We start from the raw sequence: 122,745 nt of genomic DNA on the forward strand, positions 1-122,745 counted from the left end.
TTCCATCCCTGAAATCTACTATGAATTGGTGTCTGTTTGTAAGAAAGTTCATGATCCAACTGCAAAGTGAATTTCCCAAACCTATGAGTTTCCTGACCAGTTTGTGAGGAACGATGGTATTGAAAGCTGAGCTAAAAATCAATGAAGTGCATCCGCACATATGTGTTCTACTGGTCCAAATGGGTTAGGCAGCGTGCATTGCTATTGAAATTGCATCTTCTGTGGACCAGTTTGCTCGAAAGGCAAACTGATATTGATCAAGATTGTTTGGAATATCCGATTTAATGTGCGCCAGAATTAATCTTTCTAAGCATTTCATAGCTACAGATGTTAGAGCAACTGGCCGATAGTCATTCAGATATTTTGGTGGTGATTTCTTGGATACAGGGATGATAATTGACGCAAGTAGGAACAACAGCTTGTTTCAATGAAAGGTTAAATATATTTGTAAACACCCCTGCCAATTGGTCTGCACAGTCCTTCAGTACCCTTCCTTGCACTCCATCTGGGCCAGCTGCTTTGGTGATGTTAATTCTGTGCAAGGCAGTGTTCACTTGATGATGGTGTAAAGTGAGTATTCGTACCTTGTCCTTTGTTGTGGTATGTGTGTCAACTTCTCCTGCGTTTTGTTCTTCAAAGTGAGCAAAGTATTTAATGAGGACATCAGAGAATGAAGTGTCAGTGTTAGTGTGGAGAGCGTTGTTGTTCTTATAATCTGTCAACACCTTAATCCCCTTCCACATACTGTGAGAGTCATTGTTGTTGAAATAACTCTCTAATCGCTGTTTATATGCATGCTTTGCCTTCTGGATACCCTTCTTCAACTGCCCCCGGGAATTTTTGTAGGCCAGTGTGTCTCCGGATCTGAATGCTACATCACAAGTTCTAAACTATTAAACAGTACAAAATCTTTTATAACGAATCGCCACTGCTTCAAGAGTTTGAACAATTTTCTAGCTAATCTATTCTGGACAACATATACAGTGACCACGATATTCCAAGTATTCAGAAGCTGTATGTCCATACTGCATATCTAGTTATGAATGTAAATGTGAAGTAAACAAAACGAGACGTGATCTTGAGTTTTAGAGTTAATTAATGAACTAATTGGATAATTAAATATCCATTTGTTTGATACTTTTATTCTAGGAGTTATGTATTTTGCTCAAGGAAACGGTGGTGCACTGGACCTACTTTGTGGTTTAAGCAGCACCTTTGAAGAATCCATTACAGATAATAATGCTTCCATTCAAACAAAGTTATAAAGTAATTTAAAAAAAATAAACCTACTGCACAAACTCTTATGGCACGGTCACAAATACCTTTGCACGACAGAATTCCACTGGCCAAATAGTCATCTCAATGGGAATCCGTGCAATCATGAATTTTTCGCGATGGACTTCCGGTGGCGAAGAATTTCTTTGCGCTGATTTAGCCGTGAGTTCAAGTTTGGTGAACTTTGACAGGCGAAATCAGCGCGTTGACTAACAGGAAGTTGCTTAGTTTGGCGGTGACCTCTGTGTGGGTGGTGCTACAGCTACTCTGAAGTATTAGCGTAATTCGTAAGTTTCTTTTTAACTTAAGTCTAACTGAGTATAATGAACAGCATTAAAAAAGTTAGCTTGACCATAATAATTTTGCTGGTTTCACACGTGCTCAACGTCTGCCCACAACATCTTCGCCCAAGGACTTTCGCCGTGAGAAGATATTTGTGACCGCGCCTTTATAGACCAGAAGCCTAATTAAATAAGGTGTTCAGAAAGGACTAACACGATGTTATTTCATGAAACTCAGCTGTACTTGAAAACACCCAAGAGTCCTGATTTATGAATAACCATAGCAGATGGGTGAAAATAGCAGACAGATGGACGGCTATGTTCAGAAAAGCATATTACCATACTATTTCTGCATAATATTTGTGCACATACTAAAAATGTTTTTGTACATATGCCCTATCTAGTACAACAGTACCTGTTTTCTTTTTCAACCGTCTTTATTCCTTAATACCATTGGGATTTTATAACATCCTCAATAAGAGAGTTCTAAGCAATGAACCAAACCAACAAGCTCTGAGGTGAAGCAAAAAAATATTTTTACAAAATTATTAAATAACTGATGGCTTCAACAGAAGCATATTCCTTTGATTATCAACCTCAGAGTTCACGATAGGCCTGTCTTGGCTTTAGAAGTTAACGTTAAAAATAAATTTGCCAATGGAGAATATTAATGGGATTTTCACTTCTGGAACCAGACCCTGGACTTCTCAGAAAATGGTAGTATACAACCAGAGCTCACTTTATGGAATATATTATATATACAAGCAAAGGCATGCAAAGTATTTTTAAACTTCTCTTAAAATGAAAAGTAACTGTTTATATTTCTGTGATAATAATTGAACATCATTCTCTGTAATAAATGCGACAACAATGTAACCTATTACTGTCTGGAATGTCTTAATAACACATTGCATACTGTTTCACATACTAGTTACAAACTTGTACTATTCTAGTACTTGAAATTTGTTATGGTCGCACTACTTGTACTGTTGTTTTCTTTGATTAATAGCTTGTTTTATTTTTTACTTTTGAATAAAATCACCTGCTAAAGGAAAGAAAAGGTTTGGCTGGAAACATTATGGAGACTGTTATCACCTGTTAATCAATGAGTGGTTGCTTGAGAAGGGTATAGCTGTAGACAGAGCTCCAAAAAGGGGTGGGAGCTCCAAATCGCCAATAAAGATTTAAGGAGCCTCTTACATAACCCTACCCCAGACCCTAGCCATCTGTGGAGGTGTTGGCCCTTTTGGAGTTGGCGCAAAACCCTTTGAAGTAACTTCGCCCCTTACGGAGAAGCCACAACCTATTTCGGATATTCCGCCCCATTTGGAGATCTCTGGCCTGCAGCCAAACCTACTTGGGGTTGCTTTGCTGTAATTAGGCAGCGAGTATATAAAAAGAGATCTCAAATGAGGGAAGAATTAAATGGATGAACACTCTGTCATTGTTTGCATACCTTCATTTTGTTCCAAAACTGAAGGGATACAAAAGGAGACGTTTTGCTGGTGATTTATTCTGTCAAGCTCCAAAACTACGAGCGGTCACCACTTCTCCTAGATTACTTTGCAATCTCAGCACCACCATATTGAATATAACAAGTATTTGGAGTATTCTAAACATTTTTTAAAGATCAATGCATATTCATCCTCAATACTTTCAATCATCAGATCATAATATAAGTGGTGCTTTTGTGTTCAGATTATACAAGGATAGACAAATATAGGGGGTAAATGTAACAAGAGTCATTGTGATGTTAGTTGTTCTTTCAAACAAACTCTTGAAGCGAAAGTGGCGTTGATTATTCTATTTCTGAAGGGATGTGGGGGGCTGTTGTCTTACAGGAACATAGAGATAATAGACTTCATTCAATAATCTGATGAAGCCCTAAAAGCAATCATTTAAATAACAAAAAAATCATGATTTTCTTTATCCTCTTAAAGGGGTTATATCATGCATTTTTATTTGGGCTGTCAATCAATGAATACGAGTTTCCCACTCGGTAGTTGCACATGAACGGCCCCTCAAGTCGTAATTACTACTGGGAAACTCGGAAATAATTTCGATACCAGATTTTCCGAGATGGGAGGAGTCCTAAACTTTCAACATGGTGGAGGAGAGTACAGTATCTGTAGTGAATGACAGGTTTGTTCATTTTTCTAAATACAGCTAACTGTTAGCGCTTGCCGTTTTGGTCATGTTCGTCTATGTATATCAGCAACCATTCGATGCATGTTGTACACTTTTACACCATGAAAGTGCTTGTATTTGATCAAAATGCCATTATCGTCAGCAAGCTAACTGAGTGATATGTAGTATGCTGTCAAAATAAAAGTTAATCAAGAAATATTTTTGGATGAACCTGGCGTCGTCCATGTTTCCTGCTCTTTCCGACAACAAAGCATGTGAACACGACGTACTTGTAATTACCACTTAAGAAGTGGGAAGTAGGATAATTCCGATAGCACATGAAGGCAGCATGTGCCTTCTGACGTCTGCCATGTCACATGTCGGTTTACGATTTTATGCCAAAAGCACTGAATAACCCAATGATTTCAAATCCGTTTTCTTGCATGTTCAGATTTTTTGATAAGCAAATTTTGTATGTAAATGTGAAAATTCCTTAATTAAATTTTTTGCAGTAGACAAAGAGGAGAGAGGATGGCAGAAATGTTCAAAGCTTAAAAAAGTGGAAAAACAACTCACTGTGATACCTTAAAACATTGATCTCTAAACTTCTTATAAAATGCCTTTCATGTATGAAACAAAAAAAGAAAAATCTAAAGCACAATGGATGGGGTCACTGTAAAATGATACTCGGTGACTTTGAGGAGACAACTACAAAGAAAAGACGAGGAGGTAAAAGCCACCGGGGAGGGGACATCGCAGACAAAATCACACCTCTAGACTGCACCAGAAGTGGTTTTCCAGCAGGATAACACAAAACCACATTTTGCCCAGATTACAAGTGCATGGCTGCGAAAGCAGAGAGTGCAGGTGCTAGACTGGCCTGACTGCAGTCCTGGCGTGTCTTCAACTGAGAATGTGTGGCACATTATGAAGCGCACTATATGGCAATGAATATATATATATATAATATAAACAATTAAGATCACAAGGTAAAACATCATATAATGTGTTGTGGTAGTGCTTTTAATATAGCACAGGGTGAGTAGAATCACTCCTTTATATTTTTAAAAGCTTTTTCAATGCTATCCCAACTTTTCAGAATTGGGATTGTACATAAACTGATTGATAAAGCTATTTAAGTTGCATTTATTTTTATATGTGAGAAGAAAGAGTCCACAAAGTGATAGCAGAGGCATAAAACTAGCTCAGCTAGGTCGAAAAGGTCAATTACACAGTCAAGTGGCCATTATACAAAAATATCTGAAACCAGAACGCCACCATAGACAAATCAGAATTACAGGCCGACTTAAAGGCAAACAAGACGCATCACAATTATTGGCAATTCTTGAAATTGTTATGAACTAAAGACTTGCATATTCACACATGAAAGTTTAGCAACTGTTAAGTAGATATGGAATTTTTGGGCAGATACCTGACTGACAATTCAAAGCACATTGTGGCCAATACAGATTCTCAGAAATTATATTTTTTAATTGGAAATACTGGAAATTGCACATGTTGTCCACCGCTGACATGCTTTTATATTTTATTCTTTCAGTTGGCGCTTGATGTTCTGAAAACCGAATCCTCCATGCATTTAAATCTCAGAACCTTTTACATCTCATAGCAGAAATTTTACAGTGGATAGTTAGTTTTAATAAAAATTGATGGTTGTAAGGATGCATACCTGTGAATGGGAATCCGCCTCAACAGTGTTTATAAAACTATAATAAAAATCATCATTCGGTAATAGTTAATCACTGTGATACTAGCCAGCGTTCAGAAAAGTAAGATGTACCACATGTCAGCACCACCTATGCACAGTTTTGGATTTAAATCTCAGAAATTGTTTTGTCTTATTGTAGACAAATATATCAGAACTTTGAATGATATGCAGAATTTTGAATGAGGCACATCTATTGGGGTTTTTCCACTGTACAGCTCGACTCAATTCGACTCTGCTCGCTTTTTTGGTGTTTTCCACTGTGGATAGTACCTGATACTTTTTTTATTACCACCTCGGTCGAGGTTCCAAGCGTGCCGAGCCGATACTAAAAGGACGTAAAAATCCTGCAGATCACTGATTGGTCAGGGACAATCGTCACTACCAGCGTCACTGGATTTCCAACACGTGACATCAACCCTCTAGTTTTAAAGTTAGCAACAGCGATAACCGTATCATTTGTTCAAGCGACTTTCGAATTGTGACAAAAGAAATGGCTGTGCGCAAAACCACACCGTGGTCAATAAACGAGGTGCAGACGGTCCACTCGTTAGCGATGAGCGAAACAAAAAAGTCTCTGAGGAAGTGTCTCAGCTGTTGGCTGCACACGGCTACCACCGGACCAACCAACAGTGTAGCGAAAAATTTAAAAAACTTAAAAGTGACCAGAAATATCAAGGAAAAGTGGAAGTGGTTTGACCAAATGGATGCTATCTAAACCGGTGAGCAATGGGAGGGAGAGTGCCCTGGACTGATGGATGATGGAGGATGGTATGTTTTGTTATGTTAACTCTATACTCTGCTTGAAAGCTTCACTTTATTTAGTTGACCAGCTACTGGAAGCTTCCAAATCAACCAGGCCAATTTAACTGTTACACTTGTGTAAAATCACCATGCAACAACTGCTTTATGCACCACAATGAGCTAGTAGCAAACAGCTAGCGGTCGTGTTATTGTTTTGGTCAGTTTGTGTCGTGTTTAAGATGATGTCACGGCAGTAGAGGCGGTGCAACTATGACGATCCACCTATAATCCCACCCACGTTTAGGTGGCACTAAACTGCAGTGGAAATGCAAGCTCAGAAACGTAAATGAGTAGAGTTGAGAACGTGCAGTGGAAAAGTGCCATATGTCCTTGGGGAACTGATTGGTATTTGATGTGAGAAGTTGCTGTTGAAACCTTTTCTTGTTTATAACAAGCTGTATCGAACTGCCATTTGCAGAAGTTCCAGTCACCACCTGAGGTTCAATATCTTTGTGAATAATGTGAAAGCAACATTTATCCAATCAAAGCCTTGAGAAAGCATCAGGGAACTTCAACAAAAGACCAATTTCCACATGTGGAAACATCTTGAGGAACCATATTCAGTTCCAAAATAAAAGAAAGCTGACTGTTGGTAGCATTTATTGCTCAGAATTAACAAAAACAAATTTTAGCCAGTAGATTAGGCGTTGGTTTGTACGTGAGTCAACACAGGTTATGTATGTGTGTGTATTTCTGCTCTTACCTGGAGCATGTAGAGGCAGTCCATTGTCCAAACCCCGGGGTTTAGTAGCAATAAACAGGTAGCACAGCACACATAGAGTGATGACGAAGGCTAATAACACCACAGCGGCAATAGACAAACCAACCAGAGCCCCCAAACTGAAGAGAGAAACATAGAGAGAGAGATTAAACAGTTTTGCATGTAGACCACGTTGTTTTAAAGCAATATTAAACACCCAATGAAAGGATTTGCCGAGCACTCTTTTCTGGTTGTGTCTTTAAGGGAACCCTCAATCATTGCAAAGTATCATGAGAGTCTCATTGTTTATTGAGTTTATTTGGAGTCCCACATAAAATCTGTGTCTTCTCCTAAACCTTACACTAACCATGATGTCACTACCCCTAATCTTATAGGCAGCAGATGATTTCCCAGTATACTTTCTAGACAGGGTCCTGTTTTCTATCCTGTGTTAACTTATTTCCTTCTGAAACAGGCAGTTGGGACAGGACATTTCGACAAGCTCCTTTCTTTTTTTTCTTAAATAGCCAATAGCCTTTAATTACATTAAAGCCCACCAGAAATGGAAGCGCAGCATAGTTCTAGCGGGAAGACTAGCAGCTGTACATCATCACACCATTAGCTGGGTAATTCCCAGCCAATCAAATGTAAGCCGTTGCTTTATAAGTCTGCTCACAATCTATCACATTGCTGTTTCAGTGTGCTAACACGGCAACCTCCACCACCCCACCACCACCAGTTGAGTCCCGTCCTGCATGGGGGTAGGCTCCTCGCCCCTGCAGGACATGACGGTTCCGGGTACAACTCCCTCAGACAGCCAGATGGGGCCTACGCCAAAGAGAGAGACATTACTTCCTGTTTTACATTTATCAAATAAATGGCATCTTAAACTTCACTCAAGCCTGCGTGTCTTACCGATAGAACCACATTTGACAGCTTGTACCATGGACGACAGCAATGTTCAGATATCAGTAATGGTTGCTAAAGGAGTGAATGGTGGCGTAGTGGGCTAAAGCACATAACTGGTAATCAGAAGGTTGCTGGTTCGATCCCCACAGCCACCACCATTGTGTCCTTGAGCAAGGCACTTAACTCCAGGTTGCTCCGGGGGGATTGTCCCTGTAATAAGGGCAATGTAAAGCATCTGCCAAATGCATAACCGTAAAGGGCATAACTTGAGCATTTTTACGCAACCAAAGACATACCAACGATTCATGATTTACTACTGGCTATTGGTAGTCAGACACAGGTGGTATTGACAGAAGAAATTCTCATTAGAGAGCATTTGATTGGAAAAAATTATGTTTACATACAAGAGGAAGACTGTACATTTGAAATGTTTGCTAATAGTTACTTTTGTCAACTTTTAGGAGTACACTAGCATTTAGAAGTAATCAAAGCTAAGAGACAGTGACTAATATACATAAAACTCCACCACTGAATTTCATTGGGTCTTTGGGTAAGAATATTTGAAGGGGAAACGAACCATTTACGAAAACGACTATCATTTTCAATTATTATTATGTATTTTTTTTTTTAGATATTTTTTGGTTTCTTTCATGCCAATCCCTTCAAATTTACTTCGCCTTCCCTTAAAATCATTGGTTGAAAGCTCAAATTATTTTATTTCAGAAGATTAAAGCATGCCTTCATACGTCAGAGAAAAAATTTCAAACCAGCTCTGAAAAGCTTGAGTTCTTACATAAATCATTTAATGTTAATGGGTAAATTCTCATTCAAGTTTTGAGTGTAAGACTGAATTTGAAGAGGCAGTAAAAACAGTGGCGCATCCATCGAGAAACGCATCTGAAGAGCCATCGAGGGTCACAGTAATACTTTACCAGTATATGTAAAGTGACAAACTAATAGCACTTCTCTCAATGAAGATGAAATGTGTCATTTCTGTTCCACTAGCAGCACAAACTGAGTAGCAAAAACAACTGGATCTTTACAAAACTCTTTGCAAAACGAATCGCCACGATCAACCTAGTCTCATAGAATGTGAGATGCAGATCTCATCTAAATGTGCGAACATAAGAGATTATGGACAGTTTCGTATTTTGAAGATCTAAAACTTCTAAAAATCATTGAGATGAAAGCAAACAATCCCAGTTTAACCCACTGTGCGTCTGACTCACTACTATTACAGATTGTCCACAGAGCTCAAGGCGAAATCGTAAGGATTCATATGACTTTTCTAAATTTGGCTAATTCGTATGAGAATGTATGACTGCACTGATGTATGAATTCGTACGACTTTCACTACAGCCAGTGACGTCGCTGGACATCGTTTCCATCTAATACACGACAATTACTTGCTTCTGTCACACACACACACCAGCTTCCTATCATGTATACACACTCTACTGATCGGTTATGATTAGATAAGTGGTTTGGGGAAGGGTATAATATTAATAAGCATGTCCTTAACAATTTGTGCGAAACTCATGCTTACTTCCGTATTAGATATCTGGGTATTTGCACGTGATGAAAAAGCCATTTTGCCAATTTGGAGGTATTCTTGGGGTCATTGTCCATTTGGAAGACCCATTTGTGGCCGAGCTTTAACTTCCTGGCTGATGTCTTGAGCTGTTGCTTCAATATATCCACATCATTTCCCTTCATCATGATGTCATCTATTTTGTGAAGTGCACCAGTCCCTCCTGAAGCAAAGCACCCCCACAACATGATGCTGTCCCCCCCATGCTTCTTCGGCTTGCATGCCTCACCCTTTTCCCTCCAAACATAACGATGGCCATTATGGCCAAACAGTTCAAATTTAGTTTCATTAGACCAGAGGACATTTCTCCAAAAAGTAGGATATTACAGATCTTACAAGATCTTAATTGTCCATATACAAATGTCTTTTAATCTGTTATGTTTTGTCACATGGTTCCTGGATACACCGTAGTAATAATTTTCTTTTCCAGCCTTGCTGGAGATTAAATTCACAGAGGATGAACTGTTGCCAACTTCCAGCTTGGCAGCAAGGCATATTTCACTGGCCACTGACTGCACCTCACACATTGGATGGGCTTCACGGACAACAAATCACTGCCAACTACCAGCTAGACTGCAAGGCACACCTCACTGACCACAGCCTGCATAATCTCGGTCTTTGAATGGACTTCATAGAGAATAAACTGCTATCAAACGCAGCACATGCCAGTTTAAACAGCGAGTACCTTCACTGACTGCTTTCATCACTTCATACTCTCAATACAAGTGCAGCTACATCCACAGCATTTGTGGCATTATACTGATTACCACAAAAAAATAATTTTGACTAGCCCTTCCTTTTCTTAAAAAAATAAAAAGACAAAAAAACGAATCGAGACATCAAAAGAGGCTTGAGCACCTGCCTTTTTCTTCCTTGAGAGAAAGTGCCCTTTTTCTAGGGTGCTTTTTTTGTTATAAATTAATAATTAATAAATTAATAATTAATAATTAATTGTGCATCATGCATTAGAACGAGAACTAGGGTTGCAGTGGTTTGAAAAATGACGGTTATCATACCATGTACATTTGCTTATCTACGGTATTGAGGAAAAAATGCAACCAGATGGAGAATCTCACGTGTGCGTGCGCATCTCCTTTCCTCCTTGTCTGCCTGTCGGACTTGTCAACTTGAAGCGAGGTGAGGGGGTCTGACATGAGTGTGTGTGTGTATGTGTGTGTGTGTGTGTGTGTGTGTGCATGTGTGTGAGAGAGAGAGTTAAAACAGTGTTTCTCAACTGGTCTATTCGGACTGGGTCACGGACAGCAGGGAAAGAACAACGCCATGGTTCTCCAATTGAAGATATTTCGTCGGCCGCCCAAGTGATAGACTATTTAGGACTGCCGAGGCAGATTTAATGATAATCTGGCCCTCCACATGGTTTAATGTGGCCCGCAGATCATTTATCCTAAAAGCTTTATTTTTTTCACTGAATATTTCAGTTAACTTGCATTGGGACGTAACGCGTCTCCACAAGCGTTTAACATGCTCAGGGTTGCCAAATAAGAGAAGCAACACCCCCAGTTTGAGATTTATACTTGCGCAAATTGGAAATATTCCACCTAATGTTATACTTATTTTGCATATACTTATGCAATCTGGCAATCATGCACGCAAGTGCGCTTTTTCTGTCTCTTGCCTTCCCCTTTGAACAAATTTAGCGATCTGTACTGCAATATTCTGCTCAAGTAAAAGTGTTATACGGCTACTATTAAATTAAATATAAAAGTAGATCTCGGCATCATTGACATGCGAGCAAAAGCAAGCCAGAGATGAATATGTATATGTATTTTTTATTTGTGCAGTTTAGAAATGTTAAAGTCCCGTCGCACCTGTATGTTAATTTAACTCTTGCAGTAATCATTTATCATAGTCATGCAGCCGGTGTTATTCAGTTGTGTGCTGAAGTCAATACATCGAGGAGACACGCATCATCACACTTTTAGCATGTAAACGGGAAAAGTTTTAGAAAAAAATAGGTAAACTCGCCTGCATTCAGACAAACATTAAAAGTTCTATATCTTTTTTTTTTATTATAGCAGACCCCTAATGTAGAGATTGTTAAATTGAATAATAAATTAACAGGGAAGTAGAATAAATGTATAAGCTCAGCCTTTGAGTTTTTTATTGCCTGATAGAAAAGTATCTGCCTTTGTTGACCAATACAATATTTTAGGCGATAGCAGAATAGTCCCGCTAGTCACAGATACACTTCAGAAAATTGAGTACACAAATATTTCTGGACTTAAAGATACAAGAACTAAATCAATGTGGAACATTGACTCTCAAATGGAGGACAATGTGCCCCCCCCCACATGGGGGGGCCATGTGCTACTTAAAGAAATAATTCACATAAAAATGAAAATTATCTCATCATTTACTCACATTCATGCCTTCTGTCTATGACCTTCTTTCTTCAGAACACAAATTAAGATATTTAGAAGAATATTTCAGCTCTGAAGGTCCATTCAATGTAAGTGAAGGGGTGCCAACATTTTGACACTCCAAAAAGCACATAAAAGCAGCATAAAAGTAATACATACAACTCCAATGCATGAAATGCATGAAAGAGTGTGAATCACCAAAAACACAAGAAGAGAGTGAAAGTTAAAGTGGAGATTGACTGAGCAGGGAGGAGAATTAATAGTAAAAAAGGACTTAAATATTGATCTGTTTCTCACCACATCTATCTTATCGCTTCTGAAGACATGGATTAAACCACTGGAGTCACATGGATTAGATTAATTTATGCTGATTTATGCGCCTGTTCCACACTTCAATACTCACTACTCTTGAGTACTTTTAAATGAGCTACTCTTTTTACTCTTACTTGAGTAGTTTTTAAGACAGCTACTTTTACTCTACTCACACTACATTTTTTGAGAAGTAACAGTACTTCCCACCCCTGCACATAACTAACTGATATTAGCATTATGTTCATGCTGTTCAGCCATAGGGGAATGTTTCCACCCCCCTTCATTAACTAATATTTTAAGGAGATGTTCGTTCCTTGCCACAGTTGGCCATGGCTTGCTCACTGGATACCTAAATACAAAATATTAAGGGTGGGTTGCACCAATAAGTTATGTTTAGGGTTATGCTTAAACCTAACTTTAATCAATGTTCATCAGATAATTCTGTTGTATCAAATTTTAAACCTTGCTTAAATAATCAGAATTACATTTAAACCATCATTTTTGATAGTGGTTAAAATTTGACAATAAATCCAGTTTGATTTCCATCCTGTTGCACTACTCTCCTTAATTGAATCATAATTGGTGCAACCAACATTTAGACATTTAAGACCTTATGATGATTAAGACAGTATGATTTTGGAATGATGTGCATTGTGAAAAGCGTCAATAAAAATGACTTGAACTGCTGGAGAGAGATGATAATAAACTACTTTATACAGAGTCTGAAAATGTCACCCTAATGTCATCCAATCGTTTACTTTTTTCCCTTGAAACAGAAAAGGAGATGTTAGGTCTTGTCTGAACCTCTCCTGACTCGCGCTACATTCAGAGAGCTTAACCCTTGTGCAACCGTCGGTACATTTTTGTCTTTTTCATAACATTTTTTCGATCATTTTGGCTGTGTTAATGCCAGTGGCATACATTTTGCCAAAGGTGTGTATTTTTTAAGGAATTTTGATATTTCAAACTCAGTTCTTATAATATATCTATAATACACTGTGTATACAAAATAGTCACACTCGGGACCTTCAGGACAACAATGTCCCTATTGAAACCCATTAAAACTGCAATATTTGATCCCAGTGCCATTAAAGCATGATATCATGAATTCCATAATATTGTGCTTTCCTTCAGGAGCCCTGGCTTCAGAATGTAAATTTTTCATATTTTTTAACAGATGACGAAATTTTTCTCATGTTTAGCCTATGGAGCAAATACAAGCTTTTCCCCTGTTTACTGTATTATAGAGCACTGCAGGACCATTGAAGAAATGATGCAGCTAAAATTGTGTGGGTGTGTTGATATGGATGTCAGAGTGTCTTTTGTATGTGTGTATTGAGAAATGTGTGTGTGTGTGTGGAATTGAAAGGGTTAAAAGTCCTGAAAATGAATGAATATTTGGTAGTTATGATCAGGACTGATGTTTGGTAAAGTGGAAAATAACATCAAAATATAATATTTTTATGGAAGCTTTTTGACATGGACATGTTTGTCCTCTAAGGTCCCGAGAGTTTTTTGTTTTGTTTTTTAAATCTGACACTGCACAAAAATATTAATGCATCAAAATAAATGTTGTTGCTAATCATTGAAATATCACAGACTGTGATAATCCCCCCTAAAATATTCCCCTTAGTGTTTAGAATATGGAAATGTATTCATTTTTTTTTTGTTTTTTTTACTCCGTTACAAACAACATTGGCATTACATAAACAAACTGGCATTTAAGGGTTCAATTTCAAGTCGTTTTTCACTGAAAATCATACCCACCAATATAGCTGTCACATATCTCTTATACTTGTGCACATTGAGACACGTTGTGCTAAGTTTGACAACAAACATGAATGTTCTCCACAAGGTGCATTTAAATCTTTTATTTGAGAGATTGAAGAGCTAATGTTGAGACTTTTCGATCTGAGAAAGTGCGCGAGTTGTATGGGATACCTTTTGCCCTTTATGGAGCTAGTCAGTACAAATGATCATCTACCTAGAGAGAAAAAAAGTTATGCAAAACCATGAAAATCATGTGCGCTCAAAATATATTGTAGCCTATTTTTAAGATGCCAGTGTTTTCATCACAAAACTCCATCAACTTGAATTAACCAAATTTAAATTGATAAAACTTAAGAATTTAGGGTTTTCACATTTTAGAATGATAGTAAAGTCATTAAAACTATGGGATAACATAAATTAAACTATGGAACTTATGTTGTGACTAAACAAAATCTTTAAATAAATTAAATAAATTACTGTGTTATATTTTAGCATCTTCAAAGTAGACACCCTTTGCCTAGAATTTGCATACATGAAATCTTGACATTTTCTGGTATGGTATGCTTTTTAAACAGTATTGAAGGAGTTCGTATATATATATATATATATATATATATATATATATATATATAATTTATTTATTTATTTTTTTTAAGATTACGCAATTCAACATGATTCCTTCAATTTTGTTTTGTAATTGAAATGCGATAATCTATTTATTTATTTATTTTTGTGAGTTTTTAGTTTGGAACAACATGAAAGCAAGTAAATGTCAACTTTTGGATGAATTCCTTCAAATTTTTAATTTTTTTTTTTTTTTTTGCTCTGGTTAATTAAATAAATCAAACAATCAGATATTAACAATTCTCCTTATTAGAAAATGTACAACAGTAGCTCCAAAATACCATTTCCTGTAATTACTGTATACAAATAAAGTACATATTTTCCTGTCATTTTGTATATTTTTATATCAATATATTTCATATTTTGATGACAGTTTTGGAAAGAACAACTGTGAAAGTGTTTTGGACGAAAATAGTGTGCAGCATTATGCTGTTTTATTTACCTGAGCCACCACATGTATCCATACTCGTACGGGAAAAAGCTATTGGGATCGTCGCAGCAGTATTTGACGTCACTGAACCCGCAGCAGAAGATCGCGCTCGCATCGTTGTCGAGTTTCGGGCACGTGAAGGCGCTAACAAACACGTTCTCCGCGTTGTAATAACCAGCGCAGTCCGCGCTCATGCTGCTCTGGACTCAAGCCCTCAACCAACCACACGTGAAAGGACGAAAAATCCTCTCACATCCACGGGAGTTTCATTAGTTTGTGCGCGCGCGCGCTCTCTCTCTCTCTCTCTCTCTCTCTCTCTCTCTCTCTCTCTCTCTCCCCTCTTCCTATGTATTTTAAGTTAAATCGTATTGACAACACAATGCAGATTACAGACCGACAGACATCAAAGCTGTCTCTTCACTTTGTTATCACCTAGACCTTCCACGTAGCATCCAGATGCATGAAACTGCTCTCACATCCAGATGAAATGTTGCCACAGTAACATGGCAGAATCTACGTGGCCATGGGCTTCTCTCACACTGCTCCCCAGAGGTAAATGATCATATTGAACTTGTTTTGATGGAATCTTTTTGACAATTATAATTATTATTATTTTACTCCAAGGTGCTATGGCAAATCAAACTGTTCTATCCTATCTTAATCAAACTTCTAGTGAAAAGTGTGTTATCCTTTCATCAGGCTTTATCATTTAAAGGGATAGTTCACCTAAACATGAAAATTCTCTTGTCATTTACTCAGCCTCATGCAATCCAAGATGGAAGATCTAGGATGATTTTAAGAAGAAATCTCAGCTCTGTAGGTCCATACAATGGAAATCAACAGGGTCAGCATAAAAGTATAAAAGTAAACCGTATGACTCCAGTGGTTAAATCCAAGTCATCTGAAGGGATATGATAGTTGTGTTCCTTTTTTTTCATACTATAAATTCTTCTCCCTGCCCATTAGGTGGCGATATGCATGAGTAATGCGCCAAAAACAAAAGAAGAACGGATTGAAAGTGGATATTTTTAGTATAAAAAAGGAACTGTTCTGATGTAGAAATGCCTCTAGAACGTTTTTCAGTGAGCTCAGTAACGTTTGACCCGATGGTGGAAAATAGGCATTTGTCGAGGTTGTCTATTTGTCTGAGAGGTTTAACCCCCTCCATATTGCTTTAAAGTAGAACATCACTGTAGAATGGATCGCATAAGTTTGATGCTCTGCTCCAGGCCTGGACAGGGAAGAGAAATCGGCCCGGGATTTTACCTGGCAATTGGTCCAAATGTGTGTGTGTGTGTGTGGGGGTGCATTTTCGCTGTCCTTTTCTGCATATCGCGGCACCGTATTGTGGTCCGTTCTGCATAACGCACCGGCTCATCGTTGTTTATCATGGCCTATTCGGCACGTTTCGCGGCCTGACCACCGGCCCGCTCGGTTCTCCCGATGGCCATTACAATCCGCCCCTGATCTGCCCAAAAGTGCGTCGGCCCACTGGGAAAATGCGCGGTATGCCAGATTACCCGTCCAGCCCTGCTCTGCGCCACGATATTCAGTTTAGATGACTCACTCGACAGATGTGTGCTATCCTATCTCTGAAGGGTGCTGTGCAGAATTTCCGTTAGGATGTATATTTAGCACTTATAATGGGTCGAACACTAAATTAATGTAAGTAAATTAGCTTCATCTGCCAGAGATTCCAAGCTCACTGCTGGCGTAAAAATCCTATGAGCAGATTTGCAGCTATGTTTTATTTACTTTATGTTTAATTACATTGTCTTGTCATTTGCCGTGAGATTTACCAGGCTAGCCTGAGCGCACGAGACAGAGCCTGAAAGTGTGTCTCTCTGGGCAAAAGCGTGAGAGCAATTGGACTAATGGTTAGGCTCTAGTCCATCTAATGAGTCAGCCGAGCTTTAGGTTTTAACTGCTCTGGGAAACATGGACGAGAAAGAGCAAAATATCATGGTTCAGCGAGTGCAGCCGAAGCCTAGAGAGGTTGGCAGAGGATGAAGGTAAGCTAAAAGCAATAGGAAAGACGGAAAGGGACGACAGGTCAAAGAGAGCAAACATAGGAAGAGGATGGCAGAAGAGGCCATTAACAACACACAAGAACAGTAAGTAAGGGCGGTTGATTGGAGTGATTATAGCGCTGGAGAAATGTTTACGGCCCTTTGACCTTGCAGTCAACCTCTGCATTCATTGAATCATGCTACTACAGCCTTTTATTTAGCCTTATCAAAGTTGGCCTTATGAGTGCTTTTTCATCTCAACTGAAAAAGGTGTTGCTTAGTCCTAGTTGGAAAAACACTCTCCAACTTTCTGACTCGCATCTTCTCCTAAGATAACTACTTTTTGTTTGTAGCTTGTAGGGTTGGGATCAATGCTTTTTATTACATTTACATTTATGCATTTGGCAGATGCTTTTATCCAAAGCGACTTACAGAGCCCTTATTACAGGGACAATACCCCCAAAGCAACCTGGAGTTAAGTGCCTTGCTCAAGGACACAATGGTGGTGGCTGTGGGGATCGAACTAGCATCCTTCTGATTACCAGATTAGACCACTACACCACAATGTTCCAGATGATTATCGAGATGTAAATAGCACTCGTTGCACTATAGTTTTTGTCTCTACCAAAGTTGTGTTGAATAATTAGTATGGAAAGTCTAAACGGCAGGGTAATTTAAAGGGGGTCACACACCGGGCACATTTGGCGGATGATATGGCGCGTTCTAAAAAAAAAATATATACTTTCTATGAAGGTAGAGTTGAAGTCAGAAGTTTACATACACCTTAGCCAAATACATTTAAACTCAGTTTCCCACAATTCCTGACATTTAATCGTAGAAACATTCCCTGTCTTAGGTCAGTTAGCATCGCTAATTTATTTTAAGAATGTGAAATGTCAGAATAATAGTAGAGAGAATGATTTTCAGCTTTTATTTCTTTCATCACTTTCCCAGTGGGTCAGAAGTTTACATACAACTTTGTTAGTATTTGGTAGCATTGCCTTTAAATTGTCAAACTTGGGTCAAATCTTTTGGGTCGGCTTCCACAAGCAATGTTTGAAAGTGGATTGTGGCGAGCAGGGCAAGGCCGAGCATCGTCTGGACAGAGCCAATGCATATTTTTCTGCAGTGTCGTTGGATGGAAGACAATAGCAGATATGGATATTGTTGCTATGCCTCCACTATGGTTTATCAATGTATAGTTTGTAAATGGATGCGCAGCGTAGTTCTAGCGGGAAGACTAGCAGCTGTACATCATCGCACCATTAGCTGGGTAATTCCTAGCCAATCACATATAAGCCGGTGCTTTATAAGTCTGCTCACAATCTATCACATTGCTGTTTCAGTGTGCTAACACGGCAACCTCCACCACCCCACCACCACCAGTTGAGCCCTGTCCCGCACGGGGGTAGGCTCCTCACCCCTGCCTCCTATCTCCAGCAGGATATGATGGTTTCGAGTACAACTCCCTCGGACTACGCCAATGAGAGACATTACTTTCTGTTTTACATTCATCAAATAAATGGCATCTTAAACCTCACTCAAGCCTGCGTGTCTTCCCGATAGAAATTAAATGACTTGCATTTCTACTCTCATTAAATCAGGGGAAAGATTTTTCTGCTGTGATAGCGCGGTAAGAGAGAAAAAGCAGAGATGTCAACTCTTGCAAATAAGCAGGGGAGAAATTACGCTGCTGCGATAGTGCGGTAACCTTTCAAAAAATAAAGAGTTCTAGCTAACTAGCCACTCATTATTTTCATATGCAAATGGATTTGTTATTCACCACAATTGTTTGCCAGAAGTTTGCAGCTCTTCACCAGTTGTGGTGAACCGGCAGCAAACCTTTGGCAACATAGGACAATTTGCCACAAGTTTGTGACAAATTCGCATTGCACTCTCGATTTTTATAAGGGAAGAGAGAAAAAGCAAAAACGTTGCAACTTTACTATCATTAGGGTAGAGGAGAGATGACGATGCTGCCATTGGACATTAAGAGAGAAAAAGCATAAACTTTGCAACCCTACTCTCATGATATCAGGGGATATATGATGGCACTGCGATAGCGTGGAAAGAGAGAAAAAGCTAAATGTTGCTACTCTTCTCTCATTAAAGCAGGGGAGAGATGTTGCCACTGCGGTAGCATGGTAAGAACAAAAAAGCATAAACTTTGCAACTCAACTCATTAAAACAAGTGAGAGATAACACTGTAATTTATTTGTGTTGTTGCTGTTGTTTTGAATGCTTTGGTGCTGACATTATCCTGCCCAACAGACTCTGATTTTAGCATTTCATGCTTTGAGACCAGCAAGCTTTTTTCTGACAGTGGAGCAGGGGCATAAGCCAGAATGCCTAGTGGGTAGCCCCAGCCCTCCCATATCTAATAATCATTCAGTGGAGACACTTAAAGGGATAGTACACCCAACAATTTACTCACCCTCATGTTCTTTTGTCCACTATAAATCCATGAATATCGCCGGCATTTCCAATGTATATACTCCCAAATAATTTGAACTTCATTTTATTCCACTTTCTTTCCATTTTGGTACTATAAATGTTGCTCCAGTTGTGTGATGCTCTTGATCTTTTGACCCATCTGTAAATATTTGTATATATTGAGGGTAATTTACACTGACGTGGATTGAAAATTCTGTTGGTAAATCTATTTCCCCTCTTCCTACTTTCTTTATTTCAACATATGCATGACTATTTGTGGTGTCGTATGTACCCACGGTTCTGTTTCTGGGATTACAACGGTTGGGCTCATCTTGACTCTATTAATCCCCATTTCCTAGCCTATCCAAAACTATTTCTTTTATCTTGTTTCCAGCTTTCTTGTATCACCATTTTTGTAGGATGTTCCTCTTCATGCCATTTAAGATTGACCCAGTAATTCATCATTAGCTGTTTCCTCCTTATTTCTAGTGGCATCTCTCCTGTAAGAACGTGCAGAGCTAGAATCTAAAAACTTTCACCCAGGTTCATTTCTGGGATAATTATTTTCCTTGTGAAAACAACTGTATTTGTCTTTTCTACTGAGAATTTAAATCCCCATTCATATGTAAATTTTTCTACCTTTATTATTGCTTCTTGTATCTCGCTATTTATATGCAGAACGTTCCTTCCCCTTTTCCAAGCTGCCCTGTCATATACAAAAAAGACCTTCCTATATTCTATATATGGTTGAACTTGGGAACAAACATAATTAATCATTATAGAAATCATTAATGGACTTATTACACTTCCTTGTGGAGTCCAATTTTCTACATCATGCCATATGCTTTTTCAACGTCAAAAAATACCACTATAACTGATTCTTTATTTATCTGTGCTTTTCTAATTTCATTTTACAGACACACAATAGGATCTATTGTTCCTCTTCTTTTTCTTAATCCACTCTGGTATTTTGTTATTAGTCCTCTCTTTCTAAAGAATATGTTGTTAACCTTATTGTGACCATCCTTTCCATAATTTTACATATATTCGATGTAAGTGTTATGCTGGGTGTGGAAGCAGGACAAGACAGACGGAGGTGCGGATCCAAAAGCGGAGTTTATTGAAGATAAACAAATACGAAACAAAAGGTAAACACAAATGAAAGTCCACGAGGGGAAAACAGGAAACTGATTCACACGAAACAGATACACTGTAAAAAAGCCAACTTACAAAAAGTCCTCCCAATAAACATAAAACAGTAAATTGAACTTAGATATTTTGATTGGAAGTGTTCATGCATGATACTAAGTTCATTCAACAAATTAGTTCCTTGAATGTTAAAAACGTGCAATGTTTTGTTGATCTTACTAAGTTGTTTTCGTTTTCATTGAATCTCGCGATTCTCGTCAGCGCGTGCGCAGTTTGAGACATAAGCTACTTCAACACGGAGTTTCAAAAAGTTGATGCAGGAGGTGAGAAGACGACAACAGCGCCAGCGGTTTCCAGAAGTTGATGCTGGTGAAAAGTGGATGACAGCGTCCTGCCTAATCAATTCCGATTTTTTCCTGCACAATAACTAGTATGTATTAATCATAATCGCCTATGTTATTTGTCATATAGATGTATTGTGCTCTTTACAAACTGATGGTGTAACGTAATCACTCCTGATGTGAAGGAGTGGTGTCGTCTGATCAATCCAGCTTTTCTTTAAAATAACTGCTGTGAATCATTTTTATAATCGTCTGTATGTTATTTGAAATATTTAACGAATATTGTGTTCTTCACAAACTGACGGCCTAATTTCATTTCACAGTGTGTTACTGATTTCGCACACTTTTTGGTCCTTTTCGATGCTGATGTGAAGGGTCGTCGTGCCTGATCAATCCAGCTTTTCTTTAAAATAACCGGTGGGTATTAATCATTTTTATAATCGACTGTATGTTATTTGTCATGTGATTTTGCGCTTTTCCCAAATAGACGGCCTAAAGTTACTCTAATTTAGCAGTGTTTGTTACTGATTTCGCACACGGGAAATGTTTCAATCGTTTTAATAATAAGGTCATAGAGCATCTGCAGATTTTATAAACAAAATATATATTTTTTTATTTTTAGGTGACTGACATTACCTCACATCGGAAAAGAACAGCTCTTAAGGGATTGCCAATTTTTCTGCGTGAGAAGCCAGCATGTTTACTCAAGATGTGCCTGGTAAATTTCCATTTCTAAATCCTTTTTTTATACTATATTTTACATGTATTCAGGTTACTTACACAACAACGATGATGATAATAATTATTGTTATATGTAAATGTACATTTCCATTAATCCCCCTCCCCATTATTCTCCCAGGATACTGATCCTGTGGACCACTGCACCAAAGGTGTAAAGATTGGAATTCTTACTGTGGTCGAAGATGATGTTGCTGCCGTCACATCACTGCCAAATGTGATCAACCTGGCCATAATCCTGGAAGAGGCCATTGTGCTTGAGGACATTCCAGATCTGCCAGCAGCATTCGCATACTTGTTTGGTCTCATGTATGCACTCAACATGGAGTATCCAAAAGAACTTAAGTATACTTTTGAAGTAATACAAAAAATCTTCATGGATCTTGGTGGCATCTGCTCTGCAAGAGTGCAGTCATTGAAGTCTAAACTTTGCTAAATGGACAAATGCATCTGAATGACGTTCTTCCAGTGGCCATTGTTTATTTGATACTTTCATAGTTAATGACTAAAAAACAATACTGTTTTCTTTCAATGCATTCATTAATGTTAAGTATTCACTTATTACAACCTTTGCCTTAAAGAGATGAAAGTTCTTTCATCATTTACTCACCCCCAAATTCACACAGGTTTAGAACAATTTGGGGGTGAGTAAATGATAAAAGAACTTTCATTTTTGTGTGAACTATCTCTTTAAGGCAAAGGTTGTAACAAGTGAATGCTTAACATTAATGAATGCATTGAAAGAAAATAGTATTGTTTTTTTAGTCGTTTTTGTGGGAACTATCCCTTGAGGCTGGAGTTTCTCCTAGAGATTTTTTTATTTTGGGTCGAATTAATTGTGTTTGATTTCTATGTAGACACTGGTACATCCAAGGATCTAGGTCAGTGGATTACAGGCATATCATTGCAATTTTCAATGTTGTTCTGACAAAAAAGTGCTGTGCATTTATAACAGCTGAGTAATGTTTGTGGTTTACTCAGATGCTTTCAATTGTTTTGGGTTCTTGGACACAATAGTAACTTGGTTTTGAGGAACTCTTAGGTTGATGTTAAATTATGCAATACAGTAGTTTTCACATAATTGTTCCTTTAAAAATCAACCAAAAATGTTAAATACATGTGAAAATGTGCCTCATGCCACAAGACAGCTAACGTATTATGGTGTACTTAACACTGTGGATTTCTCTAACATGCATTTGTACCATGCATGGAGTTAAGTGTAAAATGCATAGAGTAAAGAAGTTAAAATGCAAAGTCTGCCATACAGACTTGGTACTGTAATGTTGTTGTTGTGCATTGACACAAAGTGTTTAAATAATAAAAAGTTAAAAGTTATTTTACCCGTGTTATGGTCTGTCTTTAATTTAATTAGACTACTTAAGTAATTAATCTGTCTATATGCCTATAGATAATAGGACTATTTGTGTTCAGTAAACCAAAAATATTTAGTTCTGTTATTTATTAGGTAAACATGACTATTTATGTTGTGACAACTTGCGATGTTAATGTAATATTTTAAGTTGGGTGGACTTTAGTCCCTGATTGTCAAGTTTACTCAAAAAAGCGCTTGCGATAAGTTGCCTTATAATTGAAAGTTGAATCAACTTTTTTTTTTACAGTGTATAAACACGATGAAACAAACTCTGAACTCGGGGAGGGAACACGGACCAGGCTAAACAACATGCAAGAAACGAAAAACAATCGACAGAGACTGCACAAAGAACCGGGGTTTAAATACACAGACAAAGTGGAGACTGAACGAGACACAGGTGGAAACAATGATGAGTGCAGGCAGTGAGGGAGGCCGGGAATTGTGGGAAATGTATTTTAACACACGGACAGTGAGACTCAGGGCGGACAACAGGGAAAACGTGACATGGACCGGGATCGGTGACGGGTGAGATGAAAAATATGGAGCGGACAACAAGGAAACGTGAAATAATCGTGATAGTGAAACTGAGAACAAAGGGCAGACAACACAGGAACGTAACATAACCCCCCCCCTAAAAGGACCGGATTCCAGACGGTCCTACTGCAAACAGAAACCCCACAAAGAACAACAAAAACAAAAGATCCAAGGAGTGAGGGGGTAGACCTGGGGAACACAGACAGGGAAAGGGAGCACAAGGGGCACAGAGACAGACCAAGAAGGCACAAGGGACACGGAGACAGACCAAGGGGGCACAAGGGGCAATTAGGCAGTCCACGGGGGCACAAAGGGAAATGAGACAGTCCACGGGGGCACAAGGGGCAATTAGGCAGTCCATGGGGGCACAAGGGGCAATTAGGCAGTCTACAGGGGCACAAGGGGCAATTAGGCAGTCCACCGGGGCACAAAGGGACAGGTTTAGGAGGCCAGGGAGGTATCGACCGGGCAGGGACATGTTTAGGTGGTCTGGGAGGTGTTGACCGGGCCTGGACAGGTTTAGATGGCCCGGGGGCTGGCCAGAAGGCAAGGGCCGGTTCAGGGGGCCTGGGAGGAGGCCACACGACAGAGGCCGGTTTTGGTGGCCTGGGAGATGGCCGTGGGCCAGGGGCCGGTTCAGGAGACCTGGGAGGTGGCCACAGGACAGAGGCCGGTTTTGGTGGCCTAGGAGATGGCCGTGGGGCAAGGGCCGGTTCAGGGGACCTGGGAGGTGGCCACAGGACAGAGGCCGGTTTTGGTGGCCTAGGAAATGGCCGTGGGGCAAGGACCGGTTCAGGGGACCTAGGAGGAGGAGTGGCCACTGGGGAGGCCGGCGGAACCGCGTGAAGCGGAGCCAAGGAGGACCTCTGAGGTGGAGCCGAGGGAGGCTCGGGAGGCGAAGCCGAGGGAGGTGATGGCTTAGAAGGCTCAGAAGGCGGAGCTGAGGGAGGCTCAGGAGGTGGAGCTGAAGGAGGCTCAGGAGGCAGAGCCGAGGTAGGCGGCGCCGTAGGAGGCTTTAGGAGCGGAGACCTGGAAGGTTCTGGAGTCTCTGGGGGCTGAGCCGTAGGAGGCTCTGGAGGCGGAGCCGTCGGTGGCTCGAGAGGCGGAGCCATAGGAGGCGAGGGAGGTGGCGCCGTAGAAGGTTTCAGAGGCGGAGACCTGGAAGGCTCTGGAGGCGGAGCTGAGGGAGGTGGCACCATAGGAGGTTTCAGAGGTGGAGGCCTGGAAGGCTCTGGAGGCGGAGCCAAGGGAGGCTCAGGAGACGGAGCCGTAGGAGGCTCAGGGGGCGGAGCCGTAGGAGGCTCAGGGGGCGGAGCTCTAGGAGGCTCAGGGGCAGTAGCTGAGGAGGCTCAGGGGCGAGCCGTAGGAGGCTCAGGGGCGGAGCCAGTAGGAGGCTCAGGAGGCGGAGCTCTAGTAGGCTCTGGAGTATCTGGGAGCAGGAGCCAGTAGGAGGCTCTGAGAGGCGGAGCCGTAGGAGGCTCAGAAGGCGGGGCCGTAGGAGGCTCGGGAGTCTCTGGGAGAGGAGCCGTAGCAGGCTCAAGAGGCGGAGCTGTAGGAGGCTCGAGAGGCGGAGCCGTAGGAGGCTCGAGAGGCAGAGCCGTAGGAAGCTCTGGAGTCTCTGGGAGCAGAGCCGTAGGAGGCTCTGGAGGTGGAGCCGTAGGAGGCTCTGGAGGTGGAGCCGTAGGAGACCTGGAAGGCTCGGGAGGCGGAGCCGTAGGAGGCTCGGGAGGCGGAGCCGTAGGAGGCTCGGGAGGCGGAGCCGTGGAAGGCTCGAGAGACTTGAGGCGGGGCCCTGGAAGACTCGAGTGAATTGAGGGGCGGAGCCCTGGGAGGCTCGAGGGACTTGAGGGGCGGAGCCCTAGAAGGCTCGAGGGACTTGAGGGGCGGAGCCCTAGAAGGCTCGAGAGGCTTGAGAGGCGGAGCTCTGGAAAGCTCGGGAATCTCGGAAGGCGGAGCTCTGGAAAGGTCGGGGAACTCGGAAGGCGGGGCTCTGGACGGCTCGGAAGGCGGAGCTCTGGAAGGCTCGGAAGGCGGAGCTCTGGAAGGCTCGGAAGGCGGAGCTCTGGAAAGCTCGGGGAACTCGGAAGGCGGGGCTCTGGACGGCTCGGAAGGCGGAGCTCTGGAAGGCTCGGAAGGCGGAGCTCTGGAAGGCTCGGAGGGCGGAGCTCTGGAAAGCTCGGAGGGCGGAGCTTTGGTAAGCTCGGGGGGTGCTGGCTCTCGGACGGTCGTGGCTACTGGCGCTGGCTCTTGGACGGTCATGGCTACTGGCGCGGGCTCTTGGACGGTCATGGCTACTGGCGCAGGCTCTTGGACGGTCAGGGCTACTGGCGCTGGCTCTTGGACGGTCAGGGCTACTGGCGCTGGCTCTTGGACGGTCAGGGCTACTGGCGCTGGTACGGTCAAGACCACAGGCGCTGGCTCAGGGACGGTCGAGGCTGCAAGCACTGGCTCATGGACGGACGAGGCTGCAGGCTGGTTCAGGGACGGTCGAGGCTACAGGCTGGCTCACGGACATCTGAGGCTACAGGCTGGCTCACGGACATCTGAGGCTACAGGCGCTGGCTCAGGGACGGTAGAGGCTACAGGCGCTGGCTCACGGACATCTGAGGCTACAGGCACTGGCTCAGGGACGGTAGAGGCTACAGGCGCTGGCTCACGGACATCTGAGGCTACAGGCACAGGCTCGCTGGACGACTGAGGCTACAGGCACTGGCTCGGGGACGGTCGAGGACTCAGGCTCGCTCAAAGTGACATGCGTGGGCTTGGGCTCGCTGACCGTGGCTGACGTGGGCACAGGCTCGCAGACCGGGGCAGGCGTGTGCCGGAAGGCGGAAGCCCGTCTTCTCACCCTCCTCTGGGCTGACGAAGTGGGCCGCGCTGGCTCGTGGAAGGTGACTGGCATGAGGGTCGGTTCGCTGACAGGTGGGGCTGGTGTTACTGGGGCCGCCGGAGGTGGTTGAAGGGACTCCACTGTGGATGGCGAGGTAGGGTCCTTTTCGGCAACGCCCACGGTTAACGGTGAGCCGCAGACCCACAAAGTCATCTCCACGAGGCTGCAGAGAGTGTACTCATGCGTTGCCGGTGGCAACCGTTCCCTCAACGAGGCGTTCAGGTTGCCCCTGAAGTAGACCACCAGGGCGGAGTCCGGGTGTCTGAGACGCAAGCCAGCTTGAGGAAGTCGCCTATGTGGTTCAACGCCGGTCGGTCCCCTTGCTTGAGACAAAGTAGCCGATAGTTGGCCTGTTGGACCGCTGGATCCATTCTTTGGTCGATTGTTCTGTTATGCTGGGTGTGGAAGCAGGACAAGACAGACGGAGGTGCGGATCCAAAAGCGGAGTTTATTGAAGATAAACAAATACGAAACAAAAGGTAAACACAAATGAAAGTCCACGAGGGGAAAACAGGAAACTGATGCACACGAAACAGATATAAACACGATGAAACAAACTCTGAACTCGGGGAGGGAACACGGACCTGGCTAAACAACATGCAAGAAACGAAAAACAATCGACAGAGACTGCACAAAGAACCGGGGTTTAAATACACAGACAAAGTGGAGACTGAACGAGACACAGGTGGAAACAATGATGAGTGCAGGCAGTGAGGGAGGCCGGGAATTGTGGGAAATGTAGTTTAACACACGGACAGTGAGACTCAGGGCGGACAACAGGGAAAACGTGACATGGACCGGGATCGGTGACGGGTGAGAAGAAAAATACGGAGCGGACAACAAGGAAACGTGAAATAATCGTGATAGTGAAACCGAGAACAAAGGACAGACAACAGAGGAACGTAACAGTAAGGCTATCAGCCTATAATTAGTGGGCTTAGATGGATCCTTCCCAGGCTTCTTAATAGGAATTATTATAGCTTCTTTCCATGCTTTTGGAAGCCTACCTTCCTCCCATACTCTATTTTATAGTGTCAACAGTTTCCTCATTGCCCCATCCTTAAGATGTCTCAGCATTAAGTACCCTATTTGATCCTTCCCTGGTGATGTAAGAGTACTGGCTGATTTACTTAAAGCTCTTTTCATTTCTTCTAGAGTAAATGGAAAGTTGATTGGCTGATCTTCCATTTCCCCATTCCTTTCCAGTATTTTTTTATATTTTCTCTCTGTTATTTCACTCCTGCTTCTTCCTTCCTCATTTAAGTTCCCTGACCCATGTATCTGGACCAATGCTTTTACCAATATTCGCACTTTATCTATGTCTCTAACTGCTACGTCACCTTCTACTTCTAATACTGGATACTCTCGTTCCTTTCTATAACTTCTACTGGGGTTGATCTTCCTATCTCATTGCAAAAACATTGCCAGCTTCCTCTCTTAGCTTGACTTATTGTTTTCCTCACTACCGCTCGGGCTCTCTCAAGTCAAGTCAAGTCAAGTGTATTTGTATAGCGCCTTTCACAACACACATCATTTCAAAGCAGCTTTACAGAAGATCAGCATTAACAGACAATAAAACTGTTATGTCTATAAAGTCGATGAATCATCATTGTGCAATTTAGATAAAATAAGATTGTTAATCTTGTTTAAAAATAATTAAATAATAGTTGTATTAATAACCCCAGTGAGCAAGCTGTAGGCGACTGTGGCAAGGAACACAAAACTCCATCAGATGTTGATTAATGGAGAAAAATAACCTTGGGGGAAACCAGACTCACTGTGGGGGCCAGTTCCCCTCTCGCTAACATCATGAATATTATGTAAATATTACTTATGTATAGTTAAAATCATGGTTTAAAATGATTACACTAAGTAAGGGTTAAGGGTCAGTGTTTAAACATCGATTGTGTTTGAACTGTAAGATTAATGACCACAGTCTTTGAAGTGCATCTTGATTAATTGCAGGAGTTCACGTAGATGCAATTGTCCTTGTTAATTGGCTGATGAAGGCTTTTGTTGGCAATAGTTAGTCTTTGCATTCCATTTCAAGATCGTAGTCCATCAATAGACCGAGGTGATGCAGGTTGGAGTTGGCATCAGTTCATCCTCTGAAGTCCATCATAATAGATTGAAGTGATGTTTGGCTGGCACCGGCTGAATTTAGTCATCATCATTCAGCAACACATAGCAGTGGAGTCCAACACGAAGCAGGAATGGAGCTGGATCCAGCCGGTTCTGGTGACCTCAGGTATTCAATTAAATGTGTATAATTATGTGTTCTCTTAAAGCTTTATTTCCGTCTCTTATCGCCTTGCTACACTTGTCAGTCCACCATGAAACAGCTTTCCTTTTCATTTTCCCTTTACTTTTTGGTATTGTTCCTGATGCTGCCTCTAGGATTCTTTTACAAAGGTTCTCATTTCATTTCTCAATATCTTGCTTTTCATCAATTACTGTCACTCTTTCCTCACATATTCTCTCCAATTTATTACAATCTGCTTTTTCTTAAACCCACCTTCCCCCTCCTTGTGTTGGTATCTTACCTTGGTAAATGGTCTGCACTTATATAGCACCTTTTTAACCTTAGTGGTATTCAAAGCGCTTTACACTGTGACGCATTCACCCATTTACACACACATTCATACTCCAATGACGGCAGAGCTGCCATGCAAGGCACTAGCAACTTGGGGTTAAGTGTCTTGCCCAAGGACACTTCAGCTTATGGAGTCATGTGGGCTGGGAATCGAACCACCAACCCTGCGATTAGTGGCCGACCCGCTCTACCACTTTGAGCCACCAATTACATTTTCTAGTCAAATAATTAGACACTAATGTTAAATCCAGCTCTGATTCCAATCTGGTATAAACATCTAACGTAATCCCTCTCCCATCGTTCAGACATACCAGTTCCTTTTTCTCCATAAAATGTTCTACTACCTTTCTATTTGCATCTATGTTCCTACCACCCCAAAGTGTATTATGCACATTTAAGTCCCCACAACATATTACTCTTTGTCTTTCTTGTCCCTGTACTTCCAACAATCAAGTACCACAACTTCTAGATTTATTTATCATCTTTGTCAATTTTAATGGATCACCAAAACTTATGATATATATTGGGGATATTTTTTCACTCTGTTCATCTGGTTCTTCTGAACCACTTCTATCCTTCCTTTTTACCCCTCGTTTACTTCTTATCTCTTTCCAACTTTCCCTATGAGATCCACTATTTTCTCCTTCACTTCCTACTCCCATACTTCCCTCGATATCCCCCCATGCCTCTCTGTTCCATTCCCGGAGCAGTTGTGCCTCCCCGCCTTTCCCTTTCTACTTCCCGCTGACGACTATGCCATCAGCCTCTCCCCAACGGCAGGGCTGGACTGGTAATCTGACATACCTGGCATTTTCCCAGTAGGCCGAATGGGCCGCTAAACGGTGCCACGATATGCAGAAAAGGCCAGCGAACCCACTTTCGTTGTCAAAACTACTTTCATTGTCTAAACAACATGAGGGTGAGTAAATGACAGAATTTTCATTTCACTATACATAAATAAGTCTCTCTCACAACCTACGGTCTTAGGGAAAGAATAAAGACAGATGTTGGAGCCGTGGCATAGTGGTAAGTGCATGTGCTCCTAATACATCTGGATGAGAGAAAGTGGTGTAATTTTGAGAATTGATTTCCTCCTCACCTCTCAAAAACCAAGTTCTACTGTGTACCCTGTGTTCTACCCCAACTCATGGTACATTTGTTTTGATCCATTGTCCATCATTCGGAATTCTGTGGCGGAGTGACGGGTAATAGCTCTGCTGTCAATGGCTTTTATTTCCCAATGGCAAGACACACAATTTAAAGCATCAGTATTGACAAGTTGTAAAATGATGGACAGTTTATAAGGTTAAGTTGAAATTACAATAAAAAATGAGCCTACAGAACTAAAAGTACATAAATAAAATGTTTTGCCAACAAAAAATCTGAAATTGCAATCAAATGTGGCACTTGCCCATGCAAAAATTGCCACAAAGATGGTAGTGTCATAAAGTAGAATTGCCAAATTTGCATGGCAAGGCATATCTTTTACATAGTGCTAAACTAAGAGAACTACGTGCTACAAACATTGTTTTACAATGATCTTTTCATTCATCATTCAACAGAAGCCTATTATCACATGCTTATAGGAAAATTAGATGGTGGACTCCCCTTACTTGCATACATCAATGTTTAATGGCTTTTCGGTTTCTCATTTGAAGGTGCTGTGAGTGAATTTTTATTTATGTATTTTCTTTTATGAAATGACATGCAGAAATATCACTGAAATATATGACATGAAATATCACACTTGTCTCTGTATCAGCCCTAGGCTGGGTAAACAGTGGGGTAAAAGATGTCCGTGGGCATTCAAATGCTAAATTGTGCACATTTAGGCAGTCCAACAATGCTTGTTTAAGTGCTGTTATGGTATTCTGCTGCTGCTGCGAAATGCTCAGGGAGACCCTCCCCCATCCATCGGTCCCTAGTGTGTTTGTGTGTGCGTGTCTTTGGAGTGCAGAACAATTCAAATCACTTACTGCACCTTTAAATGTCTTTTAATATAAATGTTATGCATAGTGTTCATAAGGTTACTGTCTCTTTAGCCAATTAGGTTTTGACCACTTCACATAACATTGAAGATAATCTGTGCAAATTTTGTTATGTAGCAATAAAGAAGACATTTAATTTCATAGGCTATATGCTGAGACACCCAAAGACTTGTGCGATTTATTATTTAATTAAATGTTGCTTTAAAAAAAGCAAAAATATATTTTTGTTCTGTAGGCTCATTTTATTGTAATTTCAGCTTAACCTTATAAACTGTCCATCATTTTATAACTTGTCAGTACTGATGCTTTAGAATGTGTGTCTTGCCATTGGGAAATAAAAGCCATTGACAGCAGAGCTATTACCCGTCACTCCGCCACAGAATTCTGAATGATGGACAATGGATCAAAACAAACGTACCATGAGTTGAGGTAGAACACAGGGGTTGAACTTGGTTTTTGAGTGATGAGGATGAACTCAATTCTCAAAATTACACCACATGTCTATTTTTATCTTCTTTCCTTCAAGTGAGCACCAGAACCGTCAGACACAGGAACAGTTTTTTCCCTCAGGCCATCCATCTAATGAACAATTAAATTGCCCCACTGAGCAATAATTATGTGCAATACACAGTTTAATTTTAATTTAAATTTATATTATCCAACTTATCCACTTCTGCCATTACTTACATTGCTCTGTACATAATATACAGGTTTTTGTTCTTATATAACAGATTGTATTAGATTGCACTACGTGTGTATGTGGGTATGTATGAAGGTGAGTGTATGTACGTATATGTATAATTATTTATTTTGTGTTCTTTTTTGTTTTTAATTACCTATGTCTTGCTGCTGTTTTTGGTATTGTTTGTATTGTTGTTGACTGGAAGCTCCTGTCACCTAGACAAATTCCTTGTATGTGTAAGCATACTTGGCAATAAAGCTGATTCTGATTCTGATAGTTCACCCAAAAACAAAAGTTCTCTCATAATTTACTCACCCTCATGCCACCCCATATGTGTATGACTTTCTTTCTTCTGCAGAACACATACCAAGATTTTTAAAAGAATATCTCAGCTCTGTTTGTCCTCACAATGCAAGTGAATGGTGACCAGACCTTTGAAGACCTAAAAGGCAGTATAAAAGTAATTCATACGACTCCAGTGGTTTAATCCATATCTTCTGAAGCAGTATGATAGGTGTGGGTGAGAAACAGATACATTTTTAAGTCCTTTTTTAACTATAAATGTACACTTTCACTTCCACATTCTGGTGTGGAAGTGACTTTCAATTTCACAGTGAGCCACCTACTGGTTGGGACTGGTCAAAGATGAAGATTGATAATAAAACAATTCTTCCCACCCACACCTATCATATTGCTACAGAAGACATGGATTTAACCACTGTTGTATGGTTGTATGGATTAGTTTTATGCCTCCTTTATGTCTTTTTTGTACCTTCTGTGTTCTGGTCACCATTCACTTGCTTTGTATGGACATACAGAGCTGAGACACTTCTAAAAAACTTCAGTTGTGTTCAGCAGAAGAAAGAAAGTCATACACATCAGGGATGTCATGAGTTGGATACATTACATAGGATACGGAGCTGTTGCTTTCTTGCCAGAATCTCTATCAGTGCTTCTCAATCTGATGGCTGCAGCCTAGTTAGTCTGGATATCTCGGCTGCCACATCATCAAGTGCCGTCGAAGGTCATCTCAGTTTTGAGCACCCTTGAAAAGCAGATTCGTTTTGCAGTCTTCGTATGCCATATTTTGAAGGATGCATTAAGTGCACCCTTTGTGGCCTTCAATCATCCACAATCCCTTGCACATGTCCCAATTTATATATATATATATATGGTAGCACTTTCTTTTTACCTTAGAGGTTACCAAAGCGCTTTACACTGAGGCCCAATCACCCATTCACACTCACACTCATACACCAATGGCGGAAGAGCTGCCATGCAAGGTGCCAGCCAGCCATTGGGAGCATCTTGGGGTTCAGTGTCTTGCACACTTACTAGACTGTCTAATTCAAGTGCTGAGGAGGAACCTAGCCTACTGCTTCAGAAGTATTGGTCTAGGAAGGTCACAGCCTAACTAGGCTGCAGCCTTCATATTCAAGTTCAAGTCTTTATTTGCCAAAACGATACAAATCGCCTGGAATTCATTTTAGTGATTTGGCTCACTCAGGACAGTACAAGACAGTATTGGATCAAAATTACAACACATCATCAGACATAACATATACAATAAAAACAAAACAAAATCAAAAGACAAATACTTGGGTTGCTACCAATGGATAAGTATAATAAATGATCAAATAAATAAATAAATCAGATAAAATGCTAATGCATTTAGTGATACTGAGGACATAATTGTGTAAGCAGAGCAGATAACGATTGTTGGTGTAAATTGAGGGACCTCACAGCTTGTGGATAAGTGCTATTTGAAAAACGGGTGGTTCGGGATCTGATGCTTCTTAGCCTTCTACCTGATGGTAGAGGGATTAAAAGGGAATTAGCGGGGTGCAAATAATCTTTAAGTATTTTCAGTCCAGTTTTAAGTAGATGGGTGTTGTAAATGTCACAGATCTTAGGGAGGTCCAACCCAATTATCCTTGACGCTGTCCTAACTACCCTATTCAGCGCATATTTATCCTCTGCTGAGCAATTACCCCACCATACAGTGATGGAGAAAGTAAGTGTGCTGTCTGTCACAGCTCTGTAGAAGTGGAGCATTCCCACCTTGGACACCTTAAATTTCTTAAGTTGTCTTAAAAAGAAAAGTCGCTGGTGAGCTTTTTTAACAATCTTGCTGACATTGGTCTCCCATTTAAGGTTGGAAGATATGATGGTCCCAAGGAACCTAAAACTTTCCACCCAATCCACAGTTTTGTCCTTGATGGCCAGGGGCTGGAGCGACATACTATTTTTATTCCTAAAATCAACAACCATCTCCTTGGTTTTGGAGATGTTAAGGGACAAGTTGTTGATTAAGCACCACTCAGCCAGCATGGACACTTCTTTTCTGTAAGCCGTTTCATCATCATTGGTGATGAGGCCCACCACAGTGGTATCATCAGCAAATTTAAAAATCCTGACTGAATCATGGTGAGAAAAACAGTCATTGGTATAAAATGAATACAAAAGGGGAGACAGACCACACCCTTGGGGGGCGCCAATGCTGGTGGACATTGATTTTGACAAGAGGTTATTAACTTTAACCACTTGTGATCTGTCAGTTAAAAAATCAAGGATCCACCTACATAAGGACTCTTTAACGCCCAACCCTAGGAGTTTGTCACACAGTCTCTTTGGAATAATATTATTAAAAGCAGAACTAAAATCAATAAATAGTACCCGTGCATATGTGGCTGTCCCTTCCAAATGTTGAAGAATGTTATGGGTGCAAAGAGAAACAGCATCTTCAACAGACCTGTTCTCCCTATATGCAAATTGGAAAGGATCAAGAGATGTAGTTGTGAGATGATTGGCCACTATTCGCTCAAAAATTTTCATGATAACAGAGGTTAGAGCCACTGGTCTATAGTCATTCAAGCAACTTACATTCGATTTCTTAGGCACAGGAATGATTATAGCTGATTTAAAACACGCTGGGACTTTACATAGTCTAAGAGACCAATTAAAAATGTCAGTGAAGACATACGACAGCTCATTGGCACACCATTTGATAGTGGCAGCAGAGACCTGGTCGGGGCCTGCTGCCTTCCTGCTGTTTTGTTTTTTCAACAGATGCCTGACCTCATTTTCTTCTATCAGAAAAGGTGGTTTAGGGGGAGCTATATCATTAAGGGGATTAAAACTGACTGTACATTCAGAATTACCTCTATGGTAGATGGCGCCGATCTATGGCGACGCGGTGTGGCTCTGTGTTTGTGTTTGTCTTGTTTTGCTTTGTTTTATTGATAACTCTGTCAGTCTGATCACATATGACAAGCATGAACTATTATGTATTCGGGACAGTTTGCAAAATTTCCCGGCCTCCGACCACTGGAGGAATGTTGCTGAAATCACGAGCAGTATTGGCGGTCAAGCCAATGCTTACAGACACAAGCGGCATCCAAGAAAGAGAGGCAAACGGGCTGGCGTTTTGGTTCGACTGAGGCGGAGGGTTCACCGCTCTCCGCTTCCCAGCATGATCTTGTCGAATGTCCGCTCTCTGATTAACAAGCAAGACGAGCTGGCTGTCTTAATCCGATCCAAGCGGGATGTCGCCGACTGCTCTGTGCTCTGCTTGACCGAGACGTGGCTGGATGACAGCACACCGGATGAGGGTCTTCTGCTGCCGGGCTTCACTCTACTGCGAGCTGACCGATCGCGGCAGGACTCACGGAAGAAGTCAGGTGGGGGTGTCTGTTTTTACATCAACCAAGGCTGGTCCACTGACTCTGCTGTTCTCTTACGACACTGTTCACCGGAGCTGGAATGTTTAATTGTTAAATGCAGACCTTTTTACCTCCCGCGGGAGTTTTCCTCCGTCATTTTCGCTGCTGTTTACATTCCACCTAAGGCAGGAGCCAAGGAGGCTTGTAGGCAGCTGGCGAATCACATAACAGAGGTAGAGAATTCTAACCCGGACTCTGTGGTTTTAATTTTAGGCGATTTTAATCACGTGGACTTAAAGAAATCACTACCCAAGTTCAAGCAGCAGATTCAGACTGCTACCAGGAGAGAAAAGACACTTGATAAATGCTACTGTGTAATATCTAATGCATATCATTCTATTGTTTGGCCCCCTTTGGGACGGTCAGATCATAATACCATCTTTCTCATCCCTCGATACCGTCAGAGACTGAAATCCACTAAGCCAACTAAAAAAGTAATTAAACAATGGTCTATCCAAGCACAAAATGAATTAAAAGAATGCCTTCATACTACAGATTGGTCTGTATTCAGGGATGAGTTCACCACCTTGGATGAATACTGTGATGCTGTTACTTCTTATATTCACTTTGCTGAAGGTGTATGTTTCCCCTCTAAAACCGTGATTGTTTTTAGCAATAACAAGCCATGGTTTAGTAACGATATTAAAAATTTGTACTTGGAGAGGAAAAATGCTTTTCAGAGTGGAGATATTTGTCAGTACACTATTGCTAAATATGCATTTGAACGGGCTGTTAAAAAGGCTAAAGCTAACTACAGGGCCAAGCTTGAAGCTAAGCTTGGTGTCCATGATAGTAGGGGTGCTTGGCAAAGCCTTCAACAGATTACAAACTATAAAAACAGTCATGCAGTTCTTGATGATGATCCTTTGCTACCCAATAAACTAAATTTATTTTATTGTATATTGAAAAGCACCCTGAATTGTCTGAGCAGCACACCCCTCCCCCTACAGGTGAACGCTCCCAAGAGAAAAGCAATCAATTGCTATCATCAATAACACAAAAGGACAATTTTATACCTGTTTGAACAGACGTTTCTTTTATACTCAGCTACACATCAGCGTAGTAAAGCATTATTTGTCTATTTTTAAAAAAGTTTTTTTTCCCCTTTTTTATTATTTTAGTTTCATGAATAACACATCACTGCGAATGTAACTTGCATCAAGCAGCATCATGAGCTGTTTGCTCCATTATTTTTTTAAAAGCCTATTCTGCAATAGATTGTGTTGATAAACTGGTTTACATTGCATTTTCTCCATATTACCTGCTGAGTTTAGCATGCTACACATAGCAAAAAAGTCTCTGTGTCAAAATTTCTGCTATGCTACACTTGTGCTCCACTGGCACTTCTGCTTATGTGTACCATATGAAACTGGCCTTAGGGCTTATGAAAAACCCCAAATTAGTTGATTTTATTTCTGCCTTTAATACACTGTGGCCTCATTTGTTAAGTCAAAGATTGTCAGATATGAGCTCTCTCCCTAGATCATCGTGATTTTGAAGCATGCTCCAGCACCTCCTCGGTTTATGAGGGGAACACTGAATCTCTTGAGTCTGTGGACTTCAAGCTACCCTAAAAATCAAGTCAGGAATCTTGGTGTGTCTCTAGAGTCAGACCTTAGTTTCAGTAGTCATGTCAAAGCAATAACTAAATCAGCATACTATCATCTGAAAAATATTGCAAGAATTAGATGCTTTGTTTCCAGTCAAGACCTAGAGAAACTTGTGCATGCTTTCATCACCAACAGGGTGGATTATTGTAATGGGCTCCTCACTGGCCTTCCCAAAAAGACCATAAGACAGTTGCAGCTCATACAGAACGCTGCTGCCAGGATTCTGAGCAGAACCAGAAAATATGAACATATCACACCAGTCCTCAGGTCTTTACACTGGCTCCCATTTACATTTAGGATTGATTTTAAAGTATTATTACTGGTATATAAATCACTCAATGGGCTAGGACCTCAATATATTGCAAATATGCTCACTGAATATAAACCCAACAGATCACTCAGATCATTAGGATCACATCAGCTAGAAATACCAAGGGTTCACTCTAAGCAAGGAGAGTCTGCTTTTAGCTATTATGCCAGCCGCAGCTGGAACCAGCTTCCAGAAGAGATCAGATGTGCTCCTACAGTAGTCACATTCAAATCCAGACTCAAAACACATCTGTTTAGCTGTGCATTTACTGAATGAGCACTGTGCCACTGTGTGTCCGACTGTTTGTACTTTATTTTATTTTATAAACTGTTTTTAATCTCTTCTATGTAAAGCACTTTGAATTACCATTGTGTATGAAATGTGCTATATAAATAAACTTGCCTTGCCTACCCACCTCTGAGCATTCCTCGCACGATAATAAAGCGGCTGAAGAATTACTCGAGGTGCTTACTTGACCAGACTACAGTTAGACTGGCAACACGAACAAGAGACCCCCAAAGGCTCCAAGCTGGAGGACAGATTTCTGTCTGGTGGCCAAGGGAAGGGAACGCTGTATCAGTCTCTTCCTTTCTTTAATGACCTCCATGACGAGCTTTCTCGCTCATGGCGGAAACCTTATACTTCCCGTGTCTTCGTGCCTTTGACATCGACATATTTGACTAGCGTGGGTGCTGAGGCACGGGGGTATTCCATGATGCCGCAGGTAGAAGGGACACTTGCAGGTTATCTCTGTGCAGGACCACCTGTGCAGGACCACCTCTATGCTTGTGGGGAACAGGTCAGGCTGGTGCTGCCCTGCACACTATGGCAGTGTTGCAGGCGTACCAGGCTGACCTGTTGAAGGACCTGAGTGCGGGCAATACGGTCGACGAAGAGGCTTTCTCAGAGCTTTGTCGAGCCACAGATCTGTCTCTCAGGGCGACCAAACAGACGGCTCACACCATTGGCCGGTCTATGGCTGCTTTGGTCAGCACGGAGAGACACTTATGGCTGAACCTTTAGGGCATCAGAGACAAGGACAAAGTGTTCCTTCTCGATGCCCTGGTTTCACCTTCTGGCATGTTTGGTGACTTTATGAACACAGTCATCACCAGGTTCCAGGAGGCGAAGTGTCACGAGGAAGTCTTCGGGCAATTCCTTCCTCGACGCACTTAGGGGGAGGGGCCACCTAGCCCCACCCCGGTCCTTCTAGAAGGGAGATTCTAAAACAGAGCGTGGCGAATCGCATTCCCCTCGTAGAGACTGGGGACCGGCTCGTCGCCCTCAGCTGCCCCCAAATCAAGACCTCAGGACCATTATCTCCAGGAAGAGAAAGCCCTGATGGTTTTGCACCCAGCCTTGTGGGGGTAGCCCCCCTCGGGACAGGGCATGTGAAACATCCACCTTTACCTTCCCGATACCCCCACGAAACCTCTCCATTCCTACCACCTCTGGTGTTTCTGGAGTTAGCGGTTTCCAGCTAAATGTTGGGTTTTCCGTTGCTTCCTGCTGTAGTCCAGGACACAGAACACTCAACATTCCCTCAACAGGAACTGTCAAAACTGATACCCATCTCAGAGAACCTGGCAGCGTAGAAACTACTGTCGGGTGTTTCAATGTGGGTCCTAAGAACAGCAGAAAAAGTCTACAGAATTCAATTAGTTTGTAGTCCTTCGCGATTACACGGCGTGGTTCCCACTACTGTGAAACCGGAACAAGCATGTCTACTGTTGAAAGAACTGCAAAATCTCATAGAACATGTTCCCCTTCCAGAGAGAGAGTCAGGTTACTACAGCAGATACATCCTGGTTCCCAAGAAGGATGGGGGGTTGCGTCCGATTTTAGACCTTCGAGGCTTGAATCGCTCAGTCAAGGCGATCAAGTTCAAGATGCTAACGGTCAAGACGGTCAAGTCTCAAATCCAACATCATGATTGGTTGGTCACGATCGATCTTATGGATGCATACTTTCATATAGAAATTCTGCCACAACACAGGAAGTTCCCGAGGTTCGCTTTCGGAGGCGAAGCTTTCCATTCAGCCTAGCCTTATCACCCCGCACATTCACGAAGTGCATGGATGCAGCACTGGCTCCTTTGCAACTCCGAGGCATCTGCATTCTGAATTATATAGACGACTGGCTGATACTAGCACAGTCACAAGAACTGGCATTAAAAAACTGATAATAGTATATCAGGTTATCACTTGGAAATTGATAGATTTATTTCTTGTGATTTGAGTGACCTTGTGGTGAATGTTTTTAAGTCGGAGAAGATGGTATTTGACCCCAGAAAAATAGTATTTATCCATGAGCACTCCACTGCACCAGTAGAATCATATAAATATCCAGGAATACATATTGATGATATACTCCGCAGGTTACAACAGAGATTATACTTTTTACAAAGATGTAGGGCTTTTGGTGTCAACTATAATATCATGTTTTTTAGGGCAGTGCCTTATTAGGTACAACATTACAATCTGGTTTGGTAATCTGTTGGCAGAAACTAAATTTAAGATTTTTCATTTGGTCAAAACTGCTATGAGGATCATTTGTTTTAAAACTACCCATCTCCAGTTTATTTATGAACAGTGTCTACTTAGACAGTCACAAAATATAGTAGCAGATTCTACTCATGTTCTCTACAATGAATTTCAGTTACATTTGGGGAGAGGATTCAGGGTTCCCCGGTGCAGATTAAACAAGTATAAGCACTTGTTACGGCCTATTGCTATTAATATCTTGAACAAATAGTAGGAATACTCACTATGCGTTGTATATGTTGGCAAGGGAGGATGAATTGCACACAGTGGTATATACATTGGATCATGGATGTACACTGGTGGCCAAAAGTTTGGTATAATGTACAGTTATCATGCTAAATTACTAATTTGGTACTAGAAAATCACTTGCCATTATATCAAACACATTTGAAAGCTATTTGGTTAGATTAATGTACAACAGTAAAGAGAAGACTCGGGTGCAGGCCTTATGGGAAGAATTGCACAGAAAAGCCACTTCTGAAACAAAAACAAAAAGAAAAGGTTAGAGGTGGGAAAATAAGGTAGACAGACAGACAGACAGACAGACAGACAGACAGACAAATAGATAGATAGATAGATAGATAGATAGATAGATAGATAGATAGATAGATAGATAGATAGATAGATAGATAGATAGATAGATAGATAGATAGATAGATTGATTGATTGATTGATTGATTGATTGATTGATTGATTAACATCATTAATGAATGAGTATATGTGCTTACCAGCCGCTGGGCATTTGACTAATCTCTGCAAATCCTGACCTGATGAAACCAGATTGAGCAGAAATATTAGCAAAAGAGTGGGATTACTGAGCATGGAGTCTGGGGAAACATGTGACACGAGGGATGACGACACAAACCAACACGCACACCACTTACGCAATTGCACAAATAAAAGCATGTGTTGTGTGCCATTGAGAATTGAATTAAGAAGGTTTATTTCCAATTATATTTCTGAATTCTCAATTACATTTAAATTGAGGTACCAAACACAGACTTGTTAATTGAATGTAAATATGGGACCATACAAACAACATATAAAGTATTTCCAATAATTGTATAATTATGATGCTGATAATCAATGTTTGAAACTATTTACAACATATGCAATATACATTGCACATACACACATTTACATTGATCCTGTTTGAATTCAATTTCTACTTAGCTACTTGAAAAATTACATTTATATAGAACGCTCTTAAACAACACAAAAGATGTCATGTCCGTTTGTGTGTGAGAATGGTGTCAAGTCTGTGAGTGCGTGTGTTTGTGTGTCAAAGAGCCATACTGGCTCGGATTACTGCACTGATAAACATCTGTTGGTGACTGTCCCAACAAAAACATGACGTTTGACGCACGAGTCCCGTTCTTTATCACAGTTTTATCCATGTCCTGAAAACCCTGTCACACACTCTCTCTCCAGCTGTGCATCATTAAAATGTTACATCAGAATGTCTCTACTATATCTGTAGATTTCAGGCAACAGGAGGCCAGTCCTGAATATACAGGATTATGCTGGGATAGTTTCTGACAACTTATGAGCTTTAAAAAATGTAAATCTGCTAGCAGAGTTGCAGGGGTTACATTTTTCAATAACATAACAGGGTTAGTTCATTCAAAAAAAAATATTCTGTCATAATTTTCTCAACTCATTTTCTCAAAGTCAGTCTAAACCCATGCATATGACTTTTAATTTTCGGTGGAACTTTGAATTTTAACCGACATTTACAATAATGAACAGCAAAATGCACTGTGCCTCAGTTTATATGTAGGTTGCAATCTCACAAACTGCAAAGATCCATCATCAAAATAAAAGCATTCTGTGCTTACTAATGTTAGAACCACTGCCCCCAGGTGCCGAAGCTGGAAGTGTTGTTGAACATATGGACACATGAGCTCCAGTTTCCAGATGAAATGTCCACCAAAAGTGGTGCCAAAAGCAAGTTGTATTTTTACTAGTAAATGATTTAATATGGTCAACAGGAATTTTACTAACCATACGCCCTAACCTAAATCCCAACCGTAAACCTAACGGTAAATGTCAGTTGAGTATAAAATGCCATTCAGAGGGAAAAATTCAACCTCCAAATTGTGCTTATCATTAATTATGTAAACGCTATTGCAATAGCACCACGGGAAAAGGTAAACACATTTTAATTGATGCAAAAATGCCGGATGGGATATGACACTAGAGTAATTTGGCAGAATGGGGTCAGTTTCAGGGTTCTGGAACATTCGGTGGCAACATATCGATTGCTTGTGTAATCTAATTGAATTAAAGAACATGTTAATTGAAACCTTAAGGAGCTTCTGTGTAGTTAATAGCTTTAAATGCAGCTAACTATACTGAGTCACAAGGGTAGCTTGACTGTATTTTAACCACAGTCAATTATGAGAAGCTTGTAGCTTGGGAAGTTGAGTGTAAAACAGGTCTAATAGCTCTTCTTAGCTTGTGCTCAATTAAGAGCTCTTTATTTGCTTTCAGACAGAGCTCAGCTTACGTAGTGACTGACCCAGCGCTCTTATGAGTGTCATTGATGAATAAGACAGCTAGAGAGATGCTTAGCTTTCAGTATTCTGGATTAATTGTGAATGAGAGGCTGGCGTGTGTGTGGTGCTCTGTGATTATGTCATCTAACGGTCACTTTCCTGATCTTCTCTACAAAAATAGCTGACTACGCAGAATGTCAGCACCACATTCCATACCTCCATTTTGGCCTTTTGCTACTTTGATTGATATAGAGTATGTTCTGTATAGCATACTACCACTTACTATTTATGCAGCATGCCGTTTCTATACTACAGTGTACACAATGTGATTGTTTTGTAAAAAAAAAAGGGAGGACAGGACGCATTCTCTTCTCACCTGCAGCGGGCATGGTAAGACAGGCAGCTAAGGATGCTGCTGTCCCACATGCCATGAACCCAGCAGAGGGAGCGCATGCAGCCATTGGACCTAGCTCAAGCCTGGGCCATTCCTTGGACGCATCCCGACCTTCACGGAGCCCTGTTTCACTACGAGGATGCCAGATTCCCCTTTGTTTTGAACACCATTCCACACCATTCTGTTTAGTTAATTGTAGACCAAAATTAAACTGTATCATCTAGTAGTTGTCATTACAATGCAATATCTGAAGCTTCAATGTAGTTAGCTACTTTTTGTTAGTAGCTTGTAGTGTAGCTAGCTTTTTAAGAGGGTAGTTCGGCTATAGTTTTGTTACTTTAAGTTTTGAGTAGCTTGTAGCTGAAAAAGATACAGTTTTAAAGTACCTACCCCAACACCCAAACACACTCACACAATTGAAGACATCCACATACTTAAACATGTATAGACCATTTCTTTGCAGTCAATATCATTTATGAATAGCTTAACCAGTTGCGTCTTCATTTGATGCATGTGTAATCCAGGCCTTATACACAGTGTGCTTTCACTAATAGGATTGATGCTGCATGTACTGTGTACAACACCAACTGTCACTATCTTCCTATTGGCTGAGCTGGAAGGTGGGTGGAGAAAACTGCCCCGAATGGGCTTGGAAAACAGAGGATGCTCGAAATGTGTGATGATCTGCTTAGTCTAATGCTGCATAGCGAAAAATGTAGAGTATGAATTGAGTGTTTTGCAAATTTTGTTCTGTTTTTATCCATCAGTACCCCTCCCATTCTTTCTCGTACACTGTCTGTCTGTGGGTCGTTCTCTCGGGCCGCTCCCTGCAGGATCTGTGTGGTGGATTTATGGAGAGCTGCTAGTGTGGTTGGTAGTTTGTGGACGTGGGACTCACGATGGCTGTGGCGTTTGATGCAGTGTGGGTGCGAGTGAAGGGAGTGTGTAAACAGAACGGCCTGCTCATCCTTTCGGTGCTGGCTGTTGTTATTGGATGCCTGCTCGGATTCTTTCTGCGCACCAAGAACCTCTCGGAGCAGGTTAGTGTGGTTGACGACCCCTTGTGCATCCCAACCTCCTTTCTTGACTCTTTCCACTGGGTTGGTACCAGAGCTCAGCCTTCTGTATCCTCCACCCTTGCTGCAAACTCTACCAAGCTCCATTATGAAGAATTCTCCTCAAAAACATAACCGTCTTTCCTTTCACCCTCAAGTGTAGAATCTCCAATGCACCTTCTTCAACCAATCAGGGTCGACCAATAAGGGTTTTTTAATGTTTGATACCAATCAATATCTAGAAAGCAAGATGACCGTTGGGCAATGCTGGTATGTTAATAAATGTATTTAATGGCCATTAAATAGCAAAATCAATATCAACCAGCATTTTAAACATATCTTCCTTAAGTCATTCTTTGATCAGTTGCCAAAAGTAAAGACATTTTCACACAAATTGGATTAAAAGTGAGAAACAATTGTATATATTTCGGAGGTACCAATGGATAGCACTTTAATTTAACATGTAACGTAATGAGGTCATGTGACAACAATGTAGAAAACTATGTTTGAAACATTTATTGACAGCAAATGAAATGCATACAAAATTGCTAAAATTAAATGGACTGAAAAAATATATAAGAATTTGTTTATTATCTATTGACAAGGTTGTCGGTTTCAAATTGTCCCAAGAGGAGGTAATCCATTAGCCAAGTTGACACAGTTATTGGTTGATGCCAATGCTGATGAGGGAGTGGTGATGGCGTAGTGGGCTAAAGCACATAATTGGTAATCAGAAGGTTGCTGGTTCGATCCCCACAGCCACCACCATTGTGTCCTTGAGTAAGGCACTTAACTCCAGGTTGCTCCTGGGGGATTGTCCCTGTAATAAGGGCTCTGTAAGTCGCTTTGGATAAAAACGTCTGCCAAATGCATAAATGTAAATGATGCCAATAACCTCAAAATGGCCTAATACTGTATCAGACAGATAATTGGCCTGGATGATAATGGTCTAACTTGTCAGTATGGTCCAAATGTCTCTTCATAGTCCACTTTTGCATTAAGAATGATGTATTGCTTTAAGAATTACATTTTTGGAAATGTGTTTACCTTTCATGATTTTATCAGTCCTTACATCCGTTTTCATCCATCACATTTCCACATTTATAATTTGACTTGGTTAAAAATTTCAGATTGGGACTTTAGTGCTACAGTGACCTGGTCAGAGCTAATGCGTTGCTTATGACATCACCATTGACCCTTAAACAATGGAAAACATTTGTATCATATTTTCCCAAATGACATAATTTAGGATGCCAACTCTTGAGTAAAACACGAACTATTGCGGAGACACAATATGGAATGTGTAGTACCCTTTGATGCACGCTTCTGTGTAAAGTATGTGATGGTAAAGGATTAGTTCTTTTAGTTGTTTCTCTTCATAGATTAAGATTAAAAGCACTGCGGCCGAATGAACAGCAAACAAACGGTGGCGTATTTCCCTTCTCTTTTTGTGACGGTCACTTTGACTAAAACCTTGATTCTCAAATACGCCTAAAAATAAAACCTCCACGGGCCATTTGGTGTGACGGCCAGGGATTACTGTCCAATCATATAAATGCTCTTAGTAATTGTACATTAAGCAAGTGCTGCTTAGACTTGTGCAGCATATAAAACTGGTCAGCAATGCTATCTGCCTTTTCAGCTAAATTGGAATGGGCACTGTATAAAAATAAAGCTTATTTTTTAAGAGAAGCCCATTTTTACCAGAGAAATGAAAGAAAAGTAAGAAAGAATTGTCAGCTGTGAATAATGCACTTGCACTATAGACAGTCATTTTTAATTTTAACAGAAAATCATAAAAAATGCTGTAATAAAAATGTAATTGGTTTATTGCATATTAACATAAGCGGTAAAATCAAATTATATTTAACAAGACAATATATGTACTTTAACTAAATTGAATGTACTTAATAGTGAAAAGTTATTTATTTAAATGGAAGCGCAGCATAGTTCTAGCGGTATAAGTCTGCTCCAATCTATCACATTGCTGTTTCAGTGTGCTAACACGGCAACCTCCACCACCCCACCACCACCAGTTGAGCCCTGTCCCGCATGGGGATAGGCTCCTCGCCCCTGCCTCCTATCTCCGGCAGGACATGACAGTTCCGGGTACAACTCCCTCGGACCGCCGGACGGGGCCTACGCCAAAGAGAGAGACATTACTTCCTGTTTTACATTTATCAAATAAATGGCATCTTAAACTTCACTCAAGCCTGCGTGTCTTCCCGATAGAAATATATTTATTAAAAAAAGGTATTACAATTTATTCAATTAATATATTAAACAAGATAATACCTGTATTGGTATAGTAAAATATTGAGAGATATTAAAATTTACTTCTTCTTGTTTTTCCTTAATAAATAATTTGAATCCCATTATTACGTATAGTGAAAAACAATTAAAGGGTATTCTCAAAGGTCTATATGTGACCATTAGATTTGATTAAAGCCCAAATCCCAAAAATTATTAAAAACTGTTTAACAGCTATTAAAGGCTGTCGATTTATCGGGTTAATTCAGTGCGATTATTTTTCTAAAAAGTAACGTGTGAAACAATTGACCCAATTAATCATGTCCCCAGACCGTGATAAGGAACATTCCTACCATCGGAGCAATTCAAGATGTGAGGTACCACCTGTTTTCTCCAGGGGGTTCAAGGAGTGAAACTCCAGCTCTGTAGGTAATGTAAAGTTTTACAGAGAACAAACCAAACACAGGCTTACTTCTGCTTGCTTGACACCAGCGGCAGCAAAGGATGAGAATGCATTTTTGCTTTCAAACTCAGTTTTTCTAAGTTTCAAATTACATTTAACTTGACACAGCATCTTAAAACGGAATGCAGCTAAAGTGAGTTGCTCCAAAATCATCCGTCTAACACATATTTACATTGATGCGTCCTTATAATAAATCTATCTCGGAAAAATTGTTTGCTGTGAACTATAGGCCAATGACAGTCTTACACCGATCAGTCGCAACATTAAAACCACCTTCCTAATATTGTGTAGGTCCCCCTCATGCCGCCAAAACAGCGCCATCTCTAGAATTTACTCCAAATGGTGCCAAAAAAAAAAAAAAAAACATCCAGTGAGCGTCAGTTCTGTGGATGGAAATGCCAATGGAAAATGGCCAGAATGGTTTGAAATGAAACTCTATGGTAACTCTGATAACCGCTCTGTACAATTGTGGTGAGAAGAACATCAACTCAAAATGCTATTCTGAGATGCTGGTTGGTGCTGTTTGGTGGCACGAGGGGGAGCTACACAATATTAGGCAGGTGGTTTTAATGTTATGGCTGATCGGTGTATGTTCACTATTATGGAAATAAACAATATGTTGCATTCTAAAATACATTTTTGTATTTTCTTATCAATAAATGACTCGTATGACACAATAATGTAATGCATTATCTGAATGTCCATAAGTACCTGAATTATCATTTTTATAATATAGATATTTCATTTATAATTATTTAAAAATAACTATTTATAACATGTTTATCGTTATATATTGAATTATCTTTATTTGTGGGGCTTTCTCAACAAATATTTATACATGTATAGGCAAGGCAAGGCCTTCAAAATGCTTTACATTTAAAGGATATAGAAAATACAAGATACTGTATATAAAAAATACAACTTTAAATCAGTTAAGAACAAGTCAATCAATAAAATCAATTTCAAAAAGTAAAAATGATTAAAAATGAATAATAAAATAAAAAAGAATCCAGAAATAAAATGATACAGTGCAATAAGTGAGTGCAGCACAGTGCTCAGTAAAAAATGCACAGTTGAACAGATGTGTTTTCAGTCTGAACTTGAATGTGGCTACTGTTGGACCACATCTGACCTCTTCAGAAAGCTGGTTCCAGCTGCGGGTGGCATAAGAGCTAAATACTGTCTCACCTTGTTTTGACAGAACCCTATGTGATTCATTCAGTTAATTATTTGGCATGCCATGTAGTTAATCCTAATTATATATATATACACTCACCTAAAGGATTATTAGGAACACCATACTAATACTGTGTTTGACCCCCTTTCGCCTTCAGAATTGCCTTAATTCTACGTGGCATTGATTCAACAAGGTGCTGAAAGCATTCTTTAGAAATGTTGGCTCATATTGATAGGATAGCATCTTGCAGTTGATGGAAATTTGTGGGATGCACATCCAGGGCACGAAGCTCCCGTTCCACCACATCCCAAAGATGCTCTATTGGGTTGAGATCTGGTGACTGTGGGGGCCATTTTAGTACAGTGAACTCATTGTCATGTTCAAGAAACCAATTTGAAATTTTACATTTTTACATTTATGCATTTTGGCAGACGCTTTTATCCAAAGCGACTTACAGTGCAATTATTCAATTATTACAGGGACAATCACCCCGGAACAACCTGGAGTTAAGTGCCTTGCTCAAGGGCACAATGGTGGTGGCCGTGGGGTTCGAACCAATGACCTTATGATTAACAGCCCTGATTAACAGCCCTGTGCTTTAGCCACTACACCTCCACCACTCCATGAAATGATTGGAGCTTTGTGACATGGTGCATTATCCTGCTGGAAGTAGCCATCAGAGGATGGGTACATGGTGGCCATAAAGGGATGGACATGGTCAGAAACAATGCTCAGGTAGGCCGTGGCATTTAAACGATGCCCAGTTGGCACTAAGGGGCCTAAAGTGTGCCAAGAAAACATCCCCCACACCATTACACCACCACCACCAGCCTGCACAGTGGTAACAAGGCATGATGGATCCATGTTCTCATTCTGTTTATGCCAAATTCTGACTCTACCATCTCAAGTCAAGTCAAGTGGTTTTTATTGTCGTTTCAACCATACACAGTTAGTACAGTACACAGCAAAACGAGACAACGTTCCTCCAGGACCATGGTGCTACATAAAACAACAAAAGGACCAACACAGGACCACATAAGACAACACAACGAAATAAAATGCCTGTATATACCTATATAAAGTGCACGTGCAAACATGTGCAAAGTACGGGACAGTACAACAAATGTCTGACAATGAACAGGACAATGGACACAGTGCAGCGCCGACCAGTACTCAGTAGTGCAAAAAGATAACAATTTCTAAAAACGTACACATAACATACTATGAGATAGTGTTCTATGCACATAGCAGTTATTGAGGTAGCAGACAGTTATAAAGTGACAGTAATTAAAGTGCAACTCAGGACACGTGTGTGTGTGTGTGTGTGTGTGTGTGTGTGTGTGTGTGTGTGTGTGTGTGTGTGTGTGTGTGTGTGTGTGTGTGTGTGTGTGTGTCAAACCAGTCTCTGAGTATTGAGGAGTCTGATGGCTTGGGGGAAGAAGCTGTTACACAGTCTGGCCGTGAGGGCCCGAATGCTTCGGTACCTCTTGCCAGACGGCAGGCGGATACAGTGTTTTTTGTAAATGTCTTTGATGGAGGGAAGAGAGACCCCAATGATCTTCTCAGCTGTCCTCACTATCTTCTGCAGGGCTTTGCGGTCCGAAACGGTGCAAGTCCCAAACCAGGCAGTGATGCAGCTGCTCAGGATGCTCTCAATAGTCCCTCTATAGAATCTAGTGAGGATGGGGGGGTGGGAGATGTGCTTTCCTCAGCCTTCGAAGAAAGTAGATCTGAATGTCTCAACAGAAATCGAGACTCATCAGACCAGGCAACATTTTTCCAGTCTTCAACTGTCCAATTTTGGTGAGCTCTTGCTAATTGTAGCCTCTTTTTCCTATTTGTAGTGGAGATGAGTGGTACCCGGTGGGGTCTTCTGCTGTTGTAGCCCATCCGCCTCAAGGTTGTGCGTGTTGTGGCTTCACAAATGCTTTGCTGCATACCTCGGTTGTAACGAGTGGTTATTTCAGGCAAAGTTACTCTTCTATCAGCTTGAATCAGTCGGCCCATTCTCCTCTGACCTCTAGCATCAACAAGGCATTTTCGCCCACAGGACTGCCGCATACTGGATGTTTTCCCTTTTCACACCATTCTTTGTAAACCCTAGAAATGGTTGTGCGTGAAAATCCCAGTAACTGAGCAGATTGTGAAATACTCAGACCGGCCCGTCTGGCACCAACCATGCCACGCTCAAAATTGCTTAAATCACCTTTCTTTCCCATTCTGACATTCAGTTTGGAGTTCAGGAGATTGTCTTGACCAGGACCACACCCCTAAATGCATTGAAGCAACTGCCATGTGATTGGTTGATTAGATAATTGCATTAATGAGAAATTGAACAGGTGTTCCTAATAATCCTTTAGGTGAGTGTATATATACACACACACACATATGTGTACAAATTTTGCTGTTTTGGAAGGAAATTGGGACTTTAATTCACCAAAGTGGCATTCAAATGATCACAAAGTATAGTCGGGACATTACTGATGTAAAAAACAGCACCAGCACTATTTGATCAAATCTATACAGCAGCATCACTCCAACACCTTATCCTTCAGTAATCATGCTAAATTGATAATTTGGCACTAGAAAATCATTTACCATTATATCAAACACTGCTGAAAAATATTTGGTTTGTTAAATTAAGCTTAAGATTGTCTTTGTGTTTGTTTTTGAGTTGCCACAGTATGCAATATACTGGGTTAGGTCAATATTTGGTCAAAAATGGCAAAAAACTTTCTCTAGAAACTCATCAGTCAATCATTGTTTTGAGGAATGAAGGTGATACAATGCTTGAAATTGCCAAAAAACCGAAGATTTCATTCAAAGGTGTCAATACAGTCTTCAAAGTCAAAGTACAACTGGCTCTAACAAGGACAGAAAAAGATGTGGAAGACCAGATGTAACACTAAACAAGAGGATAAGTACATCAGAGACTCTAGTTTGAGAAATAGACGCCTCACATGTCCTCTGCTGACAGCTTCATTGAATTCTACCCGCTCAACACCAGTTTCATGTACAACAGTAAAGAGAAGACTCAGGAGGACTTATGGGAAGAATTGCAAAGAAAAACAGTAAAACAAAAAGAAAAGGTTACAGTGGCAAAGAAACACAGACATTGGACAACAGATAATTGGAAAAGATTGTTACGGATCTTTACCCCATTGAGCTTTTGTGGGATCATCTAGACTGTAAGGTGCGTGAGAAGTGCCCGACAAGACAGACACATCTATGGCAAGTGCTACAGGAAGTGTGGGGTGAAATGTCACCTGAATATCTGGACAAACTGACCGCTAGAATAGCAAGGATCTGCAAATCTGTCATTGCTGAACGTGGATAATTTTTTGATGAGAACTCTGAAGTAGTTTAAGTTTTCAAATTTTAATAGTAATTTTTCACATTCATGACTATACATTGTGATCAGTTGAATGCCAATTTGTTGAATAAAAATACCAATTTCTTTCCATAAGAGCAAAATCTGTACATTATTCCAAACTTTTGGCTGCCAGTATTTATATATCTTGAGTGCCGAATATACCTCTGATCTATGAACAAAGGCCAATGAGAAGTTAGCAGACAGAATTTGCATGTCCCGCCCCCGGACATACGGGTATAAAGGCGGGGAAATACGTCTGTTTCATTCAGGATTTTTCTGAAGAGCCGGAAATGGTCCGGCCACAACAGTGGCTCGGCTCAGCGACTCGTTCCCTCCATCAGGGAATGGAGGTTACATCTGTAACCTAGACGTTCCCTGTCTGTCGCTCACTTCGACGTTGTGTCGAAGAAGCGACACTAGGGGTCCAATTTAAATCGCCATGCTCTGAGCCGTGTACGAGTACTGCTGACACAGGAGCGGGCAGGTACTTGACGTGCCAAAACTACCAGCTGTATCAGACTGCACGTACCCTTCCCCCAATGCCCCATAAAGTTGTCGGAATCCATACAGTTACAGTTACAGGGGAACAAGGCCGAGCCTAGCCGGGCCTCTTTTCTCTCTATGTTTCTCGCATAGAGTCAACGGCTGGGGCACTTATGCTAATCGGGGAAGGGGGTCTTACCCAGTTTCCTATTCTTTCAGGAGGAAAAGACCCTGCGGAGACAACACCTGCCCAGAGAGGGGGAGGTAAGAGTGGTGACATACACCACATGGGCTTTTAGGTCACATGTGGGAAGTGGCGCGGTGGTAGATCCCGCCTCTTCGGAGGGAGGAGTTGCTACAGACATGGCGACTGGGGGTCCAGTGGGAACTGCCCAAGGGAGAAGCGGGTCCGCTCGTCCGCTTCTTCAACACAACCTCGAAGTGAGCGACAGACGGGGAAATAAATATACTGTATATATACAATATATGGTCAGTAATAATTTTGTATATTGTTTTGATTTGTCACATTATATGTTTAGAAATTTTAGATACATTTTTTATAGAGTGTTCTTTAATTGTCCTTTATCAGAATGCATGTGTAAGGTAAACATCCTTCATTCAGACATTACCTGAGAGGAATTATTAACGCATTAGATCACTGTGAATAATTATTACAAAATTTTAATAAAATGTACTCAATTAAAGGTGCAATCAGTAATTTTTTCCCCATTAAAAAAAAACATTTATTCCTAAAGAAATTAATTGTAATTTTGAAACATGTATAAAATCATGACACATGAGATGAGGACTCTAGTCATATCATTAACCTTATAAAAGCTGTTTTGTTCTACATGGGGGAGGGTGCCCTCATGGGGGCTGCCATTTTAGAATCACATGACCAGCTGAATACTACCCACTTAACAGATTTGGGAGGATTTCTTTTGAAATTTACAGATTAATTAGTAAAAATGTTATTCAGTAACTTAATCCAGTTACCTCAATAATAAATAAATGTAATCAGATTACTTTTAGTTACTTTTTGATTACCTCAAGATCACATATGTGAATAAACTTTTAATTATGCCTTCCGAATGCAAACAAGCTCTATTTGAATATATAATGAGTGATGTAACTATTATTATATACACTATAGGGTTGTGCAATATTCCACTACTGACAAAATGTTGCAATGCTAAAATATTTAAAATGATATTATATCATCTTGTTGTTAATTTCGATACCATATGAAAGTGTGCTGCCATTAAAAAAAATTTAATGTAATGTGAGAGTTTTGAGATGAAATCAAAGATCATTTGAAAATAATAATAATAAAAAAGCCTCTATATGGCCAAGTGTGATCATTAAACAGCAGAAGGATGTAATTTCATAAAATAATAATATAGTGTGAATAAGAGGCGCCTCTCTGCCCTGTCATCTCCTTCACATACACACAGGCATGCACACCAACACTCACACAGATGCAACACACACAACTAATGCTTGGTTTTCATGCAGTGTGTCCAGTAGTATCCACCTGCATAGCCACAGATCAATACGTTGAATGTATAAACGCTGTGAACTCTCAAATGAACTGTTTCTCTGTTACCGCTCGGTGAATTCTGCTCGCGAGTCACGGGAAGCTTGATATAACGAACCCTTCACAAATAGGAAGTACTTCAAAGATCTTTCAAAATAAAAGTCCAGCTGAAACGAGAGCTTTATTAAACTGGATGCATAAAATTGAAGACATTACGACAAAAATATTTTACTACTGTATAAAAGTGTAATATTCAAAGCAGTCACAATAATACTCATAGTAACAATAATATTAAATGCTTATATTATTAGTATTATTATCTATTAGCAATATCACATAAGGAAGTGTACTGAATATCAGCATGTTGTGATTCAGCCATGTCAGCCGTTTGCCTCAGGTAATCAGATTGTTTTCATTGAATGTTTTCATTAATACTGTAAAGCTCTCTTGTGCATCTTTTTTCTCTCTCTCTTTTTTACAAAAAAATTATTTGCATACACATCAAACATCCTTCATTCTTATGTTATTATCTGTGAGAGGAATTCATGTGAATGTAAAATGCATTTCATTTCTATGTTTCCATTCATTAGAGGAATTGATTGTAATAATGTTGGCTCACTCCATACACAACTCACTGATATTTCTCTCTCTCTCTCTCTCTCTCTCTGAATCAAACATACTGACTCTATCAGTATAGCAAAAGAGACTGATTTACAGGCAATCCGTTGGAAAAAACACTTGGAACGTGATGAGAATAGATTGACAGAATTACCTGTGTCTCTGCTCTCAGAATACATGAATACATTGTGTAAAGAACGTCTGTATCTCTCTATTGATTTATTTCTGTACATAATCACTCTCAATGCAGAAAGTCAGTTAAAAGTCTGATGTGCTTGCATAAACCTCCATGTGTGCAGAGCAGGGTTTCTATTAGCCGGTAATCAAAAATTATCGGACACATTGTCCACTGAAAATAGTAACACGAAATGTCAGCAACCCCTTTAGTTAATGCCACAAGTGTACATTGTGTACTAATGTAGGTAAAAAAAAAAATCACGTAAAACTTGTTGCATTTAAGATACATTTTAACACTAATTAAATATTACTTAAAGGAATTGTTCACGATGATAAATCTCTCATTATTTACTGGCACTATAGACAAAGCTTTGCTATACAGGTTTAAAGTAATCTCATTGTTGGCATGGAAATGATGCTGTGAGCTGTGACAAGGTGGCCATGAGTGATTCATCGCATTAGTTTGAATCACTTTAGTAACTTCAGTTGTTGGACATGCAAATGCAGAATATCTCTTTGCGCACTCTGGGGTAGGTGTTGTTGTTTTACAAGCACAGAAATTAAAGTGGCTCTATTGTGCGTCATCTACACAGCGGCAGAGTTGGGTTTGGATGCATGCATTATGTGTAACTGGCTGAAATCAAGAAGACACGGAAGCCACAGCATACATCTGCTTTGATTTGAATTGAGAAACCGATGGAGAGTGATAGTCTCTGATCTGCAACAGCTGACAATAATTGCTGTTGAAATTGATGTATTTTTCCCCAACTAGTCAGAGATGTTTCTATACTTTAAACTCCTCAACCATCACAGATGATTGTTCAATTATATTGTTTTTTCAACATCTCATCAGATGTTCAATTATTATATTTGTATTTTTTCTTGGTGTCATTTGTAGTAAAGGCAAGAGTTGATCAGAGGAGAGACTTTATGCATCACTCCCATCCCATCTGAATTGACAGTGGAAGAAGCGATTGTACAACACATTAAAGAGGATAAATATTTAGTAGTTTGAATTGCAAAATAACATTGGCATCATTTGAAAGCTGAGACTTTGATTTTGGATTTGACCCCCTAAAAAAAATCATGTTGTCATAAAAACTGCAGAGCTCTTTTGCTGCACTTTGTTTGATGTGATTTTCAGATTCTAACAAATTCTGCTATTAATTTCTTAAAATAATTGGGACTAATGGCTTCAATAGAAGCAAATACCACCGAAAAAGTGACCTTCGGAGCTCACTGCAAGTCTATCTTAAAAGGGGTAATGGCATGTGGAATAAAGTTTTCTTTGATCTATTAACATGCAAGAGGTCATTGCACTATAAAACACACTGTAAGTTTCAGAACTCAAAACTTCCTCCTAACTGCAAAAACACATTATTTAAACCAGGAAAATCACTCCCATTTATGTTGTCTAAACAGGATGTGTAAGTCATATCGCTTGCATCGCATCACACCGCCGACTACAAACGGCCATTTTATACTGCACGCACTGGCGCTACTGCCAACAAGACAAATAAATGGTTTAGAACGTTCATTTCGTCGCGTCCAGTGTAGACCGCCTCAAGTTGTTGCGGTGGGACGCAACATCACTTGCTTCTACGACAACTTATCTTTCCGCCATCAACCATGGCCGATATCACAATGATTGCTGCTCTGTATCTGTTGTGGAAGTCCCTGATACGTTGACGTTGTGTTATACAATTCTGGGCGCCCACACACTGCTACAACCATTTTCTCACCCATGTTTCCTGATTTCTTCTGCTACTACGTCAGTACATCAGTGACATCCGGACAACCTCATTGCTGATAGGCTTTCATGACAACGCGCCATGCGGATATTTTGCTCAAGTTGAAAAATTTTGACTTGCGCGAACTAAGTGTTTTTGCGTTTTCGCTTCGCACCATGCCCTTCATTCGCACCACCTGCTGCGAATTCGTATCTATTCACGTCATCACTGGTACAGACAGTGTGACACTGTCCGCCTCCACGACAACAAATCAACGCCTTCTTTATCTTATCACGTCTGTAGCCCCTCGCAGTGAGATGGCAAGAGCAGAGAGCCAATCAAAACAGTGGGATTTTACTGTCAAGTCTGTACTGAATATCAGCATGTTGTGATTCAGCCATGGCAGCCGTTTGCCTCAGGTAATCAGATTGTTTTCATTTAATGTTTCCATTAATACTGTAAAGCTCTCTCGTGCATCTTTTTTCTCTCTCTCTCTCTTTTTACCAAAAAATAATTTGCATATACATCAAACATCCTTCATTCTTATGTTATTATCTGTGAGAGGAATTCATGTGAATGTAAAATGCATTTCATTTGTATGTTACCATTTATTAGAGGAATTGATTGTAATAATGTTGGCTCACTCCATACACAACTCACTGATATTTCTCTCTCTCTCTCTCTCTCTCTCTGAATCAAACATACTGACTCTATCAGTATGGTGCGTTCACATACAACGCAGAATTTTTTTTGCCTCGCATTGCTTGCGCGAGTTTGACCTCTGCATTAAATGTGTGTTTAAACTTGCAACCCGTGACTATTCCCCAGTACGTCAGTGACATCCGGACAACCTCATTGCTGATTGAAAAATTTCAACTCACACGCGAATGAAGTGTTTTCATGTTTTCACTTCGCACCATATCGCTTGCTTAAACGACTGGCGTCCTGTTGCTCTGACCCCCATCATCAGCAAATGCTTTGAGAGGTTAATCAGAGATTACATCTGCTCTGCTCTGCCCCCCTCTTTGGACCCATTGCAGTTTGCCTACCGCAACAACCACTCCACTGACGATGCCATTGGATCTACACTACACACTGCTCTCTCCCATCTGGAAAAAAGGAACACATATGTGAGAATGCTGTTTGTAGACTACAGCTCAGCATTCAACACCATAGTGCCCTCCAAGCTTGATATGAAACTCTGGGGTCTGGGCTTAAACAGCTCGCTGTGCAGCTGGATCCTGGACTTCCTGTCAGGCAGACGTCAGGTGGTTAGAATGGGCAGCAACATCTCCTCATCACTGACCCTCAACACTGGAGCCCCGCAGGGCTGTGTTCTCAGCCCACTCCTGTATTCCCTGTACACACATGACTGTGTGGCAGCACATAGCTCCAATGCCATCATTAAGTTTGCTGACGATACGACGGTGGTAGGTCTGATCACTGACAATGATGAAAGAGCCTACAGAGAGGAGGTGCACACTCTGACACGCTGCTGTCAGGAGCACAACCTCTCCCTCGACGTCTGTAAAACCAAGGAGCTTGTAGTGGACTTCAGGAGGAAAGACAGAGTACACAGCCCCATCACCATCAATGGAGCACCGGTGGAGAGAGTCAGCAGTTTCAAGTTCCTCGGTGTCCACATTACTGAGGAACTCACATGGTCCGTCCACACTGAGGCTGTTGTGAAGAAGGCTCACTAGCGCCTCTTCTTCCTGAGACGGCTGAGGAAGTTTGGAATGAACCACCACATCCTCACACGGTATCCTGACTGGCTGCATCACCGCCTGGTACGGCAATAGCACCGCCCACAACTGCAAAGCCCTGCAAAGGGTGGTGCGAACTGCCAGAAACATCATCGGAGGTAAGCTTCCCTCCCTCCAGGACATATACACTAGGCGGTGTGTGAAAAAAGCTCGGAGGATCATCAGAGACTCCAGCCACCCGAGTCATTTTATGTTCTCACTGCTACCATCAGGCAGGCGGTATCGCAGCATCAGGACCCGCACCAGCCGACTACATGATAGCTTCTTCCCCCAAGCAGTCAGACTGTTGAACACTTGATCTATCAGGATCAATAATTAGCACTGCACTTTATTCATCTACAATCTCACACTGGACTGTCAACATATTCTCCTCAATACAACTACTTCATATATATATATATATATATTTCATATACTCCCACTTATTGTATTGTATATTGTGTGTATTGTTTACTGTACATTGTATATAATTATTGTGTTGTGTAAGTATGTGTACATTTGATATGTAAATTGTGTTGTGTAATTATGTTCTTTACTGTAATTGGTATATGTCTCGTCACTGTCATGACTGCTATGTTGCTCGGAGCTGCACACAAGAATTTCACCTACTGTTGCACTTGTGTACATGGTAGTGTGACAATAAAGTGATTTGATTTCATTTCATTCGCACCACCTGCCGCGAATTCGTATCTATTCACGTCTTTGCATTGACTTTGTATGTAATTGCTCGATTCGCGTTGTATGTTAACGCACTGTGGCAGTGCGGAGGGCGGGGCCGGGTCATGATTATACACACCCGCTCCCTTATCAGGCTAATCAAGCCTCCAAGAGGGATAAAGGCCGACTGCGGAGGATTGTGGGGGAGAGAGAGATAGTTTATGGACATGTCTGTCATGTGTGTGTTTGTCTTTTGTTTGAGTTTGAAATTAAACTATTATTTATATTGAAAAGCCTGTTCTCGCCTCCTCCTTCCCATTGAACCGCTTTACACTGGTGCCAATACCCGGGAAGGAGGAGGGATACACCGTAGTAGAGTTCTCGCCACTACCGTCCACCCCAGCGGAGCAGCCGCGGCCATCTGCCGGGGGACGAGGAGCCAGGCCTACTGGAAACGGACGACGGCTGCCGACCGCGAGGGGAGAAGTGGCTCCTAACCGACCGCCCGGAGCGGGTGAACCGCTGCCAGGGGCGGGGGAGACCCCTTCTGTTCCCCAAGAACGCGGCAGGCGTTCCGTCTGCCAGTGGCTGAAGGTCTGCCTCCGATCCGCCCAGAGAGGCACGCCTGTCGTCCGTTAGAGGGTGGAGGAGTGGCCGAGGAACAAGCTACGGCGTATCGGAGAACTTCTCTCTCTCCTCTCTCTCTTACTGCCGCTCCGCGTTGGCCTTTTCCCTCTCGTTTAAATTTTACAGTGTTTTTTTGGGGGGTACTACACTGTTACAGGAAGATAGTTTAGAGAATCAGCACCTAAACACAACATTGACAGTGTCAGAATGAGGGTTGAAAATGATCACGTTTCACAAATATATATATATATATATATACAGCATTTCATTGCCTCTGTACTTGTATTTTGCACAATGACAATAAAGTTTCATCTAATCTAATCTAAAAAAATATATACACAGTATATAATTTTATTTTATTGTTTTGCAAAAAACTTTACTAATATTATAAATAAACTATAAGATATTAAAATAATAAAATAGTCACGTCAAGACCCCTTTAAAGGTTTGCCATCGAAAACAATTCCCCTATAAACAATATGAATGGGATTTTTACTTCCAGATCTAGACTGTTGTGCTTAATTAAGAGTTCTTAGCCATGAACAAAACTACTCAGCATTGAGGTGAATCACATCAAAGAAAATTTGAGCAAAATCATATGTGAAAATAAAACATAATAAAGGTAAACTACTTTCATTAAGCATTGCGAATGATGCACATTTTAGACGTAAGCACATCAGCAGGACTTTAATGCCCACAGCAGAATATCACTGCCTCAGTGTTTTTAAGGACATTGTGAAGATGACAGGAGACATCAAGAGGAAAGAAATTAAGGATATTTTTAAAAGCACAACTGGAAAAGAGAGATGTGAGTGTGGGCGTTTAATGAGGGAAGGAGAACTGGAGTTTGTTTCCAGCATCTGTCTGGGGTTCGTATATGCGATGACATTTCTGTTCATTTCATTCTTTGATTCAGGAACAATATCACCTGATTAACAACTGTACTTCAGTTAGATGCGTCTTAGAAGTAATTAGTGGGTTTGTTGATGTCTTGAGGAGGCACTTGATGGGAACATTTTGTGCTGTTTGTGTGGCACTAAAAGTTTACTGTTCAACAAGATTTGAGTTTGGTGGTACAGAGTGAATCTGTGCTTGATCATATTATATACCAATGAGTTCATTTACAATGGGGTGCAATGGGGCTAAAGCTCCCCCTTAAGGAAAATGGTTTACCCCATATTTGGGGGGTTATAGTAATATAGTGCAGGGGCAATAGTTATAGAGCAACATTTGTCAACTTATGCAAAAATGTTTGAGAAGGCAAGATGCTTTATTGAGTAACAAATTATGATAATGTGGATCAGTCAGTGTGAGCCCACGTTGAACATTCTTCATAATGGATCTATTCCCCCAACTGAAGAAAAAGGGGAGGGGGGCTTTTTGGGGGTTGTTGGTGGGAGAGGGGTAGCTTTTTAGCCCCTACCAAATACAATCCTTTCACTTACTTGAAAGTTATTTGAAGAACTTTTGTTTTAATCTCCTAAAACAAAGCTGCTTTTGACAAATAAGTATTCTGTCTAATAATACTTAGTATATAAATAATATAAGAAATGTAATATTTGGTGTTTTGGGAGAAAGTACAATCAAAAGTGCCTTTTACCCCTTAGTCTCTTGTACCCTACTTAAATATTTTGGCAGGGAAACTATCTTGATGCACTTAAACCTTACTAATGCCTGCAACGTTTTTTTAAAATGTGGCAATAAAACTGTCAAATGACACAATGATTTTTTCAAAGATGTTTCAACATCTTTGATTAAACTGACATCAAAAGTGCATTTAAAGCGAGACTGTTTGTACAGATATTTCAGAGTCAGGCTACTTTTCATACACTGCCATTTAAAACAATGCATTATGATGCAATTCCTGCCCACAGTCCACTGAGTCTCAAACAGCACCCGGAGCAAGATTCCAGTCAATACAAGGAGCGCTTTTAAGGATGAAATAATCACTGGATTTGCCAAAGTTTACCGGGCTGAAATACATTCAGAGTTTCGTTTGTGGCACTTAGTATCAAGTAAAGTGGATATGGGGGCAGTGGTGGCTCAGTGGTTGAGGCTCAGGGTTACTGACCAGAAGGTTGGGGGTTCAAGCCCCAGCACCACCAAGATGCCACTGTTGAGCCCTTGAGCAAGGCACTTAACTCCAGGTTGCTCCGGGGGGGATTGTCCCTGTAATAAGAGCACTGTAAGTCGCTTTGGATAAAAGCGTCTGCCAAATGCATAAATGTAAATGTATATCCATGGGCAAAAACTTTACACTTTGTGTATTGAGGCATTTTCCACCATTTGTGAGTGTGTTCTCTTGCAGAGATTGCATACCATTATTAAAAACATTTATACATAATATATTTAATCCATAGTGATACTGTCACCGAGAGCTTTTCTGGGGTTCTGCTACACTAAACAAATTAGGCAGTTTTTATTGAACACAAATCCTTTACTCACTGAAAGCTGCATATGGACATGTGCGTTCTACGGCAAGTTCCGAGGGGACGAACACGCAATCTCACTCGTTCACAGGGCCAAGTTACTCCATGAATCGCTTTATAACGATTGTGTATGTTCACGCGGTACTCCTGTTGTTATTCTGGCGAGCTCTACATGACAGGGAATCAGAGAGAGATTGGGTATGACTGTCACCCCTCCAACATTCTCAATCAACAAGAATGACAGATCTCCGTCTGAAGAGATTGAGAATACAGTTGGTAAGTGTGACGTCAGCATTGTATGTCAGATGACTTTTTCTGTCTAAGTGGGCACATCTTGCCTAGTTTAAGCTGCAATATAATCCAGACCTTTTGCCATTTCCTCAAAGGTGCTATGCAGATCAAGGTATAGCCTAATCATTGGGCTAATGTACAGATGCAATTAAACTCAGACTATAGTTGTAGAAAAAACTGCACTTGAAATTCACTCGCATCACCTGCAATGGGTTTGTATTAATCTAAGAGCATGAAGTGAGAATTACGAGTGAATTTTTAGCATCCACCCTCTATGAGTTCTTGCTCTTATACATCTACTAATGATATGTTGTGCTCAGCAAGGACACTAGAGCACTCAGACCTTAATGCTTTTATAGACTAATAGGGGGAAGTGAGAGAGAGAGAGAGAGAGAGACATGGATGAAGAAAAAAAATAAAGAAAATGTATACTTGAAAACTTGGCTTGTGGCCTTTTAGGGCACATTGGAGAGCAGAAAGCTAGAACTCTGCCTGGTCAAGGAGTTTGCTCCTGCTTTTTAACGTGCTTTAACGCAGATGGAGAAACGAGCTCTCAAATATAACTATAAATTCTGGTAATTGTGTTTAGTGTAGGGCTGGGCAGCATGATCAAAATGTATCATTGTATGAATCATTTTATTTTACAGCAATGGCTTGTATCATGATTAGGGATGGGATCCGTAAGGAACTGAATGATTCCGGTTCCGATTGGGTCCCATTTGTGATTCTTTTAATAATTTTGAAGAATAACAATTTGTAAATGAAAAAATGACCAAAGTTCAGCCATGCAACCATATGTAGTGTAACCGGTCCTGCTCGCCCTGCTCCGAACGGTACTCGAACCGGCGTGGGAGGCAGGTGCGCTAACAAGGAGGCTAAAGGCTACAGCCTCTAGCATCAGTCGCTAGTGCACCTCTTGAGGTCAGGAGAGTGAGGTTTACACACTGCACAGCTAACTACCAGCTGGCTCCATTTACACTCACCCCCCCTAAACCTCACTCCCATCCGGGTCACGGCACCATTATAATGCTCCTGTTTTACCCGCTCCGTATGGGACTCGAACCAGCATCTCTGGCGTGGGAGGCGGGTGCACTAGCAAGGAGGCTTAAGGCTACAGTCTCTAGCATCAGTCGCTAGTGCACCACTTGAGGTCAGGAGAGTGAGGTTTACACACTGCACAGCTATCTACCAGCTGGCTTCCATTACACTCACCCCCCTAAACCTCACTCCCATCCGGGTCACGGCACCATTATAATGCTCCAGTTCTACCCGCTCCGTATGGGAATCGAACCGGTGTGGGAGGCGGGTGCAATAACAAGGAGGCTAAAGGCTACAGCCTCTAGTGTCAGTCGCTAGTGCACCTCTTGAGGTCAGGAGAGTGAGGTTTACACACTGCACATCTATCTACCAGCTGGCTCCTGTTACACTGGCACAAGCTAATATATTATTTGACTTGTTATCTGTTAGCCAGTCGGCTTGCTCACATGTAACATGTTAAGCCAATTGGCTTGCATGCCATAAGCTGATTGGTCCTCTGACTTGATATCGGGTAGTCAATCAACTTTTGTCTCTCTCATATAACATTTATATGGCTCAGTTTTGCAGTTAAGCTGGTTTATTCTGCAGTCCGCTGCAATAGTTTTCTCTGAAAATGCTATTTTCTCAGGTGGTTTGCTGGGTTTACTTTCTACCAGCTTGCATAGTAAGGTCTGCTTTTGCAATGACACATAGGAGCATGTCTTAACAAGGTAAGCCTAAGCCAAATCTGGCTGGCGCACGTCGCTATCTTAGGTCATTAGATTAAAGAAATTCAAACATATCTGGGTTAAGTTACTAGTTAAATAATCTCTCGGCTTTCCTGGCTCAGGTACACATCATGAGTTAGTTCACTATCGTTTAAGCTAATCGGCTAAACATGGCGAGATAGATGTTTTAAAAATGACTCATAAGAATCATTGGTTCGGTAATCAGACTAAACTTGTCATGATGTAAGTTTTGCATCGTGACAAGCAACTCCAAAGAAATTTCATGAATCAGACTACACTGATCGTGCTTCACATGTTTCACTCTGTTGAGCCATACATTCAAGAATGGGACTTCACTAGTCATGATTTATTTTATTTTAGTCGCGTTAGATTTAAGAGTATCAACTTATGAGTAATTTCTTTGAGAATCGGACTATACTGTTCACGCTTGATTTTACACGCTTCAAATTGAAAAGAACCAATTCATAAGAGTCATTTGTTCAGGAATCAGTCTAAACTAAATCACACTGTATGTTTCATGCCACAGATTCATAAGACTTATAACAGTTATGTACGTATTAAAGGCACTTTATTTCATGAGAATATTTTCTCCTTATATTTGAAATGTCATGGACATTAGCTAATGTAGGTACAACTGTGAATGTGCTTCAATTGAATTATTCATTAATGTGGCACATTGCTACTTTGCTTTGTAACTGTAAACAACTTAATTTGTGCTACATCCTTTACTATTATTTTCTTCTTTGTCTCGACTTGTTTGGGACCTTCCTCCTTGTTTTCTACCCTTGTATAAAATACTGTATACTGTCACACAGCCCAGCTGGAGGTTAGCCATTTAAAAAAGAAGTTTGATATACCTTGCTGTGCTCTTCAAGAACAAATGTGCCATCTTTGTTAACCACAAAGAGACGAACAACCTTGCACAAATCAATGGTTAATTTTTCAATGAATAATTAATTTCTCTCTCAGTGTACAGAGGATACAAAAGCTTCCACTTTTTCTGCCGCAAGAATTGAGCATTCAAAAATAAAATAAAGCATAAAACGTTCTTACAAAGAAAAATAATATCAATCACAGCTCCATTATAAATTAATGGTCTGTTTTCTACCAATAGAGATATGAAGGAGCTCTCACTGTAATCAGTGATCTCATGAAGATAGAGAGAAATATATATTTTGTAATACTATAACAAAACCGAAATCTAAGGCAAAAGGGCCCTTCTCTACTTTCATTCCAAGCAGTCTTTCAGGATCAGGATGCTTTAAGCAGCTATTGTTTCTCAAAGATGGGGTGTAATTGCAGTGTCTATTGTACTGTAGCAATTTGATCTTTCCTATACTCGGACAGTAACACAACTCTGAAAATTAGCCTACCTGTATGTGGAAGCCTTAAAGGGAAAAATGACAATGATTTCAAACCCATATTTTTTTCAGTCTTCTATAGAATACAACAAATGTTTAGCAGTATGTCCAAGCGACTCTTTTCCATACATTGAAAAAGAAAGAACTATAAACACTTTGTCTATGTGGCAGTTTTAAAATTCCTCTGTTTGTTTTGAGTGACCCATCCAGCCCAATACAGCAACACTGACTCCACCAATGGTGTGAGTTGGGGGCGGGACTATCTGTTTTTAGATCAACAGCAGACGGGTAGTCTGTGCTTTAAAGTAAAGAGTTCTCTATAGAATTCAAATGGGTTATTCATGTGAAAAGGCTTCAAATATGCCACGCAGATGGGCATTTCAGAGGAGAAGCATATTTAGCACGTATTAACCAACAAACATGTCATAAAAACGATTACACATGCTTCAGCGGCCTAAAGTTTATTTATGATGTAAATAATGACAGAATAATAATAATAATGTTTTTATTTTATTTTTTAAATATTTCCTTAAGCTTGTATAGTGTGAGCTTTAGGCGTCCTGTGAGGTCTGCTGCGTGATCACTGTGTTTATTATTGTAGATTGCTAGGGCGGAGCATGAGTCATCGACTAACCGCTGGGCAACATATGTCAACAGCTCAATCAAACTGTGCATCATTCTAGTCCCACTTTCACCGATAAAACACACACACACGTGCACACACACTGATCCTGCTCTGAACCGCATACTAAGTCCTCATTGAGTAATGCAGAGCGCTAAAGCTCTTTAGCCAACATTATCATATACCGTATCATCTCTCCGCCACATTCTGTCTTTTTTTTTTCTCTTTTTCACTCAACATCAATCCATTCCAATATTATCTCTTCCCAGAAGAACTTTGATTGCTCCGAGGTAATTTAGGAGAAAACATCTTTGTGTTTTTGCATATACTGTATCTGGCAATGTATTGGTCTCAAAATGTGTTTTTCTTAAAAAGTATACATTTCTCATTTAATTAAATTCATATTACTCTAATTCATTTATGTGTTCATACACTTTGAAAATAAAATAAACTTAAATTGAATTGAATAATTTGCATGCACTTTTCAATATGGGCAGTTATTGATGTAATTTTTTGTGGAAATTAAAAATACAAATCATAACTGTGTAATTTATGCATAAATGCAATTATAGTATGGCAAACACTTCAAAATAAATGTATAAATACAACAATATAATTGATGCTACTATTTATAAAAATTCCCAATGGCACAATGCATTAGTGCATTTAATTCCATTGTGGTACACGGTTGCCATATGGCAACATTAGTATTTTCTCGATTTGCTGTAAAACTGTTTTAGATAAAGTTGATCAGTTAACATTTACGTCTAAGAAATTCTCGCTTAAAAAAATGATATAATAAAAAATATACTAAAATGTGTTTATAAGAGCAATTTGTGGAACACTTCAGCAGTCTTGGAGACAAAATAAAATGTAATGTGGCTTAAACTCTGTATATTATGGTCTCCATTTCTTTCCAATAATGCATTGTTTTATTTTATGTTTTTCTTCTGAAATGTGAGAACGTGAAAATAAACGGCTGCCATAAGGCTACTCTGTACCATATAGGGACAATGTGAGTAAATGTCCAGTAATTTAAGACTTTTGACCAAGTGAGAGAATACAGCGCCTGTAATCTCACATGCGTCTCTTCTAGAGTTTCTTATGAAATTTCAAGAATGTCACAAATCAAGTAACGTCAAGAATGTCAATTGGCCATGATTCCCAAGTCTTCAATCAAGTCAGAAATCTCATTATGAACTCAAATATTTCTCACCAATTTCCCCCAAGTGCAAATGATCTGAGCTATGCTATCCACGCTAGTCGTATAGCTCAATACTCCCACTGAATGTATGTAACACTGACTCATTTGTATTTAATTTGATTAACTTCTAAGGTACATAGGAGGAACAACTGGGACAAAGTTGATAGTTAAACAAAATGTTACAGAGAGCACAACCGAGTCACGTGAGCTATGGAAGAGCAACCTCTAAGCTATAAACTGTCCTCTGGGACACTTTTGGGAACCTCTGATCATTCATACATATCAATCAATGACCAGTTTAGTTGTTGCTACATCCTGTGTGAAAAAATAGAGCATTGTGATATTATTAGGTTGTGTTGGGTTTTGGAGGGACACTGTATTTTTCTCAATGTTCATTATATAGGGCAATACCTGCCTGGTTTCACAGGCTGATTCTAAGTACTTAGTAACAGAAACTGTGTGTGCATGTTGATTTCTTTATGAAAGTCTGTGTCTTTGTCAGTGTGTGTGCGAGAAGTCTATAGAGTGACAGTCTGAGTTTTAAGATAAATTAATTTCTCTGCTCTGGCAGTCCTCTGCTCTCATAGCAACACAAAATAGAGAGGGCTTAAAGCAAATAGGCTTTCTTAAAGAGGAGTTATGACTGTGAACCAAACACAAAACTGCAGAGAGAGAGAGAATTTGGGCATCATTACTGGGCAGTTTCTTTGGTCACTACTGAGGGCAAATTAAGTGAAGTGTTCTGTCAAACTCAAGTGTTTTTCGGCATGGGCTAAAATTTCCTAAAAGTGGTTGAGAGCAAGCGGTACAGTGAATACTGCAAATTCCTCCTGTATACAACACAACAGTCTTGTTACTATATTTGGTAACTTAATCGGACATTCAAACTGACGTCCCCATGGCTGTTTGTGTTGTCGTATGAGCACATGGATATCACGTAGCCAATCAGCGAAAATCAGGCTACGTCACTGATAGTCACACCATGGCATCTGACCAATCAGAAGTTGCCCAGAGCATTCAAAGGAACAAGTGAACTGCCCTGCTGTCATCAAGAACTACAATGCCAACATGGGGGGCACTGACAAGAGTGACATGCTGGTCCACCTCTGGTACATGCGCAAGTTTGCTTACTCTGTTGATGTCAGCCTCACGAATGCCTGGGTTTTCTACAGGCGGGACTGCAAGTCTCTTGGCCTTCTGGATGGCCTGTCTTTAAAAAAGTTTGGATCCAGGTGTTCAGGGAATCCACAAGCCAGAGGCTAGTCACATCTAATCCCCAAAGGAGCTCAGCATCTCCAGGCAGCCTCATCACCTCTACTGACATCCCCACGCCTGTCCGGGGACAGTGCAGCCACACCCTAGATAGTTATGTGCGGTTTGATATGTCCCTGTTCCATGCCCCTGTCTACACTAACCGCCAGACCTGCAAGTACTGCAGCAGTGAAGTATAATATCCTCCAATAACACTCTATGGTTGAAATTTAGAATTTTCAAGTATTTCAATGAGTGCCCTATAAACGATAATATTTGCTTCTGTTGAAGCAATCAGTCTGTGTTATTTTATCTACATTTTTTAAAAATCCTGTTAAGTAGTGGAATTCCTGGTGAAGAACATGATCCTGAAGGGAAGTGATCCACCGATCAGAGAATTACGGCCAACAAAGCACATCAAAAGAGCTCTGCAGCAACCGCCCGCAATCGAGTCAGTTTACTTAAACTCTTGAACTACATATTTTTTCCCCCCTTTTCTCACCAATTTGGCATGCCCAATTCCCAATGCGCTCTAAGTCCTCATGGTGGCGTAGTGACTCACCTCAACAGGTTGCCTCCATGTCTGAGACAGTCAATCAGTGTGTAACGGTGGCCAGCTAATAGATAGCTGTAGTCTTTAGCCTCCTTGTTAGCACACCCGCCTCCCATGCCGGAGATGCAGGTTTGTGTCCTGTACGGAGCATTACAATGGTGCCGTGATCCGGATGGGAGTGAGGTATGGGGGGGTGAGTGTAACAGTGGACAGCTGATAGATAGCTGTGCAATGTATATAAACCTCACTCTCCTGAAATCAAGAGGTGCACTAGCGACTGACGCTAGAGGCTGTTTGCCATTAACCAAACCAACCAGCTCTCAGGTGAATCATAACAATAACATGTTTTATTTAAAGCAGAAAGGTATTTGAAAATCAGACAAAAAGCAAAGGTACAAGACTGTGTACTAAACGTCTTTAATAAGGGAATGAACCACAGTTGACAAGCTCCGCCCCTCTTGGCTACCGTTGCAAGCTCTGACAAGCTCTGCAGGACACCCCATAGAAATGAATGGGAGATTGCTGTGAATGGCGCATTATTTGCCAAAATATTCTCAGAAATGGAACGGATAATATTATTACGTGGGCTGGATTGAAGAGTGACATTGTAAAGCATATTTATCTGACTTGTTTGTCAAATAAATTGTTCAATTACACAGTAATTTGAATGAAAACTGTGCAGACTGTGAATCAGAATTGAGGCAAACGATCACCACAGTCACATATAAAGAGAAAAGGGTCACTTGATAGCAATTACAAACCTCAAAACATTAGTGTAAGTGAAAAGAACTGCTTATAACATCTTATAACACACACAAAACTCTTTATTTACTATCACATGTACTAAGACCTGAATCAATACGTAAATGAATTAATGTTAGGTTGTTGGTTTCCTCTGCGTGTTTCCTCTTTAGGTATCTTGTATCACTATTACAAGTGACCCAGCAACAAAGCTTTTGAATTTTTTGGATCATTTCGATAAAATCCCACTTAAAACTACTCAAACACACATTACTCCCGTTGGCTATCATTGTAAAATGCTAGCGCTTGTCAGCGTAATGGTGGTGGGGCATGAAGCATTGCAAATTATGTAATCATATTAAAAACAATGAAAAACTATTGATTTAAAGTTGATGATTATCGTTATCGTTAAAATGTAATTTCCCTTTTACAAAATGCACGTAATTACGCTTCATCGTGGATGGTGATTACGACCCTGCTATATGAAAAGAGCAGGTGCACAAGCTGGAAAATCAGTCCAGCAAAGACCTCTTGCGCATTGCCTTTAGAAGATTCTCTGAGTATCACTTCATTCCTATAAATACAAACCCTGATACTCTTGAAAAAATCCTTTAGAGTGCTTTTGATTCTCGATAACTAACCAATGCATGGCTCTTTAGGGCATCTTTAAAACCAAACCTCTGAAAAAACCTCAGGGTTCATGGTTTTACTAGGATTGAAAAAAGAGGCTTTAAGGCCAAATCAATAGTTCTCTCACATGTGAGGTGTTACTGGTCTCTGGTTTGTTTATGGCTGTGTTTTTCTTCTCTTTTACTGTCCAGGAGGTGATGTACTTCCAGTTCCCTGGAGAGCTGCTGATGAGGATGTTAAAGATGTTGATATTGCCTCTGGTTGTGTCCAGGTAAGACAAATCACTTTCTTTATGCCATATCAGCTGACTGTATGTGTGTGTTATCTCAATTCCCCGCTGCTAAATCCAGCTAAAACTGTATTAAAGGGAAAGTTTACCCTAAAATATGAATTCTGTCATCATTTAATCACACTCATGTTGTTTCTATGTTCCATTAAACACAAAAGGAGATGTTAGGCAAAACCATTTTCTCAATCACCATTCACTTTTATTATACGGCTAAAACATGTCATAAAAGTAAATAGCATCTTTCATTAATATTTGAGAATCAAAACTTCCAGGTCTCTCTCTCATTGGCCTGCCAGCAGCTCATATTTAATAAACATATTATCTGCATTTTTATCAAATTAGTCTAAATTTGCTACATTAGGGACAAAAAGTCATTTTCAAAAACACTGAGTTAGCGATTTGTGCTATTCCTATGCTAGACTGTGAAATGTCTGCTATTTTCAAAACACCGTGAGTTTTATTTACATGTATATATATATACAGTATATACAACAGTTAGTTCCGGTCCTCAAATCTGATTGGACGAGAGACGTTCCATGAGCACTGATGGTCTGACATCATCAGCACTCGGACGCTTCACTGTGTTTAGCACTCTGCTTGTGTTGGTGCTGTTCTAAACTAAAGTGTAAGAGTAGTGCATATATGTTAAGAGTTACTGTATAAGTGTCTCTTACATGTATTTAGTATTTAATTTTTTGACATTACATATGTTAGCCAGCAGGTGGTGGCAAAAGGTCATTTTTGTGTGTAATATGAGCCTGTTAGTGAAGAAAAAGTGAATCCGTCAGTCATTGTTTACATAGAATAGTACTATGTGATCGTTTGTATTACTGCTACATTACTACAGCTAGAAAATAGCTTTTAACGGCTTTAAACAAACAACTTCAGCATTAAGGCTCATCACAGCTGAGAGACACAAGAGACTGATTAATTACACAACTCATTACTTACCTCTAACCAGAGTTTCCTCATTGGAGAGGAACAACTGTTCAAAATGGTGGAGGACATTGTGGTTTCTATAGTGAAAAACTCTTGTGCACCATCTACTGCGAAATAGGGAGAAATAACCCTGCTTGGATGCTATTTTTCCACTGAGAATGCTGATCTCCAGAAAGCTGACAGCATCTCTGCTTGGGTGAGGCAATAGTTGATTGCACATGCTCCATCTCTCTCTCTCTTTATCACTCTCTCTCTCTCTCTCTCTCTCTCTCTCTCTCTCTCTCACTCTCTCTATCTCTCTCTCTCACACACAAACAGACACACACGCACTCACATCCATCCTTGTTGATCCAATAACTTCGTAGAAATAGCACAAGCCGTGATACTATTTCTGAAGTGACATTTTTTAATTATTAACGGAGGCTTGGATGCATCATTTGGTTTGAACCAGCAGCGGCAGATTCTGATCCACTGCGTAATAAAGTAGTTCCACAAATGCGTTTTTATGACCGTACTCATTTTTTCCTCATTTTTTTTAAATTTACTTGTTCAATGAACTGTTGTATTTAAGCAATCGTGATATATGGCCCTAAAGCAGTACTGCTGTCATTACCTGTGACCTCGTGCCTGTGGACGAATCACAGGGCCATATCGCACTCTTGCTCATGTGATATTTCTTGAATATATATATATATATATATATATATATATATATATATATATATATATATATATATATATATATATATAATGAGGCAGTATGTTTGCTGTAAGCTAGTATTCCCTTCCAAACATGCAGAGCTCTCTGGTTCTGGGATCTTCATATGGCTTTGGTGAGTTAACTGCGCTAACGTTTTTTAACTCACTGGACTGGCCATATCCGTGAAAGTAAACAAAAACAGAGGTGAAAAACAAAGATGTAAAATTAAACATGTAAACTGAAAGAAAAGATCCAACAAATTAGCTTTTAAAGAGATTTTTTAAAAAATGAAGAATTTTGTTGTATTATCTCATTTTAATTAAGTAAATTGAGCAAGCATTAAAAATCATGTCGAGTCAACGCATCCGTTAGAAGTCTGAATCCATTTGAACATCATAGCAAAGTGATAATATCACTTTTTGATTAGTGGGTTGAATTTTACTTGGGCATTATGCAAAATAATGATGTCCTTATCTCAAACATAAATGTATTAAGTTGATTATACGTGTACTGGTTTAGTATTTTCAGTAGAGCTGCTTTCCCTTTTTTATTTTATTTTATAATTTATTCAAGAGGTTTTAAGGTGAGGGCTCTGAGCTCTGCAAGTTCATAAATGGTAATCTCTGTTTTTTAATGCCTTCTCATGTTTGCCATGAAAGTTCACCAACTGCAATAGCGGCTTCCATTCGTGATATACAAAATGTGTCCCCAAGTCCAAAATTCCAGAGTGGGACACAACGACAAAGTTCAAAGTGCATTTGAAACTCCAACAAAGTTCAGTGTGGGTGATTTTCAAAAACCTGTCAGGAAATGTCAGGGTTATATATCACCTTGAACTCTAAATAAAGAAAAATACATTTGATTTTGCTGAAAGAAAGTGAAGCTTATTTTTATGGCTATTATGATTTTTGGTGTGGTTATAGAATTCATGATAATAAACCCCACAGTGGAGATTCATTTGTTAATGGATCTCTTGACATGTTATTAAATGCCAAATGTGATTGAAATGACCAAGAAATGGTGCCTTCTTTTCTGAAGTGGTTCTTTATTTTTTATATAGTGCTTTAAGTTTGGAATAGCATACTACCATGCCACAGCAAAAAATAGTGAGAGTGGTACTGTATGGAGGTATGCTATTTTGAAGAGAGTGTTTGTTGAGTACAAAGGGTATTTTTTTACCTCTTTGACTTCAGCTACAATACATACTGTACCATCAAATTTGAAAGGTTATGCTATATTTATTTATGAGCCCCTGTAGAGTACGCCATTTGGAAAATTGCCTTACTGTTGTTGTACCATTCAAAAGAGAGACATCTCTTTTGTGATGGGGCGGCTGTGGCTCAGTTGGTAGAGCGGGTTGTCCACTAATCGCAGAGTTGGCGGTTTGATTCCCGGCCCACACAACTCCACATGCTGAAGTGTCCTTGGGCAAGACACTGAACCCCAAGTTGCTCCCAATGGCAGGCTAACACCTTACATAGCAGCTCTGCCGCCATTGGTGTATGAATGTGTGTGTGAATGGGTGAATGAGTCACAGTGTAAAGCACTTTGAATACCATTAAGGTTAAAAAGGCGCTATATAAGTGCAGACCATTTACATCAAAAATGTATATGTTTAAATGGAAATAAACTGATTTATAACTCTTTGGGTTTTTTTGTGCTACTCGTGATTTTTCAGCTTTTTTTCATGAGTTTGAATTCATGAATGTCTCTCAGGATATTGTGAGATTAGCCACTGATGTCAGTAAATCTGATTTCAACTTCTTAGCAGCGGAATTTGTCAAATGGAAACATGCAGATATGACGCATTTCCATAATCTTCCAAACATGTTAAACAACTGTTCATCAAGCAATCGTACTGGAGTGCTGAACTACAGTCAGTGGTTGTTAGAGTGTGTAGATTTAGAACGATAGTGCAGTTTCTTTAAAAAAAACTTTCTGCTAAGAATAGGACTGAGAGTTCAAAAGAGCAGATACAAATACAATTAGCCACCATAATGCTTGAGTGTTGTGTGTGATTAACAGGACATTGCTATATGGTTACGAAGGTGTTTTGAGTTTTTTAAGTGCATTGTTATGCCGTTGCTAGGGTTTTCTTGGTTGGTGGGTGGTTGATTGGGTGTTCTGGTTGTTTTTAACCAGAAAATATCCCTCTCTGCACTAACTTAACGACCACTCATTCTTGAGAGGTTGCTAGAGCATTGCTAGGCGGTTGCTAGGGTGTTCTAAGTGTTGTCTAAGGCAGTGCTAGGCGGTTGGTAGGGTGTTCTGTGTGTTGTTAAGTGCATTTATTTTAAGTGCATTTTATTTCCAAATATTTATTTTTCAAAAGTACAAATCTTTAATGGAATCATTCAAAGAAATCGGAGGCAGAGGCACAATACTTAAATTCCTCATGATGCCCATCTCTAAAGCTGACTTTGACATTTATAATGGACTAAACTTATGCTTCATATTTCTGTTATGAGTTGCTAATGACAATTGTTTGCTCTCCACTTGGAAAGGTCAGCATGGGTCAAATAAACACTGCAAACAGGAGAGGATATAGAGAGAGAAATAAAGACATTTCCCTAATAAATCCATCGGCACACGTAATTCCCATTTGAAACGTCACCACGGCTTGCTGCAGATTACCAACAATGCTCTTAGGGTCACAACCTTGAACAAGCAGATGGAGTGCATACATAGATGCTGCCCATTTATACTAACATGATAGTCATGTTTCATTCATAATGATAACGTCATAGTTGAGCAGTGGTTGCAAAGACATTTATAAGACAAACCACTTAAAGGGAAATTTCACCCAGATTTTGGAATTTTTTTTAAAAGTATTTTATTCACCCTCATATTTTTTCAAACCAGCATGACTTACATGCTAATTTAGAATACACACAAAAGTAGATGTCAGGCAGAATGTTATTCTCAGTTACCGTTCACTTTCATAGCAGCTTTTTTCCATACAATGAAAGTGAATGATGACAGAGGCTAAATTTCTGCCTAACATTTACTTTAGTGTTTTGAAACTAAATTTCCTTCATTCAACACTATAAAAAATACTTATATTTGTATATGCTTGAATATTTTGAAACTACTTAAAACCACCTGCCTAATAGTGTGTGGGTCCCCCTTGTGCCACCAAAACAGCGCCAACTAGCATCTCAGAACAGCATTCAGAGATGATATTCTTCTAGCCCCAATTGAGTGGTTATCTGAGTTACTGTAGACTTTGTCAATTCGAACCAGTCTGGCCATTCTCTGTTGACCTCTCTCATCAACAAGGCATTACAGTCCACAGAACTGACGCTCACTGGATGATTTTGGCACCATTCGGAGTAAATTCTAGAGATGTTGTGTGTGAAAATCCCAGAAATACTCAAACCAGCTCGTCTGACACCAACAATCATGCCACGCTTCAAATCACTGAGATCGCATTTTTTTCCCATTCTGATGGTTGATGTGAACATTAACTAAAGCTCCTGACCCGTATGATTTTATGCACTGCACTGCTGCCACATGATTGGCTGACTAGATAATCGCATGAATAGGTAGGTGTACCTAATAAAGTGACCGGTGAGTGTATATTTATATGAGTCATTCTACAGAAGTTGTGCAAATTCAGTGTTTGGGTGATTTATTTATTTTTGTTTTATAATTTCTTCCCAAATTAATTTTACATTTGTATTGCACTGTATCTGACATTTATAAATACAGTGGATATCCATTCAGAATAGGCTTTCTACCACCGCGATCACCGTGTGAATTAGACATTAGCAGGTCTAACCCACTAAGGGGCACTATAACCATAGAATTTCAACAGGCGCCCATGCATCGGGACTTATTTGTTTCCATTATCATTACCAGAGAATTATCATTTTTGAGTATTTTTATATAGTTATTATGAGCAAGCATCATATAGGCTGCATATTCAAGCCTCTAAACCTGTGCTTTCTTTTAATGTGCCGATGGGCTAGCCCATATATTCGATATTATAATATATCTTTATAAGAATCGCACTTTTCCATTACACGTAATAGGCTGGAAGTGTATTTTTGTAATATTTGTCTCAATACGTGCGTTTGAGTTTTACGCTCCATGTAATAACCAGAAATGTGAACTACCCTCACGCTATTGTTCTGTATTAATGTAATTAAGATGAAATATAAACTTTTTCATGTAATCATGAAAGCTGCTGCACTATGTGACTGTACCGCCTATGGTTTTACCTTTTAAACACAATCGTGACAACAAATATAGGATTATATTTTATAATCTGGCCCCCATCTTCACACTGATCTTCAATAGATCACTAGAGCAGTTTGAAGTTCCATGTTGCTTCAATGCTCAATCATCATTCCTGTCCCAAAGAAACCCAAAATCACAGGACTTAATGACCACAGACCCGATGCCCTGACATCTGTGGTCATGAAATTATTTGAGAGACTGGTGTTGGCCCACCTGAAGGACATCACTGGACCCTTTATAGGTCCCATTCAATTTGCATATCTTGCAAACAGGTCTGTGGATGACGCAGTCAACATGGGATTGCATCATATCCTGCTACATCTGGACAGACTAGGGACATATGCAAGGATCCTTTTTTTGGACATCAGTTCGGCTTTCAACTCCATCATCCCAGCTATTCTCCAGACTAAATGACACCAACTCTTTGTTCCCATGTCTATCTGTCAGTGGATCATCAGCTTTCTGATGGACAGGCAGCAGCTAGTGTGACAGGGGAAATTCACTTCCAGCACCTGTACCATCAGCACTGGTGCCCCCCAGGGATGTGTGCTCTCCCCACTACTCTGCACCCTTTATACAATCGACTACAGTTTGTGGTCTCTGTATAAGAAGGGTTCTGCATCCATTTGAATTTATCAGAATTTTGTAATATTGTGACCAAATCAGAGCAGAAAACAACGCAAACATTTGTAACTTTTGAATGACAGATGTTCACTGTGATGTGCCTGTCGTTCCCTATCGATCCAGTTCACTTGACATTGCAATGAACTCTATGGGAAAATTCCTTTTCCACCACCTAGTTGAAGCCCTTTAATCATAACGCCAATCTTATGATCAGCAATTATGTTTGAGCCCTGCCCCTGTTTTTTTACATCAGTAATGTCCTGACTATCCTCTGTGTTCATTTGAATGCCACTTTGGTGAAATAAAGTACCAATTTCCTTCCGAAACAGCTAAATTTGTCAAAAAGTCCCAACCAGCCATGGTTTCTAGAAATGATGGATGTATTAGATGGTCCCCCAAGGGAAATACAGCTGAGGAGGGATCTGCTCTCTCAAGCGCAGGGCACAATTTGGCATCCCCAGCCAGAGCTGTGGAACCTACATCTATTGCCCCTGAACAGAGCACAGCGAACAAGCCCAATCTGGCTCAGTCTGTAATGTACACCATTTTGAAGGCTACCTTTTGTTTAATATTCACATACTTTTTTGCTTAAAATCTCACATTTTTATATTTTGATTAATTTTGGAGCTTGGTTTGGGTTAAGGTTTAAAACCCCTAATTTATATATTTTTTAATCCCAATGTAGAAAATGAATGGGGACAATATGATCATAATCAAAGCCACTAAAACGTGGTTGGGCAATTTTGTGCTCTATTCTCTTCTCCTGGAAATTGATTTCTTTATAGTTGGGCCATTATTTCAGCATATTTGAGATCAATTTACAGGGAAGGAAATAATGCTGGAGGTTCATTCAAACCTGCCATGAGAGGTTAAGCAATTTTTGGGCTGTCTATTTTTTGGAAATAGCTTTTTGCATGCATTCATATGTCGTGTTCACACAAGGATGCACATTTCAATTCTGTGGCTGTAAAGCATGACACGGGATGTAATGGCTCTGATGACCCTTTAGTGGTAGCCTTTTTTCATTTTTTTAACCAATGAAACATTTGCAATAAATCTAAATGCTACATGTTCTGATGGTAATGTTAGCAGTGTCCATCCATCTGAAAGAAAACAAGAATCCAAAAAAAAACAAAAACAAACAAGATTCAACTAAAACCAGCCTGGTTTGCTGGTTTTAGCTGGGCTGGTGTTCTAGCCTGGCCAAGCTGGTGTTTAGCTAGTTTAGCTAGGCCAACCAGAAAACAAATGTCCACAACCCCTCTAAAACCAGCAAACTAACTATGATTTATGAAAATCTGAATCCAGACAATGCTGGGAAAAAATCAATGGGGTGAAAAATAAATAGTTTTGATATAACCTCTGCATGCGAGCTGTCCTGCTGTCCATTATATATAATCTCTGTGCTGATGATGCCAGCTGTTCATCTGCACAACACTGGCCATTTAGAGGGCACCTTCTATAGTGCGCTAATCTTTGGGTTTTTGTTTGGATGACTGCTTGTGTTGTAGTGAACTTTAGCTGTATTTCCAGAGAGTTGATGGCTTTTTTAGCCGCATAAAGGATACAAGTCTAGTCTTAATGTCAGCATGAAATCAAAAAGTACCCTACTTCATTTTTATAAATGTCTCCCCAATGATTCAATGCTGCACCTTATTTTAACGACTTACCATTTTGATGTCAGCCACAGTCCTCTGAGCAGTCAGGAGTCTCTAAAAACTCACAGTAATTTCTACCTGTTTGATTGTGTGTAATGATGGACATTGATGTTTTTCTCCAACTTCTCAGTTTGATGTCGGGTCTGGCGGCGCTGGATGCCAAATGTTCCAGTCGGCTGGGCCTCATCACGGTTTCTTACTACCTATGGACCACCTTCCTGGCCGTGGTGGTGGGCATTGTCATGGTGTCCATCATCCACCCTGGTGGAATGGCACAGAAAGAAGACTCAGAGGACAGCGGGAAACCCATCATGAGTTCTGCTGACGCATTGCTCGACCTCATACGGTAAGACAGATATTAAGAAAGCTGAAAAGCTATGGAGTGGTGGTGGTGTAGTGGTCTAAAGCACATAACTGTAATCTGGTAAGCAGAAGGTTGTTGGTTCGATCCCCACAGCTGCCACCATTGTGCCCTTGAGCAAGGCACTTAACTCCAGGTTGCTCCGGGGAGATTGTCCCTGTAATAAGTGCACTGTAAGTCGCTTTGGATAAAAGCGTCTGCCAAATGCATAAATGTAAACGTAAACGGCTGCCTTCGGAGGAAGTAAAAGGAGGTAGGAAGGCATCAAGGCATGTCTGAATCCAATATTTGCATCACATCCTTTCTTTTGAGATACCTTCATCTGGTCAGTGTTTCAATATCTGGGCACCAGAATGCGACTAAAATGGTTGCAAACGTGACCATAAATAAATGATTGCGACAATAATTTAAAATGTAGTCGCCATTGACGATGTGCGCTTTCATATGTGGTTTCGTCAGTTATCACCTTGTGAGTTATTGAATACATCTTAAGAGCGCTGGTGTGTCTCACGCCACTTTTCACCCATTTTGTTGATGATATGAGACCGCCGGCTGCACGCAACAACCAACACAGCTCTAGCCATGATTTCCAATTCGTGAACAAATGACTCGTTTGAATCGGGTCTTTATAGTGAATCATCCGACAAGAGCTCGTTTGAACTCAGGAGATCAGGTTAACAGTTTGAATTAGAGTCACTTTCTCAGCGAATCAACCCACATGTATTTCGGGCTTGTTTATAATTTAAAGTCCCGTGTTATGTACCTGATCGTTTTTTTCCCTGTATACATTATATATATATACACTCACCTAAAGGATTATTAGGAACACCTGTTCAATTTCTCATTAATGCAATTATCTAATCAACCAATCACATGGCAGTTGCTTCAATGCATTTAGGGGTGTGGTCCTGGTCAAGACAATCTCCTGAACTCCAAACTGAATGTCAGAATGGGAAAGAAAGGTGATTTAAGCAATTTTGAGCGTGGCATGGTTGTTGGTGCTAGACGGGCCGGTCTGAGTATTTCACAATCTGCTCAGTTACTGGGATTTTCACGCACAACCATTTCTAGGGTTTACAAAGAATGGTGTGAAAAGGGAAAAACATCCAGTATGCGGCAGTCCTGTGGGCGAAAATGCCTTGTTGATGCTAGAGGTCAGAGGAGAATGGGCCGACTGATTCAAGCTGACAGAAGAGCAACTTTGCCTGAAATAACCACTCGTTACAACCGAGGTATGCAGCAAAGCATTTGTGAAGCCACAACACTCACAACATTGAGGCGGATGGGCTACAACAGCAGAAGACCCCACCGGGTACCACTCATCTCCACTACAAATAGGAAAAAGAGGCTACAATTTGCAAGAGCTCACCAAAATTGGACAGTTGAAGACTGGAAAAATGTTGCCTGGTCTGATGAGTCTCGATTTCTGTTGAGACATTCAGATGGTAGAGTCAGAATTTGGCGTAAACAGAATGAGAACATGGACCCATCATGCCTTGTTACCACTGTGCAGGCTGGTGGTGGTGGTGTAATGGTGTGGGGGATGTTTTCTTGGGACACTTTAGGCCCCTTAGTGCCAATTGGGCATCGTTTAAATGCCACGGCCTACCTGAGCATTGTTTCTGACCATGTCCATCCCTTTATGGCCACCATGAACCCATCCTCTGATGGCTACTTCCAGCAGGATAATGCACCATGTCACAAAGCTCCAATCATTTCAAATTGGTTTCTTGAACATGACAATGAGTTCACTGTACTAAAATGGCCCCCACAGTCACCAGATCTCAACCCAATAGAGCATCTTTGGGATGTGGTGGAACGGGAGCTTCGTGCCCTGGATGTGCATCCCACAAATCTCCATCAACTGCAAGATGCTATCCTATCAATATGGGCCAACATTTCTAAAGAATGCTTTCAGCACCTTGTTGAATCAATGCCACGTAGAATTAAGGCAGTTCTGAAGGCGAAAGGGGGTCAAACACAGTATTAGTATGGTGTTCCTAATAATCCTTTAGGTGAGTGTATATACACTATGTACTTTTGGGTTCCAAAAAAAAATAAAAAATACAGCCCATTCCCTTTCAACAGAAACCAGCTAATAACTAGCATCAATGCTCTCTGAGCACCATGTTTTTTTTACATATTATCGAGGAACACATTGGATAACACCACCATTATGTAATATAATGAGGCTTTTATAAATATAATAATAATAATAATGGCATTCAGCGCAAAGGGCATAAGGCTGAGTAAATGAATGAATTAGAAAGGAAGATGAAGTGCTAGAAAAGAGAACATTATTCAAGCAGCTAGAGAGAGAATAAGAGAGAGAGATGGAGAGACATATTGCATTTGGCTGTAGAGGCAGACTGATGTTAAGATGACCCTATTGAGAGGGAAGATTTTAATCTAAGCAAACTGCCCCATTGCTTCATTATTAAGTGTGTTACTCTAATGGGCTGGAATTAAATGATATAGACCTGTAGGAGAAGCAGGTCTGTGAGATCTGATCTAAGTAGTAGTGACTGGAGTATATCTGCCCTGTGTAGGTAAATGTAGTACATTAGTAACCATGTATCCATCAGTGCTATTTATCAAGGAAACTGAATGCTGGCTTCATGATAAAGTAAACTGTACCTGCATCTTTTAAAAGTATGCAGCAGAACTGCTTATTTTGCTTTGTTTTGTACTTCAGGAAATATTCAGTTTTAAGCAGGCTTACTCAGACTAAAAATGGTTCAAGGAAGTTCAAGTCTTCACTGAATTATTGCTAGACATGATGCATCAAAACAGATTTGATGCTGCCAGCTTTTGACTGAGAAGCAGATCCGTAATGAAAATTATATCTAACTGTTCATTAACTGTATATGTTATATGTTATTGTTATTTTTATGCTGATAAATCCACCACACAGGAAAAACTTTATGGCATATTTTTGCTTATTTTGGTGAGGCAAGTGGCTTATTTTGGCTTGTTTTTCCGGAACAGGTTGCCTGTTTCCCTTGCGAGATTTGGCAACACTGCAATTGGTATTTCACCCACCCCTTATTGCAGACTACAGTATTTTAATTAATATTGGATTAATATACATTATTTGAAATAGGTTAATCTTATAAAACCTCACGACACTGTCCTGTGTTGAAAACGTATATAGATCTTGGATTAAAAGAAACACAGCTTTAAAATTCCAGGCTAGGCAATCAAACTGAAGATACGTTTAATAATGAATGCTATCAGGCCCAAAGCATCTGCTACTTTTCACTCTCTCAAATGTGTTTATAATGAGCCCATATTATGCGCTGAAATATTAGCATTGGCGCTAATGAAGCTGATTGCAAAGAGTGAGAAAGTTTGAACTTTTTTTTCAGATCCTACATATTCAACACCTTTGCTCCTTATCGCAAACAACAAGATTGGGGAGTTTAGAAAACAAGATACTTAGTGAGTGGGGACGTGTCAGACGTTTACACTATAACATGCTAAGATTCTGGTGGTAATGGTCCGGGCATTGATTGACAGAATTAAAAATCATACCCTTTCTACACCTGGTAATAAGATGCATCTTGGGGGCTCTGATCACATCACATCGCTGTTTACACTTCAATCTCCTGTGACCACTTGTGTTCTGTTTTCAAGGGGAGGCTCTCTGATTTCATGAAGACATACTTCAATCTTTATGGCAGTGTTTCAGCTGTGCCATAATAATACGAAAAAGGTCATTAAAGACAAAGGTAGTGCAAAAAACATGAAATTAGACGGACGGCTGTGGCTCAGTTGGTAGAGCGGGTCGGCCACTAATCGCAGGGTTGGCGGTTTGATTCCAGGCCCACATGTCTCCACATGCCGAAGTGTCCTTGGGCAAGACACTGAACCCCAAGTTGTTCCCAATGGCAGGCTAGCACCTTGCATAGCAGCTCTGCCGTCATTGTGTGTGAATGTGTGTGTGAATGGGGGAATGAGTCACAGTGTAAAGCGCTTTGAAAATCACTAAGGTTAAAAAAGGTGCTATATAAGTGCAGACGTTTATCGTTTAGTAAAGAATCTGTGTTAGCTGAGTGTGTGCGCTTGTCATCTGTGTCTCTGCAGGTTGATATCAGGCAAACTTTCCGCAAAATTCTTATGCAGGGATGCTGTATTTGTGCGCTTTCTCAAATGTTCAAATCTGAATCTTGAAATTTAAAGTCTGCATTTGTTCAACTAGCTCTGTGGAACAGGCCTCTAATCTGGGTTAGTTTCGTTATTTTCAGATGTGTGGTATGCTAACAGTTGGCCCGCTGTAGTGTAAAAGTGAGAGCTCAGTTTAAGCTTTTCATTTAAATTCCATTAAAATGTCCTTTTCTGAGTATCAAACAAATAATCATCGGCTTCAGCTGTTATTGCTGGGAAAAAGCCAGTGATTTATACCTCAACATGAAAAGACCAGATGAGCAGAGCCAACTTTATTCATGCAGATCCATTAAATTATTATGGCATTCTTCTCCATACCGGCCTGCACGAAAGCGTCCCAGATGTAAAACATGCAGCAATATTTCCAGGTGAATAGTTTCGTGGCGTATGCTGTTGAATGAGTGCACTTCAGGAACAGTTCCAATGGCCCTCATGCTTTGCATTTATGTGTTTTCCATTAATAAAAGGTGCTTTGATATCCTTTCATACACTCAAATAATATAATAATGCCAATCGCATGTCTACTTTTCATTGGCTAACTGAGTCATTCCTCTTAAAATAACTGTGAAAAATACAAATAAATAAATACATATATATATATATATATATATATATATATATATATATATATATATATATATATATATATATATATATATACTGTATACTGTAACAATTAAATAATAATAATAATAATAATAATAATAATAATAATAATAATATAATCAAATAAATCCACCTAAGCCTTTGGAAACATCAAGTTTGTTGAGATTTCTAAAGCAGTCTGTCTATAACGGTGTCAGAAATGAACTTTTTGATTAAGGGGCAATAATTGATTTGATTTTCAGGGGCATTTTTTACTTGTTTGAGGGCATAAATAATGTTAAATACTTCACTTTAACCAATTTATTAACATGATTTATCTATTTGAGTAATTATATATTACACTTAATGCAATAATCTATCTAGAATACAAATTGAGAAATGTATCGGATGTTACAAATAAATCACAGAATTTTGAATTTTGGGAGCATTTTTGTCGCTTTCTGTGGCATTTTTGCCCCGAGCTTTGTATTTAGTCTTTTTGACTAATAAATGTCAGTGTTGCGACTTCTCCATGAAGTTTTCTGAAAAAATAAATATATATATATTTTTATTTTGATTTAGACTGATTTGCCAATTAATCATTCGGATGGGTTTGTGAAACATTTTGACAAAAAATAATTTGCTGATATTTCAAGGTTTTCCATGTCTGTGGGAATCCTGATGTGCAAATGGAATCACACACAATTTTGTCAATTGTCCGTACGATGTGAGTTCTGCTATATGGTCATCCCTGTAAATGCAAATAACGCATTATTTGTTAAAAGTATTGCAAGAGATATTTATATGAAATATTTTTACAAGGTTATTTAGCAAACATATTGATTGCATTTCAAAGGCACTTGTTAGAAACGCATAAAGTCCGCTGTGGTCTGCAGCATCTATAGTATAGTTTTTACTAACCTGCCAGTCAGAAAGGTATGGATTTTATCCTGAAAATTATAACAATTCTATTTGTATTCTGCTTATTATTTTTCTTTTACCCTGGCATTGTTTTTCCTTCATTCACATGTTGGGCCAAATGTACGAAATACCTGACAAAAAAATGTTTTTATTACAGAATTTGTAAAGATTTATTATTTTTAATAAATGTATAATAATATATATATATATTAATCATATAATCATATTCTGTATATTCATTATACATGTTGTGCCCTCCCCATAATTATTTATATACATTTTCCCACCTGTCAATTTATACAAGCCAGATGAATATGATTATACATGAGGCTCCATTATCATAATGAGCACTAAAATGCAACGTTTACAAGTAAGAACCACTATTATAGTTTATACTAATAAACATTCAATTACAGAGCCCTACAATTGCATTCTTACAATTGAGAAATCCGATTACAGAGCTCTGCATTTGCATTCTGACTAGAAAAAATGAAGTCAAAGAGCTCTGTAATTCAATTAAAGAGCTCTGCAATTAAATATGCAATTATTTTACTAGTAACAATTCAATTAGAGAGCTCTCTAACTGGATTTTTTTATTAGTACAATTAGATTGTAGAGCACAGTAATTGGAATGTTTACTAGTAAATCAAATTCAGTTAGTGAGCTCTGTAATTAAAAATTAATGGTGGTCTGTGGAAACATATGACAAGTAAATATTAAATTAGAGAGCAATGTAAATGGAATTCTTACTAGTGAAAATGGAAATGGAGAGCTCTGTAAATGGAATTCTTACTAGTGAAAATGGAAATGAGAGCTCTGTAATTGGAATTCTTACTAGTGAAAATGGAAATGGAGAGCTCTGTAAATGGAATTCTTACTAGTGAAAATGGAAATGGAGAGCTCTGTAAATGGAATTCTTACTAGTGAAAATGGAAATGGAGAGCTCTGTAAATGGAATTCTTACTAGCGAAAATGGAAATGAGAGCTCTGTAAATGGAATTCTTACTAGCGAAAATGGAAATGAGAGCTCTGTAAATGGAATTCTTACTAGCGAAAATGGAAATGGAGAGCTCTGTAAATGGAATTCTTACTAGTGGAAATGGAAATGGAGAGCTCTGTAAATGGAATTCTTACTAGCGAAAATGGAAATGGAGAGCTCTGTAAATGGAATTCTTATTAGTGGAAATGGAAATGGAGAGCTCTGTAAATGGAATTCTTACTAGTGGAAATGGAAATGTAGACTCTGTAAATGGAATTCTTACTACTGAAAATGGAAATGGAGAGCTCTGTAAATGGAATTCTTGCTAGTGGAAATGGAAATGGAGAGCTCTGTAAATGGAATTCTTACTAGTGGAAATGGAAATGGAGAGCTCTGTAAATGGAATTCTTACTAGTGGAAATGGAAATGGAGAGCTCTGTAAATGGAATTCTTACTAGTGGAAATGGAAATGGAGAGCTCTGTAAATGGAATTCTTACTAGTGGAAATGGAAATGGAGAGCTCTGTAAATGGAATTCTTACTAGTGAAAATGGAAATGGAGAGCTCTGTAATTGGAATTCTTACTAGTGAAATGAAAATTGATAGTTCTGTAATTGGAATTCTTACTAGTGAAAATGGAAACGGAGAGCTCTGTAAATGGAATTCTTACTAGTGAAAATGGAAATGGAGAGCTCTGTAAATGGAATTCTTACTAGTGAAAATGGAAATGGAGAGCTCTGTAAATGGAATTCTTACTAGTGGAAATGGAAATGGAGAGCTCTGTAATTGGAATTCTTACTAGTGAAAATGGAAATGGAGAGCTCTGTAAATGGAATTCTTACTAGTGAAAATGGAAATGGAGAGCTCTGTAATTGAATTCTTACTAGTGAAATGAAAATAGATAGTTCTGTAATTGGAATTCTTACTAGTGAAAATGGAAATGGAGAGCTCTGTAAATGGAATTCTTACTAGTGAAATGAAAATTGATAGTTCTGTAATTGGAATTCTTACTAGTGAAAATGGAAATGGAGAGCTCTGTAAATGGAATTCTTACTAGTGAAAATGGAAATGGAGAGCTCTGTAATTGGAATTCTTACTAGTGGAAATGGAAATGGAGAGCTCTGTAAATGGAATTCTTACTAGTGGAAATGGAAATGGAGAGCTCTGTAAATGGAATTCTTACTAGTGAAAATGGAAATGGAGAGCTCTGTAATTGGAATTCTTACTAGTGAAATGAAAATTGATAGTTCTGTAATTGGAATTCTTACTAGTGAAAATGGAAATGGAGAGCTCTGTAAATGGAATTCTTACTAGTGAAAATGGAAATGGAGAGCTCTGTAAATGGAATTCTTACTAGTGAAAATGGAAATGGAGAGCTCTGTAAATGGAATTCTTACTAGTGGAAATGGAAATGGAGAGCTCTGTAATTGGAATTCTTACTAGTGAAAATGGAAATGGAGAGCTCTGTAAATGGAATTCTTACTAGTGAAAATGGAAATGGAGAGCTCTGTAATTGGAATTCTTACTAGTGAAATGAAAATAGATAGTTCTGTAATTGGAATTCTTACTAGTGAAAATGGAAATGGAGAGCTCTGTAAATGGAATTCTTACTAGTGAAATGAAAATTGATAGTTCTGTAATTGGAATTCTTACTAGTGAAAATGGAAATGGAGAGCTCTGTAAATGGAATTCTTACTAGTGAAAATGGAAATGGAGAGCTCTGTAATTGGAATTCTTACTAGTGAAATGAAAATTGATAGTTCTGTAATTGGAATTCTTACTAGTGAAAATGGAAATGGAGAGCTCTGTAAATGGAATTCTTACTAGTGAAAATGGAAATGGAGAGCTCTGTAAATGGAATTCTTACTAGTGAAAATGGAAATAGAGAGTTCTCTAAATGTAATTCTTGCTAGTGAAAATGGAAATGGAGAGCTCTGTAATTGGAATTCTTACTAGTGAAAATGGAAATGGAGAGCTCTGTAATTGGAATTCTTACTAGTGAATATGGAATTTTAGACTATGTAAATGGAATTCTTACTAGTGAAAATGGAAATGGAGTGTTCTGTAACTGGAATTCTTACTAGTGAAAATGGAAATGGAGAGCTCTGTAAATGGAATTCTTACTAGTGAAAATGGAAATGGAGAGCTCTGTAAATGGAATTCTTACTAGTGAAAATGGAAATGAGAGCTCTGTAATTGGAATTCTTACTAGTGAAAATGGAAATGGAGAGCTCTGTAAATGGAATTCTTACTAGTGAAAATGGAAATGGAGAGCTCTGTAAATGGAATTCTTACTAGTGAAAATGGAAATGGAGAGCTCTGTAAATGGAATTCTTACTAGCGAAAATGGAAATGAGAGCTCTGTAAATGGAATTCTTACTAGCGAAAATGGAAATGGAGAGCTCTGTAAATGGAATTCTTACTAGTGGAAATGGAAATGGAGAGCTCTGTAAATGGAATTCTTACTAGCGAAAATGGAAATGGAGAGCTCTGTAAATGGAATTCTTATTAGTGGAAATGGAAATGGAGAGCTCTGTAAATGGAATTCTTACTAGTGGAAATGGAAATGTAGACTCTGTAAATGGAATTCTTACTACTGAAAATGGAAATGGAGAGCTCTGTAAATGGAATTCTTGCTAGTGGAAATGGAAATGGAGAGCTCTGTAAATGGAATTCTTACTAGTGGAAATGGAAATGGAGAGCTCTGTAAATGGAATTCTTACTAGTGGAAATGGAAATGGAGAGCTCTGTAAATGGAATTCTTACTAGTGGAAATGGAAATGGAGAGCTCTGTAAATGGAATTCTTACTAGTGAAAATGGAAATGGAGAGCTCTGTAATTGGAATTCTTACTAGTGAAATGAAAATTGATAGTTCTGTAATTGGAATTCTTACTAGTGAAAATGGAAATGGAGAGCTCTGTAAATGGAATTCTTACTAGTGAAAATGGAAATGGAGAGCTCTGTAAATGGAATTCTTACTAGTGAAAATGGAAATGGAGAGCTCTGTAAATGGAATTCTTACTAGTGGAAATGGAAATGGAGAGCTCTGTAATTGGAATTCTTACTAGTGAAAATGGAAATGGAGAGCTCTGTAAATGGAATTCTTACTAGTGAAAATGGAAATGGAGAGCTCTGTAATTGGAATTCTTACTAGTGAAATGAAAATAGATAGTTCTGTAATTGGAATTCTTACTAGTGAAATGAAAATTGATAGTTCTGTAATTGGAATTCTTACTAGTGAAAATGGAAATGGAGAGCTCTGTAAATGGAATTCTTACTAGTGAAAATGGAAATGGAGAGCTCTGTAAATGGAATTCTTACTAGTGAAAATGGAAATAGAGAGTTCTCTAAATGTAATTCTTACTAGTGAAAATGGAAATGGAGAGCTCTGTAATTGGAATTCTTACTAGTGAAAATGGAAATGGAGAGCTCTGTAATTGGAATTCTTACTAGTGAAAATGGAATTTTAGACTATGTAAATGGAATTCTTACTAGTGAAAATGGAAATGGAGTGTTCTGTAACTAGAATTCTTACTAGTGAAAATGGAAATGGAGTGTTCTGTAACTGGAATTCTTACTAGTGAAAATGGAAATGGAGAGCTCTGTAACTGGAATTCTTACTAGCGAAAATGGAAATGGAGAGCTCTGTAATTGGAATTCTTACTAGTGAAAATGGAAATAGAGAGCTCTGTAAATGGAATTCTTACTCGTGAAAATGGAAATGGAGAGCTCTGTAATTGGAATTCTTACTAGCGAAAATGGAAATAGAGAGCTCTGTAAATGGAATTCTTACTAGTGAAAATGGAAATGGAGTGTTCTGTAACTGGAATTCTTACTAGTGAATATGGAAATGTAGACTCTGTAAATGGAATTCTTACTAGTGAAAATGGAAATGGAGTGTTCTGTAACTGGAATTCTTACTAGTGAAAATGGAAATGGAGAGCTCTGTAATTGGAATTCTTTCAAGTGAAAATTTTATTATTGAGGTTTGTAATTGGAATTCTTTCTAGTAAACATGCAGTTATAACGAGTAACACTGGGAACATTTAAAGATATTTCGGCCTTCCATTCAGAGCCGATCTTTTTTTGCAGCACGCATACACTGCTACTAAATGAATGAGTTCTTGCTCAGCCCATGAAGCATACAGTGTGGCCACTAGAGGGTGGGTTGATAGCAATTCTAAGCATTCACAAATTTAAACCATCAGACATGCAGTAATTTAGATGAATATGCTGGATTGTTTTAAAATGTGTAAGAATAACATGTATGAATATTAAGCTGCCCAATTTCTAGAGTCAATACTCTAGTTATTCTGACTCGCTGCTCAGTGAGCACAGAGCGGATAAAGAGACTGCAAACTGGCATAAAAATGAATCAAACAACAAATAAGCATGCAAATACAAAAATCAGACTGTGTGTGGAGCGATAGAGACTGTTTGAGCGAGCTGAACACTTTAAGCTATACTCCCTTCAACATGTGCAATCTCGGTGTCAATCAAACAAGCGCGCTGACTTGTATTGCAACAGAAAGCCAAAGGCAGTAAACCGATCATAGATAGTAATGATTCTTCACAGGAGCACTTTTGGAGCTATTAGTAGACAACTTAATTATTTTTGAATGTATCTCTTCTGTGTGTGATGCTCTCATGGGTTTTACTGGTTACCAGTATAACACAATGACCTTTGATATTGACAACAGAACTATTCACAACTGTTTTCAATACAAATAAATGTTAGCAATTCACAGTTAAGGTCATTTTAATGTGTGGGGCATAAACATAACTTGCAAAAATGTGGCTAACAGCAACGGTATCTGCCTCAAATTGCCAACCATTTTTGTATTCATTTATTACATTTACATTTATGCATTTGGAAGACGCTTTTATCCAAAGCGACTTCCAGTGCACTTATTACAGGGACAATCTCCCAGAGCAACCTGGAGTTAAGTGCCTTGCTCAAGGACACAATGGTGGCATCTTGGTGGTGCTGGGGCTTGAACCCCCAACCTTCTGGTCAGTAACCCTGAGCCTCAACCACTGAGCCACCACTGTATTCCAAACAAACCAATGCATAAAATCTAAATTAACACTGACCTTAAAATATAAAGGTCAAGTAAAATATCTACAGTAGCTATTTGTTTGGCCTTCAATCTTTGTTTTGGCCACTTGCCTACAAAACAGCAAGGACAATTTCTTGATCACTGAAGTTGCATTGATTTGATATTTCCATTGAGATTAATTGAAATGGTTCCAGAATACAATGTACATTCACATGCTGTATCTCACTGTTATATGTTTATGTCCCCAAACAGAAACATGTTTCCAGCTAACCTTGTTCAAGCCACATTTCAACAGGTAAGACTGTTATGAGCTATAAATTATCAGTTACTCTTCTTGCAATCTATAGAATTGGAGCAGCGTTGGGGAAACTGCTTTGAAACTGTAGCTTGCCAAGCTATAAGCTTCTCACAATATAAAGTATTTAAATTCCAGTCAAGTAGCTAACTGGATGCAATCAAAAGTATTTATTCAATAATATTACCTGATATTGTACATTTAATTAATGTGACATTCCCTATGAATATTAATCATGGTTTTACTAGTTTAACCTATGGTATTTGTAGTAAAAACATAGTAACCACAAAATGAACCATGGTTACTACAATCATGGTTACTGAAATGTACTTTATTAATCCATGGGTCATTTTTGTCAGGGTTAAACAAATAGTGTGACAACATTAAATTGGACATAAATGAATACTTAAAATACACTAATAAAACTAGAAAGCATTCGGTTTTACATAGCTGAAATATAGTGATAAACAGCAGCAACTAACTAAATGATTTGCTTAAAAAAAGAAGAAGATGAGGTCCACTTCAAGTGAATCATTTATGTGATCCGTCCAAAAGAACCTGTAACTACTTTAGCCCAGGGACGGATTACCGACCGGGCCAATGGGGCCAGTGCCCAAGGGCCCTTGACTACCAGGGGGCCCTTGAATGCCCGGGGGTGCCCTGGGCTTTAAGGTTGCACGATCTAGTTTGGTGATCCCCCCGCTTGAAAACCCTTTTGGGCATGAACAACGAACCCCCCACGCCCCCGCTCAACAACTTTTGGGTGGAGGCGGGCCCTTGGAGATACAATTGGCCCCAGGGCCTTTGCTAGACATAATCCGTCCCCGCTTTAGCCATGCCATTATAAAAAAATTAATCTTCTAAAGTGCTTGTTATTCAAGTCTTAAATTAAGGTCTGAGATATGGCAACCAACTATACTTGTGAGTTATGTTCGTTAATTTAGTCTTATATGAGATTTGGTAACATTTGATGTTTTTATATTTTCTAATGTGTTTACAAGGGTTAGCAATATGAGAACGTACTGGGATATTGTTTATCAAAATAAACATGAATTACAATTGATCTAAATTGTCTTTTAACATCAGAAATTAGCCATTGTATTATAAATAGACTTAATAAAACTTTCAAGTTTTTGTAATTCTTGCATGTGAACTTGAAAATATGTGGGCAGGTTTGTTTCTATGCAGACGTGTGGTTGTAAGAAGACATTTCACATTATGCATGTCTTCCCCTAGTGATTGTTGTTATTGGGAAGACATGTTTTGACAGGTCTGAAACTATAGTCTGTAATTGACTATGCAAATCACTTGGTAGCATCATGTCCATCAACTTTTCTAGTCAGTACCACCACCACAACAACAACAATAACAAAACTCCATAAAAGGAGCCAATACGGCTATTCTGAGTCACTGAAGTGAGCTTGTCTACATTTGACAGTCAACTAAATTACTCTGAAATCTAATAAAAAGAGATTCATTTCTCTCTTATCGTGTCAGTATCGTACCAATAGTGTGCCCATAATGAAGAGCCCGAAGACGACAGTGGCCACCGGTCTGACGGAGACCACCACTCGCCGCGCTCTTATCTACGGCATTCAGGATGATAACGGGACGGATATTCAGAACTTTCAGTTGGATTTGACTCCGCCTCCTGACGTTGTATTCCGAACTCTTCCTGGCACCAGTGAGGGCATGAATGTGCTGGGCATTGTCATTTTCTCAGCCACCATGGGTGAGAATACGGTCACATAGAGGAGTTCCCATTACAATATTTATACATATTTACACCACTGTACTCCATTGATAAAATCTTGTTATACTTTCTATGAAGCCTGAATGCGGAGAGCATTATCAAGGAATTCTTCTTGCATTGTAATGCATCCCATAATACCTTGTAATGTACATTATTATGAGTTGATTCCAGTTTGGTTTTAGCATGTTGAGGCCACATCCACACTGATATACGTTTTCGGTTGATAAACACATTTTTGTATCGATTTTGCCATATTTACACCTCTCATCTTCATTGGGACAGCGTTTTCTTCCACCAAAATATGAGCGTTTTGGTAACGCCTTTTAGTGATTTTTAGTGCAAACATTGGCGTAAGGAAACAATTTAAAATGAAAACTTATTAGGGTTACCAACTGTTCCATATTAGCCAGGACATTCCATATTGTTGCCCATACAGGATGCTTCATGTCCCGTATATCACAGTTCAAATTGCTCAAAACTTCCCTTATTTGAGTGATGAAAAGTTGGCAACCCAAGACATAGCCCAAGTAAACAACACAGTTCTGTAATAAAATATTGGCAAAAAATTCCAATAACAACAATGAATCATATAATCAATTGATATTTTCCTCGACTCGTGCATTCTGGGATTGCTGTATCCCTTAAAATCTGTTTGCCAGCTGTCCCATATTCATGTATTAAAGGAATTCTCTGGGTTCAATACAAGTTAAACTCAAGTGACAGCATTTGTGACATAAAATCGATTGCCATAAAAATGTATTTGACTTTTCTTAAAAAGAAAAGCATAAATCGAAGTTACAATGGAAGTGAATGTGGCCAATTTTTTACATTAACATCGTCATGTCAATGTAGTTGTAAAATTAGCTATAACTTTACACTTTACACAAGGTTAGTAAGTGATTTTATCACACTAAAATCATGCATATTGTTTGTCTTGTGGCCATACGTTTGGTGGAAATGTGAGTATTTTTACATAAGAAAAGAATTGCCCCCATTCAGTTCCATTGTATGTCTCTCAATGTCACCTCAAGTGTGCTGTCATTATTGCCGCTATCGCCATTGAGAAAGAGATCCTTATGGATTTAAAAACCAGAGATGTTCTGCATAATCATGTGCTTGACCAAGGCATATCCAATTCTTATTTAATGATATATTTCCCAAAACAGTCATGCTACAGTTCAAATTCGGCTAGTTTGATTATTTAGCATCTTTTCGACTTTTGGCTTTCTTGAATGGATGTGTTTTTAAAATGTCAATAGGTGACATTAGGTGGCTTCAACATAATGTATGATATCCATAGGGTGTCTTGTTAATTGTGAAACTGTGTTTGTTTAATGGCATGAATCGCACTGAAGGCCTAGACTTAAAATGCATGGGTTGCCACTGGTATGGGATATACCTTTAAAGGCCTTAATGCATTACACATGACTAACACCCTATGTCATGTGTTATTGTGCATTATACTCTTTAAAGGTATTATAAATGTATAGTGCATAGTGTGTTTACAGGCTTCACAGAAAGTGTTATCGATAATACAATAGTTATGAATATTCATTAGGTCTGACAATATTTACTCTATATATGATAATGTCATTAATATAATGTAATTTCTTATTTTTGTACATCACTGCTCATTCACATCAGGCATAATGTTGGGCAGAATGGGTCCGAACGGAAGCGCTCTGGTGAACTTTTGCCAGAGTCTCAATGAAGCAGTGCTGAAAATTGTCGCTATAGTTATCTGGTGAGTTTACTATTCAAAATGTATTTTATTTTTGCTTCGTTTTTAAAAGTTACAATAACAATAGTGTTAATACAAGAATGATTAGAAACGTTTCGATTTTCACCCTGATGGCTGACAGTTGAAACAAGTATTTCTTGTAGGTATTTCCCATTTGGTATCGTGTTCCTGGTTGCCGGGAAGATTCTGGAGATGAGCGACCCATCAGCGATGGGGAAGAAGCTGGGCTTTTATGCCATCACTGTGGTGATGGGCCTCATTCTACATGGCCTCTTCATCCTGCCCAGCATGTACTTCTTTATCACCAAGAAGAGTCCCATTGTCTACATCAGAGGAATCCTTCAGGCCCTGCTCATCTCTCTGGCCACATCATCCAGGTACAAAATCATACACACATACACAATAAACTTCAAGAATTCATATTCTGTTCTATAATAATAATGGTAAAATCACATTTGACGTTGAACAGAGGTGTGCAAGCCTTTATATACTGTAGTCTAGTGACGATTGCGAGATTAGATGAACTTTCTTTTAGAGCTCAAATTCACGAGTTTCCATGCATGTATAATCCTGAGATAATGGCAAATGATTTATGTAGTTTGGCTTGCTTTCTATAACTTACATTTTTACATTTACATTTATGCATTTGGCAGACGCTTTTATCCAAAGCGACTTACAGTGCACTTATTACAGGGACAATCCCCCCGGAGCAACCTGGAGTTAAGTGCCTTGCAAGGGCCTAACAGTGGCATCTTGGTGGTGCTGAGCCTTGAACCCCCAACCTTCTGGTCAGTAACCCTGAGCCTCAACCACTGAGCCACCACTGCCCAAGTTAGGGTCTTGAGCGCAAGTCTTGACTCGGGCTCCAAGTTCACACCTACAATTGTTTTTGGCGACAACAAATCTGTGTGAATAAGTTTGCTTATGGCAGGAATGATGTCCTCATTGCCAGTTAATGGTAAGAGGACAGATTCTTCCCCCAAAATAAGGGTGCACTGGTGTCTCGGCTGGTTGGGTTAATGGTAAAATGTGTAAAGGTTGCGCCTTCGTTTAGAATGGGTATCAAGCGGTTGCAGCAACAGCCGAAGATTGCAGAGGTGGTGGGAGAAGCTCACCTGTGAGAGAGAGAGAAAAGATAGTGAGAGATAATCACGGGTAAATAAGGCTCGCTGGTGGGAGAGAGCATAAAAAAAGGAGAAGGTTTACTGCAGCAGCAGTCATAGACAGGACTCTCCTTTGGGACAGCATATGAGAAAAGATGGAAGAGATGTTGCTGTGGTAAAAATAGGTAGACAGGGTTTTCAGCATGAGGGGGGCTTGCGAAGTGATGGATGAGAAGAGAAATTCCAGCATAGCATGGTGGCAACGGTGGACAGAATTGTCCTGCGGGAGAGCATATAAGAAAAGATAGGTGCCAGATTTGTTGTTGTAGCATTAGTAGGGAGATAGAGCTATTCTACAGGAGAGCGCATGGGAAATGAAAGAAGAGAGGTTCAAGCGTGCTGCGGCGGTACTGCTACACAGGACTCTCTTGCCGTAGAGTGTGAAAAGAATGGATGAGAAAGATTCTGTGACATTTGCAAGTCAAGTCAACTTTATTTTATAAAGCACATTTAAAATCTATAACATTTCTCCCTTAGTAACAGCACTAATCTGATTGTCAAACAGTAATGATTTGGCAAAAATGACCCCAAGAATTGTTCACATGCATGTGTACATTGGAGGCAAGCAGACCTAACTGGGCTTCAAAGAATTGCACAATTAATTGCTTTCATTTAACTGCAAAAGATTATTCACAGTCCAGCCTTTAATTTCCTCAAAACACAAAAGAAGAGAATCAACAGTGCAGCTGCTATCAGGCACAACTGGTAAATAAAATTGTGAGTCATCTGCATAACAATGATAGGAGACATTATATTTTTTTGAACAATGGTGCATACAGAGAGTGCACAATAATGTCTGATGTCTTGAGATATTGCTTAAATATATCCACATAGTTTTCCTTCATCGTGATGTCATCTATTTTGTGAAGTGCACCAGTCCCTCCTGCAGCAAAGCACCCCCACAACATCATGCTGCCACTCCCTTGCATCACGGTTGGGATGGTGTTCTTAGGCTTGCAAGCCTCACCCTTTTTCCTCCAAATGGCCAAAAAGTTCAATTTTGTTTCATTAGACCAGAGGAACAATCCCCATGTGCACTTGCAAACTGTAGTCTGGCTTTTTATGGCGTTTTTGGAGCATTAGCATCTTCCTTACTGAGCAGCCTTTCAGGTTATGTCGATATAGGACTCGTGTTACTGTGGATATAGATACATGTCAACCTGTTTCCTCCAGCATCTTCACAAGGTCCTTTGCTGTTGTTCTGGGACTGATTTGCACTTCTCGCACCAAACTACGTTCATCTCTAGGAGACAGAATGCTTCTCCTTCCTGAGTGGTATGATGGCTGCGTGGTCCCATGGTGTTTATACTTGATCATTATTGTTTGTACATATGAACGTGGTACTTTCAGGCATTTGGAAATTGCTCCCAAGGATGAACCAGACTTATGGAGGTCCACAATTGTTTTCATGAGGTCTTGGCTGATTTCTTTTGATTTTCACATGATGTCAAGCAAAGAGTCACTGAGTTTGAAGGTAGGCCTTAAAATACATCCACAGGTACACCTCCAATTGACTCCAGTTAGCCAATCAGAAGCTAATTGCCTAAAGGCTTGACATAATTTTCTGGAATTTTCCAAGCTACTTAAAGGCACAGTTAACTTGGTTAATGTAAACTTCTGACCCACTGGAATTGTGATATATTCAATTAAAATTGAAACAATCTGTCTGTAAACAATTATCACGCACAAAGCAGATGTCCTAAACGACTTGCCAAAACTATAGTTTGCTAATATAAAATCTGTGGAGTGGTTAAAAAATGAGTTTTAATGACTTCAACCTAAGTGTATGTAAACTCCTGACTTCAACTGTATTTTGTGACCAATCGTGTCATATGCTGCACTCAGATCCAGAGTCAAGTGAGGGCAATATGTCATTAGTGACCTTCAGAAGAGCAGATTCATTACTTTGTAAGGTTCTAAAACCAGACTGGTACTTATCAAAGATATGAATAGAATTCAAGTGTGAATAAACAACTTTCTCTAAAAGCTTTGAGATGAATGGCAACTTGGAGATAGGACTGTAATTGGTATATACAGCGGAATCAAGGTGCATTTTTTTTTTTAAGCAGTGGCTGCACAATTACATGTTTCAAACTAGCTGGGACCACCCATTTGCTAGAGAGCTGTTAATAATTACAGTCTCATCAAAGCTCATCGTTTCAAAGACATCTTTGAAAAGATGAGCAGGCAGTATATCCATTTTACTATTTGAACACTGCATCTTAGAAACTAAATCATCAAGGTGGGCTGAAGAGACTGGTTGAAAGCAAGTTAGCGAGCTGAGTGGCTGGAATACCAGTGGTGAATCGAATTTAGCCGGCTGAATAGAGACGTTAATTTCTTGGACTTTCATTTAACATTACTTTCAGTGGACACATCAGGACAGGCAACAGAAGCCGTGTTTAACACAGAGTCAATGTTCTTAAACACCACTTTGAAATTTAATTTGGCCATTTTCACAGATTTTTGGTAGTTATTTACGCAAGTCCTTAAAATTTCATATGAAACCTGGAGTTTGTCTTTCTTCCACTTCCACTCATCCTTTCTGCGCTCTTGTCTGAGAGAGTGGGTGTGGTCATTTAACCAAGGCTGGAAGGCACCTTTGCCCTTAACTCTCCTGGCCTTAACATGATCATCAAACTCTAAGGCAGCAGAACATGATTTATTAAAGCTTCATCCAGCTCCTCAATATCCAGACCAGTGAATAGAGAGCCTGTGCAATGGGCCTGGTAATAGTCTGGACATTGACAACAGTAGAGGAATGAATACCCTAAGGACCTAAACCGACAGAATCAAACACAATTGAAAAGTGATCAGAAATACCAACATTGGAAACCTTTAGATTCGTTACAGAAAAAACAAATCAAGCGTGTGACCCAAATTATGAGATGAGCCAGAGACAGACTGTATACAATTAAAGGATTATGAAAGGCAACAGAGGTTTGGATGGACAACAAAGGTGAATGTTAAAATCACAGATAATCAGCAGTCTATCACTCTGAGATACTATGTCAGAGAGAAAATCTGTCACGATCCCTTGTTGTCTGCCCCGTGTTTTCTGTTTCACACATCACTGATCACATTCCATGTCACGTTTTCCTTGTTGTCCGCCCCGTGTTTCACTAGTCCTTGTATAAACTACACTTCCCATCATTCCCGGCCCTCATCACTGCCGTCTCTGTGTTATTATCCGCACCTGTTTGCTATTTTGTCATCTTCGTGTCTGTCTATTTAAACCCTGTTGTTTCCCCTCTCCGTTGTCGATCGTTGACGTTTCATGTCGTTGCCAATGTCCGTGAATACTCTCTTTGTTCCTGTTCCCTGCTGTTTGTCTGTTCGTTCAAGGATACCCTGCTGTTCATGTTCCTTGCTGTCAGTTCGTTCGAGGATTACCCAGCCCTTCGTGGATGTTCGCTGCCTGTACACTCCTGTATGTTCTCTCGTGTTTTAGTTTCTTTTCCCATTGTGGATCTTTCTTTTGTTCCTGTGTTTGTGTTATTTTTGACTGCTTGTTAATAAAGAACCACATCTAGATCCAAACCTCCCGTCTGCCTTCTCCTGCTTCCTGCAATCATAACAAAATCAGAAAATTCCTTGATATATTTTGGAGGTCTATAAACCAAAGCACATAGCACATCACCCACGATGTCGATCTTTAATAATTGTACCTCAAAACTCCAGGACATATCCATTGTCAGAATTTTACATCTAAAATAGTTTTGAAAAATAGTGGCACTGCCATGTCCAGATGTCCTTGGAGAACTGAAGAATGCACAGTCTGGGGAAGAAAGTTCTCCGGGAGAAATGATGTCACCAGTGCTGAGCCGAGTCTTCATCACAAATAAAAAGTCTAAAGAATACGACATTAAGTAATATAGAACAAAGGATTTATTCGAAAGCGACCTTGCATTTACTAGGGCCATCTTAATGGTAGCATGTCCATGGTAGAAATAGGAGTAGAATCTTCAGCATACGGAATTTATCAGGATTAACACACCGATTATCCGCATCCCAGGCAGGGGGGGGGCGGCAAACTGAAGACCACATCACCGGCATACAGGAACCATCAGAGGAGACAGACAATACAAACCGATTCGAATGATGACGAGTTACTCTGTGGACATACTGTGGTCGGTGTGTGATTCCCAGGACGGAACATTGATTGTAGATTCCAGCGGAGAGACGTTATGTGGAGCCTGAATCTGTAACAGAGCCACGTATTTCCAGCTGCAGTTATCGTAGATGAATAATACAAATCCAGAAGGCCAGAGCAAACCACCAAAAATAATCCATTATTTCAACCAAATCCGAAATTCAGTCCAATTAAACCCACACACCCCGGTGCAGCCGAGGTAGCGGTCAAGCAGCCTGCCAAAGGCTGCTCATAACTGAACCACCACATGGCCAACAACAAGTGTGGAAATGTCAGTTCACTGGAATGTAATCAGTCGATGTAGTGTACTGGGGCTGCGAGGGCTCCAGGTAGGCTGGTAGAGGCTTTGCACAAATGAAAACACAATGTAGTTCAAAATTGAAGTAAATCCCAAACAATGGAACAGTTCACCATCCCTGAACAGATCGAAACTTTTATCCACGAGCGACCATCCCAATAAAAGTGGAAATTGCCCATATCAGAGCTTTAAAAAAAACGTAGAAAAGACCAGAGAGCAGTGGCAGCCAAACACGCCAGCGTTCACTCATGTTGTTATGATGTTGTTACGCAAGCCAATGGAACACTCTTGTGGGAGACCACGCACAGTGTTCTTAGAGGGGACTTTACGGAGCACTGCGGAAACATCTAGCAATAAACTGCACTGGAAATTATGGTTGTTAACGTAAAGTAGGTCATCAAATCCTAACTGAAACAAATGAAATAGGGAAGCTTGAAAGCATCTACTGTGCTGAGGATCATATTTCAATGAGAGGAACACATCATATATAAGGGGTGTTGGGACCCTGGTCCTGGGGTAGCTGACTTCCCTCTTGCAACATATGGCTAAATCACACAGTATGCATGAAGCAAGTTTGTGGTTAGCAGTCTACATTTGGACTGTAGCTTGTGGCCCAGATTTTCTCGACATGCAGACAGTCCTGGTCTGTGCGCAACGTGCCTTCATTGACTGTCCTAAAAGAGTGTTACAGAGTATTCGTAGTGGTCATATGTTGAATGCATGTTATTTTATAGACTCTGCTCCCCAACCCAAACCTAAACCTAACCATTAGTGGAGTAAAAATGAAATGTTAGAGGGAAAAGTGCAACTTCCGAATCACGCTCATCAATGATTACGCGAACGCGATTACTTCCTGGTTACAATGTGGACACAAACCCGGGTCTCTCACGCTGCTGAGGCAACGTGCTGCTGGTCGAGCCACATGGGAAGGGAAAGTCACAGAAATCAGTCCAAAAATGTCAGGTGAGAAATGTTGCATGTCAGTGAGTCAGCATAATGTCTCCAATCCTAGTGTACTGGAACTTTTGGATACAGCATGCCAACTTCCTGTGTGATCATGTTGGCGCATACATTTTCAATCTGCGTAATTTAATTCAATGAATGTAACACATCATAAGAAAGTGTTTCACCGCTGTTCAAATGCACTTTGGATCGCATCATTTATATCTTTAAATGTTTTCCATCTGAAAGGACTCATGACAACTGATGACTGGAGTCTTTATCTTATGTGAATGTTACTGATTGTATAAATGTATTTCAATATTACAATTAATGAATTTAGGGGTGAATAAAATAATTGAGTGCATCTTTAGCAAATGTAATATCATCAGTATGTGACCCTTTTGCACAAATGTTTCTGATGTGGTTCACATATAAGTGACATTATATAAGTTGACCTCAAGGAAAGAAATAAAATGCTACAAACGTGTAGAATAGGGCTAATTAAAATTGCTCTTTTAAGTTGTGCATATAATCTCATTTCAGAATCAGCACTTGGTTGAGTTTTAACATGTAATTCCTCTATTTGTAGTTCAGCCACACTGCCTATCACCTTCAAGTGCCTGCTGGAGAACAATCACATCGACCGGCGGATCATTCGTTTCGTGCTGCCTGTAGGGGCCACCATCAACATGGACGGCACTGCTCTCTACGAGGCTGTCGCAGCCATTTTTATTGCCCAGGTCAACAACTATGAGCTTGACTTCGGCCAAATCATCACAATCAGGTAAGAAAAGTTCAAAATTAACATAAGTTTGGAATATAAAAGGGTGCCCCCCAAGAAAAGAGAAGCTGCCATTGAAAACTTAGCTAAACGATTTACTTATTTATTTGTGTGACGTCATTTACAAAAAGACGTAGAAGTATGCCAAAAATCATGCAAACGCCTTTATGCATTTTTAAGATATGAGCATAATGCACAAAATAATGTTTTAAAACACTGGTTTATTATTGCAGCAATTATAAAATTGCAGAAGTAATACCGTTAAAAGCATCTTAACAGCATAGCAATGTTTTCATATTTTAGCATCATTTAATGAATCTATTTCCAGGGGTTGAAGTGGTGAAGAATTTTTAGTTTAAGGCATTAAAGACATGAAAGTTCAAGTGGTATTAAACCCTGAATTGAGCTCATAGTCTAATTTGGATCTAGGTATGAAATAATGATGTTCATTGTGAAATATGTAACAGTGTTCACCTGTATCACCACACCCTACTTTAATGTTGTGCGCAATTTAAAATACAAAGAGATTCTTGATACAGTATGAAAAGCACTCAAGACCTCTCTAATTCTTTTGGTCTACTGATGGATCCTAATGGGCAGGCTACAGAATCATCTCGAAAACCTTAATGGAAACATTTCCATTAAAAACCAGGGAGATTTTTCTATGAGATAATGATCAAATATTGTATATCCTTTTGTGTGTGTGTGTGTGTGTGTGTGTGTGTGTGTGTGTGTGTGTGTGTGACTGAGAGCAGATGTTGAAAGCCCTCCATTATTGTATTTGTATTTTTCAAAGCCCTCAATTATTGTATTTATCTGTGATGTTCTGCGTAAATGAAGCCTTAGCATAGCACAACGTATTACACATAAACAAATGTTTTCCTATTTTCAAGGTTTATCTATTTCAATTGAACCAAAAATTTCCATCTAATTGAATTGCCTAATCTTAAACTAAATAAAATTGATAAATCTTACAAAATGCAAGTTTTATTAATTACATTTTCTTCAAGACTATTCAATTCAATTAGATGGAAATTTGTTATTCAATTGAAATGGATAAATCTTAAAAAAGAGTGTAACATTAAAGAATGCAATATATATATATATATATATATATATATATATATATATATATATATATATACACTCACCTAAAGGAATATTAGGAACACCTGTTCAATTTCTCATTAATGCAATTATCTAATCAACCAATCACATGGCAGTTGCTTCAATGCATTTAGGGGTGTGGTCCTGGTCAAGACAATCTCCTGAATCCAAACTGAATGTCAGAATGGGAAAGAAAGGTGATTTAAGCAATTTTGAGCGTGGCATGGTTGTTGGTGCCAGACGGGCCGGTCTGAGTATTTCACAATCTGCTCAGTTACTGGGATTTTCACGAGCAACCATTTCTAGGGTTTACAAAGAATGGTGTGAAAAGGGAAAAACATCCAGTGTGCGCCAGTCCTGTGGGCGAAAATGCCTTGTTGATGCTAGAGGTCAGAGGAGAATGGGCCAACTGATTCAAGCTGATAGAAGAGCAACTTTGCCTGAAATAACCACTCGTTACAACCGAGGTATGCAGCAAAGCATTTGTGAAGCCACAACACGCACAACCTTGAGGCGGATGGGCTACAACAGCAGAAGACCCCACCGGGTACCACTCATCTCCACTACAAATAGGAAAAAGAGGATACAATTTGCAAGAGCTCACCAAAATTGGACAGTTGAAGACTGGAAAAATGTTGCCTGGTCTGATGAGTCTCGATTTCTGTTGATAAGGTGTCAGATGGTAGAGTCAGAATTTGGCATAAACAGAATGAGAACATGGATCCATCATGCCTTGTTACCACTGTGCAGGCTGGTGGTGGTGGTGTAATGGTGTGGGGGATGTTTTCTTGGCACACTTTAGGCCCCTTAGTGCCAATTGGGCATCGTTTAAATGCCACGGCCTACCTGAGCATTGTTTCTGACCATGTCCATCCCTTTATGGCCACCATGTACCCATCCTCTGATGGCTACTTCCAGCAGGATAATGCACCATGTCACAAAGCTCCAATCATTTCAAATTGGTTTCTTGAACATGACAATGAGTTCACTGTACTAAAATGGCCCCCACAGTCACCAGATCTCAATCCAATAGAGCATCTTTGGGATGTGGTGGAACGGGAGCTTCGTGCCCTGGATATGCATCCCACAAATCTCCATCAACTGCAAGATGCTATCCTATCAATATGGGCCAACATTTCTAAAGAATGCTTTCAGCACCTTGTTGAATCAATGCCACGTAGAATTAAGGCAGTTCTGAAGGTGAAAGGGGGTCAAACACAGTATTAGTATGGTGTTCCTAAAAATCCTTTAGGTGAGTGTATATATATATATAGAACACACACTATTTTTATTAGTCTGTGTATGTATATATATATATAGATGAGAAAAAACATGAATTTGATACATGGCAATACGTGTAAAACACATACAGTATATAATATGTATGTTCATGTATGGTTTTAACTGATAAACATATAAAAACATTTTTCACAAATTTGTACAAAGATGCAACATACAGTATATTTAAAAATACTTAAAATGTAACAAGTTATACGTTTTCATATAGCATAACATATAATACTTATATGGCCCTACATCAGCACTGTTGTGATTCGGCCGCAGGCACGAGTGCTGTATGTAATTACAGCAGTGCTGATATTGGGCCATATAGCACGATTGCGAGTGTGATATTGCTTATATACAACAGTTCAATACGGAGCCCCCGAAGTGACCTGTGCAAAAAAAAAAAATCTAAGAAACTATCGCGTGCGCACGCGTTACAGTTTCCGGTGTGTGTATAGCTCTTTTCCGATTGCGTCATTGCCATCATTCATTTACTCAAAGATACTGAGAGCATGGATGCGCATGAATTTATAGAGATATATTTTAAACTTGGCCTTCAATACAAAGACATTACTGTCTATGACATTTGTAATACTGTCATGGCTGAGACACGCTTTGATCTTCCAAAGGACACTAATCAAGCAACAGACTTGTACTTGCATTTAACACGAGAACTACCGGAATTCTAGAACTACTAGAATGGCCATAGTGGTCATTCTGACCGTTCATACTAGACTGGACCAAATGTCATGTCATATTTACATTCGAAACTTCTATTGAGGTTTTAGAATGAAACTTCTATTGATGTTATTATGCGACGGATCAGAATCTGCCGTTGCTGGTTCAAAACAAATGATGCATCCAAGCCTCCGTTAGTAATTCAAAAAGTTCACTTCAGAAACAGTATCATGGCTTGTGCTGTTTCTAACACGTTATTGGATAAACAAGGATGGATGTGTGTGTGTGTGTGTGTGTGTGTGTGTGTGTGTGTGTGTGTGTGTGTGTGTGTGTGTAGAGAGAGAGAGAGAACACCCAATTAGAGATGCAGTCAGCTTTCTTAGTGGAAAATGGACGTCCAAGCGGGGTATTCCTCTCTATTTCGCAGTAGCAGGTGCGCAAGAGTCATTCACTATAGAAACAGGGATGTCCTCTGCCATTTTAATCATTATGTATCCAATGTGGAAACTCTGATAAAAGGCAAGCACTTGAGTTCTGTAATAAATCAGTTGTGTGATGAGCCTTAACCCTGAAGTTGTCCGTTTAAAGCTGTTTAAAGATATTTCCTAGCTTTGGTAATGTATTAGTAATACAGCGACCACAGAGCGCAGTTCTATGTAAACAATGACTTACGGAGTCACTTTACGTCACCAACTGGCTCATATTACACACAAAAATGATCTATTGCCACCACCTGCTGGCTAACATATGTCATTTCATAAATAAAGCCAGTAACTCCTAACAGATACACTTTAGTTTAGAACAGCATGAACACAAGCGGAGTGATACACACAGTGAAGCATCAGAGTGCTGATGATGTCACACCATCAGTGCTCATGGAACGTCTCTCGTCCAATCAGATTCGAGGACCGGAACTAACTGTGGTATAGAATCATATAACATATTTTTCCAAATACACATATCAATTACACATAAGATTATATAGCACTATAATCACACACACACACAAAATCAAATACAGAACGAGCATCTGAAGAAAAACACTTACGCATATGCCAACACAAATCCGTAAGTACACAGACGTGCATGCATACACACTCACAGGATTAGATAAACACTCCTGTGCCCTCATTCATAGTTTAACAAGGTTTTCAGCTGTCTTGAGAACATGTCATTCAGTACTTTTATAAAGATTTAATCAGCGCTTTATAAAGATTTAATCAGCGCTTGTTCAGAGACGAATAATATAAATCAATGGACAGAAACCCTATGCACAGTTTAAATGCATGAGGAGGAATAAAAGACAATATGGCTTTTTTCAGCGAAATAACGAGTCTTTTAAAGGGGTTGTATCATGAGGAATCAGATTTTCCTTAATCTTTTGAGGGCTGATATACTATCAAACGTACAGTAACTAAGTGGAACACTAATTCATTGTTTAGTGAATGTTTTTAAAAATAAAACCCGGACCTCTGGGAACAGCATTTACTAATTATAAAAACGATTTTACATTATGAGGCCAAAGGTTAGTGAACACCCAAACACCACACCTATAAATGCTTGTTGAGCATTTAATGTGCAGTAAAAACCATTTGCATTCATTTATAGCTGGTCATCCCTTCTCTGCTGTAACAGCTTCTGCTGTTGTGGTTCAGCTTTCCACTACATGTTAGAACTTGGCTGCGGGGAGTTGTTGTCATTTTCAGACACAAGAGCATTAGTGAAGTCATGCACAGATGTTGGGCGATAGGGTGTGGCTCACTGTTGGTGTTTCAGTTCATCCCAAATGTGCTCATAAGGGGTTTGGGTCTGAGCTTTGAGTAGACCAGTCACAACAGACACAGTGATACATTTTTTTATGGCCATTGCTTTGTCCATAGGGGCATTGTCATGCTGGAGTAGGGTTGCTCCGATAGCAAAATTTTGGCTTTGGTTTGATTCCAGCCCTGGTACCTCAATACTTAATAGATATTGGCACAAGGCTGCTATGGCTGAATCACAACATGCTGATAAAACACTTCAATTCCACGCATTCAGTTGAATAGAGCTTTCGTTTAAGCGGGACTTTTATTTTGACACACCTTTGAGTTCTTCCTGTTTGTGACTGGTTAGTTATATCAAGCCATTAATGCTGGGATAATCCCATCAAACTCTCAAGCTGAAATCTCTGAGCTGCACCGGAGGAGTTAATTTAAGTGTTAACAGCTGTTTATGCTCTAAACACACTGCATGAAAATTAAGCACCAGTTGTGTGTGTTGCTTTTGTGTGAGTGTGTGCGCTTGCATGTGTGCGTGTGTGTGAAGCAGATGACAGAGCAGAACGGCACCTCTTGTACATTCTGTAGCGTGCAGTGCATGTGAATGTATTATATTTAATGAAATTACATCCATCTGCTGTTTAATGATCACATTTGACCATATCAAGAGGTTTTTTTTATTTAATTTGCAAATTGTCATTGATTTCATCTCAAATCTGTCACATCTCATATAATTTTGCTAATGACAGCATACTCTAATATGGTACCGAATTTAGCAACAATACATTTTTCTGGTATCGCAATACTATGTTAGTACCGGTAAACCGCACAACCCTATGCTGGAGTAGAAAGGGCCTAAACAAACTGCTGCCACAAAGATGAAAGCACAAAATTATCTACAATGTTATCTTATAACCTTTGCGTAAATTAAGGGGCATAGACAAACAGTTAATTAAAAAGATGTGTCCACAAACTTTTGGCCATGAAGCCTGCGACATACATCAAGACATATTACCTTTATGATAAACAGGCTACTGTTTGTTTTGAAGGGAAAGAGTGATTTAGCGGAAGGGTTAAATTAAATGACAGCAGTGAAAGAGAGAGATCAGAGACAGAGTCATGGACGATGGATGGGGGATGGGGGATGGAGGGGAACAACTGAAAAACTGTACAATAATCCTCTGGTAAGACAGCCATGTGACAGGGGTAAATCACCATCCCCCGGCACGCCACCGATCCACATTTATCTCTGACACAACATTGCATGAAAGTGTGGACAACACTGCCTCTCTCTCCGTCTCTATCCCTTTCTTTTTCATTATTTTACAGTCCTCTATTTCTTTATCTAACTTCTCATTCGCACAATCATTATTCTGTGATGTACACTAACAGTAGTCAATTTTGAAATATGCACTTGTCTGCTGTCTATGGCTGAGGCTGTTTCCGATCATCACAACATGAGTATAAGCTCCTGCTTAAACTCTTAAAATGAAGTTCCAACTAGTTGCAAAGGAGTTTAAAGTGTGATATCATAAAACCTTTGTAAGTTTCTCAACTTTATAAACTCTATTTCTTTAGTAAATCATCAATGTATTGAAGCTTTAAAGAACCAGAGACCAATACACTGATCTGAAGACCTTATAATGAAACATCAAGAAGTTGTCAACAAGTCAAACATATACTTATTTCAAAGAGCCATACAGCCAACTCAAAGAATTATATAGTCAACTCGAACAAAACAACCATAAAGTTATCTAAAAAAAAAACATATATCCATCTCAAAGAACCAAAGAAGCTTATCCAGGTCAAAGAACCACATGGCCACTCAAAGAACCATATAGCTAACTCAAAAAAAAAAAATATATAGCCATCTCAAAAAACCATATAGCAAACTCAAAGAACCAACAAACATATAGCCATCTCAAAGAACCATATAGCCAACTCAAAGAACCAACAAACATATAGCCATCTCAAAGAACCAACAAACATATAGCCATCTCAAAGAACCATATAGCCAACTCAAAGAACCAACAAACATATAGCCATCTCAAAGAACCAACAAACATATAGCAATCTCAAAGAACCAACAAACATATAGCCATCTCAAAGAACCATATAGCCAACTCAAAGAACCAACAAACATATAGCCATCTCAAAGAACCAACAAACATATAGCCATCTCAAAGAACCATATAGCCATCTCAAAGAACCAACAAACATATAGCCATCTCAAAGAACCATATAGCCAACTCAAAGAACCAACAAACATATAGCCATCTCAAAGAACGAACAAAAATATAGCCATCTCAAAGAACCAAAGAAGGTTATCCAGCTCAAAGAACCACATGGCCTCTTAAAGAACCATATAGCTAACTCGAAAAAAAACATATAGCCATCTCAAAGAACCAACAAACGTATAGCCATCTCAAAGAACCAACAAACGTATAGCCATCTCAAAGAACCAACAAACATATAGCCATCTCAAAGAACCAACAAACGTATAGCCATCTCAAAGAACCAACAAACATATAGCCATCTCAAAGAACCAACAAACGTATAGCCATCTCAAAGAACCAACAAACATATAGCCATCTCAAAGAACCAACAAACATATAGCCATCTCAAAAACCAAAGAAGCTTATCCAGCTCAAAGAACCACATGGCCACTCAAAGAACCATATAGCTAACTTAAAGAACCATAAAGCCATCTCAAAGAACCATATAGCCACTCAAAGAACCAACAAACATATAGCCATCTCAAAGAACCAAAGAAGCTTATCCAGTTCAAAGAACCACAAGGCCACTCAAAGAACCATATAGCTAACTTAAAGAACCATAAAGCCATCTCAAAGAACCATATAGCCACTCAAAGAACCAAAGAAGGTTATCCAGCTCAAAGAACCACATGGCCTCTTAAAGAACCATATAGCTAACTCGAAAAAAAACATATAGCCATCTCAAAGAACCAACAAACGTATAGCCATCTCAAAGAACCAACAAACGTATAGCCATCTCAAAGAACCAACAAACATATAGCCATCTCAAAGAACCAACAAACGTATAGCCATCTCAAAGAACCAACAAACATATAGCCATCTCAAAGAACCAACAAACATATAGCCATCTCAAAAACCAAAGAAGCTTATCCAGCTCAAAGAACCACATGGCCACTCAAAGAAACATATAGCTAACTTAAGAACCATAAAGCCATCTCAAAAAACCATATAGCCACTCAAAGAACCAACAAACATATAGCCATCTCAAAAACCAAAGAAGCTTATCCAGCTCAAAGAACCACATGGCCACTCAAAGAACCATATAGCCAACTCAAAGAACCAACAAACATATAGCCATCTCAAAGAACCAACAAACATATAGCCATCTCAAAGAACCAACAAACATATAGCCATCTCAAAGAACCATATAGCCAACTCAAAGAACCAACAAACATATAGCCATCTCAAAGAACCAACAAACATATAGCCATCTCAAAGAACCATATAGCCATCTCAAAGAACCAACAAACATATAGCCATCTCAAAGAACCATATAGCCAACTCAAAGAACCAACAAACATATAGCCATCTCAAAGAACGAACAAAAATATAGCCATCTCAAAGAACCAAAGAAGGTTATCCAGCTCAAAGAACCACATGGCCTCTTAAAGAACCATATAGCTAACTCGAAAAAAAACATATAGCCATCTCAAAGAACCAACAAACGTATAGCCATCTCAAAGAACCAACAAACGTATAGCCATCTCAAAGAACCAACAAACGTATAGCCATCTCAAAGAACCAACAAACATATAGCCATCTCAAAGAACCAACAAACATATAGCCATCTCAAAAACCAAAGAAGCTTATCCAGCTCAAAGAACCACATGGCCACTCAAAGAACCATATAGCTAACTTAAAGAACCATAAAGCCATCTCAAAGAACCATATAGCCACTCAAAGAACCAACAAACATATAGCCATCTCAAAGAACCAAAGAAGCTTATCCAGTTCAAAGAACCACAAGGCCACTCAAAGAACCATATAGCTAACTTAAAGAACCATAAAGCCATCTCAAAGAACCATATAGCCACTCAAAGAACCAAAGAAGGTTATCCAGCTCAAAGAACCATATGGCCTCTTAAAGAACCATATAGCTAACTCGAAAAAAAACATATAGCCATCTCAAAGAACCAACAAACGTATAGCCATCTCAAAGAACCAACAAACGTATAGCCATCTCAAAGAACCAACAAACATATAGCCATCTCAAAGAACCAACAAACGTATAGCCATCTCAAAGAACCAACAAACATATAGCCATCTCAAAGAACCAACAAACATATAGCCATCTCAAAAACCAAAGAAGCTTATCCAGCTCAAAGAACCACATGGCCACTCAAAGAAACATATAGCTAACTTAAAGAACCATAAAGCCATCTCAAAAAACCATATAGCCACTCAAAGAACCAACAAACATATAGCCATCTCAAAAACCAAAGAAGCTTATCCAGCTCAAAGAACCACATGGCCACTCAAAGAAACATATAGCTAACTTAAAGAACCATAAAGCCATCTCAAAGAACCATATAGCCACTCAAAGAACCACATGGCCACTCAAAGAACCATATAGCTAACTCAAAGAACCATAAAGCAGACTCAAAGGTCACATTCACACAGCAGCAGAATATGGTTGTCAGTCTTGTGTTGAGTGCTTAATATGATTACATTCACACACAGGTCAGTTATTTATGAGAGTGACAACTGCATTCTAAATCCGAACTGACACCCGCAAATTCACAACAGTATTTTTGGAGAATGTGTGAATGGAACCGTACAGGACAACTAATTGTTAGTCGCATAATATAATGTGAGAGAGCCATGATGCACTGGACACGTGCGTGTCTTGTGTTTCAAGTGGGGTTTGGTTAACTCACGGAGACGCTGATATGAGCTGTGTGTCTTCCGAAGATTCAGCTGCTGTCTTCCACCAGTTGCTTACGGGCATGAGCCATGCGATTCAAATGTTGCGCTCTGTACTCAGTTAAAAAGTATTCAAAGCTGCTATCATTAATTATGATCTTATGGATTAACTCAAGCCTCAAATGGACTTTAATAACAGGACATCAATTGTGATAAGACATGCCAGTGTTTTTGACGGTGCCTTCTTTTATATTTACTTGTCACTATGGTTACAACTGTAAGAATATGGTTGTGACTTTGGTTGTTCGTTCATACAGACAGTGTTCAAACCACCGCTGTAAGATTTTGTGTGAACAGGACATTTCAAGACCTGTAAGTAAATACTGTTGTCAATCCCAAACACTGACTGTGTGAACGTGGCCAAGGAACCATGTAGCCAACTCAAAGAACCACATGCAGCCAACTCAAAGAAATATTTATAGCTAACACAAAGAACATACAGCAATTTTAAAGAACTAAAGAATAATACAGTTATCTCAAAGAACTGAAAAAACATACAGCTATCTGAAAGAACCAAAGAAACATAGCCAACACACACAAAAAAACACATGGTCAACTTAAAGAACCAAATATCCAATAAAAAAAAAACATATAGCCAACTTGAAAAACAACATACAGCAAACTCAAAGAAACATAATCAGCCAACCCAAAGAACCATTTATAGCTAACACAAAGAACCGCATAGCAATTTCAAAGAAGCAAATAGCAATCACATAATACAATATAGCCAACTCAAAGAACCAAAGAACTATATACCAATCTCAAAGAACCATACAGCCAACCAAAACAACCATATAGCCAAATCAAAGAACCATATAGCCAACCAAAACAACCATATAGCCAAATCAAAGAACCATACAGCCAACAAAAACAACCATATAGCCAAATCAAAGAACCATACAGCCAACCAAAACAACCATATAGCCAAATCAAAGAACCATATAGCCAACCAAAACAACCATATAGCCAAATCAAAGAACCATATAGCCAACCAAAACAACCATATAGCCAAATCAAAGAACCATACAGCCAACCAAAACAACCATATAGCCAAACCAAAGAACCATACAGCCAACCAAAACAACCATATAGCCAAATCAAAGAACCATACAGCCAACCAAAACAACCATATAGCCAAATCAAAGAACCATACAGCCAACCAAAACAACCATATAGCCAAATCAAAGAACCATACAGCCAACCAAAACAACCATATAGCCAAATCAAAGAACCATACAGCCAACCAAAACAACCATATAGCCAAATCAAAGAACCATACAGCCAACCAAAACAACCATATAGCCAAATCAAAGAACCATACAGCCAAACAAAACAACCATATAGCCAAATCAAAGAACCATACAGCCAACCAAAACAACCATATAGCCAAATCAAAGAACCATACAGCCAAACAAAACAACCATATAGCCAAATCAAAGAACCATACAGCCAACCAAAACAACCATATAGCCAAATCAAAGAACCATACAGCCAACCAAAACAACCATATAGCCAAATCAAAGAACCATATAACCAACCAAAACAACCATATAGCCAAATCAAAGAACCATATAACCAACCAAAACAACTATATAGCCAAATCAAAGAACCATATAACCAACCAAAACAACCATATAGCCAAATCAAAGAACCATATAACCAACCAAAACAACCATATAGCCAAATCAAAGAAACCATATAGCCAAATCAAAGAACCGTATAGCCAACCAAAACAACCATATAGCCAAATCAAAGAACCGTATAGCCAACCAAAACAACCAAATAGCCAAATCAAAGAACCGTATAGCCAACCAAAACAACCAAATAGCCAAATCAAAGAACCGTATAGGCAACCAAAACAACCAAATAGCCAAATCAAAGAACCGTACAGCCAACCAAAACAACCATATAGCCAAAGTAAAGAACCCAAATTTGATCAAAAGAGGGTACCATGCTGAACATGCTGAACATGAGTCAAATTCAGATACAAATGTATAATTTCATATTATCCGACCACATTGCTGAAGCACTTGTCTCATTGTACAATACAGAAATTGGAGAGAAATATTTATAACAACTTCAAACGTTTTGCTGTACTCAAGTTTGGTAAGTTTGTGCAGCAATGAAGAAGAGCTGTCAATGTAATAATTTCATTTCAACAACTGAATTTTTTTTTTGATTTTGAGTAATTTAGAATATGAGAAGGTGCAATAGTCTCTAGATGTTCCAGCTGAAATTTGTCCCTCCTAAAGTTTTGTTTGCTGGTTAATTATTTGTTTATCTTGTTTTCCAGTATTACAGCGACAGCAGCAAGCATTGGTGCTGCCGGAATCCCACAGGCCGGCTTGGTCACCATGGTAATAGTGTTGACATCTGTCGGCCTGCCTACTGATGACATCACTCTCATTATCGCTGTTGATTGGGCCTTGTAAGTATTGACACATTTTATGTATTGAAACAAAATGCTTAAAACTGCATAGACCATTTTTTTTAATTCCTATGAAAATGTTTATGTAAAATGTCTAAGAGCAATTACTTTTCTTTACTTGGCTAGTTAGAGTATAACATAATGTCTGGCTTTCCTATTTTTAGAGACAGATTTCGCACCATGGTCAATGTGATGGGAGATGCTCTGGCTACAGGAATCATGGCTCATATCTGCAGAAAAGACTTCATCAAAGAGGGAGATGGGGTGAGTTATATGTCATATTTATATATGTTGTATAAATACAACAGTTTGTTTCCGATCCTCGAATCTGATTGGACGAGAGACATTCAGTGAGCACTGATGGTCTCACACCATCAGCACGCTTCACTGTATGTGTATCACTCTGCTTGTGTTCGTGCCATTCTAAACTAAAATGTAAGAGCAGTGCATATATGTTGAGCTACTGTATGTCTCTCTTTTTTTTTTTAAATTACATTACATATGTTAGCCAGCTGGTGGTGGCAAAAGATAATTTTTATGTGTAATATGAGCCTGTTAAGTGATGTGAAATGAATCCGCATCAGCCATTTACATACAACAGCTCTTCGTGACCGCATGTATTACTACTACTAAAGCTAGGAAATAACTTTAAAAAACTTTCAACTAACAACTTCAGCATTATGGCTCATCATAGCTGAGAGATACAACAGACTGATTATTTACACGAACTGAAGGCGCTTACCTCTTATCTGACTTTCCACATTGGAGTGGACATACTGTTTAAAATGGAGGACATTGCGGTTTCTTAAGTGAATGACTGTTGCGCACATGCTACCGTGAAATAGGGAGAAATACCCCCACTTGGATGCTATTTTTCCACTGAGAAAGCTGATCTTCAGAAAGCTGACAGCATCTCTGCTTGGGAGTGGCAAAAGGTGATCGCACACACTCCATGTCTCTCTCTCTCTCTCTCTCTCTCTCTCTCACACACACCACACACACACACACCCACACACACACATATATCCATCCTTGTTTATCCAATAACTTGTTAGAAACAAAGACTTGGATGCATCATTTGTTTTGAACCAGCAGCGGCAGATTCTGATCTACCGCGTGAGAAAGTAGTTATTTGTTTTTTATTTACTTGTACATTGAACTGTTGTTCTATAAGCAATATCACACTCGCAATCGTGCTATATGGCCCTAATTCAGCACTGCTGTAATTACATATGGCACTGATTATGTGATTATGTGTATAACTCTTGTGTCATCATGCCAAATACCACCAAAACCAAAAATGAACTTCATATACTGTACACCTTTTTAAGGCTAAGTAAGTTTCAATCTAGGTATTCAAAATTATAAATTGTATAGCCACAGTCATCTCTGATGAGCATTTACTGCTAATGAAAGGTAACTGCCTCTCTGAATATTATTTATCTCTAGTTCATGTCCTTGTCAGTGTTACATAACGAAGTTGCATAAGGATATAAGTGTCATGAATTTAATATTTCCCCCACCCTTACGCTCTATTTTTTTCTAGTGAAAAAGTTACATTTATCTGGGAATCAAGCTCTTTAAATAACCTATTTGATTGATTCACATAGTTCCCCACGACAAAAAACTAAAGTCACTGCATGAAAAGAGGTGTATCTGGACAGCTACATTTGCCAACCTCTTTATTAGGAACACTAGGTTCATCCACAGAACTGCCACGCACTGGATGTTTTTCATTTTTGGCACCACTCTGAGTAAACTCTTGAGATTGTTGTGTGAAATCCCAGGAGATCAGCAGTTACAGAAATACTTAAACCAGCCCGTCTGGCACCAATCATAACAACCATAGTTGTGACCATTTTTAGTATAGTTTATATTTATCAGGTTAGGATTATTATTGAAATTCGATATATTCAAGAAGGTTTCAAAAGGCCATTAAACACTTCCACTGTTATTGCCCAAGAAAAAGATATTGGGGCCATTGACATCCATTGGAGTATGTTGTCATACTATGGGCTCTATTTTTGTGACAGTGCACAATGGCAATCTTCATGCCAGTGCAAGTGGGCAGGGGTGTCTGTCAGTGCCCCTCCAATAAACTCCAAACTTACTGTGACACTAGTGAAGTTATATAGAGCTTTTGGGTTAGACTTAGCATTAGTAACCATAAATAGCTACCTTATAATTACCCTGATCTCTCACATCTCTGTAGGTTCCCCTCATCTGTGAAACGAAACCCATGAACAATCAGACATTGCCTAACTGTCAACAGAGCAATGGAAGTTTCCAGTCTCCTCCGCCAGGAGGCAAACTTGAGCACGTCCGTCCAGATGTGGCCCGCCTGATGCAGCTGGAAGAAGGGGTACGTCCACCACCTCCAGAGCGGAAAAAGCCCCCCGTACCTCCTCGCCACCTCAAACACAGAGACAAGGACCATTGTGCTGTCGACATGAATGGTCTTGAGACGAACGTATAGCATCAACACCATTCAGGACATGTAAGACAATCAGCAACTAGACTGAAATCTTATGAACATTATGGAGTATGAAAACAAAAGCATCCACTTACTATGGAGCGGATTGCTGGCTGTATTATTTCTTCTTGTAATTTCGACTAAATCTTTTGGTATGTTTTTTTTTCTGTGGATTTTGGAAAATGAATGAATCCATGTTGAGTTGATATTGCGATGCTCATGAGATAAGACATGGTGTGCACCTGCACATATGGGCCACTGCCCCAGTAATACCATAGTTAGCAGCACATCTCTGTTGACCCATTCAGTGCTTCAGGTAACACTGTAATGGGAACAGAAACCAGGTCAATGACAGAACTACCAAACCAGACTGTTACATTGGTTTGTAGGTTGCTGTCAGGGGGTGATTTATTCATGGCCTTGAGAGTGGATTAAACCTTTAGACTGGGTTCTCACGGTCAAAGAAATCCTGGAAATAACAGGGAATTTTTCAATCTTAAAAAGTCAAAGTCAAATTGGCATCAGTTGCATTTGATGGCCATTGATTTGCGGTTTAGTGAGTGTGGGCATATCCTCTTCCGGTTTCGCCGGGCACAGTTCCAGAGACCAGTGAAAATGACATAAAGATCACCACTATGTAAATCGCATCATCTGAGTCACCTCTTTGGCACCGAGGAGTTGATGGGATTAGGGTTTAACATTTTTGAAGTTACATCAATGACTATGAAGGTAAGAAATGGTAACATAGAAATAAGCCCAATCCTGTGCTCGAGCCCATCCAATATAGACATCACACCAAATAGGTTCACCTAAATGTGCTCCAGGACTACATGAACCCGTGAACCCATGAAATAAGATTAATAAATGCTGTAAAAGTATAGCTTTTTGTTATTTTACGTTAGCTATTGCTTTATGTGATGTTAACAAATAGAACTTAAATCTAAAGTGTTACCCGCAATTTTAACATTATTTACTCTATACCATTGGTGAGTTCATCACTGCTGGTAGGGGGGAGGATGTTATCCTGTTTTTCTTAACCGATCTCCTCTCTTTTTTACTTGTAAAACATGCCCAGGCTAGTCTCAGCCTAGTCTCTAACCTGATCTCATTCATTTTCAATGAGCTCTTGTACAACCGGAAGTAAGCATGCACACACTTGTATAGTGGAAGCTTACAGGCGCCAATTTATATAGTGACAATTTTGATTTCTTTGCATGTTCAGCTCTAAAGCAGATCATTGGCTAGAAATGTGTTCTTTGGGAGTGCAATCTCTATGAAATGATACAGTGGGTTGTAGAATGTCACCAAACCTTTCTAAATATTCAGCTTTTGTTGGCCATGCAGCCTAAAATGTAAACATATATAATTAGACTTTTTCCGGCTGTAAAAAACAATTTCAAAAATAAATAAAAATACATAAAAATAAAACCCTTAAATAGCCTATTTAAATAACTGAACCACTCCCCCCACTCCCCTTAGAATTGCAATTGCAAATTTGCTGAGGTCTTGCTAACTTCATCTGTGATCAATTGTTGCATATACAAGGAGAAAAGAAAAGGACCTAATACTGAGCCCTGCGGCACTCTATACTGCTACTTAATCTAGTTATTTCTTGTTCAAAAATAAAAAGTGGTGGGGGTCAGATGAATAGGACCTAAACCATGCTAATGCTTGTCCTGACATGCCAACATGATTCTCAAGTCAATCCAGGAGAATGTTGTGAACTATGGTGTCGAAGGCAGCGCTAAGATCTAATAGCACAAGAAGAGAGATGCAGCCCTGGTCACTAAATGAAAGCAAGTCATTTTTAACTCTGATAAGTGCAGAGGATGTGGCCTAAATCCTCACTGGAATTCTTCACAGATATCATTTCTTAGTAAAAAATGAACATGGGAGGACACTACCTTTTCTAGTATTTTAGACATATAAAGGGAGTTTTGAGATCGGTCTATAATCAGCCAACTCTACGGGGTCAAGCTGTGGTTTCTTGATTAGAGGTTTGATAGCTGCCAGCTTGAAAGACCTAGGGGACATGTCCTATTGATAGCAAAGTGTTAATAACATTGAGAAGAGGTTCTGAGATTACAAGAAACAACTCTTTCAGTAGCCAAGAGGGTATAGGTCCTTTCAAAAGGTTTACGAGATAAAGTTGTGGAAAGGCACAAGTCAGGTGATGGATATAAAACGATTTCTAATGCTTTGTCTGTCCCTATATCTTGTAGATGTTTTCATTTTAGGCTGTACCTACTGCATTTAAAAGTCCTTATCCAGGAATCACAAAACACTGGGGAAAAAAATTCAAATTAATTTGGGTATGTTGGAACCCCCTTCAGATGGTTCACATAAATGAATGTCCTTTGCAACATTGTTGAAAACCATGAATTTGAATTGAAAATTAGAGTGAATTTTGAGTTGTAAATACAAATAGCTGTGTACTCTCTGCAGTGTGTTTTAAAATTTTTAAATGTATATAAATTTATATATACTATTTCAATTTTTTGTCTTTTTATGACCATGTAAAATCATTGTACAGTAAAATGAACCATGTTCCATCAGGTGTGAAGATCAAAAATCCTTGACTGATTGTGATATTGACTGTTCGATGTTACTGAACATTCTCTACTCCTCTCGCTCTTTAATTAAACAGACATGATGACATCATTTGTGCTGAGATCTGCTAAGCTCTGAGCCCAAGGGCAAATTTGGGTGAACAGCAAATTATTTCTATAAATAAAGTTCTAAATATTAGCTCGAGAGCATCTTGTTCATCTATGCCTGGCAATCATTTTCTAAGGATATTAAAGCAGCTGCCTCCCTCATACCGGTGACAATGTTTTTTCTAACATTTCTCTTCCTCCCTATCTCCCACTTTATTTATCATGCTCACAAAGCACATTTTAATTAAAATGCCCTCTTTGAAGGCTTTGCCTTATTAGCAGAAGAAAAATGTCAGGTATTGAACATAAAGTCATAACAGCAAAATTTAACCTGTTACCAGGTATTCAACCTTTCCAGTTAACGTTACCCATTTTTCCTTAACATACTGTATGCAAGTACAAAAACCCAGACGTGAATGCTTGGCCAACACATTGCAACGGTTGTTCACACTGTACATAAACATCTGGAAGGAAGTTTCTTAAAAAACATATTAAAAAAGATCCCATGTAGCTTTGTGAATGACTTATTCGAAACGGAAAAAAAATATACAACTTTTGATTTAAAGGTGGTAAGTGTTGTTGAAGTATACAGACTAGACCCCGAAGCCGCCGCCAAGCGCCGCCATTTGCGCCATTTAGAATTTCAGCCGCCGCCAGCCAATAATTTCGTAAGCCAAATTGAGCCGCCATCTGATAAAGTTTGGCTGAGAATTATTTGCATCAAATAATAATTCTATCACATAGAGACATACACACACGAAATATATAAACAATACACGAGATCTATTTTCCCACTGGATTCATAACAGCACAGTCTTGTGCTCGTTGCTACAATACACAGACTCACAGTGAATTGACGACCAATTAAAATTGCTCGTTTTCCGTACAGAAGAAGCGATGCATTTTTTTATCGCACTGAGGTGAAATGGCGGAAAGAAGCAAGCAAGGTAATTTTGATCTCACTTCTCACATACTTTCCTAATTCCTAATTACTTTTTTTTTTAACTTAGGCCTACCCAGACTTTTGTTAAATCTTCAGGGCACGGTTGCACAAACACCTGAATCAAAGATTGATGTTATGAACCAAATATTCTGGAACGGAGAGATTTATAGCACTGAACGTGATATTACTGCAGTAACAAACCACCGTTTCCACATTGCTAATTCACGACGCATGCTTCAGTGTACATTGAAGTGAAATGTGCAAAACTTTGTCCAAAATAATACTGATAACAGTGTGTGTTTATATTAAGGCGAGACACGGCAGGAAAAACATCGGTTTTTTTTACTGGTCAATTTTGAGATTTTTGGATATTTGTCTTCAATAACATGTTTTCTTTCAGACTTGTGGTGAAAAAAAGTCTGAAATACACATTTAGGTCTTTATTTCACTACACTTCCTCTGTTTGCGTCTGTAGATTTCTCATAAAATTCAACAAAAGTTTGATGATAAAGATGTGGGAGGAAGTGCGAAACGCCTGCGACAAGAATTATTAGCAGAGGCACAAGAAGATGCAGAAGCTCATTCTTCAAGTTCTATCCTTGACCAAGAGATAGATGCTTTTCTGGCAGTGAGAACAAGAGACCAAGGAGCATTGGACTTTTGGCGAACCCGTAGCAATACTTTCCCCACACTGTCCGCTATGGCCCGGTGCTACCTCTCCATTTCACCAGGTAGTGTGCCGGTGGAATGCATGTTTAGTTCCACTGGCCTACTGCTCAATGGCAAACGATCATCACTTGCTCCTTCAAGGTGTAATATCTGATAGTCCATGATAATGCCAAGTTATTGTATACAACTTAGCCTACATACATTTAGCCTAAACACAACACATTGTAGGCTATTTGAAAATGTTTAGTAGCATACAGACTACAAAATAAATATGTACATACGTTGTGAAAGTAAAATCTGCTGTTTTCTTTATTACATTGTATTGCATTTTGTAGAAATATAGTGTAAGCCATGCATTGCTTGGAAATATTGAGATCTAGTAAATCAGTATAACATAGACATCTGTAGACATGAAATGGCAGCTTCAGCCATTTGCAGCTATGAAAAGTTTGGTGGCTGCAGCAGCCATTTAGGTTTTGGCTGAGCCGGCTAGCCAGCCAATAACTTCATCAGCCAGCCATTATTCTCAAAACAAATGGCTTCGGGCTCTAATACAGACAATACATATAAATATATATTGCTATTGCTATATATATACAGTGTAAGAAGTTTGAGAGTGTAGAGTTTTTGCCATTTACACTGCGTGGGATTGGGTGGTCACTGCGAAATGTTTTTGCCATGGTTTGTCACTGTAATTCAATGCTTCTCATGGCTATTACTTGAATTTTTCCCCAATTCATCGGTGAGAAACAGTATGTGTTAGTTATTTTGACCATATATGATTGATTCCACCAAAATTCCAGCATGCTTATCTGAAAATGTGCATTCTGTCGAGGTCTCTAATCTATATTGAAGTGGGATCACTCTCATTTGTGATTATGACCATCCATCCCCCTAAAGCCATGGCACACAGAACGGTACATGACTGTCTGCTATCGTCACTCAGCTGATTAAACCATTCTGCTGTGTGCATTCCCACTTGTGATTAACTGAATTAGGTTAAAATCCCCTCAATTTTGACAATGATGTAGAGCAAAATATTTTTTTTTCTCCATAGTCAAATGCTGAAGGGATTTCCAGGCATGGAGAAATGCTTGATTTATGTTTAATGCTCTTTCATATTTGAAGTGTTTGCAAATGGATATTTCTTTGCTGTGGATTTCTTCTGCAACTTCAAAAATGTCAATAGATTTCAAACCAAAGTTTAAGTTGGCAGTTTTTACTTTTACCCTTTAGAGAATTTAATTGATTTATGGTCCCAAAATTGTTTGAACACATAAGTCACACTTACTAACATCTTAATGTCATTGCATTAAATAACAAAACTTTAAAGCAAGTATCATCTGTGCTCGAATGCCCAAACTCTTCTTAGCACTCTTTTATTAACCATTTTCTGATGACTTTTAACCAACTGGTGAAACACCTTCCTCCTTCATATTTTACCTAATGCATTGACATTCAGACTTTAAGTGTGGCTTCATGTCCAAATATATTTTTAGGGCCACTATAACTGGTGGTCAAACTGATTCCATCCAAAAAAAATTAAGCTCATTGAAATGAAATCCTGAGATTAGATACATTGATTGGTAACACATTCAGTAGGTGTATCCTTAGCCTGTAATTATTGACACTTAGCAAATCTGCCTGGTAACCTAAAAATAATCAATAATCTACAATTCCTATGTTTTTGTCTTGGATTTTGTCTGCCTTATTGTCTACGATAGACAAACAATTTTGGACACTGGTTCTGCAAAAGCACACAGAAAACCGGACTTTAAATACCTAAATTCCGACCCGCTGTTTACAAACACGACAGCGGAGCCCTTTGTCTAGGCAGCCTGGCCACGGAAAAGTAGCTGGAAAAGAGGAAGGAGAGCCGCCATTCTCTTCAGACTAAGACGTCGTGCAAATCGACCCCCTCTGCCCAGCATTCTACTGGCAAATGTTCAGTCTCTGGACAACAGCTGCGAGCTGAGAGCGTGGATCTCTTTTAAACGAGAAACGAGGGACTGCTGCATTATCTGCCTTACAGAAACTTGGATGTCTGTGGAGATTCCAGACTCAGCCATTGAACCTGTGGGGTTCTCCATGCACCGAGCGGACAGAGTGAAAGACCCCTCAGGTAAAAGCAGAGGTGGTGGCCTCCACATGCGCTTTGTCTCCGTGGCAACGTGCTCAACAAGCCACGTGATAAGATGCACGGGTTGACGCTGTCAGACGTGGAGGCAGCTGGGATTCGTCCTCTGCCACCCAGATTGAGGTGAATCACTATGTGACCACGAGGACTTAAATAGCACATTGGGAATTGAGCATTCCAAATTGAGAGAAAAACAAAGCCAACTTTAAGTCAGTCGGACCACTCTTCCATTCTGCTTCTGCCCACTTGCAGGCAGAAACTGAAACAGGAAGCACCCGCCCTCAGAACGACTCAGCACTACAAGACTGTTTTGATCACGCGGACTGGGAGATGTTCCGGTCCACCTCTGATGACGACATCGAGGTCTATGCTGATTTCATGAAATTTTCATGAAATTTCATGAAGAAGTGCATAGATGACGTAGTGTCGACCAAAACCATACGGAATTACCCTAACCAGAAACCGAGAATTAATAGAGATGTTTGTGC

At 39.6% G+C, this 122,745-nt stretch overlaps 2 protein-coding genes and 1 long non-coding RNA gene across 5 annotated transcripts in view; 2 read left to right on the forward strand and 1 right to left on the reverse strand.

Annotated features, from left to right (window-relative positions):
- Window positions 1–15,121, reverse strand: part of LOC127624848 (protein shisa-like-2A) — a 22,181-nt gene extending 7,060 nt beyond the window's left edge. For both annotated transcript variants that reach the window (XR_007968226.1, XM_052099800.1), the window contains exons 1-2: window positions 14,940–15,121; window positions 6,914–7,050 (exon numbers count right to left, since the gene is read on the reverse strand). Coding sequence is in view for 1 of the 2 variants with exons in the window: in XM_052099800.1 (XP_051955760.1) it covers window positions 6,914–7,050; window positions 14,940–15,121 (319 nt within the window). In the remaining variant the exon portion in view is untranslated. The remainder of the gene's footprint in view (window positions 1–6,913; window positions 7,051–14,939) is intronic.
- A 6,091-nt stretch (window positions 15,122–21,212) lies between these two features.
- LOC127624857 (uncharacterized) lies at window positions 21,213–22,065 on the forward strand. Its single transcript, XR_007968229.1, has 3 exons — window positions 21,213–21,276; window positions 21,482–21,577; window positions 21,719–22,065. It is a non-coding gene; the product is annotated as an uncharacterized LOC127624857 (long non-coding RNA).
- A 21,567-nt stretch (window positions 22,066–43,632) lies between these two features.
- On the forward strand, window positions 43,633–116,635 carry LOC127624819 (excitatory amino acid transporter 5-like). 2 transcript variants are annotated; one of them, XM_052099757.1, is made up of 12 exons: window positions 43,633–43,773; window positions 69,686–69,765; window positions 78,077–78,292; window positions 90,272–90,314; window positions 91,812–92,046; window positions 93,712–93,811; window positions 93,952–94,185; window positions 100,954–101,148; window positions 113,244–113,378; window positions 113,543–113,646; window positions 115,450–115,451; window positions 115,591–116,635. In XM_052099757.1, the coding sequence occupies exons 1-12, from the start codon at window positions 43,633–43,635 to the stop codon at window positions 115,852–115,854; spliced, it is 1,749 nt and encodes a 582-aa protein (XP_051955717.1). In that variant the 3' UTR covers window positions 115,855–116,635. The 2 variants fall into 2 exon arrangements, with proteins under 2 accessions (XP_051955717.1, XP_051955716.1); XM_052099756.1 differs by lacking the exon at window positions 115,450–115,451 and having other exon boundaries at window positions 113,543–113,642.
- Window positions 116,636–122,745: the final 6,110 nt, after the last annotated feature.

This window comes from Xyrauchen texanus, chromosome 31 (genome assembly GCF_025860055.1).
Source record: "Xyrauchen texanus isolate HMW12.3.18 chromosome 31, RBS_HiC_50CHRs, whole genome shotgun sequence".
Classification (NCBI taxonomy): Eukaryota; Metazoa; Chordata; class Actinopteri; order Cypriniformes; family Catostomidae; genus Xyrauchen; species Xyrauchen texanus.

Bases quoted from the DNA above. Each gene is read 5' to 3' on its own strand.
- LOC127624819 (XM_052099757.1), top strand. From the start codon at position 43,633: ATGGCTGTGGCGTTTGATGCAGTGTGGGTGCGAGTGAAGGGAGTGTGT. The intron at 90,315-91,811 runs GTAAGACTGTTA...TTATCGTGTCAG, and splicing joins TTCAAGCCACATTTCAACAG to TATCGTACCAATAGTGTGCC. The intron at 101,149-113,243 runs GTAAGAAAAGTT...CTTGTTTTCCAG, and splicing joins GGCCAAATCATCACAATCAG to TATTACAGCGACAGCAGCAA.